This window comes from Amblyraja radiata, chromosome 13, assembly GCF_010909765.2.
Source record: "Amblyraja radiata isolate CabotCenter1 chromosome 13, sAmbRad1.1.pri, whole genome shotgun sequence".
Lineage (NCBI taxonomy): Eukaryota > Metazoa > Chordata > Chondrichthyes > Rajiformes > Rajidae > Amblyraja > Amblyraja radiata.
In genome coordinates this window covers 12,708,767-12,852,945 of record NC_045968.1, presented here as the reverse complement: position 1 = coordinate 12,852,945, position 144,179 = coordinate 12,708,767, and the positions used below count along the sequence as shown (strand labels likewise).

The window sequence follows — 144,179 nt, the reverse complement described above, 5'->3', positions numbered from 1 at the left end:
GATTTACAGAGACATTTAAAAACTAATAAAACTGAAGAAAATTATTATTCAAAAATTAAAATAGTAAAATAATATCTCAATAATAGTAAGAATGGATTAAATCTGTTAAATTAAAAATAACCAATAAATAGTGCTATTTTTCCTTTGTCAAAAAAAATCTGCAGACTTGGAATTCCCACTTAAATCAGTGTTGTCTCCAATCCTGCACCATTTCAGGACAAGACTTGTGTAATGTTATTATGTTTTTGTGCTGGTATGTTGTTCCCTTTCTCTTTTAAGAATATTATCTCTGAGACTGGGTGAGTTTTTAAATGTCTCGGTAAATCTGGGTAAAGTGTGAGTATGCTGCATTTGAGGTGTGGTAATATATCAAGCAGCCATTAGTTCCAATGTGCTCCTTGATGACTGTGTATAATTAAACACAAATATAAGGACTGAAAGAAATAACTAGCTTTCACCATTGGAACAATGAGTGGGGAAGCGGATGCGGTATTATGTCACTCTATATGTTGGGACTCTGCATTTGACAACTCATACATAGAAATAGCCTAATGGCTGAATGCAACTACTATCCCCCATGAAATATATGAAAATTATTCCAATATAGAATGACAGAGATGACTAGATGTGTAAGCAATGTTACAACTTTAGTTAGTTTATGAAAATAAGTGTACGGGAGAATAATTTAACTGAAGCATATTATAAATTAGAATTAAAGGTCACTTGGAAAGAAATGTCTGTTGCCTGGCTGATTCAATCCTGCTCAAAATAAGTTGCAGCCATTATCATAAAAGCTGAAAGTGCTTTAAATGCTCAACAGGTTAGGATGCATCTGTGTAAGAGAAACAGAGATAATATTTCAAATTTAAGATCCTGAACCAGAACTCTGATGTAAGGTTGACAAAGGGCTTAAAATGTTAATTCTGCTTTTCTTCTCAGCCTTCCCTGCTGGATATTTCCAACATTCTCTGCAACGTCTACAATATTTTGATTTGTAGTCACTACCAGACTGATAATAAACAATTGTTCTTTGCAGTAAATCTTCAAGCCAAATAATAAATAAGTTGTTAAATTATGGACACAATATATCAGTGGAATAAATTCTCAGTTCTCCTTGTGTACGATCATCTATTTTTATTTTTACCTAATACTTCCCATAAATGGGAACATTTTGTTCCATTTCTGCTAGTGATATGGGAATAAAATCCATAATGTCAATGTCAAAAAAAGAGGATCGGATGCAAATTCAATATTAAATCCCAAGTTTTGTGCAATTGCCATTTTGGGGACATGGAAATGTTTTGTAAAATCTAATGATTCATTTGTGGTTATTCATCTCCCTCTAGAGGTTAAACAAAGTTGGAAGGAGTCTCCAACAACCTGTACATGATCCTTTCATTAGAAAACTTTCTAATTTCTTACATCTAACTTTATAGTGATTGTTTATGGAACGATGAGTACTAAAGAGAAAACAAAAATTCCTTTCATATTAACTTACGACATTCAGTAGAATTACAAGGCAAAATATTCCAAAGTTTACTGAACCTACAAATATTGCATTGACTACAATAAAGAAATCTTAAAAATAAATATTGTCCCAAATGATTTGAAAGAAACTTATGAAAGGAATTATCATGAGTATATAAATCCCAAAATGAGTTTAAAATAATGTAATTATGATACATTATCTCTACGCACATATTAGGTTTACCTAAAAATCTCATCGACAAAACATATCAACAATGGGATAGACTGGGGATTAGGAAAGTAGGGGATATGTATGAATTGGGCAAACTGTTATCATTTCAACATTTAAAATTAAAATTTAAACTGAAGGATAATCAATATTTTAAATATATACAGATATGTGACTTTATGAAGAAATATACACATAGATTTCAAACTATATTTTTAGACCCTTTAGAAGAAGCAATGAATATTAAGGCTGATTCACAAAAACTAATATCATACTTTTATAATAATATATTAAATAGAGAATTACCCTCAACAGAAGCACTAAGAGAAGATTGGGAACATGAGCTAATGATAAAGATCTCGAAGGATAGATGGGAAAAGTATCTGATGAACACACATAATTGTTCTATTAATGCAAGACATAATTTAATTCAATTCAAATTATTACATAGACTATATTATTCAAAAACGAGGTTGAATAAATTTTATCCAAACGTCTCTCCCAGATGCGATAAATGTTTGTTTCAAAACGTTAATATAACACATTCATTTGTAGGATGTAAAAAGTTGAATAAATTTTGGAGCGATATATTTGATATATTTACAAAGCTTTTCAACTCAAGAATAGAACCTAAAACGGAATGGATTATATTTGGAATAATAGTAGAAGATATCAATTTAAATAAAGACCAAAACTTTTTTTTAAATTATGGGTTAATAATTGGAAAGAAATTGATACTTAAATTTTGGAAAAATACAACCATACCAACTGTTAAAATGTGGATTAGGAATATGATGGACATAGCACGCCTTGAAGAAATGAGACTCCGACTAATAGATAAATATGACCAATTCTTAAGGAGTTGGTCTCCTTTAATCGACTTTTTGGAATCATGTGATGCAGCGGTACCGTAAAGATTGCTGATTTCAGTTCATGCCGCGGATAGATCTACATCTCCAAATAAAGATTTGAAAATTTCTCTTTTAAGGGGCCTTCTCTCCTATTTCTACTTTCCACTTTTTCTTTTTTTTTTTTATATACACACTTCACGTTTTTCTATTCTCTACCATCTATTTTTCCTCTTTTTCCCCTTTCTATTGTTTTCTTTTTCTTGTCTTGCTTACTATCTTCTCAAAACATAAAACTAGAGGTTGTACATAGAATGGATTACGGTATGACATAGTTGGCACCTAAAATTAGGTTCCACTGTACTGTTTTGTACTGTATTAACTTCTAATAAAATAAACAAAAACAAAAAAACATTAAAAAAAAAGTTTACCTAAAAATAAAAATGAAAGAAGAGACTGCAGATACTGGAATCTGGAACAACAAACAATCTGCTGAAAGATCTCAGCGAGTCGAGCAGAACAGCATACAATTTGCTGCTCCAATTGTGTACCGCCAGCAGATTGTTTGTTATCTTAAAATAAGCTTCCTCTTCATTCAGAAGAAGAATTTAAGATGATTTAATTAAAAATAAAACGTGCGAATATTTCCAATAATGTGCAACATATTTCCAATAATGTGCAACAGATGGATAAGGTTTTTGAGCTTAAGACAACATAGTGAGTTAAGCGTTCAAAAGGGAACTGCAGATGCTGTAATATCGAAGGTACACAAAATTGCTGGGAAAACTCAGCGGGTGCAGCAGCATCTATGGAGCGAAGGAAATAGGCGACGTTTCGGGCCGAAACCCTTCTTTTGTACGGCACCGAAAGAGTTAACACACCCCCACCCCCACACACTGCCCGCTCCCGGCGTTTAGCATTGAATTCAATGCTAAACGCCGGGAGCGGGCAGTGTGTGGGGGTGGGGGTGTGTTAACTCGTTCGGTGCCGTACAAAATAAGGGTTTCGGCCCGAAACGTCGCCTATTTCCTTCGCTCCATAGATGCTGCTGCACCCGCTGAGTTTCCCCAGCAATTTTGTATAGTGAGTTAAGCTGTTGATTATGCCACCTATCACCACAGAATAATTGCATATTTGCTTCTTATAAAGTATAAAGGTGATATGATGTTCAATTTAGTTGTGGCCAGTAGGTTTTTCTTTTGCATAATCTTGTTTTTCAAAGTTTCTATGTCATTAAAAGGGAAAACATATTATTTTTATCATTAATTGCCATTTCTTGGAGACTAAACCAAGAATGAGGATGCACTATAAAACAAGCTTTAAGAGTATTGGCATAATTGAAGAATAACATTCATCTTTAATGTCAAGCTGTTACCAACCTGCAAGAGAGAATTTAATTGTTCCACTTTGGTATATATAACAATAAAATGCTCTTGACTAGGGTGGATTTGACAACCATAAAAGAAAAACAAGTAGTTATGTATATTTGCCTTCAGTTCTCATGGAGGTACCTAATTTTGGTCAAGTGACAATACAAATTATCAACCGATCTCTATCACAGAACAATATTATGAGGACAATGGCAGTAATCTTGAAGAGAGAAAAGTACATTTTAAGATAGATGTACAAAAAAATATTGATATATTTGTGCTCTTTTAGAACTCTAGGCAACCTAGCATTGAAAGAGAGCAGGTTCGGGGCTACGTGACATACCTAAGGCCACTGCTGAAAGAAACAAGTACCTGTATCTGACTCTCTGCAAAAATATTCATATCCACGGCACTTCAAGTGACACACCTCTTATTCATGGAATAGCTGTCTTTCAGTATTGGGTTAATTTTAAATAGAAAATCAGATGCAAAGTTTTGATGATCTTATAAATCAATGTGGTAATATTTTCTACTTTTCAAAGATGCAACACATACTCCATGACTCCCAGGAAAGTGAGCAGAAGTATCGAAGAATCTTCCTCAAATGTGAGGCAATTACCTAGGAGATAACAGCTCTACTACGATTTGTCTTCTGAATCCAAAGCCTTCAAATAAACCTCACATCCAAATATGGGTGGTGGGAATATGGGAACATGTGCTCCCATGCAAGCTAGCAGAATAGCTGGCAATATTACTTGTGATTCATTATTTTTGCTTGGATTTCCTATATAAATGAATGAAAATAGTTTGTGTTGATCAGAATACCAAAGATTGTTGACATTAATTTCCAACCAATGTTTTGGCCTGCTTGGATTTTTGATTTTGTCATTTTGAGAGCAAATTGGTTTCTAAATGTTGTTGACAGAGAGATGCCTTCCACACACTAACAGGGTTCACTTTATTACCAATTTTATTTATGCTGTCATTCATTAAATGACAAAACAACAGTCAAGAGTGTTCCATGTCATATGTACTGGGCATGGAACAATGCAATTCTTACTTGCAGTAGCCTTACAGCCTTAACACAGTAACACAACAAATAAATATTCAATAATCAATCATACAATAAATTAATAATCAGTTATGCTCATAACCGATACATAACAAGGCAATAATAAGATGAAGATTTGCTAGATTATATTAATAAAATTCAACTGCTTTCTTTCATTGATTTGTATTCTCCTTTTATACTACATATTCAATACTGCTGACAATCCGTTGCAAATCCAGCACATGCACGAGTCTCATTTCCAACTTCACAGGGGGTGTGGCAAACATGAAATTTGATTCTGGATTATTTTGTCTATCAACACGGGTAAAGGAAATGGAATTCAAATTACGTAATGTGCAGAATCTGATGAAACATTCATTTCAATTCTGCAAAATTACTGCTTGAATTATTGTGTATTTCTTGAATTTTGTGTTGTCATGTTAGAATGCCAGAAATTGCATTATTTTGCTTTTCAGTCCTTGGATCGAGTGACTCCTTGTCTTGCCCAAGGCTGCGATCAGTTCAGCAAGGACCAGCAGGGGCACAATATTCCTTGCTGACAGGATGACCACACCTGCTAATGAGACCAAGTGAAAATAATTGGAGTATTTCCCTCACTCCTGGATTCTGTACTACAAGTGTTTTAATTATCTCAGCAGACCAGGGAAGGTGACACAGTGGAACATTCACCAGCAACTGATGCATGTTTGTTTCCATTTTTTCAGATTAATGTTGGCACATCATTCGACACCCAATTGGCCTTACTATATACCATCCCATTCAGTCTAAGCATTCACTCACATCCTCATCATATCTTTGTTTAACTTCATGTTATGGCATTGCTATAACAATCTTCTCAACATCACTGTATACAAATGTTTGCCATCCATCAATGCAACATCTGCCATTACTTAACTTCATTGATATCTTCCTTCCATGCTTGCACATGGGAATACATAAAACCAGTAAAATATTGAGCAAAGAAGATAGACTATAGAAAGAAAGATGCTGAGTAACTCAGTGGGTCGGGCAGCATGTCTGGAGAAAATGGATAGGGGATATTTCAGGTTGTGATCCTTCCTCGATTATAGAATGAACACCTCTCATATGGAGAGGTCACAAAATAACCAGCCTGCTAGAATGAACGTTTTAAAATCTTAACAACAGAGGGGAGTTAGTTGTGGTTTATTGGGAAATATAATTAAAGACTTAATGGTGGACTGTGAACAGCGAGCATTAAAATAAATAATGCATCATTTTTTAAAATAACCTTTAATGTACAAAAACGAAAAACCATTTATCTGTGGTTGACAAGAGAAATTAAGTATAGTATTAAATCAAAAGAAAATGATTATGAAATTACTATAAATAGCAGTAGGCCTGAGAATTGGGAACAGTTTAGAACTCAATAAAGGTGGATAGAGATATTGTTTTAAAAAAAGACAAATGAAAATATGAGAAAGATTGGCAAGAAACATTGAAAACAGACTATGAGCTTCTTTGGCTATGTAAAAAGGAAAGTAATAGCAAAGGCAAATATTAGTTCCCTAAGGAGAGATTGGAGAATTTATTATGGAGAATAAGGAAACGACAGAAGGTTGGCACAAGTACTTTGTGCCAACCTTCATGGAAGACATAAAATAAATGTCACATGTCAAGACCTAAGGGTTAAATGAGAATAGAACAGAAGGAAGGAAGTATTAATGTAGTAGTCAACTATACCTGAAGGGTTCCAACCCAAAACATCACTTATTCCTTTTCTCCAGAGATGCTGCCTGACCACTGAGTTACTCCAGCATTTTGTCTATCTTTAGTGTACCTGAACTAACTTATTTTCACTGTCTTTCTGTTCTGATGATGCATCTAAGACCTAAAACATTAGCCATATCTCTTTCCATAGATTCTGCCTAACCTGCTGAGTTCTTTCCAGCACTTTCTATTTTCATTTCAGACTTCCTTTTATTAATTTTCAAGGTCAATACCACTCAGAACAAAGTAGCCCACTTGATTGGTACATTATCTGCCAACATTTATTGGTGCACCATGGCTGCAATATGCATCATCCACAAAATGCATCACTGTCATTCATCTTGGCAAGACTAATAGACCTCTACTAAAAAGAAAGACAATGGTTGTAGGTGCATGGGTACATTAGCATCTGCAAGTTTCCCTCCAACCTGCACATTATTCTGACTTAGAAATGAATTTTCATGGTTCCTTCATGGTTCTAAATATTGGAACTCCCATCCTTGTGGTGTACCTTAACCTGAAGTATTGCAGCAGTTTAAGGAAGCGACACACCGTCAGATCCAAGGGTGATAAAGTTAGTCAGTAAATATAACATTTTAAGTACATCTTGTTACATGTTAGCAGACCGTGGCGGGACAGCACCTTATTGGCTGGGGGTTGGCCAGCTTGAGGCGGGCGGTAGCTGTCCAGTGAGATCCGAAAATGCCTCCCACCGTTGGGAGCAATCCCTGGCGCCTCACTTTACGCCAATCTAGCGATGACTTATAACCGGTAACTGTTGCTCCCCGTGTTGTGTCGATGCCGCAGGCGAAGCTGGAGTGTCCTCTCCAGGTTGTAGGTGTAGGTTTGCAGGTGATGTATGGTCGGATGCAAGTCTGGGCAATGTCATATGGAGGACAGGCTGTTATCCAAGCAGCACATCCCCCCTCTCCACGTCGCTGATCGATCCAAAGGAACAGCAAGGCCGTTACAGTTTGGCACCAGCGCCGTCGCAGGAGCTGCCAGAGCGAGGAAGTAGACAACGACGAACTGCCTTAGGGGCTCCGAGTCCGGATTTTCTTGAGGTTTACTCCTGGAGCCTTTTCCATGACTGGATATGGCCACAAGGCAGTGGAGGTTTTAAATCAGAGTTTTCCCTCGCCTAGATGGACTGCTTTCCCAGGCTGATGAGCCCCATCTGCCCGAGACTCATGGGGGCGGAAGCGTCTACCTTCCCGTGCAGGTCGATAGCACCTGCCCACATTTTCCAGTAAATATTACATTTTCCAGGAAACCCCGGTGTCCTGTATATGAAAATAAGATAAACAAAAGTGTCCTTTCCCAGCTGTACAGCTGGAGGTATGCAAAGCACTGCCAGAAACTAACTATTCCTAAGATTCTGATATCATGGCCCTCCATGAACCCTGATTCAATCAGCACCAATAGGCACTTCCTTTCCTCTCCATGTTTCTTTGCATTGTAAACACTGAAGATACTGTCTACTTCCCACACAGTTTTAACGATGCCCAATATTAATTTATACACGTGGGAGGGGAGGAAACTCAGCTGATCACATGCAGGCCAAAGATGGGTTAGTTCACTTAATATGACTTTCCAGGTCTTGCAGCATTTCAAAGTGCCATATGTCTTCCACTATTTCAGGTAGGGCCTTCCACACCCCATCTCTCTCAGTAATAATGTTCTTCCTCATCGACCACCTAACTCTTCCATCATTGATTGAAGTCTGTGCGTCATGATCATTGTCATTCACTATAACTGGACACACGAAGAATCATTTTGTGGAGAGTCCAATGGAATGCATCCTCTCAATCTCCTGCACTAAAAATTATACTCACAACCATCCAGTATATCACTCATTTGAAGTGCATCATAAACAGCCTTTGGACATCTACCTTATGCAATCACATCTACTGTGTAATGTTATGGTGAGAATTTCATAGAGTGCTTTAGTTTTAGTCTAACGAGTGTTGTAAAGAGTTCTGGAAAAATGCATCTACACTTACATTATATGCATCAGCCACTTCTAATCCTTATATCCTGATGAAGTGGCTTTGCCCTGAAAATATTACTCCGTTTATCTTTCTGGAGAGCCCCTTGACCTTTTGAGTGTTTCCATCATTTCCTGTACTTAAATCCTTATCACATTGTTTTCAAGGTTTGTGGACATTTAGTCCATCAGTTTCTCCATAGATTTTCAGCAATTGACAAGTTTTTGAGTTCCATTGTTTTGTTTGGCACTCATAACTCTTCCTCCTGCCCACTAACAGAAATGCTTACATTCCTCCAGACCCAGCTCAATTTATGACCAGTCCAATGAGATCTACAAAAAACAAAAATTGAGTTAATATTTCACATCTGAAACCTCTCTTAGTATGGGCCTCACCAGTTGAATGGTTCCAGTATTTTCTATTTATTTCAGATTTATACCTAGAGTTTTATTTATTTTCAATATCTTCCTTTAGTGTGTAACGCACTTCCTTACCAATCATTACCTGTAAACTTCTTAATCATGCTCTAACTATTTAAGTTTAAAATATCAATTCATTATGTAATCTCAAAAAAACAAGGAACCTGGGTAGGAGCTCTGCAGACATCTCTCTGCAAACTGCCCATTTGAAAAAACTCAACAATGATTTCTTTATTCCCTTTGCTATCTCTATCCTTATGTTATATCCTCAAAGTTCAACCAATAAATTGTTCACCGACTAAAATCATAGCGATTATTTTTGATTAATATAGTCATTCAGAATGTTTTCTAATAATTTGCCCACCACCAAAGTTAGGGTATTTTAGCATGGAAAGGCCCTTTGGCCCATGCCAACAATCGATCTCCTATTCAGTTGTTCTATGTTATCCCACTTTCTCATCCACTCCCTATCAACTAGGAGCAATTTACAGAAGGCAGTTAAAATGTCTTTGGGATGTGGGATGAAACTGGAGCACATGGAGGAAACCCATGCAGTCACAGGGAAAACGTGCAAACTTCACGTAGACAGCATCTGAGGTCAGGATTGAACCTGTCTCTGGTGTTGCGAGGCAGCAGCTCCATCAGCTGTGCCACTCACCGAGAAGAAAGGAATGTCTTTAGACAATGATGCAATTTTGGCAGTCCTCTGACATCATGTGTGTAGTTAGAAGTGTAAAAAATGATATTTGTAACCTTCATTTTTTCCTCCCTTATTTCTCTTAATATCTGGGGTTAATTATCTCAGCTGTATTAAATGTACTTATGTTCAAAAATGCTAAACTGTTTAATATTACATCTCTACATTTACCGTCCAATATTTCATAGAAACATAGAAAAGTAGATGCAGGTCATTTGGCCCTTCGAGCCAGCACAGCCATTCATTATGATCATAGCTGATAATTTAAATTCCTGCTAATCTAAAGTTCCTGCTTTTACCCCATATCCCTTAATTCCTTTAGCATTAAGAGCTAAATCTAACTCTCTCTTGAAAACATCCAGTGAATTGGCCTCCACTGCCTTCTGTGACACGAAAATTCCGAAGATTCACAACTTTCTGGGTGAAAAAGATTTTCTTCATCCCAGTCCTAAATGACCTATCCCTTATTCTTAAACTGTGACCCCTGGCTCTGGACTCCCCTAACATCGGGAACATTTTTCCTGCATCTAGCCTGTCCAATCCTTTAAGAATTTTATATGTTTCTACAAGATCTCCTCTCATCCTTCGAAATACAAGCCCAGTCGACCCATTCTTTCATCATATGTCAGTCCCGCCATCCCAGGAATTAACCTGGTGAATCTACGCTGCATTCCCTCAATAGCAAGAATGTCCCTCCTCAAATTAGGAGACCAAAATTGCACACAATACTCCTGGTGCAGTCTCAACAGGGCCCTGTATAACTGCAGTAAGACCTCCTTGCTCCTAAACGCAAATCCTCTCGCAATGAAGGCCAACATGCCATTAGCTTTCTTCACTGCCTGCTGTACCTGCATGCATATTTTCAGTGACCGATGTACAAGCACACCCAGGTCACGTTGCACCTCCCATTTTCCTAATCTGACACCATTCAGATAATAATCTGCCTTCTTGTTCTTGCCACCAAAGTGGATTACCACACATTTTTCCACATTATACAGCATCTGTCATGCATCTGCCCACTTACCCAACCTATCCAAGTCACCCTGCAGCCTCTTACCATCCTCCTCTCAGCTCACACTGCCACCCAGCTTTGTGTCATCTGCAAACTTGGAGATGTCACATTTAATTCTCTGTCTAAATCATTAATATATATTGTAAATAACTGGGGTCCCAGCACAGAGCCTTGCGGCACCCCACTAGTCATTGCCTGCCATTCTGAAAAGGACCCGTTAATTCCTACTCTTTGCTTCCTGTCTGCCAACCAGTTCTCTATCCTTGTCAATACCCTACCCTCAATACCACGTGCTGTAATTTTGCACACTAATCTCTTGTGTGGGACCTTGTCAAAGGCTTTTTGAAAGTCCAGATACACCACATTCATTGGCTCTCCCTTGTCCATTCTACTTGTTACCTTGAACTTTCACATTGTTCCTAATTGCAATGTCCAAAATTTGCCCTATTTCTTGCAAATAGCTATTAAGAACATACTAAGAACCATACTTACTGTCAGTTTCTAATAGTCCATGTTGTTTTCTTATAAATCCTCAGACTATTTTCATAAAATATCAAGGATTTAACTTGGCAATTTTGTATGCAATTGATGGAAACCTCAAATTCCCTTCTGATATTACCTTTGCGAGTTCTATACTTCGCTGAAGTTTATATCGAGTCTGACAGCAAATTACCTTATTTAAAAAAAAACACATAATCCCATCCTTGATGTTTCTTGAAATCCTGGTCCACCACCCATTTTCTATGTGGTAATATATTGGTTCTACACCATCGTAATTGAATCCCTCCCAAAGCTCAAACAAATTTATCTTCAAGCAGCTGTTTCAAGTCCACTTTTGCTACATCATAACTCTGCTTAATAAAATTGACATTTTCCAATTGGGAATTTTTACCTCTGGTCTCCCTTACTTCATTTCCAGAACTAAATGAGTAATGATCTTTACCTTAAAATACATTTTCACTGATACCTCTTTCCCCCAAACTACCTCATATCTTAAAGCTAAGTCGTCCTCAAATACAGGAGAGATGCCGGAAGACTGGAGTGTGGAAAATCTCTCTGCAAATTGCCCATTTGAAAAAACTCAACAATGAGTTGGGCTGAAGGGCTTGTTTCCACACTGTACCCCTCTATGACTCTAGAACTGCTCCTTTAGAGGGCTTGCTAGAAAAGGCAAACAGGAATTTATTTGTCCTCTATATTTTTCACACAGACTCTATTGTTGATAATGCTGATTTAATTGAAATCCTCTGCTACTTGTGAAGTATTGTTTTGCATATCTCAGAAACGTCCTTAAATATTTTAAATGTAGACAGGCACTATAACATTTAAAAGACATTTGGACAGGTACATGGATAGAAAAGGTTTAGAGAGAAATTGGCAAAATGCAGGCAGGTAGAACTTATACAAATTGGGCATCTACTCAACTATTCATATTGGTTGGCATAGACAAGTTGGGTCGATGGGTCTGTTTCTGTGCTGTATGACTGTATCTGCTCCTAGCCTGCTCATGAATAAAGTAACTCCAGCACCTTTTTTTGCATCTTTTTTTGTGATTGCACCTTTTTTTGTACTTCTGCCAACTCGAGACTTTGCTTAATTACCTTTCAAGCACATCTTCTCTCATACCTTTCAACATATTTTGCATGCGCTAACCATCTCCTGATCTTTAACCTTCCTCCATATCTATTGAAATTCCTGAAACCAGGAATATTCGTATGTTATCCCTGAACTTTTTAAGCTGTATTTCAATAACAAAACGTCCACCAAAACATTCACTTTCTCTATCACCAGCAGAATGTGTCTGCAGTCCATACAATCTACAACATGCACTCCTGTATTTTGTCAAAGCTGCTGTGACAGCACCTCCCTTGCAGCATAACTCCTTTTGACATTTTATCTCTCCTGCCTTCTAACTCATCACAGAGCTTGCCTTTTGTTATTTGTTCCTCCTTTCACTCTGCCACTGGTTAAATCTGTTACATCTCCAATGTTTTCCAATTCCACTCAAAGGTATTCAATTTGAAATGTTCTTTAATTGCTTTCTGATTTGCTAGGTATTTCCAGCACTTTAGGTTTTATTTAGCGCCATGTCTGTTTTCCTCTTCCCTCAATAAAAAGCAAAGATTTGCTGCTTTTGTGAGATTTGAATAAATACAATTTTCTGTTCTTTTGTTAAACATTCTTTGCACTGAATTATACTTAGCACCAGGATTATAATAAATCACATCAGCTTTCCTAACCTGATGATCAACATTTAAAAACTGATGACCAGACCAAGCTTTCACTCCACAGTATCAATAGAAAGGCACAACTTAGAAAGGACCTTGCTCAGCATAACATGCCGAGGAAACATCACCCATTCCTTCTCTCCAGACATGCTGTCTATCCCGCTGAGTTACTCCAGCATTTTGTGTCTATCTTCGGTTTAAACCAGCATCTGCAGTTCCTTCCTACCCAAGACATACTGGAAGATGGGAATACACCCTTTGCATGTGAGAAATCCAGATTCAGAATACAGCAGGAAAGAAGGTGTTCCTGAATCTGGTGGTACGTGCTTTCAAGCTTTTCTATCTTCTGCCCAATGAGAGCAGAAAGAGAGAATGACTGGGGTGTCAGTGGTCCTTGTTTGCTGCTTTCCCGGGGTTGCATGAGGTTATAGATGGAATCATTGGTAGGGTGGGAATTGTGATACAGACCAGTTTGTGTGATGGACTCAGCTGTGAATTGCTTGTGTTCTTGGGCAAAGCAGTTGCATACTAAGCTGTGATACATGCAATAGGATGCTTTCTACCGTGGGGCATCTGTAGAATTGGTGACAGTCTTTAGAGACATGCAGAATTCCACAGTAGAATTTCCCGAGGCTGTCATCACATCATTCCACTGCCTTCTGTTCAAAACCGTGCATAGAATGCATTAAGCTTGTCGGGGGGGGGGGGGGATGCGTTGTTGCCAACTATTCTGTCGACTTCACTTAGTACCCCATTAAAGCATGCAAGCACTGCCACGATCAACGGGGGACCTAGTGGTTAGTCTGGGATTCTAGTTTGGTCTGGAATTTTCTTTAGGCGCCCCTACATCAAAGTCCCTCACCCTGAGCACAGGATCGCCCCAGGGTTGCGTCCTCAGCCCCCTATTGTACTCCCTGTACACACATGACTGTGTGGCTAGGTTCAGCTCCAACTCAATAATTAAGTTTGCTGATGACACTGTGGTGGTGGGCCTGATCTCAGACAACGACAACGAGAAGGCCTACCGGGAGGAGGTTGCTGATCTAGCACTCTGGTGCCAGGATAACAGCCTCCTCTTGAACATCAAAAAAACGAAGGAGCTGATCATGGACTTTAGGAGGGCACATCATCCGAGGACGTACACTCCATTGAGGATAAATGGGGATCCTGTGGATAGGGTGAACTGTTTTAAATATCTGGGAGTCCGCATCTCTGAGGATATGACATGGGCATCACACGCCTCAGCACTCGTGAGTAAGGCAAGGCAGTGCCTTTACCACCTCAGGCAATTGAGGAAATTCAGAGTGTCTCCGAGGATCCTCCAGTGCTTCTACGCAGCGGCGGTGGAAACCATCTTGTCCGGGAATATTACCGTCTGGTTTGGGAATTGCTCTGCCAAGGACAAGAAGGCTCTGCAGAGAGTAGTGCGTTCGGCCGAACGCACTATGGGAACTTCACTTGCCCCCCTGCAGGAACTATACATCAGGAGGTGCAACTCCAGAGCCAACAATATCATGAGAGACCCCTTCCGTTGCCATGCGGTGAGAACGGAGAGGTTGAGAAGGAGTTTCTTCCCAGAGGCCATTCGGTCTGTAAACGCCTATCTCACCAGGGACTAACTCTACTGAACGTTTTTCCTTCCATTATTTATTATGTAAAAGAATATGTGTGGTTATGATTGTGTTTATAGTTTGGTTGTTTGTCTTTTTGCACAAAAGTCCGCGAGCATTGCCACTTTCATTTCACTGCACATCTCGTATGTGTATGTGACAAATAAACTTGACTTGACTTGATGGCTTTATGAAGATCGTTGCTAAATATCTGTACAGGTTGGGATCACTCAACTTGAACACCTCAGACTTTATTTACAGTCAAGAATGGATCTCATGGTTCATCCGTGGTTTCAAGTTGCAGAACACTCGGATTGACTTATTTACCATACAGTACTTGACGCACTTACTGATAGTGAAAAGTCTGTAATGGCATTGAGTCCTTTAAAATGGACCAATCCACTGACTCAAAGCAGTTACATGGGAACATGTGTTTCTTCAGCCCAACACTTTACGACTTTCTTTACCAGATTCTCATGCTTCAGTTTCTGCTTATAAGCAGGGAGTGGAACACAGCCTGATGGTCAAATTTGCAAGCAAGGGATGGTGCGGTAGACATCTTTGATAGTTGCGCAATAGTGGACCCTGACTATGATGTACAAGATGTTAGGGCACTTTGTTTCAAAGCTATAGATAGAATTGTATAATACATCCAGTGCAAGCCACAAACTTGCATGGAGGTTAGATCTAAACTGTAGTCAGGATAGCCAAAGTAAATTCTCGCATCAGGTAGTCTAGACAACACTTTGGGAAGGAGACGGATTTGTCTCTCATCAATGCAGATAGTGACATTTTTTTACCGTTAACATTTAAAACTGTTAAAGTTAAAGTGAATGATTATTTAAATAACAATAATTAAGATTATCACGTCGCAGCGGCCTCTGCAGTCCGTCTGTCTTTTTATTATTTTTTTGTCTCGTTTGAATGTAGTTTTTATTTTTTTTTTTTGTGTATGTGTGTGGGTATGTGTGTGGGGGGCGGGGGGTGGGGGAAACTTTAAAAATCTATCCCCTGCATGGAGAACCCGACCTTTTCTCTGTCGGGTCTCCGTTGTCGTTGGGGCCTAGCACCGTGGAGCGGCCTCCAGCAGGAACGACCTGGGGCACCAGTCGCGGAGCCTGCGGACCTACTCACCATCGCGGAGCTGGCCGAGTTCGGAGCGGGAGGAGCGGTGGTGGCGCGCTGCTGCGACCCGACCCCGGGGATTCGGAGGCTCCAACCGCAGGTCTGGTGGACAGTAACACCGGGAGCCCGCGGGTCCCTGCTGGGAGACCGCTTTTCGGGGCTTCCGCAACGGCGACTTCTCCCGCCCGAGTTGCGGGGTTGAAGAGTACCTGGAGCGGGGCCTTACATCACCGCCCCGCGCGGCTTGGAATGGCTGCGGGACTTTGCTAGCGTCCGCCGGGGGCTCCAACAACAATACCCGGAGCGTGGCCTTGCATCTCCCGGCGCGGCGTTAATGGCCGCGGGACAATTACCATCGCCCGCCCCATCAATGAGGTTCAAATAACAAATAAATTGTATTGTATTGTAAGATTACTAGGAATAATTTGACAAAACTCAAATATAATATATTCAAAAAATGTACCCACCTTCATGTACCCTGCCTCCTCATCACAGTCAAAATGTTTCACTTATATCAATCGGGTCAACAACCCTATGCCAGACATTATTAGAAATGCGATTCCCAAGAGTCATGTATGTAGAGTCCAACAGTGGTCTATAGTAACAGATGCAGTACCATCTGCTACTCAGATTTCCACATTCAGTAGCATATGAATAATCAGAAATGCTGACTCCAGCCAGCAAGAATCACCATTAACATCTTGTGCTCATATCCCAGTATTTCACAACCAATTAAGTATACAAGGAGTAGTCATTGACATAGTGTAGAGAGACATGACAGCTATTTACATACAGGTAGAGCAACATATTACAAAACACCAATAAATGATAAAGAGTCTTACTTGAAGATTCGGGTTAAAGAAATATTAGGTAAAATTCCACTGAAGCTCGCTAATCTTATTCAAATAACATGATGGGAGCTCTAAATCTGTCAGCTTACTGCACCAATGGAGTCCAGCGGCAGGATGAAAACCATCATTTATACTGTGCCAGACACCATTGATTTCACTGGGAATTGTAGAACAATGGAAACAAAGCAAGAGAAACAAAGTAAAAAATAAGTCCTTTGATTAATTACTTGGTTCAATATAATGTTACAATTAGCTGATAATTTTTTTGCTTATAAATTTTTTTTAAAATGTGCTTGATTTTGAGTGGAATTTTAATATCTGTAAATGTCAGAGAAGTCAAAATTATTTTTAAAATCCCTTTTAATTTTGATCATCTTCAAAGCTAAGTGTGTGATTTTGCAGGCTGTCAAAACTTTTGGGGACATCTCAGTACATCTTTACAAACTCTTGCCACTGGACCATATTGCTTTGTGTTAATAAGATATTCTCTTGCATTTTGACCAATCGAGTACGGACTTGTGGAGGTCACAAGGGAGTGATTTTGTGCAACAACCTCAAATGATTCAAAAGATGGCACTTTTGATAATGCAGTACTCCCACTGTACATCTCGCATCACCACCAGAGACTGTAATTAAGACCATCTCACGGGTTAAAATACTGAATTAAAGCTGGTATTTAAATATCAATTTGTGAAACAATAAAACAGACCAACATTGTATGACTTTCTGCATTTGATGGGGAGTGGAGGGAGGGAAACGTGATGTTACTGATGTATAATCCAAGACCCCAGATTTCAAAGGGAATTGTAGGCTGCATCACTGGAGGCCCTATTGACATACATATCTTACTGCATCTGGCCTGTATCAGGGCAGCAAGTTAGGTTCTCTACACTCAGACTTGACAATTAAAGGTGTGGCAATATGATATGTGTGTTTTTACAATACAGGAGAGATTTTGGGGAACAAGATTATTATTCAGGTTTTTACACCAATACACTGTTCTTAACAAAAATCTAACCATCATGTGAAGCCTTATAAATAACAGATATAAATCAGATAACTTCAAGACCGAAAGTCAGAAACTTTTTTCATGACAGATACATTTTCATCGTTTTACCACCATTTAGGACACCAAAAATGTGACATAAAAAATCTGCCACATTTAGTCATGAATATTTAATTCATGAATAAACTTCATATGGCACCTCGTACATATACGTTTTGATAATGATCTAGGGAAATATCTTCATCAATACCAGGAGAAAAATACAGTAACATGTCTGGTATTCTGCCTAGCAAAGATCCAGTAACGGTTGCTGTGCTTGGTGTCCATTGTCACAACGACCGTTATCGGGGTCTGTACCTCCGTAAGTTAAACCACGGAGGCTGCAAACCTCTAATGCTTTTCAAAATTCCAACAAGGTATCGTATGGTAGTAGCGATTTTTAGGCGAGTTAATTATTTTTTCTTATATTCAAATTTAATATATCAAATACATTGTGGTGTCAAAAACGCAACCGTTTATGATATATTTTCAGACTTTTTAAAATCAATTAAAAAAAATTTGGGGCATAAATTGGTCATCAAAACTAAGAAACCGAGCCAATCTTCAATTTGGCAACACACTGTCTCTTGTTTACCTTTCGTACGGACCAAGTCGCTAACTTCATTCCTTTGTGTCAACTTCTGGCAGCTCCCCAACGATCGTGACAGACATTTTACTTACTAAAAAATCATCCCAAATCAAACCTTCTGACGAATCATCAGCTCAAATCCATAAGGTAATGTACCGTTTAGATCACATTGGTGAAAATGTTTGGTTTTCGCTAATAATGTAACGTTCGTTTTCTGGGACACCAAATCTTTGAGTGTCCACCGCAACATACGTTTGTTTGTGATCGTGTAAGGCCCGTCGTGGTGTCCACTCAGATGGATGCAGTATTTTACTACATGATCAGGTGAATGAAATGGAAACGGTGTTTGCAATTTTATTGTTCCATGTGGTATTCATAAACATAGAAAGGAATAAGAAATACGTGCACTTACTGTACCAACCAGGTCACTGGTGGACACCACGCGACAACCGTTACACAAAATGTATTAGTGTATTCTGATTCTATTTTTGGAAACTTGCCATTAATATGCTATCTTTTCTTACATTATTTGTTGATACTATGTTAGTCATGAACACAATAAAATGCTTATCAACTTTTATTGAAGGAATTTGAAATTTGACTCCCTTTGTCACGTTATTGTGTGCCAGTATTATAAAAAGACACATTATGTTGTGATTCTAGGATGGTGCACTGGACCAGGAAGATCTAGTTCACAACATTGCTTTCTCCTCTGCAGATTAGTGTTTTAAAACCAAAACACACAAGCACAATTGAGAAATCTTGTTAGTGGTTTCATTTTCAAGACTAATTGTCCAAAAACCTGCACAGCGTAGTTGTTAAATTGTACAATCACAGGTTATAATACAACTTAAAACTTGGACGTCCACCTGATTCCAAATTAAGTTTTGCTTCTCAATGCAAATCCAGTCCAGTGTTAAAACAGGACCAAACTGCCCTAGATAATGCGATATCAAGATGGTGCCAGAGCATTGGGACACTGCTTGCTGTCCCATGCAGATCTACTTGCATCCATTCTTCTTCTTGCATATGGCGTGCACAGCGTAAAGTTAGTTTACAATGTGAACAATGTAAATCTAACTGCCAGAAAATATATTTTCTGAAACGTAAACAATTAGTCAAAGTCCTCTGAGACACATGAGATGATCAGATAATAGAATCTTAAGTAAAAGACAAACTGCTGTGGAACTCAGCAATTCAGGCAGCATCTGTAGAGGGAAATGAACAGATTACATTTTGGGTGGGACACTGAGGGACTTTAGTGCCCAAGAATCGTTTAAGGCAGCAACATAAGCTATGTAGGACTCTCGCACTCATTAGATGGAGCAAATAAAAGAAGAACAAAGAACATATGGTATAACTTTAAGAACATTAGTTAGGCTACTGGTAGAGTACTATATGAAGTTGTGGTAGCCACACAATAGGAAGGATGTGAATGTAATTGGAGAGGGTGCAGAAGAGATTCATGAGGATGTTACGCGGGAAGAAGCATTTCACCTATGCGGAGAGAATGAATGTTGAATCCTCTCTCCACTGTTTTCCTCACAGGGGAGAGAGGATGAGAGGCTTCTATTTGACACAACCAAATTATGAGGGGCATTAATAGGATATATATTGAGAAATATTTCCACTTAGCATAGATGTCTATAACCTTTGAGCATATGTTTAAGGGGTGGGAGATTTAGAAAGGATTTAAGGAAGATTGTGTTCATCCACAGAGTGGCTGGAAACTGCTTTGGGGTGGTGGAGGCAAATATTCTCACGCCATTTAAGAAGTATTTTGATGGGCACATGAAATATAAAGGCATAGAAGGCTATGGTCCACATGTCGTACCACTGAGTGATACTTTGTGACTGACAAAGGTAGACCAAAATGCCTTTTTCCGCCCTACATGTCTAGGACTGTGAATGTGATGTGACCACACAGTAATTTCTGCTAAAACCTTCAAAAGGATCACATCAGCATTTGTAAAATAGATCTCAATGACAAGACATTGTCCAATGGCCAATATTTTATGTCCTGACCTGTCATAGGGTTTTGGTGTGTCTAAACCACAACAAATTATGTCCAAAGCGAGTCTTTGCAACCTATACTGCCATCTACTGACTGTCTAATGGTTTGTAAGATTAGATTGATTTTTGTATTTACATTTCACTTTCAAAAGCTCGGTTCAAACAGTTTGTGATGTTAATTCAGATTATCATGCACGATATTCATGCAATCAAATAATGAATTAAAAATATTAGGTCCGTTCTTATACTTTCTCCATTACACCCGTCACCACGCCTTATGGTTTCTTCTGCAATGTTGCAACGATTCGCAACTTTTGCCTGAATTTAAACAAAGTTTATCAAAATGGGGAATGTCCATTACGTTTTAACAGACCTCTCCTCAATTATGGAAATGTTTTTTAAAAAAAGGATTACATTTGTATTTACAAATGTCTTTACAATAAATTTTAAAAGAAAATTATTAACATATTTTAGGAACAGACTGTTATCCCAGGCGAAAGACGTGTTCGTAATTGTTGTCAACATGCTATAAATTTAATATTTTAAATGACAGTAAGTTCAGGACACATGTTATCGGAAACCAATTACCCGCACGATGGCTATATAATGATGATCTATGCTCTCACTTTCAGGACAAGGAGATGCAATCAACGCGTTATTGAAATCTGCACCACGAAGAATTGCTTCTTTTTTTTTTTGCAAAGCCCGCAATTTTTGAACTATAAATGTCCAAATTGTACGTTTTATTCCGCCGTACGCGATCTTTCCGTGGTGTTAAAATATGAATAGTATTATCCTCAAGAGATCTAGCGCTAAGTCACGATCAGCAAAAAAGGTAGACAAAAAAAAATGCAAAAGATGTAAACACAAAATAAACTAAGAAATTTTAAATATTATTACCACGCCACATATTATTACACATACAAGACAGTAGCTGTCGTGAAATTCGTGAATCTCCCATTGTGACTTTACGGAATTTATTTTTGATGTGAAACCTTGAGAATATTGAAAATATTCGCATTGCACACTGACAATTACCACTGCAATACTATGCCATTTGTCAATGGCAAGTTCTCGAGTGACTATCGGCGATTAAGAATAATCACTCGGACTTTGGGTTGCCAGTCTCCGGCTTTGGAAATGAACATTGCAATTTCCCTCTCACACGCCTGGTCCCGTTAAATCTGAAAATCAGTCAACTATCGTGCCAATCGAAAGGGAAAGTTAAAACCAGCATTCATATATTTTAATCACTGGCAGGTAGCACAAATAAATTCTCACGATTTCCTCAAGGACTGTTTGAACATTGTTTCACGTTCACGAACCCAAACACTCACCTTTCATTTTTTCCCTACGGCGCTTCGCACTTGTGTGGCCAAGCGTTAATCATCTTCCCCCCACTCTCAAAATATTCAAATATATTTCGGTAAAATCGCCACTGCTACCATATAATCCAGAAACAATATTCTATCGTTAAAACAAGGGGTTTTAATGTTCCAGTTTCCCTTGACTTTTTACATGCATTCCACATCAATCGATATCGGAAAGCCTAATGAAATCCAATGGCGGTCTGGAGCTCTTCGATTCTGAATCAAGTCTTGCATTTTCAATGATGCCCAGACACTATTTCCTTCTCGGATATTGCCTCCATTTTCAAATCCAATCATTACAGATGTTAAATCGTATGCAGCTGCAGAAAATGAAATCTTAATAGGCCATGCGCGGTATTTCATAAAGAATACCGTCTGGGATCATCTTCCTCAGAAGTATCCTTTCCGTCTGAGTTGCGTTCATTCAAGTCAAGCGTGACAAATAATTCACCTAACCGAGTGACTGTAAGTCAAATCCGCCTTGAATGGCAGAATGAACATTGAGAACATTAAGATACTTCCTAAACGTCAGTGGTGACGTCTGCATCAGCGACGTCACAAAAAAAGTTTATGGATATTTGCAGCATATTTCACGGATTTAAACAAATAACACTTTTGGTTAATCAGGAGGAACAAGGAATTGCAGATGCGGGAATGTTGAAGTACACAAAGTGCTGGAGTACTCAAGCAGCAGCTTTGGAGGGTGGACAGACGACGTTTTTTGAAATGTGTCTCTTAACATGTGTTAATTATCCATTATTGACCACATTAACAACTGGCCAGTAGTCTCACATAGCTTGTAAATGGCAAAAATGTTTCAGGACAAGATAGCATAGTTCAGGTGTCTAAGCCAGTCTAATGCCATGGTTAGCATTGAAAATAATTTAATACATTTGGGAGTGGATTAAGATGGGAGTCGAGGACGGTAACAGAATTCCGTAATAATCGAAAAGGAAACAGAGAGTTAGACAACAGTATTAAAAAAAAGATAAGTTTTTGGACAGAATTCTGTTTTTAATTTGTGTTTCTGTGATGTCTTTATTGTTTATTTTATTCTGATTATATGTTTATGTTTCCTGTTAACCTATGTAAGGTGTCCTTGAGATGTCTGAAAGGCGCCCAATAAATAAAATGTATTATTATTATTATTAAGTGCATCTAGAAACATAGAAAATAGGTGCAGGAGTAGGCCATTCGGCCCTTCGAGCCTGCACCGCCATTCAATATGATCATGGCTGATCATCCAACTCAGTGTCCTGTACCTGCCTTCTCTCCATACCCCCTGATCCCTTTAGCCACAAGGGCCACATCTAACTCCCTCTTAAATATAGCCAATGAACTGGCCTCAACTACCTTCTGCGGGAGAGAATTCCACAGATTCACCACTCTCTGTGTGAAAAAAGTTTTCCTCATCTCGGTCCTAAAAGATTTCCCCTTTATCCTTAAACTGTGACCCCTTGTTCTGGACTTCCCCAACATCGGGAACAATCTTCCTGCATCTAGCCTGTCCAACCCCTTAAGAATTTTGTACGTTTCTATAAGATCCCCCCTCAATCTTCTAAATTCTAGCAAGTACAAACCGAGTCTATCCAGTCTTTCTTCATATGAAAGTCCTGACATCCCAGGAATCAGTCTGGTGAACCTTCTCTGTACTCCCTCTATGGCAAGAATGTCTTTCCTCAGATTAGGAGACCAAAACTGTACGCAATACTCCAGGTGTGGTCTCACCAAGACCCTGTACAACTGCAGTAGAACCTCCCTGCCCCTATACTCAAATCCTTTTGCTATGGTATAGTATAGTATAGGAATAAAGGATTGTATCCTAAACTTACCTCTTGAAGAGAGTTTATCTAAAGCATCAGGACCAGGTGCACTTCCATCATTTCCTTGCCATTTCCTTACTCCTTGTCTCCCTGTGACAGTTCTGTAGTTAACATCTGGCAAGGTGGCCTTTGCTTGTTGCTCAAGCTCATCAAAATCTTCTCTAATTTTGCTTACAAAATCCTGAAGTGAACTGTACAAACTTGCACAAGTACTCAATAAGTTTGGATTTCTGAATGACCTTGTGGAAATGACCTACCAGATGGGTCCAAAAAATGCAACATAAACACAAATTCCAGTTCTTCAATTTTTTGCAAAAGATTGTTAGCTTGAAGCCTGGTATCACCCTTCACATTAACATCAGAGTACAAATCAAAGTCAAAGTATCCTTTATTGTCATTCAGACCTTTTGGTCTGAACAAAATGTTGTTGCCTTGCAGTCATACATATAATAAAAAGTAACAAAAACACACAATAAACACAAATTTAACATCCACCACAGAGAGTTCACCAGGCACCTCCACACTGTGATGGAAGGCAAAAAATGACTGAGGGCATCAGTGATAGCGCTGTAACTTTCCAAAATATCTTCTGTGGCTTTTGCATGTGCCTCCCACCTATAGTGTCTGACAAATATTTAGGCACTTTTGACTGAGGTTGCAAAAATGATTTTAGAACAGCCCATCTCTTTGAGGAGGAAGGTATAAATTTCATTGATGATTCCAAAACAGTTCACTGCATCAAGGCAGCCATCAACAGCCGAACGGCCCACCAAATTTAATGAGTGAGCAGCGCATGGAATAAATCTTGCAAATTTGTTTTTTTCAAGGATTTTTTGCTGCATACCCTTGTACCTACCAGCCATGTTGGCAGCATTGTCATAAGACTGCCCTCGGCATTTTCTAAAGTTAATTTCAAGCTCAGTAGTGAGATAGTTAAACACAAAATTAGCCATGCTTTCTCCTGAGTGGTCTTTTAGCTCAAGGAAAGTTAAAAATCCCTCACTTGGTAAACAGTCTTCAGGTGATACATATCTGATAATTAAAGTCAACTGATCAGTATGTGAAATGTCAGGGGTGGAATCCACTGACAAGTTGAAATATCCAGCCTTTTTCAAGTCAGCCAGAATTGCATCCTTAACTTTTTTGGCCATGAGTTGAATTATTTCCTCACATACAGTTTTTGACAAATAAGAGGGATTTCCTGATCCAGAGTTTCCATACCGATTGATATGAGCCAGTAAAAATGGATCAAATTTTGCAATTAGCTCTAAAAGACCAAGATAATTGCCGTTGTTTGGAGATCCAAATTGTTCATTGTCTCCTCTGAATGGTAAGCCTCGTTCTGCAAGAGTGCATATTACGGCGACAATTCTCTCCATGACATGCCTCCAGTACTGCTGCTCTGCTTTTATTTGTTCCTGTAGCTTTGCCCTCGCTTTCTTGTTAAGTAGGTCAACATGGCATTCCTGTGCTTCTCTGAGTTTTCATGAGTTTGGATAAGATAGGGGTTTAGCCAATCATCAAACCCTTCAGAAGCTAAAGATGTAGCAGAAGAATAAGGATAAGGGCCGAGATGAGAAAAACATTTTTAGGACCGAGATGAGAAAAACATTTTTCACACAGAGAGTGGTGAATCTCTGGAATTCTCTGCCACAGAAGGTAGTTGAGGCCAGTTCATTGGCTATATTTAAGAGGGAGTTAGATGTGGCCCTTGTGGCTAAGGGGATCAGGGGGTATGGAGAGAAGGCAGGTACGGGATACTGAGTTGGATGATCAGCCATGATCATATTGAATGGCGGTGCAGGCTCGAAGGGCCGAATGGCCTACTCCTGCACCTATTTTCTACGTTTCTATGCAATGTTTGGAAAGAGTTTACAAACAAAGCAATATATCCGGCCTTTTGATGGAGAATACACAAGCCACTCTTGGCTATATGTTTCTCCATTCACTTTTGTTGAATAAAAAAGAGCCTTAGTGTAAGACCTAGACTGATTTTTATACACTCGCTTGGAATTTGAAAATGGTCCACAACAAGGCTGAACTTGAGGGGCCGCTTTCTACCCAATAGGATACGTCCTCATGTGATAGTTCTGTCCACAAACCAATGTCTGTTGCAGTACATCTATATTTGGCATCATCAATCAGTTCTATATTTTCATTTTGAGCCGGCATCATGGCTGCTTCCTCATATTCAGCTTATCCTGCTTCGCTGTTTCTGTTTCGCTGTTTCTGTTTCAGGGAGGTTTTCTTCTGGTTGAATGCTAATAGATGGCTGGATAGCTCCACCAGACTGATTTCCTGGTGTTAGTAGCAATGTATCTTCTTCACCACTGGCACTTGTTGCCTCTTTCTGTGGCTGACCCAAGAAAGCAGTGATTGGTCTTAACTTCTTTACCGTATCATTTTCAAGTCTCTTTCTCTTGCTCGCACCACTTTCAAATTTTTTACTCATGCTCAGATTAGAATCTGAAACTAAAAAGAAAAATTAATCTTCAAGTTATTAGAAAGGAAAACATGAAGGGGCGTTCTCACAAAATGCAGTCCACTTGAGTGAAGAAAAAAATCTGTATAATAGTTGGGAAATATTTCTTAAAGAATAGTTCCTTATTGACAATCATTGCAAAACCTGATTCAAATCGGAATCAAATCTGCTTGAAAAAGGCTAACATAACTAAACAAACAGGTTCACTTCTTAATAAACAGACAACTCACAAAGCAGTTTGGTAGACCAATTCAAAACTTTACTAATTATCGGCTGATGGAAGTGGCAAGGAAAACAAGGAAAACCCAGCCAAATGAACAACACAGACACTTGGCTTTCCTCTTGGCTGTGCGGAGCGGAGATGGGTAGGTCCCCGGTGCGGCGCAAAGGTGGGTAGGCCCGGTGGGGCGCGGAGGTTCGGCGGGGGAAAAGGGTTAAATAAACTACATACCTTTTGCTTTGTCCTGCACTTCCAAGGATCCAAGGATCTTTGGAGCAAATTCCTCTCCACAACGAATATAAACCTCACCTGCATTTTAATCCCGCCCTAGATCTCGAGGCCCTAAACTTAAACTTGTCTAGCTTATACATAAATCCGGCCCTGTATATTAGATACATAAATAAAACTGTACATTTGTCATTTGATGTCACTATCAGTAGTCATCAACAGATATTTGCATGGAGGAGAGGTTAAATCTTCAGCTTTCAAAAATATGTTATTTTTGGGGGGTGTTTGCACAAGGTAAAATAAATCCATCTCATTTTGCCATATAGCCATCATGTGGCAATGATCCAATGCAAACCAAAACCTCATTGGTGTAAAACACAAGGAATATTCTCCATTTTACAACTCTCAGAGAATTGGATATTTCCCTACCAAGTTAATCCGATTAGTAAATTATTATTAATTTGTTTTGATATGTTATCTCCTTTGTTTTGAAATTTTCAGTGTATTATCATATCAATTGCATGAAGTAACTTGGTCGTCAATATCTTCAAAAGTAACCAGTTCATTGTCAGAATTGGGGCAGAATTCCTTGTTCCATTTGAATCAACAACATTTAATTAAAAATGAAGGGCGATTTTAAGACAGTAGAGGTCCATCTTCGGCGTGAAGACAACTGTATGTTGTCTATTGGCTGACAACTGAAAACGTCAATCTTAACTATAAACAAAACTTTCATTTAATATATTTATCAAATTTTACTTACTTGCTTTGCACTAATGTTGTCTCAAACTTTTACTCTTGTCTTAATTTTCTTCCTTCTGCTTCTAGAGTACTGTTTTGTGCTTTGGTGCAGCAGTCTTCTCGATAGGGGGATTGCACGTAAGGTCATTGGGTCAAGGGGCATGACGCACGGGGCAGCTCAATCCGTCTGGAGGACATGGCAGCCTCCGGCATATACTGTTAACACATGAAACGCGTAATTTCTTACCTGTTAAAAACCGCCAAAATGGTCTATTTTTGCGCTGTAAATAATTGTGGAGGGTGACTGAGCGCTCTGAACCAAATGTTCTAGTATCTTTACTCTGAACCCGAGCACCAAGGTGCAAGCGGCCGAAGGAGCGCATCCCTCGAGACAGCCCCCACTCTCTCCCCGGGGTCAGCGCTGTCCGGCCACGGCCGCCCTCCGCCCACCCTCCCCCTGTGCGGCCGCACTGTCACGGGCTGTGGGTCGGCAGCACCCACACACAGGGCTGGGTGGAGCGGGGTCGCTGCTCCAGGCAGCGGACACACGGGACGAAAACCCGGCAACGTCCACGTCAGCTGCAGCAGAGTTGGGCACAGTCTGGTCCCTCCGCCCACCCAGTCACTGACTGCACCCCGACCTCCTCCTCGACCTCCTCCTCCTCCTCGACCTCCTCCTCCCCCTCGACCAACCACCCCCCTCCTCCTCCCGAATACCCGACAGCAGAGTTGGGGACAGTCTGGTCCCTCCGCCCACCCTGAGTCACTGACCGCGCTGCACCGGCACCCCGACCTCCGTCACCCACAAATAGGTTTGTGGAGGAAGATTGCAGGAAAGATAACAAAATGCTCCATACACTTCAAATAAGACCTGTGGACTTTTTTCAGAGGTACTTGGTTGAGTGTATTCAGCACTAGCTTGCCAGAGAAATCCTTTCAGTTCGGATCTGAATTGCAGAGACACTTGTTTTTGTTGTGCAGGCAAGAAGTTTGTTTAGATATCTGTGGAAGATGCAAGTTTGACAGTTGCAATCATTCATTCCATCTTGAATGTGTATCCTGCTGAGGTTGTGTTATGCATGAAATCCAATGTGAAAAGCTCCACAGTGAGAAGTAACAATTACACCTTGTAGTTCGCACAACAAGTAACAGTTGACATCAGGTATCAGTCCAATGGGATCATAGTGCTGGCATTCTTCTGTTGTGCTTCAGTCATACATCATGGAAAAAGGCTTTGTCATGTATCTATGCGTTGTGGATGGCTCGATAGTGATCATGTATTGTCTTTCTGTTGACTGCTTAGTACGCAGCAAAAGCTTTTCACTGTACTTCAGTACACATGACAATAAACTAAACTCAAAGGCTCTTCAGCCCAACTTGCCCATGCCGACTAAGATGTCCTATCTAAATAGATACATAGACAATAGGTGCAGGAGCCAGCACCAACATTCAATGTGATCATGGCTGATCATCCACAATGTACCCCATTCCTGCCTTCTCCCCATATCCCTTGATTTTGCTAGCCCTAAGAGTACTATCTAACTCCCTTTTGAATGCATCCAGTGAATTGACCTCCACTGCCTTCTGAGGCAGAGAATTACACAAATTCACAACTCTGGGTGAAAAAGTTTTTCCTTATCTCAGTTCTAAATGGCCTATCCCTTATTCTTAAACTGTGGCCCCTGGCTCTGGACCCCCCTCCCCCCCTTTCCCTGCATCTAGCGTGTCCAATCCCTTAATAATTTTATGTTTACTATAAGATCCACCCTCATCGTTCTAAATTTAAATGAATACAAGCCCAGTCGCTCCATTCTTTAATCATATTATAATCCCTCCATCCCGGGAATTAACCTCGTGAATCTACAGGATGTCCCATCTACACCTGCTTGCGTTTGACCCATAATAATATCCCTCTTAACTTTTCCTGTTCCGTGTACCTCTGTCCAAATGCCTTTTGAATGTTAAATTAATTGGGGCGGAGAATCAGAGGGATCTGGTACGGTACTATATTTTGCGGAAATAGACCCAGTCAATCCATCATCGCTGGGTGAGTTCATTTAAAAAAAAAGGCCTGATCAATAAACTCCTGCCAGCGGTGAACGGGCTAAACATGGCGGCGAAGGCGACGATGAAGTCGAAGGTGTTGGCGGGCAGGCGGGCGGGCGACAGTTGGAAGGCGCGTGGTCTCGCCTCGCGCCGTCAACTGTTTGCATTCAAACGCGGCCGGCAGCGGGGCACGCGCCGCCTCCAGTACTTGTGGCTGCAGTAACTCCTCGGCTTCAGGGAGACTCGTGGTTCTTCGTGTTACAAGTGAGTACGCCCAACAAATTACAAAAGGCAACGATAAGAAACCATTCACTGTTCAAGAAGGAACTGCAGATGCTGGAAAATCGAAGGTACACAAAACTGCTGGAGAAACTCAGCGGGTGCAGCAGCATCTAAAGCATCTAAAGCATTTTTGTGTACCTTAGAAAACATTCACTATCCCGTTGACCGCATAAGCTCACCGGGCAAAGATTATCGTGTTTAACACAGACCCAAAAAGAGTGCCTCCATTTTATTGATATAAATAAATATGCTTAAAATGTTATATAATCCATGTTAGATTTACCGGAAGATTTGTTCAACAAGATTAGTTGACGACTGAAGGTAGACAAAAATGCTGGAGAAACTCAGCGGGTGAGGCAGCATCTATGGAGCGAAGGAAATAAGCAACGTTTCGGGTCGAAACCCTTCTTCATACAAGTTCCATGAGATGTTAGTTGAAGACTAGTTGGGACATCGGTCTGACGAAGCGTCCCGACCCGACACGTCACCTATCCATGTTCTCCGGAGATGTTGCCTTAGTTACTCGAATACTTTCCGTCCTTATTTGTAAACCAGCATCTGTAGTACCTTGTTACTACTGGAAGGTTTGTTTATTGTTAGTTCTTTTATAGTCTCCATTATTTGTTTGATCAGTGAAATAAATGTACAGGACTTAAATATGTTTAGTGTTCATTTGAGTTCTCACCGTTTAATTTGATATTTGTAAAGATTCAGGGCAACATAATCTCAGAACAGTCCATGATGCAACCAGTCTGTAAGCTCTCTACTTGCAGTTTTGACATTATAACCAACAAAAAAACGAGGAAATGTCACATACCTATATCCACTATTATCTCAGGGGGTTTTGTTGTACTTGTTCTATATTGGATACATTTTCATAATTACAGAATTTCAAATTACAACCAACAAGAAAGAATTGTTCAGCAAATGAAGCGCAAAATTTCAGGAAAGCCATTTTTGAAAAAGAAGACACAAAGTGCTGAAGAAGCGTTTAAGAAGGAACTGCAGACTCTGGAAACATCGAAAGCTGGAGAAACTCAGCGGGTCAGGCAGCATCTCTGGAGGACATGTATATGTGATTTTGGGGTTGTGCTTATGGCACTAGGAGGAGGTCAAACGAGGATAACATAAGGAATTAGATTGCAAGCCAAAACTGAAGAAATTTTAATGAACACGCATGTAGTCGAAGTTGGTGTTAACCTCAAAGTTCCAGATTCCACTAAACGCACCATTGATTTTGTACCTCAAACACACATGCTTTACCAATGATCTCAATCTATTAGGATACCTTGCGGACATTCATATGGTCTACCTCTAATCAAAGTCTCCACTTGCATATTATAACATCTAATTCAAGTATGCCAATCAAATAACCTAGGCAGATTGCAAAACATTAAGGTAGAAAGAAGGAACTGCAGATGCTGACAAATAAAGGCACAAAGTGCTGGAGTAACTCAGCAGGTCAGGCAGCATTGGTGACGTTTCGGGCGTCGGGACCCTTCTTCAGATTTTCCAAAGAAGGTAGAAGGCTGACAGGAGGATTCCAAAAAGGGTAAAAAAAGCCAGTGTGCCAGGACCCTTCTTCAGTCTGAAGAAAAGTCCTGACCTGAAATGTCACCTTATCGTGTTCCCCAGCGATGCTGCTTGACCCGCTGACTTGTTGCATAACATTAATATGTATTCTCCTATCTTGCAACTGTGGGAGAACATAATTATTCTCAATGGCAGGAGGTTGGTCAGGAGCATTCCACGGTCAAAAAATGTTTGCCACTGTGACCACAATAGTTGTGATTATTGGATAGCTTCAGCAGGAACTGGTAAAATTGAAAAGAACAGTTTTCCACCTTTTCGCATCTTACAAGTCCTTGCCATTTCAGAGTTGCATTTGATGTAACCATGCAAGTTTCCCTAACCTTTCAGCAGGGTACTTTTCTTTCAGGTAGCTGAATATTCCTCCTGGCTAAGTAGCGGTTTAACAAAAAATATAATGGAGATGAAAAGATCCCTTTTGAGACATCAATCACTGCAGGTGCTGGAATCTTAAGCAAAACATAAAGTGCTGAAGGAGCTCAGCAGAACAGGCAGCGTCTGTGGAGGGAATAGACAAGCAATGTTGCAGGTGGGGATCCTTGTTAAGGTCATAAGGAAAAGAAGTAGAATTAGGCCATTTAGCCCATCAAGTCTACTCCGTCATTCAATCGTGGCTGATCTATCTCCCTCTTAACCCCATTCTCCTGCCTTCTCCCTATAACCTCTGACACCTGTACTAATCAAGATATGATTAGTTCTGATATTTGCAGTCACCAGCTCAGATAGTGCCACGTTGCACATTGTAGGAGGTGTCTTCGAGGTGGGATCCTCCATTGGGATAGGGGTATAGATAGCCCAGCTGCCAGCTAGGCAGCGGATAAGGTCATACATTAATTCAGATTCAGATGATTGAGATAAGGGCTTTGAAGGGGCAATCTAAATGCAATAAAGCTTATGCAATGTAATTCTTTGTGCTTGCATTGGTTTGACTGCATTATGTAGGGTTTCGGCCCGAAACGTCGCCTATTTCCTTCGCTCCATAGATGCTGCTGCACCCGCTGAGTTTCCCCAGCAATTTTGTGTACCTTCTTATGTAATAGTAAGTTCTTTTCTTATCCTTTCCCTCTGCTATGTATTTTAATTTCTTTTTACAGGGGGATAAAATTTATTTCTTGGGTTTCTTTGATCTTGTTAGCACCTTCTCAAGGGTTTGCTTACTCCTTGAAGACTTTTATCATGTTGTTATTGGCTTAAAGGCCTGAAGCTATCATCTCTATATATTATAAACAAACTTGCACAGTTTTCTATCCATCATTCCTTCATATTTCATTTTACCACTATGTTATGGCATAAATTCATGGTCCTGCATAAAAACTGAATATTTTGTGTTTTATCCACTATTTCCTGAGAAATTAATTGCTATTTTTAAATACTTCATCATTTTGCAACAACATGGTTTCACATATCGATCGTATCTTAATTTCCAATAAAATAATTCTAATCTAGCTGTTATAATCCCTATTATTATCAAAACAACGGAGGTACTTTCTATTAAATGTTTCAGCCTGCAGCAATCCAAACATATTAAATAGTCATAGAAGCAAGCATATTCCGCCTAGGAGGTACAGGATTTTGAAGACCCATTTGTTATTAATCCCATCTTCCAGCACTTGGTCCAGAATTGTCTAGAGTATGTGATATAAGTGCTCATCTAGACACTTATTAAATGATGTCAGTGAATATGCTTTCACCACTCTCCTAAGCATTGTGTTCCAGTAATTTGCTACTATTTGATTGGATAAATAGGTACTCCTTTCGATCCACTCAAAATCTCTTCTACCTTACCACAAATCGTTGTCATCTAGTTTTATCTACTTCTGATATGGGGAATACAGGTGCACAACCTTTTATCCGAAAGCCTTGGGACCAGACACTTTTCGTAATTCGGAATTTTTCGTCTTTCGGAATGGAAGATTTTTAGCGTAGATTTTAACGGTTGGCTCAGTGATAGAGTGCTCGGCTCACAACCGCAAGGTCGCGAGTTTGCGCCTCGATCCCGGCAGTTACTCGATCGCGAGTTTGAGTCTTCAATGTAGTTTTTTCTTGCAGAATAGGAGAGAATAGGGAGGGTTAGGCTGGGATCATTCTCTGCGAGATGATCTTAGTGCGGGAGACAAGTGTAGGAGAGGTGTACTGACTGTGGGCAGAACTTTGGAAGTGATTGCCCACCATTCTCAAAAGCCGCTGTGTCTCCCTGTCCCTGGGATAGCAGGGGGCGATCAAACAGCACAATACCCCCCTCCCCCTCCAACTCCAGAGGAATCCGCTCCCCGATGGGCCGCTATGGCGACAAGTGGCAGTTCGCCCACAGCCCGAGCTGCGCCACCCCAAGAACAAGACGTACCTTGCCCACCATCAGCTTTTGCCCCTACGGGGAGCGTGTTCCTCTGGAGTTGGAGCGGGGCTGGGCTGGAGTTGCTGATCTGGGATCTCCGTGCTTGCAGTGGGCCTGGGGGTCGGTGTCCCGATGAGGGGGCGCAGCTCGGGCTGTGGGCAAACTGCCACTTGTCGCCGTAGCGGCCCATCGGGGAGCGGCTTCTGGTGGTCCTGACGTCTCCAGCCACCCCTCTGTACAGGAGCTGAGACTGGGAACTGTACCGCCCTTGCAGGTGAGCAGGAGAGTGGGGTTGTTTGCAGTTGCAGAGGGAGGGGGCAAGGGCGGTACAGTTCCCAGTCTCAGCTCCTGTCCAGGGGGGTGACCGGAGACGTCAGGACCAACAGGAACCCACTCCCCGATGGGCTGCTACAGCGACATGTGGCAGTTCGCCCACAGCCCGAGCTGCGCCCCCTCATCCGCAACCCGGGTTCCTCTGGAGTTGGAATGGGGCTGGGCTAGAGTTGCTGCTGGCTGTGAGTCTCTGGGATCTCCGTGCTTGCAGTCGGTGTCCCGTTGGTCCTGACGTCTCCGGCCACCCCCCTGGACAGGAGCTGAGACTGGGAACTTTTTCCGCCCTTGCCCCCTCCCTCTGCAACTGCAAACAACCCCACTCTCCTGCTCACCTGCAAGGGCGGTACAGTTCCCAGTCTCAGCTCCTGTACAGGGGGTTGGCCGGAGACATCACAGCCCGAGCTGCGCCCCCTCATCCGCAACCCCAAGAACAAGACGTACCTTGCACACCATCAGCTTCTGTCCCTACGGGGAGCGTGTTCCTCTGGAGTTGGAACGGGGCTGGGCTGCTGCTGGCTGTGGGTCTCGGGGATCTCTACTTGCAGTGGGCCTGGGGGTCGGTGTCCCGTTGGTCCTGACGTCTCCGGTGACTGGCATTGACCTGCTGGCATCGCCGACGTGAAGACAGTGCAAAGCCGGTGCAATGGGCGGGGAGCTGGGGAGGGAAAGGGTCACACACATGGCCGGGAAGCAGAGGGGTGTAGGTGGGGTGAAACTGAAGGGAGCGACAATCTGCTGCTGCCTGCCCGCTGAGTTAAAAAGTTCCCACGCAAGACTCACGATACACTGTGTATCGTGAGTCTACCGTGGGAACTTTTTAACTCAGCGGGCAGGCAGCAGCAGATTGTCAATTATTAACCCTCCCGCGCAATATACCCTCACCTTCTCTTTTATGAATGGGGATTTAGTTCCCCTTTCTTCGAGGACCGACCGGAGGTTCCGCTGTCACCTCTGCGGGCCGCCCTCGGTGAACGTCTTCAAGGACCTTTCTTCAAGGACCGAAAAAATGTCCGCTATTCGGAGCTTTTCGTTATTTGGAATTTCGGATAAAAGGTTGTGCACCTGTACTTTCCTGCAGTCTATTCTATGTACACCAATCTACCTTATTGTCATCTTACTGCAGATTAAGAGTTCTTTCATATGCACGGATATGTACAAGAACAATGACATTCCAACTTTATGTAGTTTTAAAGGCACATTAAGCACAACAACAACAATAATTATATGATAAATTATCAGTTAATGTAAGTAAACGACCACTAATGTGCAAAAACTAAAGTAAATAGAGCAACCATAGTATTGCAAAATCCATAGTGGTTCAGTCCTGAGGTAAGGTTGTAGCTCGGGTTGTGGATGGTAGTTCAAGATTTTGATGGTTGATGAGAAGAAGCTGTTCTAAAACCTGAGGTAATTCTTCCTGTTGACAGTGGGATGGTCATTCCCCATGATGGACTGGAGAATGTCCACGCCTTCATGAAGCCGCTTTAGTTCTTGAGTGATTTCATTTCAGAACCAGGCCATGATGCAGCCAGTCTGCATGCTCTCTACATGAAAAAATTCCATGGTCTTTTCGGTGATATGCCGAATCTCCCCAAACCTCTGAAGATGTAAAGGCGCTGTTAAGCTTCCTTTGTGACTGCATCATTGTGCAGGACTCAAAATAGATCATCAAATATGTGTGCACCCCGGAACTTGACTCTACTGACTCTCTCCACCATTGTCCTACCAAAGAAAGTGCATGGTCTCTTGGTTTTCCTTTCCTTCAGTTCCTTTGTCTTGCTGACGTTAAGAACAAGATTGTTGTTCTGACACCACTCAACCAGATTATCGATCTCCTCCTGTACCCGTCCTCATTGTCACCCTCAGGTTCACTATGCTGGGTCTATCCATGTCAATATAGATTGGCCAATAAGGAAGTCAAGGATCCAGTTGCACGGGGGGGCGTGGGGGGGTCCGTCCTGCACATACATGCCATTGTAACAATCAACACCAACACATGCCTCGTGCATGACAAATTACAGCATCTACAGATCAGGCTAAGAGGTCTACAGGTGGATAGGCAGTCATATGCAATATAAAATAGCATGAATTAGCATACTGAAAAAACTTTTCCACTAAATAGCTCACACTAGAGGAGCTCTGTAAGTGACTGGGCAACTGATTTGCTGCATATCCCACACATCACTGTCATGAAGGGACAGCTATATGGAAAGCTGCCTATTCAGGTAAGCAACTGAGAATTACAAATATGTGGCAGAATAGGAAGAAAGGAGTCAACTTAGGCACTCCCTCTCTACTGTGATTTATTGGCAAAGTTATTACAGCATGATTCCTGAAACGGCATTCCAGATTCCCCGTTCATCAAACCATAATTTTCCCTCTGTCACTTTTCATGGCAGCATCTGTCTTGCCATATTGTGAAAATAAATGTCACCCAAGTTAACATATCAAACAAAATTTGTCAATAGAATCAAGCTATGTTACATATAAAATCTAACAAATCATGCTTGCAGGTTCCGTTAGTTCCTGTCCTGATTGATTGTGTGTAATGCCACTCCCGTGGCTGCAACGTGGCCTGTGGAAAGATTTGGGCTTTTTTAGGAAGACACTACAGATGGCCTTGATTGTTGGACTCAAGTAGCTTTATCACTGAGTGACATGAGTGTCCTCTACTTGCACAGTAATCAAATGTAGGCTTTCAGCAGTCTATACTGCAGCTGCGTGACACAGGTGCTTATGTTGTAATGGAATTTACAGCATGGTTAATACTCACTGCGTCTTGATTGTGCACCATCATGTGCTAACTTTGTGCTGCATTCTTTCATGCTTGGACTCCATGCCAAAATACCTGCAAAGAGGCAGGACCCATGTCTTTGTTTTAAGACTCTGCTTGAGAGAACATCTTTGGGCCATCATTTGTCATTTGTTTGATTAAATACCCATTCTTCTTTTGTCAAACTAAATTTGTGGTTTTTATTCATCATTGGTATATTTTAGTTTGTCCGTGTAACATCAAAAGATTCATAATTAGACTAAGAGTCAATGTGATGTGATTGAAAATTATATGCACTTCCGAATAAATACTATTCATAATTTACAATCTGTTTAGGTATCAATGTTTGGATATGGCTTCTACAAATCTGAAAAGTTCAGATGGAAAACAGAACTTGGTTCTCAACACTAAAATCTCAAAAGAATCAGACGCTATTACCGTATCTCAAAATAGTGCATTGGAAAATGCAGAGGATCCAAGACTGTCTAATGGGAATGACAAAGTTTGTAACAGAAAACCTGAATCCTATTTGAATCAGAGAATAACACATACAAGGAAAGTTAAGCTAAAGAGAAAGAATACATTAGACAGTTTAGGAATCAAAAGAAAATTAGAAAACGAGGAAAAATTCACCAGCAAAAAAGAACTGAAAATAGTTGAACATCAGGATCCACCAGTTATTCAGTCCCTCAGTCGTGTGCCCTTAAAAAGTGTAATGGATGTCGAAATGAAATTGGTTTATGTTGATGAACAACAGATAATGTATGAATTTGTGGAATCCCAAGAATACCGAAGTGCTGAATCAACATGTGAAGTTACCAAATCAGGAGAATCTACAAATTCCTGTGCTTTAAATTTGGCACCTCAGATGGATAAATGGCTTGCTAAAGCTTTGAAGGATGCAAGCTTTTACTACCACCAGAAGAAGTACTCAGTAGCAGCAGGACGATTCAGAACAGCTTTGGAGGTAGTTGCCACTATTTACTACTTATTATTTTTAGCCTTTTTTAATTTGTTAATCATTCGTTTTCAGCGCTCATGGCAGGTTGTAGAATAACATGCCAGGTTGTTTGGGGGAAACGCTAATACTTCTTTACAATACCACTGACATTTCCCTGCATTTCACACAGCTGGTTCAGCTTTGTTCATTTACGCACGGACAAGCAAGCTCCATAGTTTCTCTAAACCAATAAGGTAGCACAAAATTACAGAGATACTCCTTAATATGGGAATCCCCTTAAACCTCCTACCTTTGGAGTTAATTTCCATAATGAAGAGAATGGCTGTGAGAGAATAATCTTTCAGTACTTTTAGATTATTTTAATAATTTTAGTTTATATTAATATTAAAGTATTTTAAATTTCTTGATTTAAAAGATGATAGTTTTGCAATGTTTCTGGAAGTTGGATACATTCAAAGTTTTAGACAACTTATCTTAGTTTAATTGCGCTGTCTTTTTGCCACGGGTGGTTCTGGACTCTCATGCATGTGTTTCCATTAACATCCTGCTCTGGACCTCAAATCAGGTTTTTTGAGATTTTTCCTTATTTTTCCTTGTCTTCTCTGTCTTTCCAGTCTTTTTAAAATGTTTAAATCTTGGAAAGTTCTTGTTTTTTTTTCCCAATTATCATTATCATAATTGAGAAGTGGTGAAGTAGAGAAAAATCTAATTCAAGAAGAAATCAAATTGTAGAAAAAAGGAACTGCAGATGCTGGTTCACAAAAAAAAAAGACAGTTTTGGAGGTCAGGCACCATCCCTGGAGAACATAGATGATGTTTTGGGTTGGGACCTTAATATTGACTGAATATTGGGGGGGGGGGGGGGGGTAGTAAAGAAAATGGTGAGCGGAGGGGCAGTATGAAGCTTTGCTGCTAATACGTGAACACTGGAAATGGGGATTTTTGATAGGCAGTTGGTTGGACAAAACAAAAGATTCACAAAAGGATTGAATAGTTGCAAATTATGAAAGCAGAAGAAGGAATATAGCTGGAGGGAGAGGGGCGAAATAGGTACGAGTCCAGGTGGGGCACGGGGAGGGAGGGTTTTTGAATTGAATTGAATCCTTTATTTGTCATTCAGACCTTTCGGTCTGAACGAAATGCTGTTGCCTGCAGCCATACATGTAATAATAACAAAACACAATAAACACAAATTAACATCCACCACAGTGAGTTCACCAAACACCTCCTCACTGTGATGGAGGCAAAAGTCTTAGAGTTACTGTCTCTTCCCTCCTCTTCTCCCTCTGCGCCGAGGCGATACCCCACCGGGCGATGGTATCAGTCCCGCGGTTCAAGCTCCGCGGCCCGGGGGTGGTCGAAGCTGCCGCCCTCCAGTCCAGCGGACGCAGTTGTTGCAACGGGTGCTCCGGAAAACAGGCACCAGCCTGCGAGCTCCCGACATTGTCCTCCACTGGCCCGCGGCCGAGCCCCGGATCCAGGTCGCCGCCGCCTCAGCCGCCGGAGCACCGTCTCCGCCCCGCACCGGGCCGCCCACAAGGCAGCGTCTCAGCCCCGCACCGGGCTGCCCCCACGGGAGCACCTTCCAGCCGGGAGCCGGTCCGCCCACACGGCAGCGTCTCAGCCCCGCACCGGGCTGCCCCCACGGGAGCGCCTTCCAGCCGATAGCCAGGCCACCCACACGGCAGCGTCTCAGCCCCGCACCGGGCTGCTCACACGGGAGCGCCTTCCAGCCGGTAGCCGTGCCGCTCACACAGGAGTGTCTCAGCCCCGCGCCGTCCGCCCTCACCGAAGCGCCGAGTCGTGCCGCTGCCCGGACGTCGCCACAGCTCGAAGACGGCCAGCCTCGCGTTGGTGAGTCCTGGCTGGCTCTACCTCCGGACCCTCGAGGTCGGTCGCAGGTTGGAGGCCGCCAGCTCCGCCATTAGGCCTCAGCGCAGACTGGGGAAGAGAAGGGGGATACGACAAGAAAGTCACATTCCCCCGAAGGGAGAGACAGAAAGCTCTGTTTCACCCTCCCCCCACACACATAACACCACCTAATAACCAAAAAAATTACTAAACTAGACAAAAAAAACAACACAAAAAGTAAAAACAGACAGACTGCAGGCGAGCAGCAGCTGTATCACAGCGCCGCCACTTCCGGAATTGGCAAAAGGTTTGCCATTGGTTTGGCAAAAGGGTCGCTGAATCTATGCTTGGTAGGAAGCACCGGATGCAGTAGATGAGGTTAGAGATGCACATGAACCTCTATCTCACCTGGGAGGACTACTGCAGTCTGTGGATGGAGGTGAAGGAGGAGGTATAGGGACTGGTATAATAAAATTGGAAGTTTAGTGTACGGTTTTGAGGGAAAATCAAAGAACTTCACGTTATTATTTCTGTATTAGATAGTCAATAAACAGTGGGCCTTTTGGGAGATTAATTTTATATATATTTGTAGAGAGAGTGAAGACTATACAGATCCTCCCCAGGTTACGATTGCCAAACTTGTGTGCAGTCTGTAAACACAAATGACCTTCTGGAAGACCAACAAAATTGGTTTGCTGGCTGCTATGGCGCTGCAGGCATCTTTTGCCATGTGGGAACCTGGTTTGTGGCAATATCTAAACGGGATGAATTAAACACCCTGTTTACGCACAGTTCTCATGAACTGTTGTAGCGACGGGAGGCCCAGATATGGAAAAAAATGACATGACTATCTAACATGTTATATTGCCTATCATGATTATGTCATTGAACACTTCCTAGATGGTCGTCTTTGATATATTTTGATTATATTCAATCTTGAAACCATCCACCCAGTCAAGTCCTTCAGAGCAGCACAATTCTGAATTTCTTTTAAACGTTTATTGAATCTTAATAGTACTACAGATGCATTGTCGTAAAATTAGTTCTAACTGATTCTAGACACAACTTCAATCAACTTTCCCTCCGTTTTCATGGAAATGGGTCCTTTGGCAAATTGCATGCCGACTATCAAGTAGCTTTCTGCACTATTCACATTTTTTTCCTCGTGCATTCCCATCAACTACTTCTCCCGCAATTCCCCTGCCAGCCATCTACACAAGGGGTGATTTACAGTAGCCAGCTAACCTTACAACCGGCATCTTCCGTATGTTAGAGAAAACGAAAGACCCAGAAGAATATAATGTGCAATATCCATCCAAGGTGAGGATGGAGCTGCGAGGCAGCGCCACCTACAACCGCACTACTCTTCTGCTCAATCTGTTTTATAGGTTTAATCCCCACTTGAAGCTTGATAAATAAGATTTGGGTGAATCAGGAATTATATACAAATCTACTTGAAGATACGATCCACTGTCTTTCAAAACCAGTGTGGTATTCTGGTGAATGACAGGAGTGACAAAATTAATTATCTCCCTGGATGGCACGAGTTATATTTCTTGTGGTTGGCTTGCATGTATTCCTATAAGAGTCACTTGGCAGAGTTTAGAGGTTTCATACAACGTTCTGTGTTATTCTCGTGTTTCAAAGAGGCACTGGCATAGTGGCAGTTTCTTCTGCTGTGAGAATGTATAGTTCTAACCTTGGTGTCATGGCCTATTGTTTTATCTGTTGGTACGTGCTTCTTTATATCAGTCTTGAAAAGTATGTTGAAAGACTAATCAGATCTAGCATAGTTATCTCAGAAGCAAGTGAATAAGACGAGTATTTACTGCATGATCCCCAAATTGCATTTTGGTATGCGGGCCAAAATTGCACTTGTTTTTCTAAATTGCATTCCAGTTTCAATGCACCGCGGCAAATTACATCCTTTGAAAATGTGATTTCTACTAGTATTTATTTAAATCGGTGTGCATGTGAGCTTATTTAGGATTCTCTTGTGCTGTGCTATTGAGGGGCATTATTGCTATTGAGGGAGATAAGCGTAGGTTCACCAGGTTAATTCCTGGGATGGCGGGACTGACATATGATGAAAGAATGGGTTGACTAGGCTTGTATTCACTAGAAATTAGAAGGATGAGAGGATATCTTATGGAAGCATATAAAATTCTTAAAGGATTGGACAGGCTAGATGCAGGAAAATGTTCCCGATGTTGGAGTCCAGAACAAGGGGTCACAGTTTAAGAATAATAGACAATAGGTGCAAGAGTAGGCCATTCGGCCCTTCGAGCCATTCAAAGTGATCAGAGCTGATCATCCTCAATCAGTATCCCGTTCCTGCCTTCTCCCCATATCCCCTGACTCCACTATTTTTAAGAGCCCTACCTAGCTCTATCTTGAAAGCATCCAGAGAACCTGCCTCCACCACCCTCAATAGCAAGAATGTCCTGAGGCAGATAATTCCACAGACTCACAACTCTCTGTGAGGAAAAAGTGTTTCCTCGTCTCCGTTCTAAATGGCTTACCCCTTATTCTTAAACTGTGGCCCCTGGTTCTGGACTCTCCCAACATCGGGAACATGTTTCCCGCCTCTAGCGTGTCCAAATCCTTAACAATCTTATATGTTTCAATGAGATACCCTCTCATCCTTCTAAACTCCAGAGTGTACAAGCCCAGCTGTTCCATTCTCTCAGCATATGACAGTCCTGTCATCCCGGAAATTAACCTTTTAAACCTACGCTGCACTCCCTCAATAGCAAGAATGTCCTTCCTCAAATTAGGGGACCAAAACTGCACACAATACTCCAGGTGTGGTATCAGGGCTCTGTACAACTGCAAAAGGACCTATTTGCTCCTATATTCGATTCCTCTTGTTATAAAGGCCAACATGCCATTCGCTTTCTTCACTGCCTGCTGTACCTGCATGCTTACTTTCATAGACTGATGTACAAGGACCCCCAGATCCCGTTGTACTTCCCCTTTTCCCAACTTGACGCCATTTAGGTAGTAATCTGCCTTCCTGTTTTTGCTACCAAAGTGGATAACCTCACATTTATCCGCATTAAACTTCATCTGCCATGCATCTGCCCACTCGCCCAACCTGTCCAAGTCACCCTGCATTCTCATAGCATCCTCCTCACAGTTCACACTGCCACCCAGCTTTGTGTCATCTGCAAATGTGCTAATGTTACTTTGAATCCCTTCATCCAAATCATTGATGTATATTGTAAATAGCTGCGGTCCCAGCACCAAGCCTTGCGGTACCCCACTAGTCACTGCCTGCCATTCAGAAAGGGATCCGTTAATCGCTACTCTTTGAAAGCCATTTTCATACTAAATATCTGACTAAAAACTATGTACTGTGGAAGTTTTTAGTCAGATATTTAGTATGAAAATAATGATCATGGATAGACAATACACAAAATGTAGATAATTTAGATGTTCTCATGACATGATTGTGCAAAAAATAATGAATTTGATTATCTTGAGAGTGGATGTATGTGGATTATGATACAGAGATTAGATTGTGGCCATGATTTTGCTCACTCACATCCGGCAGGCAAGACGCGGCCGATATCGGGGCCTAAATAACATATTTTGCATCATCAGATTAAAATGAAATTACTCCTAAAACTAGATAAGATGTTCAATAAACGTCCTACAGTACATACCTTTTGTTTAGTCCGATTCGTGATTTTGAAGGCGTTGAAGTTGTCCCAATTATCATCCAGCGATTCAGTAGTTAAACAACGTTTTTTTTTTAAATCGCGAACGGGATGACACAGCCTCTCGAGTCGCAAGCACAGGCAGTGAGCAGATTAAGAACGCCACTGATGGCAGGAATTTGTAACAACGCTACTATGCTCTATAAACACTTATATGAACTAAAAAAAAATAACATTCCATCAATATTCATGGAATTATTATTATTTTCTTTCTTTGGTGAACAATACGTTGTTCAGGATATCCACGATTTAGAATAATTACTCTGAAGTAAAATCTCTGAGCATTATTCAAAAGTGTCTAATTGACATATGTGTCGTTAACGGAACAATGAAATTCCTATTTGCAGCAGCATAACAGGTTTGTAAACATAGATAACATAATAAATTTTAAAAATCAATAAACAGAAAGCCACAATATTAGTACAAAGAACCTGAAGTCCTTAGTACAGCCAAGATAGTTCATAGTTTAGTTAGTTTTGTACGGTTCAAGAGTCTGGTTGTTGGGAAGAGCCAATTCTTGATCCTGGAGGTCACGGTTTTTGGATTTAATAATAATAATAATAATAAATGTTATTTAATGGGCGCCTTTCAGACATCTCAAGGACACCTTACATAGTAATCGGAATAAAAACATATAATCGGAATATAACAAGTAATAAAGACATCACAGAGACACAAATTAAAAACAGAATTCAATCCAAAAACAGAAAATCAAAAACACAGTGTGAAGAGAGAGCAGCGGCAGCCAAAGCGCGCCAGCGTCCACTCTCTCTTCACGGCAGCCATCTTGGACATAGACCTACAGGACTACAATTAGACAAAAAAATCATCCCCCCACAGTGGGTAGCACTGTGGAGGAAGGCACAATGTCCAGTCCCCACCCCATGTTCACCCCAAAGTCAGGCCTATTGAGGCCACCGCAATTGCCTCTACGGAGGCCCGATGTCCCTGGCCGTTCTCACCGGGTGGTCTTGCCCCGGCGTCGGGAGAGTCCTTTCGGCGGATGGGCCACCTGGAACGGCCGCTTCCTGGTTGGAGCCCGCGGCTGCCGAAGCCGACAAGGCCGCGCCGGTTTGGAGCTCCCAAGCTCCCGATGAAAAAGTCGGCGCCGCCTCTCCGTACCGCCGCCTCTCCGCACGCCGCCTCTCCGCTCTGCAGACCCGCAGCCCGGAGATGTTGCTCTCGGCGGTCCAGCTCGCCAGAGCTCCAGCGCGTCGCTCCAGCGCGGCGACCCAGGCAAGGCATCGCCCGCTCCGCTCCAGCGCTCCAACGCTGTGCCGCCGCCGAGGCCGAGGTGCTGGGCTGTCCCCGCCAGGAAACGGCGCTCCAAGCCCGCTGGTAGGCCACGAGGACGGGTCGACGGGCAGCCCGGAGAAAAGGCTGCCACACCGACCAGGTAGGGACCTAGAAATAAAGTTTACACCTACCCCCCACATTAAAAAGACCATATCCCCTACAAACAAAAAGCAAGGACTCACTAAAAACGATAAAAAAAAACGAATTTAAAACGGACGGCTGCTGGCCAGCAGCCGTTCACCAAGATGGCTCCTCCTCCGCTGTATTTGTATACATTCTTACCAATGGTAGGAGTGCAATAAGAGAATGGCCAGGGTGATGAGGGTCTTTGAAGCTGGCTGCCTTTTTGAGACAGCGCCTCCTATAGATTAATTTGATGGTGGAGAAATTATTACCCGAGATGGGCCGGGTGGGATCCATCACTAATTGTAATATCTTTCGTTCCTGGGTATTTGAGTTGCCGAACCAGGCCATGACACACCCAGTCAATATGCTCTCTACTGTTCTCCAGTAGAAATTCATGAGAGTTTAACCGGCTTAATTTAGGAGGATAGGCCATTTAGGGCTGAGGAGGGAAAACTTTTTCACCTAGAGAGTTGTGAATCTGGAATTCTCTGCCACAGAAGGCAGTGGAGGTCAATTCACTGTATGTTTTCAAGAGAAAGATAGATATAGGTCTTGGAACTAATGGAATCAAGGGATATGGGGAGAAAGCAGCAACAGGGTACTGAGTTTGGATGATCAGCCACAATCATATTAAATGGTGGTGCTGGCTCGAAGGGCCGAATGGCCTACTGCATCTATTTTCTATGTTTCTATAATTGATGCCCTTTTAATAATGCCCATTGTTTTGTATAGCTGTGTAGCAAAGGAGCCGTTCTAGGAAACCCATTTTATGCATCTTATGAAAAGATTTCGAGCATTGCTAGTTTTATCGAAACTAAGCTTGTAACTTGTTATCTGCGTATGAGGAGACCAGACCTAGCTCTTAATCATGCTCACAGGTAATTGTTATTGATTGATATAATTATTGCCATTTTGCCTAAAGTCAAAGAGCTCAGTGGTATTGACTAATAAATTTGTTAGTAACTCGAGCATTATCTAATTGATTTTAATATTAAGTGGTGTTATAGCAAACCTATGATGTAATACCCTAAATGAGTCAATTTAGCAACCGCACAAAGTGGAGCAAAATTGTATGTAACGATAAAACATACCAGAAATGCACAACAGGATTATATTTCAAATGTCAAGTTGCAACTGCTGCTGTTGGCAGAAAACGTTGCTCATTTTTTTATTGTATTTGTATTGTATGTATGACTGCTTCAATTTCGTTCAGACTTCGGTCTGGATGACAATAAAAGGCTATCTAATCTAATCATTGGAAGTGCAATTCAGTGTTTGGTGTACAACGTTCATAAACCTTGATCATAAAAACTGAATGGTTGGACACCCTGGGAGGGTATTATTCAAATACCTGATAGCTGGAGAAAAGGTTTTAAATAGATTTTTAAAATATTTTATTACATCTGATAAAATTTGTTTTTTAATAATTTTTGCAGATTAGTTCAAATATTAACAATGTATCAGTAATTTTATTTTTGTTTATATCTACACTGTAGAATGATTGACCATAACTAAGAAGTGGTGATAAATTTTCTGTTGATTAATTTTTGAATCAGTTGAAAAATGCTTCTATAGCTTTTTAAATAAACATTTGAATTTGTTTAATCCATGGTGAGTTTGAATCCTGATTGTAATTGTTCAATGAGGATTTTTCTCAGTGAAAAGGATGCTTCATGTGATGGTAGAACAGGATTTAATTGAGCTTTTGATTCCCCGTGTTTAATGTTTCATTAATATGCTCCATCTTGTTCTTTCAATACTGTATGGAAAATGCAGCCTCTTTCTCTTCAAATAATTAATAATGATAATTAATTAAAAAACCCATGTTAAAATTTTGAGAAAAATTAGTAATGCTTAACCAGTTGGGCACCTCCATCAGATTGCGGAGAGAGAAACCTGACAGATGCATTTCAGGTTGGTTACTTTTCATCTGATCCTATGGTTATAAAACTGTTGAGTGATCAACCTGTAATGTAGAATCTTTCACCCTTCACAGGATGCTACTTAACCTGCTAAGTATTTCCTGTTTTATAATAGTGGACATGGTTTTTCCTGATTAATTGAATGTGAACTGATTTGAACAAATTCCTGGTATTAACCAAATTTAGTTTAAAAGAGGAACATTCCTGCTGGTACTTCGTAATTCGTCCTTGTGAGAAAGGAATTGCCTGCCAATGTTGGAATGAGCTCTCACAAGCAGTTTAAAATGTACTTTCCCATTTCAGAGTAGCTAAAACTACATATCTACCAAATTCCAGTAATAATGGTATGTTACATGTAAATTAGCACTCCATTGTTATGAATCTGTACCATTTGAAGTTTCTTTGAAATTTCCCAGTAATCAGATTGTGTTTGTAAGCAGCAACTAGAGTAGGCTAAATCTAATTTGAACAAATAAAAGATATCCAGAAAGATTGATTTTAGTAGTGTGATGCTGGTCATCTCTGACCAGACAGACAGGAATAGTTCTTAAGACTTAAATTTCTTGGGGAAAGTAATCCTATTCAAATGCTATTACAATTTTCATGCTAACAAACTAAAAGGCATAATATTATTGTGTCAAGTAACTGTCTGAACCCATCTTGGGGCAGATGACCCTTACAATACAATACAATACCATTTATTTGTCATTTGAACCTCACATGAAGTTCAAACGAAATTTGGTTTCTGCAGTCATAAAACAAGAAAAGAACCAAGACACACACCAACACAATTTACACAAACTTCCATCACAGTGAATCTCCTCCTCACTGTGATGGAAGGCAAAGTCTTGTCTCTCCTCTGCTCTCCATTCTTCTCCGGATGTCAAAGTCAAAATCAAAGCCCCCGGCGGGCGCTAGCAAGTCCCGCAGCCATTTAAAGCCGCACCAGGCGATGTAAGGCCCTGCCCCGGGTCCCGATACCGGGGCCCCCGGCAGGCGCTTGCAAGTCCCGCGGCCGTTTAAGCTGCACGGGGTGATGTAAGGCCCCGCTCCAGGTCACCTTCAACCCCGCAATTCGGGCGGGAGAAGTTACCGTTGCTGGTGCTCCGCAAAGCAGTCTCCCACCGGGGACCCGCGAGCTCCCGGAGTCACCATCCACCGGAGTCGGGTCACAGCAGCGCGCCACCACAGCTCTTCACGCTCCGAAGCCGGCCAGCTCCACGATGGTAGGTCTGCAGCTCCGCCGGCTCCGTGACTTGAGCCCCCAGGTCGTTCCGGTTGGAGGCCGCTCCACGGTGCTAGGCCCCAACGACAACAGAGACCCGACAGGGAAAAGGTTGGGTCCCCGTACAGGGAAGAGATTTAAACATTTCCCTCACCCACCCCCTCGCCCCCCACACCTACACAGTTAAAAACCCACTACAAACTATACCCTCAACGGGACAACAACAAAAAAAGACAGACAGACTACAGAGGCCGTTGCCCAGGCATGTTCATAGAGGCCTTGGGCACATTGATGAATTTTTAAAAACTCACTTTACTTTTTCTGTAAATTTAATTAACTTCCTAAAATTCACAAATAGTTTATTGGTCAAGCTAATTTACAATTCTCTGGCATTTCTAAGGAGCATTTTACTGAATCCAATTAACTTTCGAAATCATCTTCGTCAAGCCACAGTCTTCCGTTGTTTGGAGCGATATGCTGAAGCTGCAAGGTAAATGAGATTTATGAAATGTAAAATAATGGTGGGTTTAGGTGGTGGGTTCTTGAAAGTGGAATTTATGATAAGCATTTTTTTTTCTGCTGGTCAGAAATAACAATAACAAGGTTAATTTGTCAGCGTTGCATTTAGTATTGGATTCTTTTAATGCTATTTACATTTTCAGCTGGCTTGCATTTGAGGTGAGTACATGTTCAACATTTTAAGAATTGGTATGATGTCACCAAGGAATTTAAGAGCACATTTCTATAAATGAAGGTGTCTTTAATTACATGTTACATTCAATCAATTGTAATTCACATATGCATTAAAAATGTGCATAACGTTTTGTGATTCTGGGGGTGGGGGGGGGGGGTGGGGGGGGTTGAATGAACTATTTTAGAAACTTTAATTGTATTTTTTGTGAGTTGTGAAAGTGTATCCTGTAGATGGTACAAACAGCTGCCACTGCATGATAGTGATGATGTGAGTCAATGGGTGTGAACGGGCTGCCATCAAGTGGCTGCTGTGTATTGCAAGTTTGAGTACTATGTAAAATATTTTATGTATTCTGTTTGGCCATTAGAAGTGCTATGATTGCTGATTACATTTATTGGCTGCACGGAGCAAAGGAACAGAACATCAGCAAACATGTCAAGCTATATTGGCAGGTGAGGAGAAGTAAGTGAAAGAGGAATGGCCCAAATCATTGTTGGAATACAGGCTTGATGTTGCAAAACTCAGACACAATGTCAAAAATGTTACCTCATACAGTTGAGATTTTTGCAAGCTCCCCAAAACAACTCTTTGATATTCGAAGAATAAGGTATTGACCATCACTTCAAAATATATATGTTATAATAAATTGGAGTACTGGTGGGTGTGGAAGGAAATGAAACTGACTGGGCTTGAACAAAGCATTTGGCAGGAAGTGAAGCAAAGGCACAGGGCTGTCAACTTGAAAATTAACAATCTAAAGAGCAAAGAAGTGATTGAGAGCACAAAACAGTGTGTTGCTCAAAGTGCAGATAGAAAGATGTGGATACATTTAAAGACTGAATGTATAGATATAATAATAAACTGTGCCCAATCTTATGCTAAAGAAAATGTCTCATTTGACTATGCATAAATGTCCACAAAATATAGGATAAAAGCACATTTTCCTTGTATTACACAAGTTCCAGGATTGTTTCTTGGTATCATAAACTGAACTGGAGTAACCATGTCCACAATGAGGCTACAAGAGCAGGTCAGATGCTAGGAATTCCATGGAGACTAACTAGACTCCCAAAGCCTGCAAACCATCTAGTCAGGAGTGTGATGAAATACTATATATACACACACACACACACACACACACACACACACACACACACACACACACACACACACACCCCCATGCTAATAACATGATCCTATCTCGTTTTGGCATAAAACAAAAGCATGGTGTCATTATAAGATTTTTATTCGAACGGATTATATTTATGTTAGGACTAAGTTGTTTAGAATGTCTTCAGAGCATTGGAGCTTAGATTGAGAATTGAGCAAGAAATGGACTATCACTGAAAAAGCTCTTTCTTCATCTGCCATGAAATAAAAGCTACCAATGAAGCAACACTTTAGCAAATGGACAGTTGTAACAATTTTTAACTCTATTCCTTCAGAACAAAAATCGTCTGAATATAATTTTCATTTTGTATAATATACCACCGGGTGATGCTGTCAGCGATGGCAACCTCGCCAACGGACTTTTTGTCTTTTTTGTTATTTTCAGTGTGTTTTAAAAAGTATGTGTTAATGTTCTCTCGTTTGTTTTATGTGGGGGAGGGGATTGAAGGAAACTTTGTTTTCAATCTCTTACCATGCCGGAGATGCGATTGTTTTCCAGATCGTATCTCCGGTCGCTCTGCGGCCTAACATCATGGAGCTGGAGGCCTTGCTCGAGACTGACTTTGAGCCCCCCATGCGGGGCCGTGGACTTACCATTGGAGCCTGCGATCCCTTGCCTGGGATCAACGCTCCAACAGCGGACTGCGGACTCCTCCAAGCTTGCAGTCTTGGGTAGAGACTGATGTCGGGAAGCTTCAAAGTCGCAGGAGGTTTGACTAGCTCCGACCTGGGGTCCGATCGCCCGGCACAGGGAGCTGAGATCACCCCGATGCGGGAGCTTGATCGCCCCGATGCGAGGGGCCGACCGCCGGCTACGGGAGCCAAGATTGTCCCGTCAATAGAAGGCTCGAGGCACCCGACTGCAGGAGAACAAAGAAGGGAAGAGATTGAACTTTTTGCCTTCCATCACAGTGAGGAATGTGGGGAGTCAGTGTGGTGGATGTTTATGTTTAAATGTATTCTGTGTGTTATGTTGCTTTTTATTGGTGTGACTGTATGGCAAATCAAATTCCTCGTATGTTGCAAAGCATACTTGACTAATAAAATATGATTATGATATTTAGGCATAAAGAAATAGAGAATCTTTCCATAAGCAAATTTTTTTTGTGAACAATATTTTACGGGACTTTGTTCATGTTAAATTCTTATAACTTTCATTCTTACCAATTTTTTGCAATGAACTAATAAATAAAGAAAAAAAAACATTTCAGAGTTGTTAGAAAGTCTGATATTTTCACTTGGGCCAGAAGGGAATAAATATGAGACATATGAGACAAAATGATTTGGACAATGCAGGAGTCAATTAGACAGGTCAGGATTAAGAGCTTGCACCTAAATGATAATGCATGTCTATTGTAGAAATTAGATTAAAAATCTGTCTCAATATATTTATACAATGTCCGTAATGAAGAAAGTATCACAATATACTTTAGAGATAAGGAGAATTACTGTAAAAAGAAAAATAAGGCGTAGATATGATGTGCGTCAGAGACAGTTTAAATGTCATATGGCTAGAAATTGGAATTCAGTTGTTGCATTTGCCCCAATTGGGTGAACCATAAATAACACAGTGTTGAAAATTGATAAGATTATCACAGTGACTTTCACCCAGAAAAAGTAATTTTGGTAATTTGGTGGTAATTTTGTACCTGTGGTAATTTTTTACCTGCCTGATTCCCAATAGCTGTTAGTTGCAGAGATTGTAGCTGCTTGTTTTTGCCATGTTGACCATTGGAAATAGAGATCCTTGTGTTCCTGGGCATCCCTGTATGAGATTTTATGGCACAATCCATACCTGTGAAATCTTCATGTGAAATCCAAGGTGCAGGCTGTCAAGCACCATGACCTCACAGCACCTTGCATTAAAGTGCATAATATTGAAAAGGTGTGATTTTTGATAGTAACCTTTTAGTATAAAAGTATAAATTAATGTTAGGGCAATAAAATCAATCTGGACGAGGTTATATGTATGACATTGACAATAGACAATGTGCAGGAGTAGGCCATTCGGCCCTTCAAGCCAGCACCGCCATTCGATGTGATCATGGCTGATCATCTCCAATCAGTACCCCGTTCCTGCCTTCTCCCCATATCCTCTGGCTCCACTATCTTTAAAAACCCTATCTAGCATCCCAATGTCTGCTTAATTTTTCATCTTGCAGCTCATTTGCAGTGAGGAAATGCTATTGTTTAACTCTAATATAAACTGCAGATAAAAGCTGGCACCATTAACGACAGGTTTCTGTCTCCAAACACAAAAAGGCATATTGCCCACTGGGCAATGTCTCATGGTGGTGATAGTGTACCGATGCAATATTGTACAGATGCAAGTTGTTGATGTGCATAATGACTTTTCTTTTACATGTTCATACTTCTTTATGAAACTAGGCCATGTTGGAAGAGGGTATCACACAAGCTGAAACATTTTCAGTTATGTACACACCATTTGCAGTGAATCCAACTACGGCACAAATAGAAAAAATAAAAGAAGTTTTCAGGAATAAACATCCTTCTTATGCCAACTACCTTTATGCAGGTAATGAAATGATACTGCTTAATGTTTAATTCTATGGCCTTTAGATGACATGTTGTGGAAATTTGACCTAGGTTTGGCAAAGTGGGCAGGTATTATATCAGTTATTTATATACAGGCGCTGTGCATAACAAGAAAATGATCAAATGTCATCTGTGCCAACTTCTGACATATTTCTATTTCTTGCATTTATTTATGAACATTTGTTGATATTTCCCATTATATCATCGTCATAAAATGGGATTGGACAAATAAAGAATATTGTACAAAATTCTAATGTGCTAGGGTGGCACAGTGGCATGGCGATATAGTTTCTGCCTTACAGCGTCAGAGACCCGGGTTCGATCCTGATTACGGGTGCTGTCTGTACAGAGTTTGTACGTTCTCTCTGTGACTGGGTACTCCGGTTCCTCCTACACTCCGAAGACATACAGGTTTGAAGGTTAATAGGCTTTGATAAAATTGTAAATTGTCCCCAGTGTGTAGGATAGTGTTAGTGTATGAGGTGATTGCTGGTCTGCACGGACTCGGTGGGCCGGAGGGTCTGTTTGTTTCCGCATTATATGTGTAAAGTCTGAAGTGTTGTTTTTAACTATTGGGTAATTATTATTGTTTCATACAGCTGTTAGATTCTATTAGATTGAAAATTAAGCATAATCGAAAGAGAGTGAATTTATATTTTGTAGGTGTAAAAGTCCTATATATTTAAAAATGCAATGAATGCTTTGATAGGCAAATAGTGAGTACTTTATGAAATCTGTCATGCCTGTGTGTTGATAGAAGCCAGTAGTTTGTTAGCACTATAGTCGCTCTGCTTCTTTGTTCATGCAAAATTATTCATAACAATTTGAGTTTTCAACCACTTTTTAAATGTTAGGATGAAAAAGTTTAGCAGTTAACAATTGCTCTGTTCTCTGCTGATGCAAGGAAAGAGAGAACAATTTAACAGTAACAACATAGAAATAATATGGGATTTTGGTAATTATGATAATTTCAGTAACCATTTCACTTACATATTTGATGAACAATATTTATTTTCTAATGACTATTATGTTACCATTGTGGTCAAGAATATGCATGATACCCAAGCAGAATGAGGTGCTGCCCCTCCAGTTTGAGTGATGCCTTAATCTTTGGCAATGGAGGAGACCCAGGACAGAAAGATCGATATGAGAGTGGGAAAGGGAGTTGAATGGTTAGCAATTGAGGGATCAAGCAGGCAATTGAGGGATCCAGCAGGCCCGAATGCAAGTATGCATTTACTGACTTGAAAATATACTGAAGGGAAATACAGAATGTGCAAAAAATGCAGGCCTCGTCTGTAAATTGGTTTAGACCTTCGGCAACTAAGCCTAAAACTTGTCTGAGTTACTAAAAATACATTCGTTTGCAGTTATTTCAAGTTGATGTTCATTCAACTGATTTCTGTTAATTCCATTGGAGAAGGGTTCAATTAACACAACCTGTGGAGGACCAGCAAGACACTGGCAGCAAGTTTCTCATCAAACAACAGATGGTGGAGAGTCTTGTGACCACCATAGTTATGAAATATTACAACTGCAAAATTCAAGGGAATTATTTTCCAAGAAATGTGCCAAGGAGAATTTGTGTATTCAGTGATTTTGTAATTGTACAGGATTTTATTTGCCTTCTGTTTAATGCGAAAAAAAACCCGATTAGACTTCAGGCCAAGTCGTGTACATATATCGCCTTTCATCTAAGGAAAGATCTAAAAAGTGCAGAGCTGTGAGATGCAGTGAGATCTAAGTGCCCCCGGTACATAATTTGCAAAATGTTGGTACACTGGTACAGTCAGTAAGCGGGAAAGTTAACAAATTTGGCATTTATCATCATGGAAAATAAATTTAAAAGGGAGGTCGTGAACATGGGGATAATGGTGAACCACATCTGAAGTACTGCATACATTATTAGTCTCCTTACTTAAGGAATGATGTTGATGTGTTAGAAGCAGTTCAGTATGGTAAAGCTTATCTAATACCTGGAACAATATTATGAGGAAATATTAGACCAGGCTGGAATTTAGAAGTGAGAAACATGCAAGACATTCAAGAGTCTTGACAGGGTGGATGTGTAAAGAATGTTTTCTCCTGTGGATGAATTTAGAACACTGGGTAACTATTTAAAAATAAGAGATTGTCCATTTAGGATGTGAATGAGGCAATATTTTTTTTCTCTCAGTGGGTTATGAATCATTGGCTTGAGCGGCTAAGTGGCCTGCTTGTGACACCAATTCATATGTAATAATAATAATAATAATATCTTTTAGTGTCATTGCACATCAGTGCAACGAGATTTAGTATGCAGCTTCCAACCGATGTAAAAGAAAAGTAAAATAAATAAATAAGCTGTGTGACGTGACCATCTGAGGGAGACAGTCCAGGGGGGATAGGGGGCACTCAGCAGGGCCGGTTCAGAGCCGCTATAGCTCTGGGAATAAAGCTGTTTCTGAGTCTGGAGGTTCTGGCGTAGAAGGCCTTGTAACGTCTGCCGGAGGGAAGTAGTTCGAACAGTCCGTTACAAGGGTGTGAGGAGTCTTTATGGATGCTGACGGCCTTCCTGAGGTACCGTGTGTGGTAGATGCCCTCCAAGGCTGGTAGCGGTGTCCCAATAATCCTCTGCGTTCTGTGGACGACGCGCTGAAGAGCTCTCCTCTCCGCCTCCGTGCAGCTGAGATACCACACAGAGATGCCATACGTTAATATGCTCTCTGTGGTGCAGCGGTAGAACGTCAGCAGCTGTTGGGGCAGACCAGTCTTTTTTAATGTCCTCAGGAAGAACAGTTGTTGCTGTGCCTTCTTGACCGGTGCAGCAGTGTTGATGGACCATGTGAGGTCTTCTGAAATGTGAGTGCCCAGAAACTTAAAGCTGGACACTCTCTCCACACTTTCCCCGTAAATGGAGATTGGGGCGTATTCTCCATTATGGGACCTCCTGAAGTCAATAATCAACTCCTTGGTCTTGGTCTTAGTGACAAGTTGTTACGTGCGCACCAGTCCGCCAGGTTCTGCACCTCCGCTCTGTATTTTGTTTCATCACCGTTGGTGATCAGCCCAATCACTGTTGTGTCGTCTGCAAACTTCACGATGGTGTTGGTGTCGAATGCAGGAACACAGTTGTGAGTGAAGAGGGAGTAGAGCATGGAGCTTAGTACACAGCCCTGTGGTGTGCCGGTGCTCAGGGTGATAGTGGAGGACAGGTGCGGGCCCAGTCTGCGGTCGCTCCGTCAGAAAATTCAGGATCCAATCGCATATCGGCGAGCTGAGGCCTAGCTGGTGGAGTTTGGTGGTGAGCTTGGTGGGGATGGCCGTATTGAATGCAGAGCTATAGTCAAGAGTCAATAGTGAAGAGCATCCTTACGTTCCGTGCCCTGTCTGTCCAGGTGAGTCAGGACAGTGTGAAGAGCCAGAGAGATGGCATCCTCTGTTGATCTATTTGCCCTGTATGCAAATTGATGAGAGTCCAGTGAGGCAGGGATGCTGGATTTGATGTGGGAGAGGACCAGCCTTTCGAAGCACTTCATTGGGATTGGAGTTAGGGCAACTGGGCGGTAGTCGTTCAGGTTGGTGACTTTAGACTTTTGTTGGTACTTCCCTATCAAGATTAGTGTGCATAGCTTAGACACATCTGCATTATTTGTAAATTATCGTCATTTAATTCCAAGAAAATAATATTTTCATAACACAGATACCAAAGAGAAAATTGTGATATAGAACATAGAATAGTAAAACACAGGAACAGACCCATCAGCCCACAATGTCTGTGCAGAACACAATCTCATATGATATACTAATCGTATCTGCCTGCACAAGATCCATATCCCACAATTCCCTGCATATCCATGTGAATATCTAAAAGCCTCATAATTTCCACCGTCATATTTGCCTCTGCCACCGCCACCACCCCTGGCAGCGGGTTCCAAGCATCAATCATTCTATGTATACTAAGACTCACCCTACACATCATATCATATATCTATTAAAACTCTGTGTGTGGGTGTGTCATTTTGCATGTGAAACGTATCTCCTCGAAAACCAGACGCCGAAACGGGAAAATGTTTACATATTTCAGTAGAGATTTTCCTTGCGAGTTTCCTGACTTTTTAATTAAAATTGTTGACCAATCTGACCTTTTTTTTTAAAATCTGACCGCTGCCCAGCTGCTGACGTTACAATAACAGTGAACTTTTTACATCTTCTGGTGGAAAATTTCCTTATGATTTCCAAAATCCAATCCTCTATAAATTTGGTCGATTATTTCCCGAGATATTTACTAAAATTTATCACCAAATCGACATTAAAAAAAAAAAATTAAGGTTGCCCCAGCTGCTGACCTCACAATGCCTTTGCGCCTGGCCCAACTGCCTCGTGGCCCCGCCCGCTGACCTCACAATGCCTTTGCACCTGGCCCAACTGCCTCCTGGCCCTGCCCCCCCCCCCCCCCCAGCCTGCCAGGTTGTTGATTCCATTGTTTTTCATTGAATTTAATTGAATTATTTCTCACTTAACATCACTAATTCTTAACATTAACTTTTAATTTCAAAGACAGTTAAAAAAAAATGTTTTTGCTGTGTTCATTGACAGCTTAGATCAGACCCGCTGTGTGTGTGTGTGTTGGGGGGGCGGGGGGTCTACGCGAGTACGCACCTAAATTATGTATTTAACTCTGCTTTATGAATGTCAAAGGCTTCAAAGCGCACCAGAATTCTTGCAGTCCACAAGCATTTAGAACTCAATGTTGATAGGATGTATTTCTTTAAAAAACTCCCTTTCTATCTAATGGTGGGGATGGTTAAAGGACGAACAACTTGAAATAACCAGGTTCTGAACCTGCCTATTCAAATAGCTATTTTTCATTTTAAAGAGGGGACACTGTTTTGGTCAAGCTATACTGGTAACAAAATTAAAAGAATAAATGATGGAAACTGCTTTTCATATCTTGAAAAGTAGTCCTGGTTCAAATCTGTATTGCACAATATTATTTTATTTTTTAAATTGTATTATTATTTATTATTAAAAAAATAATATAAATATATTTGATAGACATTGTGCAATGGAATTGCATCTTATAATTATGGTACAAAAATGTTAATGTTATCGTCCATGTTAACTGACAAACATGTAGAAAGGTTTTTGAACTATGGTTGTTACCAAAAACGATATTTCAAAATAGACTCAAGGCCTAATGTACAAAGGAAAATGATGTGTTTGTAATGGGTACAGTTGCTTTTGAAAGTATTGTTTAGATTGCTGATAATGGTATTATTTATCCCAAGTTATTGCCTCCTTCACAAATGCAGGGCATCATTAATTTCAGTGAAGACCTATTTACAGATCTTGCACCGAGTAATACAATATTGAGATGTATGATAATATTATGTATGCAGATCCTGGCACAAATCATATCCTGCCACAGACAGTCGATTGGTCTGAAGCCTTTACACAACGCTACATGCTGTTACTTGGTTTCAAGAATCCAGAGGATGGAAACTTTTTGGAAAAGATCATAAATAGAAGGTCACCAACATTCACAGGTACAATAAGTTATCTTTGTAAATACTACATAAAAGTTGAGCAAGGATTTTTCTGATAATTGCAACTTTAACTGGTGATTGGATAAAGCACCAAAAAAACATGATTAGAGTGGATGTTTTTATTCATCTTTCATGGAGTTATGGCTTTTGACTGGAGAAGCCTAACCAAAGGTTAGTAGTTCCGGGCTTAATATTAGTTATATTCAAACTAAAGCCAAAGTACGATATATATAGAGGTGTGAATAATAACACATTTCATTGGGTTCGACAATAACATTGTTTAATTATTTTTTTAATTAAGTTATAGCCCCCACCATGAAAAAGTTTATTTGAAAAAACGTCTTAAAACGATCTTATCAAATTTTCCAAAGTGACCTTTGTATTCCTTATGTACTCGGAAACTCCAAGCTTTTAGCTACTGCAAATACTCAATATATTTTATCACATACTAAATCACTCATTAACAGCTATTGCACTTTTCTTTTCTAACCTACTTGGTAAGAATAATGCACATCTCATCTGTGCTTGGGTTCAGAATTAATCTGATAAATTTACTTGCAGAAATGAAACAATAGCCATTCAATTGGAACTACGGAAAGTTATATACAATGTCAGCAGTTAATTGTTGACAATCCTTCTAACAACAATCTACAACATATTCAAACCATAATTTCTGGTAGAATGGGGGTAGTAGATCGGTTGTAGAGTACTTGGGGAATACAACATCACTGGCATGACACAGAAACCATATTAATTATCAGGAATCAAACCAATTTCAGAACAAACTCTCACCCAATCCCGCTGAGAATGACAAGGTAGGCAGAAAAAATAACGGTTTTCAATACTATGTGGTGAAAAGTGAAAAGTTATTGCGGTTGAACTGATGGTGTAGGTTGTAGGAATAATTTCTGCACGCCGTTGTGGATATAACTTCCTGCATAGTGCCTATTTGGCATATCATGTATTTGCACTTTTAGCATGAAACATACACTGTAACAATGGTGTTGCAGTGGTTGAGTTGATGCCTTACTGCGCCAGGGACCCGTGTTCAATTGTGACTAAGGGTGCTATCTGTACAGAATTTGTCCATTCTCCCCGTGATCACGTGGGTTTCCCCCGAGTGCTCCAGTTTCCACGCTCCAAATAAGTACAGATCTGTACGTTAATTAGCTTCGATAAATTTGTAAATTGTCCCTAGTGTATAGGATAATGCTAATGTACGGGGATCGCTGGTTGGTGCAGATTCGGTGAGCCGAAGGTTGTATCTCTAAACTGAACTAAATTGATGGGCCTAGTAGCATGTGTGATTGATGCAGAATGGGCAGATCATGGTGGCAACTAGTAGGTCATGAGAAACTGACACCTGCACTGCCAAATGGTGTGCTATGATCTGGCTTACAATTGTAGATTGTTACAAATTTGTGTTAGACCTCTTAGCACTTATGCAAATAGTAAGGTCTTCAGGAAGAGTTATGAACTGAGGTTTGGCTTCTATTCTCAGCAATTATTTTCAACCGTATCCTTTGAGGGTCTGATGTGGGTGCATTGGTGGCCCTCCCTCTTGCCATTAAGATTGGGGAAGAGTGTCCACAGACGAGGGAAATCTGCCAAATGAAGGAGGAGGAGAAGGGGATAAAGGAAGTCAGCAAGAGGTCTTAGCCATAACATGCACTCAGAGAGCAGATCCATTACGAGTTGTTCATTTAAATATAATCTAGAGTGATAATCTCTTTACAACTTCTCATAAATTTCTTCAATTCTGGGTCTTTCCAGAATTGTGCTGGGCTTGTGAGAACAATAGGAAAGTTATGGACACTATCTGCTTGAGAAGAGAATCCACATGTTTCTCCTTCACCAGAGAACAGCAGTAGGCAGTGCAAATTCAGGTGTGCCTAAGATTATATACTTCCTATAGGTGCACATGGTGTTGATTTATTTACATTGTTTTAAATGCTCCATATAAAGATCTACAAATGTACAGCCATCCCATCGTGTTTTACTCCCTCATTTTACAGCTTTTCCTGGACCTTGTCCTCCGTGGTCTCTGCTCTGCAGCTTAATGAATCTGTGGCAACTGTTTCAATGGTGATCAGTACTTTGTCCTGCTAACCATTGTGCTGTTGCAGACCTTGACTAGCATTCATGTTAGAGTCACACAACATGGAAACGGGGTCTGAAGGGTCTCGACCCGAAATGTCACCCATTCCTTCTCTCCAGAGATGCTGCCTGTCCCGCTGAGTTACACCAGTATTTTGTGCCTATCTTCGGTTTAAACCAGCATCTGCAGTTCCTTCCTACACATGGAAACCGACCCTTTGGACCAACATGTCCATGCCGATCAAGATGCCCCATCTACGCTGGTTCAACCTGCCTGTGTTTGGCCAATATCCCTCAAAACCTTTCTAATCAATATACCTGTACAAATGTATTTTAAATATTGTTACAATGCCTACCACCTCTGGCAGTTCCACCACCCTCTTTGAGGGAAAAGGTTGGCCTATTAAATTGTTATATTCCCCGTCACCTTGTTTAGCCATTTCTCCTCAAGTTAATCCCTTTGCGAAATCCTCCCTCAACACCTTGAGAATACCTTTGTGGGAAGAAGATTTCTTTCCCATACACTTCATCATAAAAAGGCCTCCAGTACAGTATTTGAAAACAGGGGTTGCACATTTTGCTGTGATCAACCATGGCATTCAATAAGTTTCCAAAACCTGTAGAATTACATTCACCATTAGTTGTGGCCATAAAGAAGCTCACAGGCATGACTTTTATAATATAACCAGTTCTGGTCTTTGAAGAAATTGGACCTTGTGGATGTGCATTAAGGGAATAAAGCATCAGGGGGAAACAGTTATTTGCAGATCATAATCCGAGCTCATATTTTCAATCACTGCAGTTTACTTCACTTTTGCTTTGAACCTCATATGATGATTGAATTCAAAAGAGCTAAAGAAAAAATCAGAACATGGACATAGATAATGTAATAGCTATTGTCTACGGATTGTTGCCTGACTTTACAGATGGTATTTGACAATGACATGATTACTTGAGGACGAAATATTGAAACAGAAAAAAAAGTTGGAAGACAGAGTAAATGGGTAAAGATGTCCACCTTACTTTGGTTCTGTGGTATGCCATGAACTTAAGTGCCATTGGGGAGAGAGGGATATATACGATAAAACAGATTACAAAGCGAGCCATCTCCCTCGAGTGAATACTAGTGAAGCATGCATTGATTAAGTACAGTTAATATAAAAGTTATTATCTCTGGAGTTTCCCAATTTTTTCCAATATTCTTAGACCCGCTAATTTTTCCTGTCATTATGTTACCCATCAACTTGAACACTCTGCCTCAAAATATTTTTCCGGAACATAGTGCAGAGTGGCATTGTGTTTTCTCATTGGTATGATCTGTAAGTTGATGACTCGTAATGCTGCTTCACCAATACCTTTCTTGATCTTCATTTTCCTCCATGTTGTCAGCACCTGATGAACCACAGTTACCACTATTTAAGCATATATTCAGTCCATCATTAATGATATTTTGCTTTTGACCACATAGGTTATACAATCTAGAATTCCCCCTCTCTCTCTCTCTCTCTCTCTCTCTCTCTCTCTCTCTCTCTCTCTCTCTCTCTCTCTCTCTCTCTCTCTCTCTCTGCCTTCTAAGCATGCAGGTACAGCAGGCGAATGGCATGTTGGCCTTCATAACAAGAGGAGTTGTGTATAGGAGCAAAGAGGTCCTACTGCAGTTGCATAGGGCCCTGGTGAGACCACACCAGGGCCTGTATTGTGTGCAGTTTTGGTCCCCTAATTTGAGGAAGGACATTCTCGCTATTGAGGAAGTGCAGCGTAGGTTTGCAAGGTTAATTCCCGGGATGGCGGGACTGTCATATGCTGAGAGAATGGAGCGGCTGGACTTGTGTACTCTGGAGTTTAGAAGGATGAGCGGGGATCTTATTGAAACTTATATAAGATTATTTAGGGTTTGGACACGCTAGAGGCAGGAAACATGTTCCTGATGTTGGGGTAGTCCAGAAACAGGGGCCACAGTTTAAGAATAAGGGGTAAGCCATTTAGAACGGAGACGAGGAAACACTTTTTCACACGAGTTGTGATTCTGTGGAATTCTCTGCCTCAGAGGGCGGTGGAGGCCAGTTCTCTGGATACTTTCAAGAGAGAGCTAGATAGGGATCTTAAAGATAATGGAGTCAGGGGATAGGAGGAGAAGGCAGGAATGGGGTACTGATTGTGGATGATCAGCCATGATCACATTGATTGGTGGTGCTGGCTCGAAGGGCCGAATGGCCTACTCCTGCACCTATTGTCTTCCTATTTATCTCCATTCAAAATCTTATTCAAAATCAACCGTTCTATTTCAGACTTCTTTCATCATCAGTTTGGCTGGGTCTCTATTTTTAGCAAAATGTGCTGCTGTGAGGCATGTTGGTACATTTTGCGACATTAAAGATACCATGTAAAGACCATATTGTCTATTGTTTATCTTGTCACTGTACAGATATTGCCTGGTGATTACATGTCCTTTTGTTATAAAAAAACTTAAGTATTTATCCAATAATCAACAATGTGAGGGTATAAAATATCATGCATCTTTTCACACTATGGTTCAACTTACTTTAATGAAATTGGGCTGTTATATTGCTGTTAATGTCCATGAATAACTTCCCACTGAATCATCGAACTGGTTACAAATGATTAAAATTAATGGTTTGTGGATCTGATTTTGTCCATCTGCAAAAACCAATGGTGAAGAGAGAATGAAAATGTTTGGAGCTAAATCTATCACAGCCATGCACGTTAACTGCTGCTGAGTACATAGGTCATTGGTGAATAACGATTTGTATTTAACTGTATTGCTGATTAAGAACCATGGTGAATGTGATGCTCTGTCAACACGATCTTTGAATTGTTCCAAAGGTCTGTACGGTGCAGAAGAATCTTATTTAAGGCAGCTGTAATTGGTCCCACTGTCTGATGAATTGGAGGTTGGGATTTTTAATATTTGGTCTCGACTAAGAATAGATATTTGAGCCAACGGTACAATTTTCCTACCACAAATTGTGGAAAAGTACAACACACAGATACATAAGTTGCCCATAGCAATCCATTTAATACCACATCCACTCTTCCTGTGCTATTTTCTGTATTTTAATTTGCCTTCATGCATTTATCCTCTTTGAAAACTACATTTGAATCTGTTCCACTATCCTACCTATTGAACCATCAGTTACTATTGCATTCATAAATTGTGCTTTACTTCACCACCCTTTGTCCAGATACGAAACCTGATTTTTAGCTCATAATTCTTCACTGTAGTGTAAGGACTTAATAATTTCCTATACGAACTGAGTTCTTTCCCCACTGCATCACTAACTTCTCAGCTTCCACTCTGCAATCTACTCTGAAAATAAACAACTCATTCAAACCTTTACTCAAATTAATTGTTTAAAATACAAATCATTACTATAGCAAAAGGTTGGAGAAAATTGTAACAATAACATGGACAGGTCAACTTCAGAATTGTTTCAGTAGTAATTAGAAGCATATTGAAATGTGCTAGTATTTTCTTGACTTAGTAATTTATGCTTCAGTTAAACAGTTTAATGTGTATTTAAATTCTGATTACATTACAGATTTTAATTATGGTAAATCCGGTATTGTGTTTTGATGAGTGATTGGAAGAATAGTTGTTTCCAGTTATACAGATAGGTGGTCTGAATAATTACAATTCAGAACATGTGTTTTCTTGTTTGCATTTTTCTCATTTTCTTATGTAATTTGGCCCATTTGAATCTTTCCCTGCTGTCGGATCAATCCCACTTCCCCACTTACTTTCCGATAGCCTATTCTCGCTATTATGCATCCTGTCCATCCTGATTTTCCCACCAGCCACCTATATTTAGAGTAATTGACGATAGCCGATTAACTAACAACCAGCAAATATTTAGAATGTAGGAGAAAACCAGGTCACCCAGGAAAACCAATATGGTCCTAGAGAGAGCATGCAAACTTCACATAGGCAGCATCAGAGCTTGGGTTTGAACCCAGATCATCCTGTAAAACCATTGTATCTTCAGGTGTGTATCTGTGCTGTCTGGTATCTACTTATACCATTTTTAACCGAGTTGGATAATTTCTGGGTCCCATTGTGATACAAGGTTGTTATTATATCTTTCCCACAGGCATTTCTCCAATCTTTTAGTAGGTTTGCAAAACTGTAATTTAAGAAACAAGAAACAAGACCAAATAAGAATCATATCTATTTTATTTTTCAAATAACATGGGTAACAACTATATATAAACCTTGCATCTCAATTTTCAGTTCTCTCCTTAAAATAAACTCCTTGGGATAACTTCCTTACATTTGGAAGAAAATGTTACCTAACCAAATTAAGGAAGCAACTGAAAGGATCCTGCCTTGCAATCCATCTGATTTTACTTCCTATTAACCATGAACATTTAGTCTGTTAAAAATCAAAATAGATGGTTAGTCTATTCCCACAACATTTTGTCATACAGTATGGAAACAGACACTTCGGCCCACCGGATCCATTTCAGCCATCGAGTACTCCTTTATACTAATTCAATTTCTCAGCATTCTATGCAATTTAAGTGCTTGCCCATTTACTTTAAAAATATTTTTTGAGTACTTACCACCACACTCAGGAAATGCATTCCAGAATGAAACTACCAATGCCTCCCTTCTTCTCCCTTTTTCCCCATTTCTCGTGCTTTCTTTAAATACCTGGTTAATTGGAAAATAATTATACTACTATGTAACATCTTAAACACAAATGTAAATTTAAAGTGTGTTAGGTTATTCATTGGAACAACATCTAGCAATCTGGAAAATCTATCAGTGTGGCACAACCACAATTGTAATTAATTTATTAACCAAGTATGTAAACATACATGGAATTTAGTTTGACAAGTCATACAAAAAAGCAACAAGATACATAACCACATAAATATTAAACATGGACTTAAACAGCCACCACACCGTTGTGTAAGAATCCCCAGGGCACACAGCATATGCGGAGACCCACAGCCATCAATTCAATGTCCGGGCCACACGCACGCTCCTTCACCGTGATGCGACCAGAGTTGTACCGACCGCTGTCACTCTCTCCTCAGTCCCTGTCCGCCCAAAAAATCAGAAAGCTGTCCACACTCGCACTAGACTCCGGGATGTCCTCATGGAGCCATGTCTCCGCAAAACACCGAGATCACTGCACTCACGGCACTCCCTGTGAGTCCTCACCAGTGCAGGCAGCACGTCCATCTAGTTTTTACAGCGACCTCACATTCCCCACAGTGATGGAAGGCAAATAATATAGAAACATGGAAACATAGAAAATAGGTGCAGGAAGAGGCCATTCGGCCCTTTGAGCCAGCACCGCCATTCATTGCGATCATAGCTGATCGTCCCCAATCAATAACCCATGCCTGCCTTCTCCCCATATCCCTCGTCTCCACTAGCCCCTAGAGCTCTATCTAACTCTCTCTTTAATCCATCCAGTGATTTGGCCTCCACTGCCCTCTGTGGCAGGGAATTCCACAAATTCACAACTCTCTCGGTGAAAAAGTTTTTTCTCACCTCAGTCTTAAATGGGCCTCCCCTTTATTCTAAGACTGTGGCCCCTGGTTCTGGACTCGCCCAACATTGGGAACATTTTTCCTGCATCTAGCTTGTCCAGTCCTTTTATAATTTTATATGTTTCTATAAGATCCACCCTCATCCTTCGAAACTCCAGTGAATACAAGCCTAGTCTTTTCAATCTTTCCTCATATGACAGTCCCGCCATCCCAGGGATCAATCTCGTGAACCTACGCTGCACGGCCTCAATTACAAGGATGTCCTTTCTCAAATTAGGAGACCAAAACTGTACGCAATACTCCAGATGTGGTCTTACCAGAGCCCTATACAACTGCAGAAGAACCTCTCTACTCCTATACTGAAATCCTCTTATTATGAAGGCCAACATTCCATTAGCTTTCATCACTGCCTGCTGTACCTGCATGCCAACTTTCAGTGACCGGTGTAACAGGACACCCAGGTCTCGCTGTACCTCCCCCTTACCAGCCTAACCCCCATTGAGATAATAATCTGTCCCCTTGTTTTTGCCACCAAAGTGAATAACCTCACATTTATCTATATTATACTGCATCTACCACGCATTTTCCCACTCACTCAACCTGTCCAGGTCACCCTGCAACCTCCTAACATCCTCTTCACAATTCACACTGCCACCCAGCTTTGTGTCATCCGCAAACTTGCTAGTGTTGCTCCTAATTCCCTCTTGCAAATCATTAATATATATATGGTAAACAGTTGCGGCTCCAGCACCGAGCCTTGCGGCACTCCACTCGCCACTGCCTGTCATTCTGAAAAGGACCCATTCACTCCTACTCTTTGCTTCCTGTCTGCCAACCAATTTTCTATCCACGTCAACACCCTACCCCCAATACCATGCGCTATAATTTTAGTCACCAGTCTCCCGTGCGGGACCTTATCAAAGGCCTTCTGAAAGTCTAGATGCACTACATCCACTGGCACCCCTTCATCCATTTTACTTGGCAATTCCTCAAAAAATTCCAGAAGATTAGTCAAGCATGATTTTCCTTTCATAAATCCATGCTGACTTGGACTAATCTTTTTACTGCTATCCAAATGCCCCATTATTACCTCTTTAATAATTGACTCCAGCATCTTTCCCACCACCAAAGTCAGGTTAACTGGTCTGTAATTCCCCATTTTCTCTCTCGCTCCTTTCTTGAAAAGTGGGATAACATTAGCTATCCTCCAATCCACAGGAACTGATCCTGAGTCTATAGAACATTGGAAAATGATCACCAATGCATCCACTATTTCTAGAGCCACCTCCCTGAGGACCCTGGGATGCAGTCCATCAGGCCCCGGGGATTTATCATCCTTCAGTCCCATTAGCTTACCCAATACTATTTCTCACCTAATGAAAATTTATTTCAGTTCCTCGCCCGCCTTAGATCCTCTGTCCTCCATTACATCTGGGAGATTGTTTGTGTCTTCCTTAGTGAAGACAGATCCGAAGTACCTGTTCAACTCTTCTGCCATTTCCTTGTTCCCCATAATAATTTCACCCGTGTCTGCCTTCAAGGGACCCACATTTGACTTTGCTACTCTTTTTCCCTTAACATTTTTCTAAAGAAGCTTTTACTGTCCTTCTTTATATTCCTGGCCAGCTTCCCTTCGTACTTCATCTTTTTATCTCGTATTGCCCATTTTATTTCCTTCTGGTGTCCTAGGAAAGTTTCCCGATCCTCTGGCTTCTGGCTACTCTTTGCTGTGTTATACAACTTTTCTTTTAGTTTTATTCTATCCCTAACTTCTCTTGTCAGCCACGGTTGCCTCCTACTCCCCTTAGAATCTTTCCTCATTTTTGGAATGAAATGATCCTGCGTCTTCTGGATTATGCCCAGAAATTCCTGCCATTGCTGTTCCACCATCATTCCTGCTAGTATCCCTTTCCAATCTACCTGGGCCAGCTCCTCTCTAAATGCCTTCATAATCCCCTTTGTTCAGCTGCATCACTGCCATTTCCGATTTAACCTTCTCCTTCTTAAATTGCAGATTAAAACTAATCATATTATGATCACTACCTCCAAGCAGTTCCTTTACCTCGAGTTCTCTTATCAAATTTGGTTCATTGGACAACACTAAATCCAGAATTGCCTTTTCTCAGGTTGGCTCCATTACAAGCTGCTCTAAGAATCCATCTCGGAGGCACTCTACAAACTCTCTTTCTTGGGGTCCTGAACCAACCTGATTTTCCCAGTCTACCTGCATATTGAAATCGCCCATCACCACAGTGGCATTACCTTTGTCACATGCCAGTGTTAACTCCTGCTGCAAATTACACCCTACATCCAGGCTACTATTTGGGGATCTGTAGACAACACCAATTAGTATCTTCTTGCCTTTGTAATTCCTCAATCCACAGTGACTCTACCTTGTCAGTCCCTATGTCTTCCCTCGCAAGGGACTGAATTCCATTCCTCACCAGAAGAGCTACCCCCCTCCTCTGCCCACCTGCCTGTCCTTTCTATAGGATGTATAAGCCTGAATATTAAATTCCTGACCCGATCCCCCTGCAGCCACGTCTCGGTAATCCCCACAATGTCATATCTACCAACCTCTATCTGAGCCTCAAGCTCATCTCCTTTACTTCTTATACTTTGCGCATTCAAATACACTACTTTTAATTCCTTACGCATCTCACCAATCACAGTGATCCCTAATCCACTTGGCCATACTCTCCTATCCCTTTGTGAGCTTTCTTTCCCGTTAATTCTGGGGTCATTAACTATCCCTTTACTTCCTTTCCCTTTAACTCTGTCCTTGACTATCCCATTTGACATCCCCCCCTCCCCCTTATTTAGTTTAAAGCCACCTGTGTCACAGTGACAAACCTGTCTGCCAGAATGCCGGTCCCCCACCTGTTAACTTAAATAACTTATACCTTCTTTCCTCTTCTTCCGTGGTCGGGGCAATCGAAACTTCCAAGCTCCCGCATCGGGACAATTGAAGAACCAGTGTGGGGGGTTCGAAGCTCCTGCGGTTGGAGCCGCCGCAGTCGATCCCTAACTAAGGGACCGCCAGGTCCACGATGTTAAATCCGCAGTGCAGACGGAGATATGATGAAAAAGTAGCATCTCCGTCGAGGAAAGAGATAAAAAAGCCCCCCCCCCCCCCCCCCCAACTCCCACATAATACAAAACTAAAGGTACACTAAAACATACAAGTAAACACAGACCAAAACAGCAAAAGAAGAAAAAGACGAGACGGGCTGTTAGCACGGCTGCCATGTACAGCGTCACCTGGAGTGGATCCTGCGGGTGGTGCACATTGTAGTTTTACTGTAATTGAAAAAGCATGTTCTCTGCATCTTTGATTTTTCCAATGATTTCATCGATAAATTGGTTGCCTCGCTCCACTCTCCTCTTTTGGGAATTACTCTGAAAAGGCCATCTTTGCCTGTGACAAAATGGAAGCAGGTTATCCTGGTTTACTAAACCAGGAATGAGGTTGTTAATATTTTTAAGATGTAATTGGAAAAGGAACCCAATGTTTCAGAAATTGGCTTATCCAACTTTAATTTATATATTGAGTTCTTGACACATTAACAAATCAATCCTCTTGGTGGCTGTGGCTTTTTTAAACGGTGTCTTCAACACGTTTTAAAAATCTATCAGATTTGCCATAAAGAGAATGATGAAACATTCCAAAATTAGAGTAATTTTCTTTTTAAAAAATCTGCTTTATTTATGGTTGTGTCTAAAGTATATTGAACCGCTTACCAAAGGCAGATGAAAAAACTATAAATGTTTCTTAATATTTTCTAGAATCTAGAACTCCATTTTGGTCACTTACTGTAAAAGAAGTTGAGAAGAACATGGATATCCTTGGGAGGAGGATCCTGCCAGTTTTAGATTTTACACTGTGCACTAAACTAGCTGTGGGTATATTAATTTATTAAATTGACACATGGACCCGTGGAACAACCGAAATCTTTTGTTAGTATTGAAGACTTGCAACAAAAGGATGGATTTGCAATAACTATTGATTATGACAGTTTTCCCTTTTATTATTCTGCCTATATTTCTTGATTATTTTACAATTATCAAATGGAGGGTATTCCAATATGTATTATTTCAACAAACTCACCAAAAATTAAATGTAGTTTTCAATGTGAAGCCTTCCTAATTATTTAGAGAAAAATAGGTTAATACTATTAAACATCAGAATTTGTCTTATCCCTGGATTGTAGTAGTTATAACACTGAGCAAACAACTAAATACATTAAACACAGAGTGTTGGAGCAACTCAGCAGGTTAGGCAGCGTCTCTGGAGGCCATAACCTTTCTTCAGGACCTGACCTAAATCGTCTCCTATCCATGCCCTTCAAAGATTCCGTCTGACCTGCTGAATTACTCCAGTACTTTTGAGTGTTTTCTTTTGGTAAACCAGCATCTGTAGTGCATTGTGGCTCCAATTAAATAAATTGAATGTCAGATAAAGCAGCCCTGAGGAAGAACAAAGGTAGTAGGAAGATTAATTTCATACTGTCAGGAATTTTCTCGCATTCACTAGAACACCTATCTGTAAAATAATTTAAAACATCTAACACATATAGGATCATAATCTTGCAAACATTTCTGTAATGAAACAAGCACTCACTAAATATTTCTTATTTAATATAAAAACATATATTTGAATTGATATGAATCCTTTCTACGGTGCATTGGTTCTGGGAAAGCTTGATGTACAGCAACATAAATGTTTATCAAAGTGCAAATTTATTTGTCGGTCTGCAGTGCCTAGTGTCTGTAGTGGTGTTAGTACAATTTGTTAGTACAACAGGTGTATTGTAAGGACAGTACAACCAAAGCATAAATAATCAATCCGCTGTTTTTTTAAACTATCAATCTCGCCATCAGCTACATTTACTAACTATTATCAATTGCCCCCAGAATCTTTTTACTAAGGCAATTGGATTTTAAAAAGCTGCAAATAGCTGATTAAAACTGCTTGAATATCTGATTTTGCCTGAAATCAACATAGCCTTTTAGATGAGTAAATCTAAAACAGGAGATTACTGAGATGTGAACAGCTGATTGAATCTGCTTGACATTCAGTGAAATCAGAGTCTTTTAAACTGGTAAGTATAGGATATTTACACACTGAAATGCTGAAGTAATGAGTGAGCTTTAATATATTCTAAGCGGCACCATTTATTTGATTTGCATTAATCTTATTTGTCCAATTTAGGCAGGATCCCTTGTTAAATGTAGATAGTGTAATTCATGAGAACTGTACCATGAATTAGACCTAGTGAAATTTGGTTCTTTCGATTCTCAACAGTGCACAATCTTTATATTGCCATTGATCATGGTCTTCTTACACTATTGTGATTTTAATATCATGGGAATCAGACTGTTCATTTGAATCTCGTACATCCTTTATCCTTTTTGCTGTACCAAATTTGTGTCTATGTCTCAGCGTTGATGAAATTCCAGTATGTTCCCTTTGGAAGACACTTAACCATTTCACTGAGATTGGTGTCAATGATCCAAGGTAGCATCAACAAAATTGTGTTACATCTTACAAGAAGATATGCAGCCAAATGCTGCTGCTCTGCCAAGATGACTATCGTCATACAGTATATTTCTCAGGTTCCAAATTATCCAGACTATTACAAGGAGAATATCAATCAGTCTGTACTCTTTACCACTACTAAACAACTGACTAATTTCATTTTTGTTATAATGTGAAAATTCATTATTTTCTCATGGCCACCCAGAGGAAGCAGGAATGGGACACTTATCATGTTTTACCCAACAGGCTTTTTTCACTCACACAATTGACATCTTGAATCATTAACTGGCATGGAATTAGCTTGTGTGATGTAACACATGTGGTGCAGTCATTCCAGGTAACCAAGATGCTTTGAAATGCATTAGCAATCTATTCTCCAATCACTTGTACAAATGAGTACTAATAATAGTCAAGTCATGTTTCATCACATGTACAAGTATGGTGAGATAAGGACCAATGAAAATCGTGCTTGCAGCAGATTCAGTGACACGTGGACTCAGACAACACACAAACATACATTATACATAAATTTCAGACTACAATACAGTGAGAAGAAAAACAAGACATTAGTCCTTGGTAGTGCAAGATGTGGTCCATAGTGTTCTGTTGATGAGGTAGAAATAGGGTTTTGTGAGGTTGGTTCATGAACCTCATGATTGCAGATGTTCCTGAACCTGGTTGTTTGGGACTTTAGACTTCTGCACCTCCTGCCCAATGTAGCAATAGGATCAGGGCATGGTCCAGATGGAAGCAATCCTTGATGTAATTAATATCCTATAGCACAGCCTTGAGAAGGCTGCAAGGTTCATTTATAAGGAGTCTATGAACCTATGGAACTCCCCTTGTTTCTCAGGACTTTTCCAACGTGTACAATGTTACTTAAGAATCTGCAGTTGAGCTTAACTCTGGCGTATTTGTCCGAAGGCTGTCTGTGATACAGCATTTTGAGCTGGCACATGTTCTGTGGCATAAATTTTTTATTATTTAGAAACTGAGATGGGTCTGCTGTTCAGGTATTTAGATATACATGGGACTAAGGGAAGAAGAATAAACCATGTATTCTTTCAATTAAATTAGGACTGGATTAACCTTCAGCTCTTTTTCTTCATATGTGTACATACTGTCAGTCTTAGTTCTGAAAAAAATAATTGGTTTCATATCATAGCTATTTAACAGAAAAAATGCAGGCATTATATACACATTGCTGGTGAAAAGATGCTTTCCGATTTCATACCATTGTGCCTAGCTTTAAATGGAAGACTTGAAGATTTTCATTTTTAATTTCAGCAAGTAGTTCAAGTAGTTTTTCTGAACCTATTCTGCAGAGATCTTTCATCTTGATAATCCATTGTTCTCCACAACCAACATAACCCCCCTTTAATTCCTGGTATAATTCAAGTCATAGAGTGAAAGTTTGGAAACAGGCCCTTCACACCAGTCAACATGTCCCAGCTACACGAGTCCCACCTGACAGCATTTGGTCCATATCCCTGGAAACCTGTCAGGTGGGACTCATGTGGCTGGGACGTGTTGACTGGTGTGAAGGGCCCGTTTCCAAACTTTCACTCTATGACTTGAATTATACCACTTGAATTATACCATGAAATATCCCCCTCCCCCCTCTCTCCCTTAACTATTAAAACTCTGATTTTGGATGTGTGTGTGTGTATAACCACACTGCTCAACAAAACGATGCTCTAACGGTAAAATTTTTACATATTCCTGTAGAGATCCAGTGAAGTCAAAATTCGCCGTATCTGAAAAATTCATGCATTATTTCTCCAGTTATTAATCAATGTTCTGCCTGTAGTTTCAGCTTCTCCGTGGAAAATGTCATTTGGTTTGGTCCTAACTGAACAAAACATGGAAGGGCAGCAACCAGTCTTTGCCAGGGTTCCTCTGGTGCTGTTTATTTCAAATAGCATTCTTCCAGGTGAATGGTGTATTGAAACAATTTAAATATCAGCTTTCTTCGTTCTGTGTGCCAGAACCCATTCTTTGAACCCAACACACTGAAACATTTTCCATTATATTCATTAGGCTTTGGCTTTACTTCGGATCTCCATTATGATCTAGTTCATCCGTGTAAATTATTTTTAATTTCCAAAAACACTAGAAAGATACCTGAGGTTTGGAACACCTGCAAGAATTACTACCTTTCCTATTGTCAGTCTCTTCAATTAGGCTTTTCCTTGAAAGTCATGTATAAGATGCCTTAGAGGGTGCTTCATCTCATCTTGCCTTCTGGAGACACAAGGGCACAGCACACAAATAGGCCCATCAGTCCCACCTTTTTGCCCATCTAATCAAATCCCATTTACCTGCATTATGTCTATATCATTCTATGCCTTTCTTATTTAAGTATCTGTCTCAATATCACTTGAATGTATTTGAATATTGAACTCCTTTACATCGCGTTTCAGATCCATTCCATATTTAGAAATAAATCCCTTGAACTCCTTCCTCTCCTTGTTTTTGATGCATGTAGCTTCTTTCTTCCATGAAAAGCATCTGCTCCTTTGTCCGAGTTGTGCAACAGCAGTGATTGCTCGTTTGAAAGTAATCTTCATGATCCTGTCATCTTTCCCAACTATTGTACCATTAAACTTTCTGATCAATAGTGATGGAAATCCACAATATCTCTCTTGATTCTTCGGGTTCACTTTCTTCAGAAAGTACTTCCTAACAAGCTTCAGTGTAGTCTTGTACAGCACATGGCTTATTAGATTCACCTGCACCATCTCAAGATTGATGGTTTATTTCAGAGGGCCTGACATTTTGATTTAGAGTCAATATCAAATATTACCAGTTATTGTTGCACTAACATTTTGGTAGAGATACTTTACCATACGTTCTTTCTACAGCATTGACTCTGCTTAGCATAAGTGCATTATTTTTTCAGTGTACAGTAAAATCCTGATAATTCGGCATCCTCGGGATTTGGGGTTGCCAGGCTGGCCGATTTTATGGATTATTGAATGTTACCCATATTAATACCCAGACCCACTTTTAATCCAACTCTTTTTGATGTTACACAGCGGTATCATATTTTTAAAAATTGAACCAAGCATGGGAATTAAAATGTGATGAGTTTCTGAACACAGGACAGGGCTCCAGTAAGTTTATCGGAAGCATGGGAATGAGGCCCAATGAGTTTATAAAGACATGCGAGAACTGAGTCCTGCGAGTTTAGGAATGTGCGACAGAATTTCCATGAGTGTATAAGGATCCATGAGTGTATAAGGAGTGTTTATGGGAGCGTAGAATACATCACCCAGTAAACATCTGGATTTCCAGAGCACAGGATGCCAGATTATCAGAGTTTTACTGCCCTCAAGAGGTTATACAATTCATCTCAACCAATCAATGGATTTTGTTATTGCCTTCATCATGCACTATTTGTAGAAATGATGATTGGAATCAAATTTATTCATATATTACGATTTTTTAAATGTATACATAATTAAGTTTGAATATAATAGAAGCACAGATAAATTAGCATGAGTTTTCATTAGTTTCAAATGTGAAATATAATTTTTACTTAATTTTGACATTGTAGAAACTTCATCCTTAAGGTTGCTTTTCTTTTTGAGCATGTTTTCATTTCAAATGGATTTTAATCTGTAACTGACAACATATATTTCACAACATGATTTGCAAAACAGCAACACTTAAAGCATCCAACCTTTATTCTTTGTATTAATTCCTCATGATACAATTGTTCAGCGATATTGGACTACAATATGTAGCACTTTTCCTTTTAAAACAATCATGTTCACAGCCAAAATATGTCAGACATAAAAGGATGCCTGTTTGGGAAAAAAATGTGTATATGCGATCACTTTCACCTCCAATGATAAGTGCAGTGAACTCATTAGATTTGTTGTCTGACAGTTTGAGAATATTGATCTTTTACCTTTCTTTTTCAGACCATTCTCCCCGTCACACTAGGTTCCCAGAACCTTGTCTCATTACTTTCTACAGTTCAATTCCTTTTTGGTCAAATTGCCATGTCCACCTAATTTTCCTTCTCGACAACTTTGTAAGACTGTTAATTTTTGCTCCCTTCTGGCAATGTTCTATACTCTTTGAAACATGCTGTTATCACTCTTGTCATTAAAAAAAAAAAAAATCAACTGTCTTGGCACCCTACAGGAGGATATGACACTAATTGAGAGTGCAGAAGAAATTCAGCAGTATGCTGCTTAGAATGGAGGGCTGCAGTCTCAAAAAAGATTGGATAGGCTGAGCTTATTCTTACTGGAACATGGGAGGCTAAGGGCTAACTTTGCTACTTTGTTTGTTTGCTGTCATCTCGCACAAGCATCATCATTTCAAAATCTACCTTAGTGGGGATAAGCACCTTCAGGGAAATTGTAAATTAGATCTTACAGAAGTCTTTGTGACATGTCAATTACACAATTGCCAGCCACTCTGAAAAGTAGAACACGGCTATATGTATTCAAATTATCACTGTCTCTCAAGGTCTGTTCTTCCACAGAACAATGACACCAATAAAACTTATCCGTGTTGATCAGTAGAGCAGTGAGGTGATGCATGGTCCTGTCTGGCCAGTCACAGCTAAAGTACTGTTTTACAGTCAAATGTGCAGTACCTGGAAGTTTCCAATGTAAAGAATAGAAACCTATCGGGTTTTTTTGTGGCTTCTCAGGGCAGTGCTTAGTAAGAGATTCAATAATGTATTGAATCTTGATTGAGAAAATCATGAGAGGTAATTACTATATTGGCTGTTGGATTCACATGTTTATTACACTTGACACTTTGGACTGTACCATCTTTAGTTCACCTGAAACTACATTATTAGTGCCATTAATGTAAAAATTTGATGAATTGTTAAGCGATTCTCTAGACATTGATAAACTATTTAAGCCAAGTGAATTTGGTTAACTGAGTTGCTATGTACATCCCTGACAAGACATTGAGATGACCTTTCCCTTTCCAGTTCATTATCCTGACCTTTTTACCCTTCCTTTCCAAGTTCATTCCAACTTTCCTGCTGCTGATAATGTGCAAAAGCATACAGAATATAACACGCATGGCATATTGTTTAGAATTTTGATATTTGGCAAGAAGTTACAAGGTAAAAATGCTTCCTTAAGAACAAGCAGGATTGGACCATTTGACCCCTTGCACCACCTCCATCATTCAAGAAGTTCATGACCAATCCTTTGTCCAAGCATCGTGTTTCTGGAGTAACCACGTATACCTGGATGTGCAAACTATTGTCAGTCTCTGCATGGAATATACTCAGTAATCGACCTCTACCGCTCTCTTCGATAAGAAAATTCTAAAGAAATTCCAAAGACTCGCAGATTTCTGGCTATAGAAATGTCTTCCTGTGCTTTTTGAAAATGATCAGTCCCTTATATTATGGACAACTCCAGCCATGAAAATCATGTTTACATATACCGTAAACATCTGTAAGAATTTTGTGCATAAGTGCCCCTCCAGGGAGCACAAGCTCAGTCAGCTAAATTTCTCTGAAGTTAATGTGGTTAGCACACACAACAAAATTAAGTAGTGAATCTTCATTATACCTCCGGTAGTGAGATTAGACCAGGTGCACAGTCAACCAGATGTAGTCTTTGTAATTTCAATTTAGTGTCTTTATTCTTGTACTCAAACCTTGGAATAAAGCACAACCTATTGTCATATCGATTACTGTCTTTGCATATTAAATTTCAGATTTGCATCCAAGGACCTCGGGTCCCTCTGAACGCCAAAACCTTTTAATTACTCAAATCACTCTACTTTGTTTTCTACAAAAGTGGATGACCTCAATTTTCTCATTGTATCCCATGTACCATGCCTATACCATCATGCCAATTTACTTTTCTCTTGTCCATTGTCCCCTGCAGTCTCTCTCCTAACAACCCACATTGCCACTGAACTTTATATCAGCAAACCTTAATGAGTCCCTCATCCCAATCATTTTATATAGATAGTGAAGAACCAGGGTATCATGATCGATCTCTCCAGTGGTCTACTGTTCACAATACAAAAGATGGCTTGCTGATTCCTGCTTTCTGTTTACCAATTCTCAGTCCATGGCAGTATATTTACACACAATCCTATGTGCTCCAATGTTGCAATAATCTTTTGTGTGCATTTTTTAAGTCCGAACACTACATTTGCATACTGATCTTTTTGTCCTGTCCAGTTTTTTCCATTGCCAGAGCACCTTCTACTCTGCTTGGATAGCTTAGAAGCCAATGGTATGAATATTGAATAGAATTTCCCTCGCCTGTTTTCACCCATTTACTTGTCAGGTTTTGTTCTGTCACTTCTTTCTTCCAGCTTTCTTTCTTTCCGACCCCTTTCCTTCACCACAATCAGTATGAAGAAGGGTCCCGAGCCAAAACTATTTGTTCTCCAGCGGTGCTGTCTGACCGGCTGAGTTACTCCAACTCTCTTCTTTTCTAAATACTATATATTATTCGACTCATCTATTAACTTTTCTGTTAATTACAATTTCAAACTGATATCCTCTTAAATCTACATTGATTGTGCACAATCCTATTATTATTTTCTACGTGCCCTGTTGTCATTTCCTTTATTACCAATTTGCTGTCTATATTATAAACAACTTGTTCCAGTGTGACAATCATCTCAATCACAAATAATTTTTCCTCTAATATAATGTGCCATTGTCACTCTTCAGCCATTGTCTCTCGTGAAATGTTCTCAATATGTCTTAGAGCCAGTTAAGACGGTATTTTCTCCTCCCAAATTGCTTGCTTCCTTGCTCGAGGAAAATATTGATGATCTAAAATCCAGGTAAAAATTACATGTTTTTTTGGTAATATTTTTAAAATTAGATAAAAGCACAAAATTAATATATCAGGACAAGTGAAAATCTGTTGCAGTGTTCAGATGAATCTGATTGGGGTGGAGGAAAACTAGCTATGGTGAGGCAAATGCAGATGTAAGTCACCACAGGTTTTTAGCTTGGCATTACGTATGTTTCTGAGTGTTCTGTCAAAATAAACACGCCACCCCTAATTGGAATAATTACACAAAATGCTTTGTTTGTATTTTAAGATATATTTAATCAGAATAATAAAAAATCACTATAACATGATTTAAATTTGATACCTTGTCTTCTGATGCCATAATTTGTTTTTTCCAGGAGGCCTTTATCTGGAGCCCTGAACCTCTTTTAGAGCACTTCCTTCAGCTTTTATGCAAACCTTTGATGTCATGAGCTAAATTTGAATTGTTCAGCCTTGACATGATCACTATAAAATGTTAAGAGTTTCAAATATTGCTCAGTGACTTCTAAGGTTGTAATCTTTTTATTGCTGCTTGCAATTTCTATTCAATTACTTTACCAAATAATCCGAAATTGCAGGACATATTTAAATTTCACAGTAAAAAAATTGCATTGAATCCTTTTCTTGAAAGAAAATGGGTATTGGGCTGCACTGATGCTGTTGTACTTTCTCATGCATAACGCGAGGTGTTCAGGACTGTGGCCGATTCCAGGTCGAATGTGGATAGAGGAATGCGGCCAAGCAGAGATTGGAACCTGATGAGGGCTAGAGTAGAATAGTTCTGGTTGCAAATGTGTCATATTCTGTTGGCGTTAGGGTATTGATCAAATAGCCAGGATCTGGACAAACAATGAGAAGTGAATTCAGTGGATAGTGTGAAATATCAACTTTAGTTTGGAATAACGAGCAGATAAAACTACTGATTTTGGAGAAATGAAAATAGATTAAATAATGCCAAAGAGAGAGGATAAATATGAAGCAGGGGTAGTGATGGGAATGTTAATTATATGTAGGGGAGGGATAGAGGAAGATGAAATGGTACTATAATGGAAAGTAGACAAGCCAAAGCCTCTCAACCTGCAGTATTATAGTTTGAAGGGGAGAAATTGCTTCAGGCAGCAACATTACAAAGCAGCTCATGTGATTATCAATGTTCATTTGTCTTTCTCCTGGCTCCATAAATATAATTATAAACAGAGCTTAATATAATGGCCCTCTCCTGCTGTACCTTGTATAACTGTCTCAAAAATGAGATTTAAATTTGCATTGCTTATGCACATCATATCACTGATTGCACAATTAAATGATTATTTTCCAGTTACCAAAGTTCTCGCCTACCTCCAGTGCAGATAAACCTCTGTGCTGTCAGCTAATAATTTGATTAGAGCACCCTTTTGTTAGGATGGCCACACACCCATCCACTGGATGTGGAAAGAACCTTGACTCCCTTGCGAGTTTGGTACATTGTTACTGCATGAACCAAGAAATACTAGGCAAGGATAGGATAGTAAGGTTGAAAATCCCCTGGTCGGCCCAAATTCTTGTGAATTTAGATGCCCCACATCACAGTAACCAAGTTTACTTATCTGGAGAGAAGTTGTGGCAGCATACCACAGGTAGGTGTCTTGGGTTCCTTGATTATTATTATTGTTGTAGCCTTATCAATCTTGAGGTCTTTTCTTCATTGCAAACGTCTACCTTTAATTCCCTTTGCTCATGTTCCTTTTGCCAAATTGGCTTGCATATGGGGAGATGGCAGGAAAATGGGGTTAGGAGGGAAAGATTGATCAGCCATGATTGAATGGCGGAGTAGACTTGATGGGCCGAATGGCCTAATTCTACTCTTATTCCTTATGACCTTACTCTACCTGTTTCTCAGACTGAACGAAGAGGAGAAAACTAAGTATAGGTTGGAGCCTGGGTTGCTTGGGGAGACACTGTAGATTAGAAAGACTAAGGAAACACCAACTGTGCTTGCTCCTCAAGGCAAGAATTAGCTTCAGACATCAAGCAAACCAGATTCATTGTTTGTGTTGCTTAAATCACTGATGGGGTGGGCATTATCTTCCAATGCAAAGCACTAGAGATGCTATTGGCCTTGAGCACTGTGCGCAGCCGAATGGAGCAATAAGAAACCAAAAGAATGACACAAGCAGGCACTAATGGCCAGCTAAACAACCACTGGTTAAAAAGGATCATATTAACCATAGTTATAAAGGTAATTGCTGTAATCTGGCCTATAGGACCAGAGCCACACTTGGTTTAACTTATTACCTACAACTCCCCTACACAATAAGCTACAGCACAATTTCACCCCAAGCATTTACCAAAATATTAAATTTATCCATATGGTTACCAATTTAATACCTCTATTAATAAATGTAGTTATTTTTGCAACAATAAAATATCACTTTGCCAGAGGTCCATTCAAGCCGAGAATCCAAACATAACTCTTTTTTAAGCTTTGTTGACATTCTAATCTTAAATATAACATGCTTATATTTAATAGTAATTGGCCACTTGAGTATTCCACATTAATCAGAATTATTTTGATATAGTCTCTAACTTTTTTTTTGCTGAGATTTAGGGGGGAATTTGCCCAGGCACAGGTGTGTTTGAGAAACTACAATATGCCAGTTATCTGAGTCAGCTAAAACGAATGAAGGAGCAAGCACAAGTGATTAACCAAACAATTGCAGAATTAGCCACCATGCCCTACCTGCATGAAATGAGTCAACATGAAATTGAACTGGTAAAATGTTTACACCTTTCTCTGCAATTATTTACTTGTGAAAGTACCATAACATGCTTAATGTTAATATTGTATAATGAAATAATGATAAACCATTCAATTCTGCTGGGAATGAGAAATGGGTGGAAGTTATTGAATTACTTTTATATTCATTTAAGGGATTTTGGCTTCATAGACTGAGGCTGACCCCAATGAAGTCTAATCCCTACCCCCATTCAAGATATTAAGAAGGTGCCAATTATAGTAGCGATTGTTATATCAAGTCCAATAAGCTCAACATTATTCATTCAAGGGATTTTGGCTTCATAGACTGAGGCACAATTTAATTGTCCATGAGAAGATGATGGTGTGCCACTTGAACCACTGTAGTCTTTGAGGCATGGGGTTGTCCACTATGTTGGTAGGGAAGGAGTTCCACGATTTTGACCCTGTGAAGGAAAGGTGATGTATTTCTAATTCAGAAATGGTGTGTGGCTGAGAGAGCAGTAGTGTCCCTATGCTTTTGCTTCCTTTGTTTTCTAGCTAGTAGAGATTATGGATTTTGGAGCCTTGCAGTGCATCCTGCCTATGGTACAGAGCGTTGGTGGTGGAGTGAGAGAATGGTTGTGAATGGGACACTTTGTTCTATATGGTGTTAAACTGTTTGAGTGTTTAAGTTACACTCATCTAGGCAAGTTGAGCATATTCCATCACACTCCTGACATGAGCCTTATGGATGGTAGACAGGCTTTGGAGATTTAGGCGAGTTGCGTGCCTCTAATTTGTTCTTGTCACTGCATTATTTAACTGACTATTTCAGTTTCTAGCCAAGGGATATTGATAGTGGAGCTTTCAGTGATCCCCATTTATTGTCATGGTGTGAGAACAGTATTTTCTCCTGTTAGATATCGCCATTGCCTGGCCCTTATGTGAAGCTTGCCACATATCAGCCAGGCCTTTCAGCTGTTGTGGACTGCTTAATTATCTGAGTTAAAAATGTTACAGAACATCCCTACCTCCGAGCTTACGATGCAAGGTCATTGATGAAGCAGATGAAGATGGACACTTCCCTGAGGAACCAGTGTCAGCCTACCTCATGACAGAAAGGGGAGGAGTTGTAGTTTGATAGCCACAGGGAAGAAGGATCTCCTGTGGCATTCTGTCCTACATCTTGGTGGAACCAGTCTGTGCTGAAGGTGCTCCTCAGGTTGACCAGTGTGTCATGGAGGTGGTGAGCTGTATTGTCCAGGATGCTCTGCAGTTTGAGGAGCATCCTCACCTCCAAGACCACCTCCCATAATCCAACTCCGCCCCCAGGACGGAGCCAGCTTTCCTGACGAGTTTGTTAATCCTATTGGCGTCTGCAGTCTTCGCCCTGCTGCCCCAGCACACGGCAGCGAAGAAGATGGTACTGGCTAACACCAATAGGTAGAACATCTGCAGCATCTCACTGCAGACGTTGAAGGAGCAACAAAAAGTGCAGCCGGGTTTGTCCCTTGTTGGAGAATTTAAGTCTCACAATAGCTGAATTTATTCTTTGAAAATGTCTGTTTCCTGTAGATCGCTAGCATGGATTTGATTAATGCTTAAACCAGGTGCCAGTATATTAGGATTTTTAAACGATACGATAGAACTTTATTTATCCCAGGAGGGAAATTGATTAAACTGTACTGTAGAGACTGAATGAAAATAATTAACTTCTAGTTTAATGACAACAGTATCTGAAAACCCACAAAATATTCCTTAAGTTACAGCCAGTTAATCATTCCAATATATTTAACAATATTAATGAGTTTTCTCTATTAAGATACTATATGGTATTAATATCTATTATAAATATCAACTTGAAACTTGGTTGCATTGAAGTCAGAGAAGCTGCAATATAATTTCATTTTCAGCATACATAAGTGGTTATTCTATAATGGTTTACATATAAAAAACATTTGATATTTAATCGTCGTTTCCCTGTAAATAATTTACCAAAAATGTATGTTTGCAACTCAGCTACATTCATTAATGACTGATGCTGTTGACACTCTTGAAGGAAACAAGACCAGTGGAGAATGTGTTTGGAGCAAAACCGAAAAGGTAGACATTTCACAATACATTAAGTTGTATTTAGGTTTGATGCATAATATTTCAGACTTGTATTTTGGGATTCATTAAGTAACAAAGTTTAGCCCCATACTCTCAAAGTGGAGTGTTTAGATTCCCAACCTGAACATATAAAATCATGAAAGGAATAGATAGGATGATTGCAGTATTTGTTTCCCATTCATATAGGGGCATCAAGAACTAGAGGGAAAAAGATAAGAGGAGAACATTTTAATTCCTTGTCAGCATGGACAAGTTGGGCCAAAGGGTCTGTTCTGTGCTGTGAGATTTTTATAATCAGGTGGGAAAAAATGCCATTACTTCCTGTTGTACAGTCAGCTAGAGAAGGAACAGGTAAGGCAGATTAATATGACTGAAGCTGTGATCCAGGGGAGGTGGCTTTAGATTCTCTGGGCAAGTTAAGATTAATATCTTGCACTTCAATTTCCACTATTTATTCTTCACGAGGAGGTTCATTGGAGCAGTTGATAACACGAGGCAGTAGAAACGATGCAACCAGCATTAGCATGTTGGCACCTTAGTTAGGAAATGGAACAATTTGATGGGGACACACCATGACTGTAGGAAGGACAATCGTTTACAGTGCCTGTGTGAACAAAGAGCAAGAAAGAATGAAAGGTTGCAGCCACAAATTGCCATTTGGAATCGTGATACAGTGGCAAAATCTGAAATGTGTCTCAAAGTATAGGAAAAAGATATTCAGAATATTTTTTAAATGTGAGGCATTACTGTTTGCTTTTTTATTGCTTGAGAGAGATGACCAAGGATATAATCCATTTGGAGCTAATTAGCAAGAATGATGCTAATGTTACTGAAATAACAAGGGTGTGTCAGAGCAAAAGTGCAGATAAATTAAACGTGTAAGAATGTAGGAGTGAAATAAGATTGAATGAGGACAAATTGAGTACTTAGGGTAAAGTAACACTGTCATAACATTTTAACTAGACAGACCATTAATAAGCATAGAAAATAGGCATAGGAGTATTCATTGCTGATCATCCAAAATTAGTAGCCCGTTCCTGCTTTCTCCTCATATCCCTTGATTTTGTTAACCCTAAGAACTATATCTAACTCTCTCTTGAAAATATCCAGTGAATTGGCCTCCACTGCCTTCGGTGACAGAATTTCAACTCTGGGTGAAAAGGTTGTTCCTCATCTCAGTCCTAAATAGTCTACCCCTTATTCTTAAACTGTGACCCCTGGTTCTGGATTCTCCCAACATCGGGAACATTTTTCCTGCATCTAACCTGTCCAATCCCTTAAGAATTTTTATATGTATCTGGAACACACCCTTTCATCCTTCTAAATTCCAGTGAATATAAGCCCAGTCGATCCATTCTCACAATAATGTTATACTCTAACTCACTGCTATTTTGCGAAAGTTACAGCTTTAGACCAGAAAGTTCATTTGATCACAGCATGTGCACTCTCCACTCAAGCATGTTTCCACCAGTGACATTTATCCAGACATTACTAGCATTTCGCACATGAAAACAGCCTGAGGGTTCTCTCACATCTCTGGACACTTTTCTCTCTGCTTCAATTGCTCTTGCTAGAGTAAAAGCAAAGCCTATTCATTATTTAGATCATGTAACAACTTTAGCTGTATTTCCTCTAACAGATTTTTACTGCCATTTGCAATATTGTTATCTTTATAGGTAAAGATCCCCTAAAAGTGAATCAATAAGTTAACAAATGTTAGAATAATATTAAAGTAAATTATAAAATCTAAATATTTGAAATTATTTAGGATGAACTTTACACCAGATTATAGAGGAAACCTTTAAGGAATAGTTGATTGATTGCAGGTTGGACTGATTGAAGACCTTATCTATCAACTAGAAGATAATTTTCTGAAATCAAAAGCTCTGAAAACAGCACGGAAACAAAGAAGAGAAGTGAAGAAGTTGAAAAGCCAAAAGCTAGTTCCATTGCCTAGTGATTTGAAGCAAACCAGAGAGACAAAGTCTGTGGGAAAGACAGCAATACACTCACAGACCGAAAAATGAGATGACATTGTCACACTTTTCCTTCCTTTGTCTGTCATCGTTGTGCCAAAGGAGCTTAAACAGTAATATTGGAATGCTACATAAATTGAACATAAAAATGAAACAGTAACTGGCATCCATGATTGCTTTTAATTATTATCTTAAATCATAATCCTCAAATACTTAGGCCACCATGTTACATAGCACATGCAGGTAACACTGTCAGATTGAAATGCCTCCTTTAAAAACAATCTGCTACCCATTAATGCTATTGACAAACTGCATTTGGACATTAGAAACGTTTTTCAATGACATAACATCCATCATTAACTTAATTTGTTGAAATAACCAAGTTATACCAACCAATGCCATCACATCTGAATTGGTATTTAATGTTTACATGAATTAAATTCTAATTACATTTACCCACTATATTCCTGCATCCTTTCATCCCCTTTTTTTTAAAGTGTTGAATTTGTCCCTTACCAATAATTGTAGAATTCACATTTTCAAAATTCTAGGTTTTCCTGATACTATTATGATTAACATTGTCAGTACACAATTGCTCCAATAAAATGCCACTATTCATTTTCATGGCTCTATAATTCAACAAATTCTGCCATCTATATATTAGTTAAACATGGAAAACCAGATGGTGCTGGAAAATCCATGTTCTTTCAAGGAGAGTATTGTTTCACTAGTTATTGAGGTAACCAATAATTATCTAATTGATAATTACTTGAAATTCATCTTACTGCAAAAAAGTAAAAGTTTTAGTGCTTCAAAAACAAAGGATTTGCATTTTCAAACAAATGTTTCATATCGATTCATGAATGTTTCATTTAGAAACATAGAAATTAGGTGCAGGAGTAGGCCATTCGGCCCTTCGAGCCTGCACCGCCATTCAATATGATCATGGCTGATCATCCAACTCAGTATCCCATACCTGCCTTCTCACCATACCCTCTGATCCCCTTAGCCACAAGGGCCACATCTAACTCCCTCTTAAATATAGCCAATGAACTGGCCTCGACTACCCTCTGTGGCAGGGAGTTGCAGAGATTCACCACTCTCTGTGTGAAAAAAGTTCTTCTCATCTCGGTTTTAAAGGATTTTCCCCCTTATCCTTAAGCTGTGACCCCTTGTCCTGGACTTCCCCAACATCGGGAGCAATCTTCCTGCATCTAGCCTGTCCAACCCCTTAAGAATTTTGTAAGTTTCTATAAGATCCCCTCTCAATCTCCTAAATTCTAGAGAGTATAAACCAAGTCTATCCAGTCTTTCTTCATAAGACAGTCCTGACATCCCAGGAATCAGTCTGGTGAACCTTCTCTGCACTCCCTCTATGGCAATAATGTCCTTCCTCCGATTTGGAGACCAAAACTGTACGCAATACTCCAGGTGTGGTCTCACCAAGACCCTGTACAACTGCAGTAGAACCTCCCTGCTCCTGTACTCAAATCCTTTTGCTATGAAAGCTAACATACCATTCGCTTTCTTCACTGCCTGCTGCACCTGCATGCCCACCTTCAAAGACTGGTGTACCATGACACCCAGGTCTCGCTGCATCTCCCCTTTTCCTAGTCGGCCACCATTTAGATAAGTCTGCTTTCCTGTTTTTGCCACCAAAATGGATAACCTCACATGTATCCACATTATACTGCATCTGCCAAACATTTGCCCACTCACCCAGCCTATCCAAGTCACCTTGCAGTCTCCTAGCATCCTCCTCACAGCTAACACTGCCCCCCAGCTTAGTGTCATCCGCAAACTTGGAGATATTGCCTTCAATTCCCTCATCCAGATCATTAATATATATTGTAAATAGCTGGGGTCCCAGCACTGAGCCTTGCGGTACCCCACTAGTCACTGCCTGCCATTGTGAAAAGGACCCGTTTACTCCTACTCTTTGCTTCCTGTTTGCCAGCCAGTTCTCTATCCACATCAATACTGAACCCCCAATGCCGTGTGCTTTAAGTTTGTAAACTAATCTCTTATGTGGGACCTTGTCGAAAGCCTTCTGGAAGTCCAGATACACCACATCCACTGGTTCTCCCCTATCCATGCTACTAGTTACATCCTCGAAAAAGTCTATAAGATTCGTCAGACATGATTTACCTTTTGTAAATCCATGCTGACTTTGTCCAATGATTTCACCACTTTCCAAATGTGCTGCTATCCCATCTTTAATAACTGACTCTAGCAGTTTCCCCACTACCGATGTTAGACTAACTGGTCTGTAATTCCCCGTTTTTTCTCTCCCTCCCTTCTTAAAAAGTGGGGTTACGTTTGCTACCCGCCAATCCTCAGGAACTACTCCAGAATCTAAAGAGTTTTGAAAGATTATTACTAATGCATCCACTATTTCTGGAGCTACTTCCTTAAGTACTCTGGGATGCAGCCTATCTGGCCCTGGGGATTTATCGGCCTTTAATCCATTCAATTTACCCAACACCACTTCCCGGCTAACCTGGATTTCACTCAATTCCTCCAACTCCTTTGACCCGCGGTCCCCTGCTATTTCCGGCAGATTATTTATGTCTTCCTTAGTGAAGACGGAACCAAAGTAGTTATTCAATTGGTCCGCCATATCCTTGTTCCCCATGATCAACTCACCTGTTTCTGACTGCAAGGGACCTACATTTGTTTTAACTAATCTCTTTCTTTTCACATATCACACATTTGCAGGCAACCGATTACACAAGGTTACAGTAGAGATGTGTAGGAAGGAACTGCAGATGCTGGTTTAAGCATAGAGGAGGAGCCATCTTGGGGAACGGCTGCTAACCAGCAGCCGTCCGTTTAATTCACTTTTTTTTTGTAGTTCTAGTGAGTCCTGTGCTTTGGAGAAATAGACTTTTTAATGTGGGGGGAAGGGGGTAACTATATTTCTAGGTCCCTACCTGGTCGGTGGGCAGCTTTTTCTCCGGGCTGTCCCGTCGACCCGTCCTCGTGGCCTACCAGCGGGCGTGGAGCGCCGTTTCCTGGCGGGGACCGCCCAGCACCTCGGCTTCCGTGGCGGCACAGTGCTGGAGCGCTATTGCGGAGCGGAGCGGGCGATGCCTTGCCTGGGTCGCCGCGCTGGAGCTCCGGTGAGCTGTGACCGCCGAGTTCAACACCTCCGGGCTGCGAGTCTGCGGAGCGGCGCCGACTTCAACATCGGGAGCCTGGGAGCTCCAAACCGGCGCGGCCTTGTCGGCTTCGGAAGCCGCGGTCTCCGATAAGGAAGTGGCCGTTCCAGGTGGCCCAGCCGCTGAGAGGACTCTCCCGACGCCGGGGCAACAGCACCCGGCGAGAACGGCCAGGAACATCGGGCCTCTGTAGAGACAATGGCGGAGGCCTCAATAGGCCTGACTTTGGGAGAACTGGGGATGGGGACTGGACATTGTGCCTTCCCCCACAGTGGTAACCATTGTGGGGGGATGTTTTTGTGTGTAAGTGATTATTTTAGTTTGTGTCCAAGATGGCTGTCGGTAGGGAGAGTGTACGCTGGCGCAGTTTAGCTGCCGCTGCTCTTTCACATTGTGTTTTTGATTTTTCTTTTGTCTTTGGATCGAATTCTGTCTTTAATTTGTGTATTGGTGATGTCTTTATTATTTATTTTACTCCGATTATATGTTTTTTACTCTTGTTAAATTCTGTAAGGTGTCCTTGAGACTTGAAAGGCGCCCATAAATAAAATGTATTATTATTATTAAACCACAAATAGACACAAAATGCAGGAGTAACACAGGCAGCATCTCTGGAGAGAAGGAATGGATCTGAAGAGGGGTCTCGACCCTAAACGACACCCGTTCCTTCCTGCCTGAGTTACTCCAGCACTTTGTGCCTATGTAGTTATGGTAGAGATGTTTGAGGAATATATTCTGCTATTCCATCCCTCACTATTACCTAAAAGATACATTTTAATACAAAAGTAGGCCATAAGTGATAGTAGAATTAGACTGGAGGTACACAAAATTGCTGGGGAAACTCAGCGGGTGCAGCAGCATCTATGGAGCGAAGGAAATAGGCGACGTTTCGGGCCGAACCCCTTCTTCAGACTGATGGGGGGTGGGGAAAGAAAGAAGGAAAAAGGGAGGAGGAGGAGGAGCCCGAGGGCGGGCGGATGGGAGGGTGGGAGGAGACAGCTAGAGGGTTAAGGAAGGGGAGGAGACAGCACGGGCTAGCCAAATTGGGAGAATTCAATGTTAATGCCATAAGGACGCAAGGACCCCAGACGGAATATGAGGTGCTGTTCCTCCAATTTCCGCTGTTGCTCACTCTGGCGATGGAGGAGACCCAGGACAGATAGGTCGGATTGGGAATGGGAGGGGGAGTTGAGGTGCTGAGCCACCGGGAGTCTGGGTAAGGGTATGGTCGTACAGTTGGAGGGCAGGGGGGATCACAGAAGGTGTGCAGTAAGTAGAATTAGACTGTTTGGCCCATTAAGTCTACTCTGCCATTCAATCATGGCTGATCTATCTCTCCCATCTAATCCCATCATCCTGCCTTCTCCCCATAACCTGACACCTGTACTAATCAAGAATCTATCTATCTCAGTCTTAAAAATATCCACTAACTTGTCTCCACAGCCTGAATTCCAGATTCACCACCCTCTGACTAAATAAATTTCTCCTCATTTCCTTCCTAAAAGAACGTCCTTTAATTCTGAGACTATTGGAAACATTCATTCCATCCAAGCTTTTCACTATTCTGTATGCTTCAATGAGGTCCCCCCTCATTCTTCTAAACTCCAGCCAGTACAGGCCCAGTGCCGACAAACGCTCATCTTAGGTTAACCTGCTTATTCCTGGGATCAATCTTGTAAACCTCCTCTGGACCCTCTCCAGAACCAGCACATCTATCCTCAGATACGGTGCTCAAGATTGCTCCCAATATTCCAAATGCAGCCTTACCAGCACCTTATAAAGCCTCAGCATTACATCCGTTTTGTATACAAGCTCTCTTGAAATAAATGCGAGCATTGAGTTTGTTTTCTTTACTACTGATTCAACTTGCCCCAGATTATCTTTTTGGGAATCCTGCATCAGCACTCACATCTCTCTTTACACCTCTGATTTCTGGATTCGCTGCCCAATTAGAAAATAGTCAACGCCTTTATTCTTACCAAAACGCATGACTCCACACTTTGCCACACTATATTCCATCTGCCACTTCACTGCCCAATCTCCCAACTGTCCAAGTCCTTCTGCAGAGTCCCTGCTTTCTCCACACCACCTGCCTTGCACCCATTTCCGTATCATCCGCAAAATTAGCCACAAAGCCTTCAATCCCCTGGTCCAAATCATTAATATACAACGTGAAGAGTAGCGAACCCCTGCGGAGCTCCGCTAATCACTGGCAGCCAACCAGAAAAAGCTCCCTTTATTGCCACTCTTCGTCTTCTGCCATCCAGCTTCCATGCTTGTATCTGCCCTTTGATACCGTGGACTCTCACCTTCCTAAGCAGACTAAGGTGTGGCACCTTATCAAAGGCTTTCTGAAAATCTAAGTAAACAACATCTGACTCTCCTTTGTCTGTCCTGCTATTTACTTCTTCATAGAATTCCAGAAAATTTATCAAGCAAGATCTCCCCTTCACAAAGCAATGCTGACTTTGGCCCACTTTATCGCGAACAAAGTACTCCGTAACCGCATCCTTTATAATGGACTTAATCTTACCAACCACCGTACTCAGACTAACCAGCCTATTGTGCTTTGCTCCTTTCTTGTGCAACGGGGCAATATTGGCAATTTTCCAATCAATTGGGACCTCCCCTATCTCTAATGATTCTTGAAATTTCACTGTCAAACTCTTTGAGAACCCTAGGATGCAGTCCACCTGGTCCAGGTGACATCCACCATCAGCCCTTTCAGCTTCCCAAGCACCTTCTCCCTAGTAAATCACTTCCACCTCCTGTCTCTCTTAAATTTCAGGCACGTCACTGCTGTCTTCCACTGTAAAAAAGTTATTGAACTCCCCTGCCATTTCTTTATTCCCCATTATCACTTCTCCTGCATCATTCTCCAGCGGTCCAATTCCACGCTTGCCTCTTTCTTACTCTTTATATAACTGAAGAAACTCTTACGATCCTCTTTTATATTATTGGCTAGGTTACCTTCATATTTCATCTTGTCTCCCCGTATTGCCTCTTTAGTTACCTTCTGTTGTTCTTTAAAATCTTCCCAAACCTCTGACTTCCCATTAATCTTTGCTGTTATACGCCTTCTCTTTTAGTTTTATACTGTCCTTGACTTCCCTTGTCAGCCAGTCGCCTCTTTCTCCCTCTAGAATCTAAATAATATTCTTACCATAAATTAAATCCAATAAATCAGTCATGAACGTGGGTTGGTCCCTGGACTTGAAAAGCTAAACAGACTCAAGATCAACTCTTGAATAATTCACATTGAACAGACTTATTTCTGAAAACATGTTTATTTGTATCTAGATGTGTAAATGAAACTATACAGTCTAATAGTTATCTACAAAAAATTAATATATCCTTCATTTAGCAGCTTCGATTATTTTGCCGAGAATACTTAAACGGTTGATAGACATGTAGAACAAACAAGACAGATTTTTCCTCCCCTACCCCCGCAAAAATATAGTACAAAGGAAAGTGCCCATAATGAGCAATCCCTAATATGAACATCTAATAATAGTCAAGGCATAGAAATATTCATATAAACACCATAGCACTTAACTCTGCACTGAAGGTCATTGTTTAACAGATGCAAGATAAATATTTATAGGAAATGTAGCTTAGTTTTTAATAAATGGAGCACACCAGAAAAGTCAAGATTATAACCTTGGAATCATCCCTTAAAATTGAGTAAATAATGTTTTATACAATTACAATTAAAATCATAATCTCAGTGAACTCAATTTTTAAACTTTGGGAAAATCCAGATGATTGTCATCAACTTCAGCAATTCAAAAGACAATCTTAATATTGGCCAAATACCAAGTGTTACATTTTTCCCCCATGAATAATTCCAGTTTAATGGAGAAATGCAATTTGAAGGTATTGTTTAAAGTAAACCGTCCTTGCGAGTAGCTAACATTTAGGTTTTGTGTAAAAAAAAAATGCTGTGTCCTAGAGATGATGGATTTCAATTAAATGCCCAGCAATGATAGAGAATGCAAGTTAACAAACCGATTGGATCACGTTTCTTACTTTACATTTTGTCCAATGGGAATTATATTGGTCAGTTTTCCACCGGATCCGTCCATTTCCCACCTAATCCTGCCATTATTTACCCTATGTTAGGTTAAAATGGCCTCTCTTCACCTAACAGGAGCATGTCAGTTTAATTCAGTGCATAAAAGGACTTGAGTGTTCTGTTAAAAAGGCAACGAAAGCCAAGAAATAAATAAACTTGTACAAAAATGTACAGACAAATAGGAAATATAGCGAACAAAATAAATCGTTCAATTATAGTGTACATACAGCCAGTCAAACAATTTCCAGATTCAGGGTAAACAAAGTTTGTGGAGTTATTAGTGCTACCTTTTCTTTAAAACAATGCAACCTTCCTATTATTTGACATTCCATTTACTTTATCAGTTCAAATATCAATGATTACAATTGATCAAAATACAGATTCTAGATCAGATGAGTTGTTGATCGACTGAATGTATGGTACCTTTTTTCAAACATTGCTGGTAGACTCACTAATGAAGGTGACTGCATAGCCTGGATACAAGAAAAAAAAAGTCAGTTGACATTTCTCTAATATAATGACTCAGAAAATTCATGGGGCTCACACCATCCCAACACTAAGAGTCAGTCATACAGCACAGAAGCAGGCCCTTCAAGACAATTCCTCCAATAAATTTAATATGCAGTTTTCTTACATATTTTACATGATAAAATTATCTGCTAAACACAAGGATTATGCAGGATTACAGAGTGACATTCCTTTTTACCCAACTTCAAACTTGGCAGAGCAGAACTCACAACACCAATGAAAGTTCCTCTAACAGCCTGCACAGCTACTCAGAAATCTTCTTCTTGATCCACACAGAATAGTTTTTGTCAGCCCAAATTAGCAACACCCATAACTGACAAGTGAAAAAGTTAGTGTTTGTGATAATAATTCTTACCCACATTAACAGAAAATCTAGAACCGTTGTGTCATTTTGAACCCATCAACTCCCAGGCAATAAACACAAAATGAAAGGAATGAATGGTATTGGTACCACTTTAAACACCAGTTTATCTATATTAAATAATTATGAGCACCAAATAGTTTATCAGTGACTTTAATATTAGAGATGACTTAATTAGGTGAGTTGTGGAGATTAAAAAAATGTTGAAACTACAGCAAGACTCACTGTCCACATGATAGAAACGGGGCTGTCTTGACGAGGATGGATGCAGTATATTTCGAGGTCTACGACCAATAGGTGCACCATCTAGTGAGCTGGAGCGTTGTACAGTTATATTGTTTGCCGACATCACTGAGTCACTGAGACCAAGTGTGGATGAAGAACAAGAAATCTAAATATAGGAAGACCACTACATTACAGTAAGACAAGGCAAGAAAATGTATAATGTACAAAAATGGAGGTGCTTCAAGTTAAAAGCCAATGTGGGAAATAAGCACGGCCTATATAATAAAGGTAGCATTTTCTACCTTAAAACATCTAATATTTTAAATGACATGACAAACGTCAATTCAATGGATCATATTAGCAACAACTATTATAAGTGAAGAGAGTAAGCATGGGAGAAGGGAAATGGGTTTAAAACAATAAATTCATTTTGGGTAGGCAACTAGTTAAACAGTTTATAAATTAAATTGCCAGTTTAAAATCAAAAGTGAATACCGAGCGTTGATAATGCATAGTTGTTTAGCCGAACCACTGATTTGCAGCAATTCAATTTTAATTCTAATTTGATTTATGCCTCAAAAAACTATAAATATGTACATTTTGTACTTACCGCTAATGAGGTGGTGCTGGTACATCGGCTACCCAAATGAGCTCCATTCCTTTTTGGGCTCTTTGTATCTGGAGTACTGTGAGCTATTAGAGCTTGCTGTAGAACTCTCTTTGGCGTTTTAGTAAATGAGAATGCTCGTGTAACCTAGGGAAATAAATGACACCATTGGATATGCATTTCAATGAAATTAATTGTTATAAAAATAATCACTAAACAGTAGTAGAGTTAAGAAATAACTGTTTAGCTATAAAGGAAACATTTAAAGGAGACATCAGCTGAACGAACAGATTTTGAGAACAGGAAAAGGTTAATGGTTCAGCAAGAAGAGGAGAGAGGCAGTTTGGGAAGTTGGGAATAGGGTATACATCTGGTGACTATAAAGGTTTCAGCAACAGGGTTGGGTACAGATAAAGATTTGCAATGAAACTTAACACATGACACAAACCCATGAAAAAACGTTTTTGACCAGTTACATACTCATATTAAACCAATAAAGATGATACAGGATATTCATGTGATCCCCCTGTAACTTAAGTTCATTTTTGCAATCAAGTTGTGAAATACTTAGAACCACTTGCTTTGTTTTAGAGCAGGGTGGGAAAGTAGGATAGCGCACAAAATAATTGAAAAGACAAATTTACAAAAAATCTTACTTAAAAGGGTTTGAATACTGCACAAGAAATTGGGGAATCCGTCATTAATTTTATGGATATAGTACTCCTGAAGTCTTATTCTCAATATGTTAATGTACCGTTTCAGAAATGGATCAATCCAGTATTATAATATTTAGAGTCATAGAATAATAGAAAACAGAAACAGAACCTTAGGACCAACCTGCCTATGCCACCCAAGATGTTCTACCTACACTAATACCACCTGCCCACATTTGACCCATATCACTCGAAACCTCTCTTATTTACGTACCTATCCAAATATCTTTAATTGTTGTACCTGCCTCAACTACCTCCTCTGGCAGCTGGCTCTATATACTATCACCTGCTATGTGGAAAAAACACCTTAGGTTCCTATTTGTTCTCTCACCTTAAAAACTATGTCCTCTGGTTCTTGATTCCCTACTCTGGGTAAAATATGCATTCACCCTCTATTCTCCTCATGATCTTATACACCTCTATAAGATCACCCTCAGGTCCCTCAAATCCTGGCTAAATCTTTGTAAATCTTATTTGCACTCTTTCCTATGTTATTCATATTAACAACTCAATTGGGTTAAATTAACACAAATTGAAAGGGGCCCATTTGAAATCAGTAACTCAGCAGTACACTTTTAGGTTTGAGATTGAAAACTACCAGTCTGGCATAATTCTGCCCAGGTTGAAACACATCAAATTGACATGCCTTCTTTGATGTCTTCTTAAATGCTCTTGATGCTTTGCTTAATGTGCTGTCCATATCTTTTGTGTTGACTTCCAAAATTTCCGGGTCAGTATTAAAAATAATATTTTCCTAGGATAAACAAATCAATTAAATCAGGTATGTAAGTAAATAATGATGCAATACAAGCAAATGTTGAGAAGGAAATTAGAGGTACAGGTTAATGAATCAATGTGGTTTGGGAATGAAGAGTAGAAATGAGCAAATTGTGTCTACACAAGTAAAAAGGTCCTAGGAAATAGCAAGATTTAGAACAGGAGTTTAAAATGAGTATAAGAGATTATAAATTAAGGGTACAAACACTTAAATTATATGAAACGGAATAAAGAATCTGACAGGATTACAATCAGCTTTACAAATAGATGTTTACACAGAAAAAAGTAAAGTACTTTGGAGTAATAGACGGTGGGGTAGGAGAGAATGAATTTAACTAAAAGAATAACAACGTGATTGAAGCTGGTAATCATCTTCCATGTATACAAGTTAGTGTGCCCAACACAAAAGATACATCATTTTCCCCCTTTCACTCAAAATATATTATTCAAAGTCTTGCACAACTTACTGCATCTGCTTTGCAAATGGTGTTAGCCACATGTCGACTAAGCAACTTCAACCAGTCATCCTTCTTGTGCTCTTCCACAATTAATTGGAAACTGAATAGTAGATTTGATTGTTCCGTTGGAGGCCGTACCAGCAAGGCAAAGGCACTGCGGCAATCTGTCATATAATCATGAATTAATGTATCACAAATCTCAGCATCATTAATCGAAAATATGTTCTTCAATTAATAGTTGTAAACCACTTGAGGCTAGTATTTTATAAACTTAGTTCACTAGTATTTGCTCTGATGTCCTGCCAATGAAAAAATGAATGTTGTGTTTCTTAAGTTCATGTAAAAAGCTTTAATTATTGGCCTGTAACATAAAGTATTAATGCAATCACATCATTCAAAACAAAAGTATCACTCTTGCTGTAAAGTCAAAGACACACCCAAAACTGAAAAATTGCTAACAAATCCATAGAGTCAGAGCTAAAAGAAACACAAATATTCTCTTCGGCCCCATATCCCCATGCCGACCATGTAGGCATACTGAGCCAGTCCCATATATCGCCAAACCCTTATTATCCATGTCAAAATATCTTTTGAAAGAAGCTATATCTGCTTCTATGGCTTCCTCTGGCAGCTTGTTGCAGAAATGTACAATTCACTCAGTAAAAAGGTTGTCAGAGGCAGCATCACTGGCACAGACTCAATAGACAATAGGTGCAGGAGCAGGCCATTTGGCTCTTAGAGCCAGCATTCACATTCAATGGCTGATCATCCCCAATCAGTACCCCGTTCCTGCCTTCTCCCCATATCCCCTGACTCCGCTATTTAGCCCTATCTAGCTCTCTCTTGAAAGCATCCAGAGAACATGCCTCCACCGCCCTCTGAGGCAGAGAATTCAGAGTCCATAAACTCAGTGAACACAAATAAATTACACAAAGGAAAATAAATGCAAAGGTAAAACATCAGTGGAAAAATACACCATTTGAAAACAAGTCCACGGTAACATCAGAGAAGATCCACGGTATTCTATAATCTAGGAAGGATTGGCAGGTTGGTTCAAGACCCGATGGTTGAGTGGAAAGTAACTGTGCCCGAACCTGGTGGTGTGGGACATCAGGCTTCAGTACCTCCTGCCCAATGGTAGCAGCAAGGGGGCACAGCCCATAGAGTGGCATCCTAGACGACAGATGCCACCTTCTTGAGGTTATGCTTCATTTAGATGCAGTCAATAGTGGGGTTCGGGGTGACGTGCTGTGATTTACTGGGCTGAGTTCTCTGCAGCCTCTTGCATTCCTTTATGTTGGAATTGCCATAATAGGCCATGATGCAACCACACTGTCCATCAGTGGAAGTACGTCAAGAGTGTTCATTGACATCTCTATAATACTAAGTCTTCGTTTTGTGTGTGTGTGTGTGTGAGAGAGAGAGAGAATATCTGATTCATTCCTATTTTCTTCCAAACGCTAGGCAACATCCATCCCATTTTCACACATCCTACTCACATTTTTCCCGTCAAGGTGATAAACATCTTCCCGACGCATTCCCACTTATATTTTCGAAGTTAATAACCGTTTAAAGTTTTGAAAACAGCCTGAAAAATTACCAATTTCGGGGAAAGAAACGAGTGTCGCAAGGCAGGACAGGACACTCCGGGAGGGAGGGGCACTCCAGCGTTTGCAGTTAACGAGGAGTGGCGGCGGCTGCCGGCACCCAAGCTGATGGCTGGAGTCTACAGACAGGGCCGGGCACGAGAATCAGGTCGAGTTCCAGGCCCTAGCGCTGCTCTACGACCTGGGTAGGTCCTGGGGCAGGGAATAGGAGTGAGAGGAGGAGGATGAGGGAGATGGGGTGGTAGAGGGAGATTGGGGGGGGGGGGGGGGGGGGGAAGGGAGATGTCCCCCTCCCTATCTATCCTTACACCCACCCTAACTACCCCCCCTCCCTCCCTCTCTACCATCCCTCCCTCTCTAGGGATTGAAGAGGGAGGGTGAAGAGGAGGAGGAGGAGGGAGTGCTGTGAGACGAGGAGAAATGAGCCGCGCCTGCGCAGTTGGGGGCTGCGCGTGAGTGGTGCAATATTGCGTTGGTGGAACGGCTTGCGTTGGGGAAATGGGTGAGTGGTGGAATCTCGCGTTGAGTGAGCAGATCCAACGGGTCTGCACTTGGTCTAGTTCCTCTTTAAACTTAAGAGATTAGGCATGTCACTCATTCTAATGGCACCACTGAACTGGGTGTTCTGTCTCTCTCCTGTACACCAACTCATCACCACCAAGAGATGTAATTAGTGAATTTATAAATGGCATTGGAGTTGTGCTTAGGCAAACTGCTGTAGTAAAGAGTAGAGCAGGGAGTTATGAACATGAATCAGACATTACTGCCTCTTCCTTTCCCTGACGCTATCATATAGTGGATGGAAAAACCTTTGGGCGGGAGGGAGCGCCATGTCCAGACAGCAGGAAGTCAGAAACAGAAAACCCAAAGATTTGATTAGCGAGGAAGCAGGGAAAGCCAACTTCAAGGTTGTCGGCCTGATAAAGAATACACAGAACATTGCACACACCATAACTCTGCCAATAACATGCAGGTGCATGATCCATTCACTGGCATCTGCTAGAAACAACACCACAGATTTCTACATCACCCAAACATGAGGATGCCAATGACTGTTGGATAGACCATCACAGAATCTATTTCTAACAGCCTGGCCTCAAAACAATGGGAAAATCAAAAGTGATTAAAGCAACTACAAAGGGCCCGTCACAGTGAAAGTCATCATAAAGCTTATTGTCAACTCCCTCTCTTTCATCTGTTACAATGGACAAAATCATCGGCATGCGACAAACCAAAGAATCCAGCATCAAAATGTGTGCTTGCCTTGTCCTCTGCAACCATGTGCCAACCGTACAGACTGCAAATGTACCAAAACAAGATGTGGCTGTACATGCATTATTTTTCTCTTTCCACACTCGAGTATAAAAACTCAATGTGATCTACTTCTGCCAAGATGCTTCCCGTTGTCATTTATTGTGTGGTTTAGCATTGCGTCAAATAGGAAACAAAAGATTTTAATTGTAGTTTAAGAACCATTATTGAAAAGAACAATTCTAAAGGAAATACATACATGATAAATAACAAATTAACCCAGACATAACATTTGTATGCAACATCATTAAAATACTTGCATGTGCAATTCACCAGCTTACATAAACTGAAGAGCCAAATAGAGGAATAATTTATTTTAAAATGTCTTCAAACAGCAATCCTGACTTTTATTGCACTGACCTTCAGTCTCCTTGATATCCAATACTTTTTTTATCTGCGAAAGAGGCATCAGCACAATGTGTTTGAGGGAGGCAGGAGGGCGTGTTTGTCCATGAGGACTCTTGAAGGAACTAATTTTATGGCGCTTTCTTGCTATCTGTAAAAAAATGCCAGTATTGTGTCAAAAACGAGGTGGGGGGAAATGTGTGTAGAGTTGCATGGGTAAAAACCAAACATGGACTGCAAATGAACCAAAACAAGGGATGCATGTGACTGAATCTACTGCAATACTAGCTTTATTTTTCCAAGTCCATACACAAAAACATCAAAGCTTATAATGGTCTACTTCTGCCATTACGCTTCCACTCATTTCCAGAGTGGTTTAGCATTCCATCAAAAAACCATCAATTATCTAGAAATAAAACATTGCAATGTTATGAAGCTATGTATCCAGTTGTGTGAAATCTGCCACAAACAATATTACCAAATGGTTAGTTGTTTAAGAACTGCAGATGCTGGTAAAATCAAAGGTAGACACAAAATGTTGGAGTAACTCAGCGGGTGGGGCAGCATCTATGGAGAGAAGGAATTGACGATGTTTCGGGTTGAGATCCTTCTTCAGACTAACCAAATGGTTAGGTTTTATTCAATCCATTTTTTATCTTTCTATGGGGAATGTTGAATTTATTTTGCAAGTTAATCTTGTCAAACAACCATTAAACAGGTAGTCTACTTGCAACCATCAACTGATCTGTCTTTTATCATCTTAAATGTGCTTTATTACCTCCAGGCAGTCATTAAATAGGAATAAAGTGACTTGTTCCCCTCGATCACATAACTCATCATCCAGAACAACTGTTTCCACTCGCTGGACAAGGTTGCGGTGAGAGGATAGTAAATTGGCCTACACAAAGGACAAGAGAATATTTAGTAGGGCAAACATGACTATTCTTCAAAAATCATAATGAATCTTGAATTGGGCAGGTTCAAAGCATAATCATATCATTCCAGCACACGGAACAGAATTGGAAGACAAACTTTACTTATAATGAATTCATACATCAAAAGGTTGTGTCTTTGAAGTGGCTGACAAAAATGCACGAAATTTGAGAATGACACATTCCTAATCATTCCCATTATCACTATTCATAGAACTTGTAGGCAGATCGAACCGATTTGTTTTCTCCAATTTTCAAACTTTTTTTGTGATTTGAACATATGCATTTGATGTACTGCAAGTTAGTCAAAAGTTAGAAGGATCATTATGAAATCTCAAATACTTCCAAAAGATTATAAATCAAGATAGAGCCCCATTTATTCATACCAACATCCTATGTACTTACGGGACAACCATCGACTTCATAGACAACATCGAATATTTGTCGTTGACCTTCAGTTTTTCTTTTATCTTCGTTGATATGCCTAAAAGGCAATGACAGTAATGCCTTATTCAGAAATAAATCAAGTAATAATTTACAAATGGCTTACAATTATTGAACTAGTATTAATATCTGTCTGTGGAAAAGTACCAATGAGAAAAACCAAGTAAATGACATAGAAAAACAATCTGCTGTAGAAATTCAATGAGTCGTGCAGCATTTATAGAACAACCCAAAACATCGTTCTGTACTGCATCTTGGTGGAAGCAATCTGTTGTTGAAGGTACTCCTCAGGTTGACCTGCGTGTCATGGATGGGGTGAGCTGTATTGCCCAAGATGCTCCACAGTTTGAGGAGCATCCTCCCATCTAAGACCACCTCCCATGAATCCAACTCCATCCCCAGGATGGAGCCAGCCTTCCTGACGAGCTTGATAATCTTGTTGGCGTCCGCAGCTTTCGCCTTGCTGCCTCATTACACATCAAAGAAGATGGCACTGGTAGAACATCTGCAGCATCTTACTGCAGACATTGAAGGACAAAAAGTACAGCCGGCTCTGTCCCAGCATCAGCGTTCCTGTCCAATAGTATCCTACCAGCATAGTGTTTTACAACACACTATGTGCATTCTCAAAATTGCAGTAAGTTTCAATGTTTTATCTCGCCCTCCACTATATTGGTTAAATCCACTAATTTCAAAGTGCAATATTCACTTATGTTTACAACATATAGCAATGACATTTAGTACATTATCCTTATGATCAAGCTCTAGCTATATTTCAATGTGTGGATTGAAGTAAATCTATTAAGGTTATTCAAGGCATAGAATTGCAGTGTCAATAGTACTTCAACAAAAGCAACCAGCTATTCATCTCACTGATATTATTAACATGTCCTATGTACAAATTGCCCAAGCATGTTTAAAAGAGTAATTTACTTCACTGAATAAGAGTTTTGGATATTTCAAGGCTATAAAAATGCATTGCAAATACAACTTCACAGATCTTCTACTTGAATGTCAATTTTCAGATATTATTTGCTTTGACAGTGACGATGTTTTTAATAAATAAATGCAAAAGCCTCATGACAAAGACTAGGCAACTTTGCTATTTTCTGGTTTGATTCGGTGGGCAAGCAGTAGTAAATGTGCACGGAAAAATAAAATGCGTATGCAAAGCAAATATTTTTAACATGTATTTGGAATAAACACAGGAAAGAAAAAAATGCCAAATCACTTAAGAATTGCAAAGTTACCCAACAAAGCAAACCTACACTGAAAATTGGGGAGACTTTCTCACATAAAGTTCTCAAATCGAAAATAAAATCAGAACTTACGTCATGACTTCTTTGAGTATCTCAACGGCATTTTCCAAACTGACTTTGTCAGGATTGTCATTTGCAGTATGCTTCCAAAGGTCTGAAGAGATAAATTTGAACTGAACAATATTGTAATGTACAGCTAAATTTGTCAAGACGATATGTTGCCAAGTAATATTGTGCCTCACAAAAGTGCATCTTTGGATTATATTTCATAAAAGTGACTTCATTAAAATGCAAGTGATTAAAATGTTTCTCCAGAAAATCTCAGCCTTCAATATACCCAGCAGACAATCCCATAATCTAAAATCATATTCCATTTTTCATGACTAATCCCATATGACCCGAGACATTACCCTCTATAAGCTTTACAGCTGTAAAAAATGAGAACAGGGCCATCTAACAACTCGATCACATCCTCAAAAATCAAGTGAATTTACACTACACTGACCACATGTTAAGAGTATACCCAAGGCAAAATTATTTTGGACCTTCCACATTTGCTGCTGCACCCGTATATTTATTTTCTGTTTCCCAAACCAGAACTTCAAGACTTTGCTGTATACCAACACGTACTCATTTCCAACCACTTAACAAAAAGGCATAACCGTACAATTTGTTGGCATTATTCTCAATCTAATACATCGTCCTTTCATTTAGCCCATCTAAAAACTCCCTGCAATTGTCATCTTTGCAAATAATTCAGCCAGTTCAAAGATGTTGACCATCTTACTAAAATTTGCAAAGGAAATAAAGAAATACATATCAGATAATGAAGATCTTGCTTGTCAATCATACAAATACTTTCTTAAAGCCACAACTGACTTTAATACGCACCCCTAAATATTTCACAAACAACTTCAAAGATTCACAGTACCATTTAGTAGCAAAACAACACTTGGCAACCTCTGCACAGGACGTATAAGCAGCTCTGCTAGGCTCTGGCGACCACATTCCGGTTTAGCTTGATTAATCTGACCAAAATAAATAGAATGAAATATTGTCAATATTAAATGTTATCATTAAATCAACATAAATAACCAAAATTAACATGCAAGAAGCCTAAAAAATCTCACAAAAAAAATTCAATCATTTCAAAAAGTGACACAGACCAGGTGCTCAGAGTCCTTCCTCTCAGATGCGCTGCAAACTTGCCAAAAGTTATGTTACTATAGAGATGGAGGGATTAGGTTTTGATCAGGACACGTTTCACCAGTAAAAGAGAAAAATGTATTTGATTGATATTTGTTAGTTAACAGCAAAGCAACAGTGCATGAAAGCAACCCTTCTTGCTGCTGTGAAGAATTTTACACCTATAAAGTCATGAAAGGCTGATCTTCCATTCAAGCTCATTTTTTTTCAAATAAAGCAAATTTGAAAAATTACTATTTTAAAACATTTATCAGAGAAAATGAAATATAGAATAATATTCGAGTTCAAGACAGAAGTTGAAATATAATACATTTAAATGTTGTAATATTTCAGAGGAATGAATTTCTGCAAAAGCACCAAAAGGGTCATTAAGAATGACTTAACAGTTGGCATACTATTAACTGCTTTGTTATCCAAAAGTCTACAATGGATAGATTGTAATCATGTACAGCTGCTCCTCAACTTACGATGGGGTTACGTTCCGATAAACCCATCGTAAATCAAAATATCGTACGTCGAAAATGCATTTAATACACTACCCTACCAAACATTCTCTCGCTTCTGATAAGGCTCGAGAATAGTGGGAGAAGGCACTGGGGCATACCGAGGTTTTCTGGTGCACATCACAGGGTCTGAAGCCCACGGCCGGCTTCGAGTACCGTTCAATACTTGGTTTGATTGCCTGTGATTTTAACTTCTGCTTGCTATTGACTTTGTTTTGTACTGCCGTGGGGTCTGGGCTGCTGTTGGTCTTGGGCTGCTTGACCTTCCCTTCCCGTTGAGCTGGGGCTTGGGCCACTCTGAGGTCCATCTCATTGGTAGGCACCAGTTGAGGTGCTCTAGGTTCCGCTCCGCGGTCTTCCTTGCCGTTTGCCTGCCCGGGCGGAAAGTTGCTGGGTTTGATTGCAGGGTCCTGCTGCTGGGATTTGCCGCCATCGTTTACCAGATCCACAGCGGCTTCCTTTAGCCGTGCGTTTTGCAGAAGATACTCGCCTTTCAGGGACCCTGTAGTTTTTTCTATTTTCTTTTTCTTGGCCGACCAGTTTTGATGCAGCTCTTGAAGCCTGGTTTAGAACTATTAAATGTTTTGCATTTTTGATAAAAGACAAATAGCCAGGCCAGGATGCAATATATCCCAGGTGTTATAAGAAACAAGAAAAAAGACAAACTACAAGCTGTTATCAGAGAGGTTATTCGACTGTCCATCACTTGTAAAATTGTGGTTAAATTGCGGTTTGTAATTGAAATAAAACGTGGCTGTGACAGTGAGGAGGGAAATTCGGAAGTCTGGACAGTGGTAAATGCATTTAGAATGGAGCCTGAAGACAGAATAAACAGCAAATTGCAGGACATTGAGTGGTACTGATTGACAAACAGAACCCTGAAGTATGTGTACATAAATGCAGATAGGAAGATGAGAATTATGTAGTTAAATAAGTCATGCCAAATGTAAAGTTAGAAAGTCATGCCAGTGATCAACAACTCACTGTGGTAGAGGCAGAAACAGTCGGTACGTTTTTGTACATGAACATATACTTGAAGAGCTCTGAACTGCAGATATACTGCAGAATTGCAGAAACTGGCACATTGGGCAGAATATATTATAACTTTTGATTCTATGATATACCCCTTGCAAATAAAGTGAAATAGTATGCAACTGACTGAATCAGTTCATTGATTCCTGAAAAATAATGTACAAAGCTGCAAAAAAAGTGCCACATGGAGTAAATGCAGGGAGTCACTCACTGCAACTCGGGGTTCCTTCTGTACATGGGGTCCAGATATTGCTGCAAGGACATGCCCCTCCCCCCCCCACACACACACACGATCTTCAGACAGCAAGGGTTTAACATTGCTTCAATAAAACCTACCTTCAAGAAAGCATGAAATCTTGGTTTTTGTTTTACACATTTCCCAATCGTGTCTTTGCTCATTTCAAAAAAGTTTACAAACGGTGGGTAGGTCTTCATCAAGTCCTTAGACTGAAAAAAAAACACAGTTAGACATAGAAACATAGAAAATAGGTGCAGGTGTAGGCCATTCGGCCCTTCGAGCCTGCACCGCCATTCAATATGATCATGGCTGATCATCCAACTCAGTATCCTGTACCTGCCTTCTCTCCATACCCCCTGATCCCTTTAGCCACAAGGGCCACATCTAACTCCCTCTTAAATATAGCCAATGAACTGGCCTCAACTACCTTCTGTGGCAGAGAATTCCAGAGATTCACCACTCTCTGTGTGAAAAATGTTTTTCTCATCTCGGTCCTAAAAGATTTCCCCCTTATCCTTAAACTGTGATCCCTTGTTCTGGACTTCCCCAACATCGGGAACAATCTTCCTGCATCTAGCCTGTCCAACCCCTTAAGAATTTTGTAAGTTTCTATAAGATCCCCCCTCAATCTTCTAAATTCTAGTGAGTACAAGCCGAGTCTATCCAGTCTTTCTTCATATGAAAGTCCTGACATTCCAGGAATCAGTCTGGTGAACCTTCTCTGTACTCCCTCTATGGCAAGAATGTCTTTTCTCAGATTAGGAGACCAAAACTGTACGCTATACTCCAGGTGTGGTCTCCCCAAGACCCTGTACAGCTGCAGTTGCTTTACATTTAATTAATTCAATTCACTGACTCTTCAATGTTTCCTCAGATGGCTGTTTTGGTCGCTAAAGATCATTTGGAAATCTTGTAATCAACACTTCATACTTCTCAAGTGATTACATTCCCTGTAGATTTTTGGGCAATTGAAGAGTTTTTGGACCTCGAGAGTTAACATTATGTGTATACGCAGATTGCATTACCACATCCCCAAGAGGAAACATTCGGGTCGCCAAGAATGTTACGAAAAAATATCTAATTAAACAGTCAAGTGTTTTAAGAGACGAATCTAACAATCTTATATTATCCTACAATTTTTTGTAATTTATATCCCAGCCTAGTTTACAGGATGTGAAACCTTTACAAAATTCCAGAAATTATCCCCTCCAGGTCAAATACATAGCCCTCTTAAAAAATGAATTTGGTAGGATTGAAGGCAACAACAAATAATGACACTTATTTTTTTAGTGAAATTAAATGGAGATCTGTCCTATTCCAAATTATGATCTGCACCCAGTGTTACAAAGGTGGAAGGTAGTTGCTTTAAAAACATTTTTCAATACTTACATAATTTTGGATTATGCCACCTATACTGTGGTTTTCTGACCAGTTCAGAATAATTTCTTCAAGGTCAGACTATGGGGAAAACAATAGGTGACCATAAGCAAAATATATTAAGTACCAACATATGCGCACAGATGATGAACAAAATACTGGATTTTGATTTAAATTTGCCTATAAATTCACTTCTGTACAATATATCCATGTTCTGTGAGAACGTTTCTTAGATTAATTTGATTCCTCCTAATCATATATCAATAAATACAAAATGAATAATTTCCACATCTTAAATTAGCACTCTACCATCTTGCTGTGCTATTATGAACAGAAATCAAAATACGATGAAGATATTTTTTTAAAAGAGCCAATAATTTGTTCCATTACACACAAAATTCCAATCAATTAAAGTAAGTTTAATGCATAGCTATTCATAACTGCAATCGCTATTCTAATAGAACAATAAGCTTACCTTAATTTTTGTATGCACCTCCAAAATATCCGGAATACTGCCAAAAATTGTTTTTATTTCTTCTTGTGCAAGAATAGGCCCTCCAAGTTGACCCTCTTTCTCCAACGGAACCTTAAATATCTGAAGATAGACACAAAAAGCATTAATAACTCAGCAGGACAGGCAGCAACTCTGGAGAATGGGTGACGTTTCGGGTCGAGACCCTTCTTCATACTGAAAGCTTTTCAAAATGATTAACACCAAAAGACATGAAGAATACATTTACACATTGATCTTTGGAGATGGGGGCGGGGGGGGAGAAAGCATCTCAGAGTTGATACAATGCTGCATCCTCTATGCTAGGGGCAATTAATTCAGATTACAAGATTTTTTTCTAGAATACCAATCACAAAATTCTGAGCACGTGATGGTGTTTCATTTCAATTCTCCACGTCACGCCCTTTCTGACATCTGTCCTACTCTGCCTCATAGTGATCCGATAAAGACATCTTCCCACTGGATACATTTCCAGTCCTCAAGACAGAGTTCATTAATATCAGATTTTTAATTCGGATAACCAACAATATGTGGTCTATTTTTTATTTTGGAGAATATTTTGGAACTGCAGATGCTGGTTTAATACATAAAAGATAGAAAGTGCTGGAGTAATTCAGGTCAGGCTGCATTTTTTTTTGAAAACATGTATAGGTAACCTTTCAAGTCGGGATCCTTCTTCAGACTGATTGTGGTGCAGAAGAGAAAGGTGGGGGCAGGACAAAGCCTGGTGAGCGGCAGGTGGATACAGGTGAAGGGGGTGTGTTAATAGATAGATCAGCAAAGGAAAAAGTAAAGTTTTTTTAAACCATGTTTCTTGTTCTTATACAACCAGTAAAGAACTCCCACACAATGCTAGGTTGCAAGGAAACTGATGGGAATTTGAACAGGATACAATAGCCCAACTGGCTTTTAATGCTGCTAGCTGGAGAGTTGCCTTCTATGTAAAGGGCCTGTCCCACTTTCACGAGGTAATTCACAAATTCTCCCGAGTTCGTAGAATGTTTGTAACGAGTCCGTAGGAGGTCATAGGAGTTCGTAGCTATATCGTAGCGGCTCGTTATGCTAGCCGTAGGTACTCGTGGCATCAGGTAAGTCGGGACATTTTTTCCAGCCCGTTAAAAAATGTCCACGAGTAAAAAAATGGTTGGGATGAAAGAATTAAGTTGTGATGGTGGGACAGGCCCTTGAGGACACCAAAAGCACTAGCGCAGTTCTGCCATGGAGCCTTCTCTGCCTACATTGCTCCAGAAGCAGATTTCATAGGGCTCACTCAAATCCAGACTGAGGCACCAATCTAGAATAAGTGCTTGGCTACTGCACTAGAGACCCTCTAATTCATAGTAAGAGTGCTACCACCAACCAAAAATGATGCCATGACAGATTATTTTTATCTGTCAAGAAATTGTGTTGCTTCTTGTGTTTATCAAAATACATTGATGTGTAGATTAAAATTTAAGAAAAAACCATCAAGTTCTATGACTGACTATTCTGTTCAGATGAGATATAGTGCCAAAACTCAATGTGGCTGATATTCGTTATGCTTACTTAAAAATAAATCCGTTATTCATTGAAGCCACAATCTAATTTATTTATGTTGCATAATGTATGGTTCTATGGGCTAGTACAATTTATATAACCTGCAGCAAAACAAATTATAACTCCACCCCCCCAAACGTACAGCCCTCCGCTCACTCTGCAACAACCCCGATTGGGTGATCAAACCTGGCGACAAGGGAGGTGCCGTGGTAGTCTGCCTGGCGCGCTGACATCTACTGGTCTGAGGCCAGGTGCCAACTCTCAGACACCTCCTCCTACTTATCCTTAGACCATGACCCCACAGACGAGCACCAGACCATCACCTCAAGCACCATCACTGACTTAATCGCTTCCAGCTCCCTGCCATCCCAAGCCTCCAACCTCATCGTTCCCCAGCCCTGCACAGCCCAATTTATCTTCTCCCTAAAATGCACAAACCTGACTGTCCTGGCAGACCCATTCTTTCTGCCTGTTCGTGCCCCACCAAACCTATTTCCACATACCTCGACTCCATCCTATCCCCCCTGGTCAAATCCCTCCCTACCTATGTCCAAGACATCTCACACGCTCTTCGTCTCCTTCATGACTTCCAGTCACTCTATACCTCCATCCCCCACCAGGAGGGTCTTAAAGCCCTCTGTTTCTTCCTCGACAGCAAAACCAACCAATACTCTCCTCCGCCTAGCGCCTTACCCTCAACAACTTTTCCTGTGATTCCTCCAAATCCAAGGCTTAGCTATGGGCACGCCATGCCTGCCTCTTTGTAGGGTACGTCGAACAATTCTTGTTCGGGGCTTACTGTGGCCTAATGCCCGAACTCCACCTCCGCTACATTGACGACTACATTGGTGCTACCTCCTGCACCCATGCAGAACTCACTGACTTCATCCATTTCACCACTTACTTCCATCCGGTACACAAATTCACCTGGACCATTTCCGACATCTCCCTACTGTTTCTAGACCTCACCATCTCAGGTAACAGACTACTGACCGACATAGACAATAGGTGCAGGTGTAGACCATTTGGCCCTTTGAGCCAGCACCGCCATTCAATGTGATCATGGCTGATCATCCCCAATCAGTACCCCGTTCCTGCCTTCTCCCCATATCCCCTGACTACGCTATCTTTAAGAGCCCTATCAAGCTCTCTCTTGAAAGCATCCAGAGAACTGGCCTCTACTGCCCTCTGAGGCAGATAATTCCAGACTCACAACTCTCTGTGAGAAAAAGTGTTTCCTCGTCTCCGTTCTAAATGGCTTACCCCTTATTCTTAAACTTTGGCCCCTGGTTCTGGACTCCCCCAACATGTTTCCTGCCTCTAGCGTGTCCAAACCCGTAATAATCTACTGGAGAGACAGTTGACAGCACGGAAAGACGGCACCCGGGAAAGGCTGGGTTAGCACCCCAGTCTGTATCTTTCGTGAGAAAGCCACCAAATAAAGCTACTTAAAGGCCTAATGAACCACCGTGGCCTAAAAATCCATCAGGGGAGAATGAAATGCTCGGAGAAGGAGAAAGAGGTGCAGCGCACAGGCCTTGAACCTGGTGAGACGCCAGGACTCACCCCACAGAGCCCAGTCCCTCCACGCACTAGAGTCTCCCCAGTCCCTCCACGCACTAGAGTCTCCCAGCCCCTGCAGAGTAGTTATTAAGATGGCTGTTCCGAGGGCGGTTGCTGCTGGGACGCAAGTCGGCGCCTGATCAACCCCGGCTGGGTCGCCTGGGCGAGGGTGTCTGGTGTCGTGAGACCCGAAACACCCGATCACATCACTGAGGATGCGTTGCCCAGCACATCTAGAAGGAGTATATTTTTCACACTCAAACTCCAGAGTATACAAGCCCAGCCGCTCCATTCTCTCAGCATATGAGTCTCGCCATCCCGTGAATTAACCTTGTAAACCTACTCTGCACTGTAGACATCTACTACAAACCTACTGACTCCCATGGCTATCTGGACTACACTTGTTCAAACCCTGCTTCCGTAAGGACTCCAACCCCTACTCCCAATTCCTCCGTCCACGCCGCATCTGCACCCAGAATGAGGTGTTCCAGACCAGGACATCAGAGATGTCCTCATTCTTTAGGGAACGGAGGTTGCCTCTTCTATTATAGATGAGGCTCTCACCAGGGTCTCCTCTATATCCAGCAGCTCTGCTCTCACTCCCCATCCGCCTACTCGTAACAAGGGTAGAGTCCCCCTTGTCCCCCTCCCATTCCGAATCCAACCTTTGTCCTGGGCCTTCGCCATTGCCAGAGCGAGGCCCAGCGTAAATTGGAGGAACAGCACCTCATATTTCGCTTGGGTAGTATGAACATTGACCTCCAATTTCAGGTAGTCGTTTTCGCCCTCCTGCCCCTCCCCAGCTCTCCCACAAGCCTACTGTCTCTGCCTCCACCTTTCTTTTTCCCGCCCCTCCCCCCCTTCCGACATCAGTCTGAAGAAGGGTCTCGACCCGAAACGTCGCCTATTCCTTCTCTCCATAGATGCTGTCTCATCCGCTGAGTTCCTCCAGCATTTTTGTCTACCTATAACTGTTTCAAAGATCACTGCAAATCCAAACAGAAGTTAAGGGAAGGAAACCTTTTTGTTTTGGATCATGTACAAAGCATTTTATTCATGCACTGTAAATTTACCTGAATTATTGTAGTTAAAATATCTACATAGTTGCTTTCCGTCTGGTACAACTCCATTGCAACCTGCCACCGAGCAGACGGCTTTGCAGGAACAGCTGCATAACGTTTTGATGCTTTTAGGCTGGACTTGGGTGTTTCTATAAAAATGGAAGGAGGAATTTATATGTGCTTAAATACCTATAAATTAATATCCAGGGAAAACTGAAATTTTGCATGACTAATTATGAAATTAAACTTAAAATCATTCTGCCCTCAGTTCAAAACAGAAATGGACAGAACTGTACAAATACAAATTATATACCCAATTAAGCTGGAAAGGGTGCAGAGAAGCTTTACGAAGATGTGGCCGGGACTCGAGGACCCGAGACATGGGGACAGGTTGAGCAGACTAGGACTTTATTCCTTGGAGCACAGGAAGCAGAGAAGTGATCTTATGGCGTTGAATAAAATCATGAAGGAAATAGATGGGATGAATGCCGAGTCTTTTACCCAGAAAAGGAGTCAAGAAACAGAGAACATAGGTTTAATGTGTGATGGGAAAGACTCAACAGGAACCCGAGGGGTGATTTTGTCCACACAGAGTGATGGGGACGTGGAATGGGCTACCAGAGGATGTTGAGGCAGGTACGATAACAACATTTAAAAGACATTTGGACGGGTACATGGATATGAGAAATTTAGAGGGATATGTGCAAAATGTGGGCAGGTGGTTCTCGCATAGATGGGGCATTTGGGCAGCATGGACAAGTTAGGTGAAAAGGCTGTTTCTGTACTGTTTTAACTCTAATCATGAGAGATCCCTACAAAAACACTATTTATTTGGTGACATTATACATTGTAGAATATTGTATATTCTGGTGGATGGCTGTTTGTCGGGTTGGAGGCAGATGACTAGTGGGGTGCCTCAGGGATCTGTGTTGGGTCCTTTGTTGTTTGTCATGTACATCAATGATCTGGATGAAGGTGTGGTAAAGTGGATTAGTAAGTATGCAGATGATACCAAGATAGGGGGTGTTGTGGATAATGAAGAGGATTTCCAAAGTCTACAGAGTGATTTAGGCCATTTGGAAGAATGGGCTGAAAGATGGCAGATGGAGTTTAATGCTGATAAATGTGAGGTGCTACACCTTGGCAGGACAAATCAAAATAGGACGTACATGGTAAATGGTAGGGAATTGAAGAATACAGTTGAACAGAGGGATCTGGGAATAACCGTGCATAGTTCCTTGAAGGTGGAATCTCATATAGATAGGATGGTAAAGAAAGCTTTTGGTATGCTAGCCTTTATAAATCAGAGCATTGAGTATAGAAGCTGGGATGTAATGTTAAAATTGTACAAGGCATTGGTGAGACCAAATCTGGAGTATGGTGTACAATTTTGGTCGCCCAATTATAGGAAGGATGTCAACAAAATAGAGAGAGTACAGAGGAGATTTACTAGAATGTTGCCTGGGTTTCAACAACTAAGTTACAGAGAAAGGTTGAATAAGTTAGGTCTTTATTCTCTGGAGCGCAGAAGGTTAAGGGGGGACTTGATAGAGGTCTTTAAAATGATGAGAGGGATAGACAGAGTTGATGTGGACAAGCTTTTCCCTTTGAGAATAGGGAAGATTCAAACAAGAGGACATGACTTCAGAATTAAGGGACAGAAGTTTAGAGGTAACATGAGGGGGAACTTCTTTACTCAGAGAGTGGTAGCGGTGTGGAATGAGCTTCCAGTGGAAGTGGTGGAGGCAAGTTCGATGGTATCATTTAAAAATAAATTGGATAGGCATATGGATGAGAAGGGAATGGAGGGTTATGGTATGAGTGCAGGAAGGTGGGACTAAGGAAAATAATTCTTCGGCACGGACTTTTAGGGCCGAGATGGCCTGTTTCCGTGCTGTAATTGTTATATGGTTATTGTACCTTCAGTAAAAAGTGTACTAACATCCCAGAAAGTAAAGCTTTGAGTAAAAGCACATTCAGAGACCGAGGACATTTCTACATCCTCCACTGAAAACAAGGTTTCAGAGAAGGCGCTTTGTTGGGATTCATCTCCGCTGCTTTTCTGAGGGTATTGCTGCATTTGTTCATCACGTAATATCCTTGGTTCTTGATGTTCTGATTCAACCATATTGGAAAATCCACCATTATTGAGTTTCTGTAATGTGCCAAGATCTCCATCTTTATCTGGACTGTCACATATGGGAAGCCTCATGTCCGCATCATAAACTCCAACATCCACATTGGCGGCAGAGCCACTCTGTTGAGCTTCTGTAAGTTTACTATCAACCACTTGCAATAAGCATATAGCTTTTCTAGCATTTGCTATAGCTTCATCTGCATTATTCGTCTGAGATAAAGTTTTCTTAACATTTTCTGTAATGGAAAAGGAAGCATCTCTCTCAATAATTGTGCTGTTGCAAAAGACATTTGGTTCGGTTACTTCTGGATATTCTCCAAAACACTGTTTTTGAGGAAAGGTCCCTCCTGTTCCTGTTTCATTTCTAACCTCAGATGCATCTTCAAACTCAAAAACTAATTTTACCTCTGGAGTGCTAATCGCTGAACCAACAGAATATCTTTCAGATCTTTCTTCCCTTTGCTGAAGAAATTCTAGAGCGTTTGCATGCTGCTTTATTTCTGAGTTTCTATTACCAATAAGGTTGCCAGATTTTTTTCCACTTCTCTGCCGTCTCTGGGCTCTCCATTTAGGGATTGGCTTGCCAATTTGCATAAACGTGCCCTGCTGTCTATCATTTTTTCTATGCCTCTTTACTATCCTGTGCACTGAATATTCTGAAAGAAAAATAAGTAATTAACTGACAAATAATAGCACACTGACTATTTCTTCCTTAATATTACATACTTTTAGTTTTAAATGTTATTAACAATTAGTTCTTTCAAGGTTTCATTCAATACATTTTGCTGCTTTCTCAATAGAATAATGAATGATAAATTAACAGAAAGTGGTGACATGGGCAAGGCAAGTCCAATATCTGATCTTTCCAAGGGTATTTAATCAGGTAATACACAAGAAGAAAGCAACTTTACAACAGCCAGGATGAAAAGAAAAAGTTGATACCCATTTTGCAAACAAAAAACAAAGCACATCACTGTATGGTTATTTATCAGGCTGGGGGGTGGATGAAAATATTCAGTAATTCATATTAATAAACCTATTGGATATAAAGGACTTAGGTTCAATGTAAGACGATAACATGAATCACACTATGAGCAGTAAAAAATGATAAATATCAGGACAAAATCTGGTGAAATTGGAAATCACATGGCAGACAAAATATAAAAGTGAGAGGTGATATATTTACCAGCACATTTTTTTTTAAGCCAGGTGCAAAGAGGCTGATAATTGGAAGTGTAAACTAATTTTGTGAGGTGGCAGGATTAGATCATAATTTGTGATCATGCGTTTATAATTTACTTTTCTCTCTTTTATGAAAGCACAAATTATGTTCAATGTTTTGCATGCAAGTCCTCAATTGCAACAATGCATTTGCTTCTTGGCACCAATTACAAACCCCTTGGGGACAACTGCTGCAAATAATGCTGCTGCTCATAGCACCAGAAACTAAGGTTTAATCAAAACCTTTGATTGAGCATTGCATTATTCCGGCAGCCACGTGGATTTCCCCAATGCTCCACCTGTCTCTTCAAGATGCTTTCAAGAGAGAGCTAGATAGGGCTCTTAAAAATAGCGGAGTCAGGGGATATGGGGAGAAGGCAGAAACAGGGTACTGATTGGGGATGGTACACAAAATTGCTGGGGAAACTCAGCGGGTGCATTGGGGATGATCAGCCATGATCACATTGAATGGTGGTGCTGGCTCGAAGCTCCTGCACCTATAGTCTCATGCATTGCAAAGATTTGCTGGCTGGTAGTTCATTGATTCTTGTAAATTAAACCTATTGAGCATGGAAGTGGGGAAATGAGAATGATACGAGAACAGCAAAGGTGATTTCCTAATGATATGGAAGAGATTTATTGGAATGGTACTGGAGATCAGAAAAACAGTTGCTAAAATGCATGATTTCTGAAGCACAGCATTCACTCCTGTAGATTATCTTCACAAGTTAATCTGTCAACCTACCTCCACAAGAGTCTGGTGTATTAGATACGTCCAATAAAGATCCCAGTGAAACAGAAGTTTCTGCCGATGGCCTTTTGCATGGAGGAAAAGGCGAAAAGTTGTCGGTCTCTCTTGTAAACTGTGCAAGTGTATCCCGCAAGCGACGTCTCTTGCGTGTGCTATTTGGGGTGTTTAATGAAAGCATAGACACAGGCGTCTTCAACGTTGGACTTCCTGACTGCAATCAGACAATAAGTTTTTTCAGCGATTTATCTCCAGAAATACACATGCATGAACATGGATTTAAAAATTGACATACCTCTTCATACAAGTACATGGACTCTCCAGCTCTGGCATCCATCTGTATGCTTCCCCAGAACCACTAAAAAGAAAATATCTATTAAATCAATTGGCTCTTGAAAATATTTCAGAATGCATTAACAGTTATCAATAGAACAAGGTCAATGAAAATTAACATCTCCAGAGAAACGTTTGTTTTGAAGACTAAACCACAAACCGTTGGATCATCGTTATTGGTTTAAACTCCTTTATTTTTAAAGTACTTTAAAACATGTGAAAAAGCTAGCAGGGACCATTGATATGGTAAAAGGCCACTATAACCATATTTGCCCACAAATGTAGAACCAAGGCACACAGATACCACTTCCAAGGTCAAAATTGGAAAGAGATTAAAAAGACTCAAACAAGGAGAAAATGAAGGAAGAATGTTGTAATTTTAGATTAAGGTATCAAATCCTTCAATGTTTATAATTAAATATCACCATTCAATTAACTGAATTTATAGCTAAAACGACATCTCTCACCTCCTGTTTCACAACAAAGATTTTTTTTGATGGTTCAAATGGCAACTGTTTTATTGAATCCTCGATCACGAGATGTGTGCAAGTTTCATCAACGTCAGGCAAGTGCCTCCCACCTGCAACGGGGGATAAGTTGCAATATCATTTATATATTAAATCTTCCATTGCATTGATCAAGTCAACACATTTAATAATTTTCAATCTGCAACTTCACCGCAAGCTTGTAATTCAAACATTACCCTCCAATGTTCAATGGCTTTAAAAAAACACTTCAACCAACATTCAAATTTTCGTACTTTAATGACAAGAATGTATCAGCGGCAAGGATTGATAACTTTTACCTGGTGCTGAAAGAGTTCTGAATTAGATTAAATATATCACCAAACAGGTTTGCACTTAAAGTTCTAACAGTAAATATTAGTCTGAAAACAACAACTAATTTACATTTATCCATTAACTACAAACCTTGCATTTCTGTCATTTCTTCCATACTTCCAAGTTCTTCCTTTGAAAATCCCAGAAATGTTAGAACACAGTCTTGAAACGGAGGGACTTTAAATTCATTTCGAAAAGCTTCATCGGCAACATGGAAATCACTATGGGACAAAACTAATTGTTAATCCTGTACAATGATAGTTGAAAAAGCCAGTCCTGAATTTCAAGTGCTTTTCTGGTTGAACCCCGGACTTTAGTGAACTGGCAAGCTGGACCGTGCACCGCTCCAGGAAGCCGAGCTCGTGGACCAGACGCGGACTACAGTGGTGAAGCAGCAGCGGAGGACACCACAGCTTCACTTGGCAAGGCTTCAGCGCCACCAGGACAACGGGCCTTCATGGCCAGGCCAAGAACCCTGCAACTGAGACTTGAAAATGGTGCCTCCTCATACTGTCTCAGTGTACTATTGCTATACACTTGTACTGTATCCAAGATGCTTATCTAAGATTATACAAGTACTAATGTATGGTGATACTTGCACTGCACTGTATCGAAAAATGAATTTTACTGTACCTCAGTACATGTGATAAAGTACCATACCATTCCAAGCTGCTCTGAGTCACCAGAGAGCCTCTCCAGACCAACTACAAAATAGCGTGGCTACATGAGACTAGATCAAGATCGGTCATCTGCAGCGAGCACCCTAATGCTCATTCCTCAAAATCTTCCAATAATTTACAAGCTATGTCAGGAATGCAATGTGTTTTCCACATGTCCAGGAAAATGCATTCCAAAACCAAGTAAATGCTTGAGAACAAAACCTGCACATTCTCCACCACATCCTACCTGATTCTCACTTAGAAATAAATCATTGCTCTTTCATCAATGGGACCACATCCTGCAACTACCTCCCCTATGGAAGTAGCTTCACCAGAACTGTAACTCTTCAACTGAGCTCATCCCATCCTCAAGAGCAATTAAAGATTTGTTTTGCCAATAAAGGCGATAAAATAATGGCCTTCTCCAATCATCCATATGCTGCAAATAAAACTATTATTTTCCCTTTCACATCTAATATTCACTGCCGAGGGTCCTTTGGATCTGATGATGGCTCATTTTGACTTGAACAAGTGCAAGTTTAGTACTCCTGCACACAGCTTACAGCCGAGTACTCTGATCTTAGTTAATTAGCGTTATTCTTTTTTTTTTTTTTAAAAGAACATTCATCAAGATCTGACATCAAGATTGCAGGAGCTTAGTGATCAGGGGATGGTCACACCGACCAGTTTAACTAATTCAGTAGTTAGTGAGCAAGGAAAGGAAGGTGTGGCCATAAGCGAGGCAGGTAGGGGGAACCAGGAGGAGATGCGGCAGGAGCCACAGCCCTTGTCCCTGACGAGCATGACCGAGGCTCTTACTCAATGTGAGGAAGGGATCAGGGGCTGTGGGAGGGATGAGCAACCTGGCTGCAGCACCGTGGATCAGGGGGCCATTCAAGAGGGGGGAGTTAGAAGAAATGCCGTTGTGATAGGGGATAGTATTATTCGGGGGGTAGATAAGGTTCTCTGCGGCCAGCAGAACATGTCCCGAAGGCTGTGTTGCCTACCCGGTGCTAGGGTTAAGGATATCTCTGCGGTGCTGGAGAGAAATTTGCAGAGGGAGGGGGAGGATCCAGTGGTCGTGGTCCATGTGGGGACCAATGACATAGGAAGGACGAGGAAGGAGGATCTGCTGAAGGAGTTTGAGCAGTTAGGGAATAAATTAAAAAGCAGAACCTCGAGGGTACTGATCTCCGGATTGCTACCTGAGCCACGGGCCAAATCGGCGAGGGTACGTAAAATTAAAATGCTGAATGCGTGGCTCAAAGACTGGTGTGGGAAAAATGGGTTTGGTTTCTTGGGCCACTGGCACCAGTACTGGGACAGGGGGGATCTGTTCTGTAAGGACGGACTTCACCTGAACGGTGCTGGGACTGGGGTCCTGGCAAATCATATAACTAGGGCAGTAGAGAGGTCTTTAAACTAAGTAGAGGGGGGGAGGTATCAAGGGGGGTAATAACGGCAGGGGTAGAGGAAATAGAGCAGGGTGGGGAAGCGGAAAATCAAAATGTGACAGGAGGATCCAGAATGTGTGAAGATAAAGCTCTAGATGTAAAAGGGGCAAAAACGGAAAGGAAGGGTAGTAAAAATCATCTGAAAGTGCTTTATCTAAATGCACGGAATATTCGAAATAAGATAAATGAATTAACGGTGCAATTAAGTATATATAGTTATGATATCGTGGCCATTACGGAGACATGGCTGCAAGGGGATCAGGACTGGGAGTTAAATATAGAGGGGTACTCGACAATTAGAAAAGATAGACAGGAAAGAAAGGGAGGAGGGGTGGCCCTTTTAATAAGGGAGGGAATAACGGCAATAGAGAGGAAGGATATTGCGTTGAAGGATCAGGATAGTGAAACAGCTTGGGTACAGATAGAGAATAACAAGGGGAAAAAAACACTATCTCTCCCTGCACGGGAGACCCGACCTTTTCTTTGTCGGGTCTCCGTTGTCGTTGGGGCTGCAATGAGGAGCGGCCTCCAACAGGAAAACCGGGGGCTCCAGTGCCGACACTCACCTCACCGTCGCGGAGCTGGCCGAGTCCAGAGCGGGTGGAGCTGTGGTGGACGCTGCTGCGGCCCGACCCCCGGAGATTCGGTGGCTGCAACTGCGGGTTTGGCGGACGGCACCGGGAGCCCGCGGGTCCCTGGAGGGAGACCGCTTTTCGGGGCTTCCGCAACGGCGACTTCTCCCGCCCGAGTTGCGGGGTTGAAGAGCTCCTGGAGCGGGGCCTTACAGCACCGCCCCGCGCGGCTTGGAATGGCGGCGGGCTGCGAGCGCGCACCGGGGGCTCTAACACCTAGAACCCGGTATGCGAACTTGCATTACCCGGCGTGGTTTAATGGCCACGGGACAATTCGCCATCGCCCGCCAGGGGCTTTGACTTTGACTCTGACATGGGGGGGGAGAGTGCAGTGGAGAGAGAAGTTTTTTTGGCCTTCCATCACAGCAATGTGATGGATGTTTATGTAAAATATGTTGTGTCTTGGGTCTATTTGTTGTAATGTATGGCTGCAGAAACGGCATTTCGTTTGGACCTCACGGGGTCCAAATGACAATAAATTGAATTGTATTGTATTGTATTGTATTGTATTGTATTGTAAAAAAACACTAGTGGGTGTAATTTATAGACCTCCAAATAGCTGTGACGCTGTTAGTCAGAACATAAATCTGCAAATAGTTGACGCATGTAAAAAGGGAACTGCTGTAATCATGGGGGACTTCAATTTTCATATTAATTGGGCAAACCAAACTGGGCAGGGTAGACTAGAGGAAGAGTTTATAGAATGTATTAGAGACGGGTTCCTAGAACAGTATGTCGCAGAACCGACAAGGGGGGAGGCAATCTTGGATCTGGTCCTGTGTAATGAAGCAGGATTAATTAAAAATGTCATAGTTAGGGACTCGTTGGGAACAAGTGACCACAATATGGTCGAATTCCATATTCAAATAGAAGGGGAGCAGGTTGAAACTCAGGCTAGGGTGCTTAGTCTAAATAAGGGGGATTATGAAGGTATGAGGACTGAGCTGATCAAAGTTGACTGGGATAGCAGACTCAAGAATAAGACGGTACATGAGCAGTGGTGTACGTTTAAGGATCTACTGTATAACCTTCAAGAAAAATTTATTCCTATGAAGAAAAAAAGGGGTAAGGGTAAGAACAGTCAGCCATGGCTCAGTAAAACTATAAAGGATAGTATTCGGCTGAAGGCAAGGGCATATAAGGTAGCCAGAGATAGTGGGAGGGCAGAGGATTGGGAAGCATTTAAAGGTCAGCAAAAAATAACTAAGAGATTAATTAAGACGGGGAAAATAGACTATGAAAGGAATTTAGCGAACAACATAAAAACTAATAGTAAGAGTTTTTATAGCTATATAAAAAGAAAAAGGGTGGCTAAGGTGAACGTTGGTCCATTGGAGGGTGAGACTGGAGAGTTGTTGGTGGGGAACATGGAAATGGCAAAGGCATTAAACGAGTATTTTGTATCAGTCTTCACCATAGAAGACACAAAAAATATTCCAACGCTGGATAAACAGGGGGCGGTAGGAATGGAGGAGCTAAATACTATTAAGATCACCAAGGAGGTGGTATTAGGGAAATTAATGAGACTGAAGGAGGATAAATCCCCTGGGCCTGATGGATTACATCCAAGGGTCTTGAGGGAGATAGCGATGGGGATTGTGGATGCATTGGTGATAATTTTCCAAAACTCCCTGGAGGCAGGAACGGTCCCAGTGGATTGGAAAATGGCCAATGTAACACCTATATTTAAAAAAGGAAGTAAACAGAAGGCGGGTAACTATAGACCGGTTAGTCTAACATCGGTGGTGGGTAAAATGTTAGAGACAATTATTAAAGAAACACTAACGGGGCACTTGGATAAACATGACTTCATCGGACAGAACCAGCATGGTTTTGTGAAGGGGAAGTCCTGTTTAACGAATCTGCTCGAATTCTTTGAGGAAGTAACAACCCGGGTGGATAAAGGGGAACCGGTGGATGTGGTATACTTGGACTTCCAAAAGGCTTTTGACAAGGTGCCACATAAGAGACTATTGCTAAAAATAAAAAATTATGGGATTGGGGGCAATATATTAGCATGGGTAGAGGATTGGCTAACAAATAGGAAGCAGAGAGTGGGGATAAATGGTTCATACTCGGGATGGCAACCGGTAACTAGCGGGGTTCCGCAAGGGTCGGTGCTGGGACCCCAGTTGTTCACAATTTATATAAATGATTTGGAGGAGGGAACCAAGTGTAATATATCAAAATTTGCGGACGATACAAAAATGGGAGGAAAAGTAGGGGATGAGGAGGATAGGAAGAGTCTGCAAAAGGATATAGATAAGCTAGGTGAGTGGGCAACTTGGCAGATGAAATTTAATACTAATAAATGTGAAGTCATTCACTTTGGGAAAAAAAATGATAGGGCAAGTTATTTTCTAAATGAGGAGGAGCTGCGTTGTAATGCAACGCAAAGGGATCTAGGGGTATTAGTACATGAATCACTAAAAGTTAGTATGCAGGTGCAGCAAGCAATCAGGAAGGCCAATGGAGTTTTGGCCTTTATTGCTAGGGGGATTGAGTATAAAAACACGGAGGTCTTGCTGCAGCTGTACACAGTATTAGTGAGACCACATTTGGAATACTGTGTACAGTTCTGGGGTCCATACTTAAGAAAGGATGTACTAGCCCTGGAGGCAGTGCAGCGAAGGTTTACAAGATTAATCCCTGCAATGAGGGGATTGACATATGAGGAAAGGTTAAGTAGGCTGGAACTCTACTCTTTGGAGTTTAGAAGAATGAGAGGCGATCTCATTGAAACATATAAGATCGTGAGGGGCCTTGATCGGGTGGATGCACCGAGGATGTTCCCAATGATCGGGGAAACTAGAACTAGGGGACATAGTCGCAGAATAAGGGGGGGGCTCTTTTAAAACTGAGATGAGGAAGAACTTCTTCACCCAGAGGGTGGTTAATTTATGGAATTCACTGCCCCAGGGAGCAGTGGAAGCAGAAACGTTAAATATATTTAAGTCTAAAATAGATGTTTTTTTAGCTGCCAAGGGGATAAGGGGCTACGGGGAGAGGGCAGGGATATGGACCTAGGTATGGTTAGTATAGTAAGACCTGAGTGATCTCCTGGACAAGTGTCGATCGCCTGGATTGGGGTCGGAGAGGAATTTCCCGGATTTTTTTCCCGAATTGGACCTGGGTTTTTATCCGGTTTTTTGCCTCCCCCAGGAGATCACGCGGTTCTTGGGGTGGAGAGGGGTGATAGCGGTATAAAGGGGAGGGTAGTGTCTTGTGTTCTGTGTCTTGTGTCTACTGTTTGTGGGTAAGTGTGTCTGTTTAGTGTTCAGCCATGAGCGAATGGCGGTGCGGGCTCGACGGACCTGGTGGTCTACTCTCGCACCTACTTTCTATGTTTCTATGTTTCTATCAGTAAATTAATACATCCTGACCAAACAGGGTTTATCCCCAAACGGTATTCATTTTTTAATCTGAGATTATTTAATATTATATACTCCAATAGCAATTATCTCGTTAGATGCTGAAAAAGCATTTGACCAGGTAGAATGGCCATATTTATTTTCGGTGATGGAAAAATTTCAACTAGGAGAGAAGTACTGTACATGGGTTAAATTGTTATATTCTAACCCAACAGCTAGAATATTAACAAACAAAATGTTATCAACTAAATTTAATCTCTCTAGAGGCTGTAGACAAGGATGCTCACTATCCCCACTATTATTTGCTCTTGCAATCGAACCCCTAGCAGAAAGCGTTAGAAACCATCCAGGAATATTTGGATACAATACTAGAGACACAAGGAATAAAATCTCCTTATATGCAGATGATATACTAATATATATTACAAAATTAGAAACTAGTATTCCAAACCTATTAAATCTAACAACTCAATTTGGTCAGTTTTCGGGATATAGAATCAATTGGAATAAAAGCGAAATCATGCCAATAACAAAATTCAATTTACATACAATACAACAATCCCCTTTTAAAATAGTTAAAGATAAATTTAAATACTTAGGAATCTGGGTAACTAAGACATATACCTCTTTATTTAAACTAAATTTCCCACCCTTACTGAATAAACTACATAAGAATATTCAATACTGGAAAACACTCCCCATTTCAATGCTTGGGAGAATTAATGCTATAAAAATGATTTTTTTACCGCAACTACTGTACCTACTTCAATTAATTCCGATATATATCCCAAAAACTTTTTTCAAAAAAGTCGACTCCATTGTTACAAGTTTTGTTTGGGATTATAAGAATCATAGAATAAGTAAAAAACATTTATGTAAATCAAAGATAAATGGAGGTCTGGCTTTGCCAAATTTCTTATTTTATTTTTGGGCAGTCCATATTAAAAACATGAATTTTTGGCTGGAAGAAATGGACCAACAACCAGATTGGCTAATGATGGAAAAGGAAGACTGTCTACCTTTTGAAATTGGACCGATCATATTTGCCCCCACAAAGCAGCACAAAAAAACCTATAAAGAAAACCCCATAATACATAGTGGAATACGAATTTGGAAACAAATAAAAAAAGATTTAAAATTGAATAATATACCACTCTGCCTTCCCATTGTAAATAATCCTTTGTTCAAATCATCCTTTATGGACAAAGGTTTCACACAATGGAAAAATCATGGAATCAAAAATATAGGACATCTTTATGGGAAAGGTACTTTTCTTTCATTTCAAGAGTTACAACTGAATTATGGACTGCACTCAAATAATTTTTTCAGATATCTACAAATTAGAGATTATGTTAAATCTAATACACAAGTTTACAGGAATAGGGAATCAGAAATTCTTGATGAATGTCTGAACAAGCATCCTAATACTGAAAAACTAATAGCTTATATTTATAACACCCTACTAAATAACGAGGTACCACCGACCGAACCATATAGATACAAATGGGAAAATGAAATAGGTCATCCTATCACGAAAGATATGTGGGACGAAAGTTTACAACAAATACATCAATGTTCATTAAATGCCAGACATACTTTAATACAATTCAAGGTCTTACATAGACTACACTTCTCTAAAATAAAACTAAATAGAATCTTCCCACAAATCTCTCCTATTTGTGATAAATGTCTACATTTAGAGGCTAATTTAACACATACGTTTGCAAACTGTATAAAACTTAAACATTTCTGGACAGATATTTTTGAAATAACTTCAGAAGTTATTAATACAAAACTGGACCCAGACACAAAATTAATAATACTTGGAATATCAGAACAAAGCTTAACACTCACAACAAACCAAAGAAACTTCCTCAATTACAGTATAATAACCGGAAAAAAAATTAATATTAAAATTTTGGAAAGGCCCTACAACCCCCACAATCAAAATGTGGATTACGGAAATGTCGGAGACCCTATACTTAGAAAGAATTAGACTTGTCTTAATGGACAAACAAGATCTTTTCCATAAAATTTGGGCTCCATTCATTAACTATCTGAAGGGATAGATTGGCACAGCACGAGGACCCAGCTGAATCTTGAACTCAGGAACAGATGAAAAACTATACTCTATACTTTATAACCTACAAACCTATCTCCATTGATGTATTACAGGTAACCCATTCCACCTCCCTTGTTTTGCTGTTGTGTTTTTTTTTGCTTGTTTTTTTTTAGTAACTTTCTACCCTCTTTTTCTCGCTTTCTATAAAAAATAAAAATACTAGAAGCAGAAGTAATTGATAATGGAAAATTTTAATAATGTATGACTGATGTATATGAAAAGTTTTTTTTTTACTATAATATGTAACTACATTTTATAATATGTCTACTTCTAATAAATAAATAAATAAAATAAAATAAAAAAGATTGCAGGAGGTAGTCTAAACTCAGTAAAACGCAACAGAATTTTTTAAAAATGAGCAATGATTTCATTTTCTCCCGGAGTTTCTTCGATAACAATTTCAGCTGTATTGTACCTCTGCTCCTGCTTAATTCCTTTCATTTGTAAGTATCTTTGAATGAGCATTACAACCATCACTAACGATCAAATCTACTTAACCTTATCCACTGCCTCGAGGATATAAAGTGTTGGATGGCCCTGAACCTCCTCCAACTAAACAAGAGTAAGTCTGAGGTCATCCTTCTCGGCCCCTCGGACTCAATCAAAATGATAGCAGGCAGCCTTGGAAGCCTTACCCCATTACTCAAACCTCACGTCAAAAACCTTGTCGTGATATTTGACAAACAAGTCAATGCCGTGGTAAAAGCTAGCTTCTTCCAGCTATAGCTAATAACAATAGCTAAAATTAAACAATTCCTCCAGTTTGATGACCTCGAAAAGATCATCCACACATTTATCTCCTCCCGCCTCGATTACTGCAACTCCCTCTACACTGGCATCAGCCAATCTTCCCTGTCCCGCCTGCAACTTCTCCAAAACACCGCAGCGAGAATCCTGACGGGCACCCGAAAAAGGGACCACATCACCCCGATTCAGGCCTCTCTCCACTGGTTCCCTGTGCGGTTCCGAATAAGTTTCAAGATCCTTCTTTATGTTTACAAAGCCCTTAACGGGCTTGCCCCCACCTACATCAAAAGTCTGCTTACCCACCACACCACCTCCAGGTCCCTCAGATCGGCCAACTTGGGGTTACTGAACATCCCGCGGTCGAGGCATAAGCTCAGGGACGACTGCGCCTTTGCGGTTGCAGCTCCTAAACTGTGGAAGAACATCCCTCTTCCCATGAGAACTGCCCCCTCCATCGACTCTTTTAAACTCTTAAACTCATCTTTACTCTCAAGCCTTTCTTGACGTCCTGAGGGAGGGCTGTATGTATATATTTATGTATGTACTTAATCTATGAACCAATGTTGTATAACGTTAGTACCTCCACCAATGTAAAGCACTTTGGTCAACGAGAGTCATTTTTTAAATGTGCTATAGAAATAAAAGTGATTTGACTTGACTAATGCACTTGACAATGGCAACTACTGAAGTTTCAGATACTTTATATACCAGCCAGTTTCCACATCGTTGCTTTGACAGGAATTAACTGATTGTTTCTTATCCCACACTGTTATTTATATTTTCTACATACAAATATACAAAGTACTGCATTGTAAAGTATTAATCAAAGCAAAATAAAATTTGCTTGAATGACAACGCAGTTACCCATTCCCTGATTCATTCCAGGACTCGATCTACCATTGACAACATTGTTACTTACCCTACTGTATACAATTTAAAAATATATAAATATCAGCACTGACTGCACCCTGCAATGCTGGAACAAGGCACAAAACCACTGTCCTCCTTCACACTTCTGAGCTGGGATGTTGGAGACAGGGAACCTGCCATGAATACATGCCCTCTGCTGGTCTGCTTGAGCAGTGAAAAGCACCCAAAGACTTGTTGCTGTGGGAGCTGTCTGTAGTTCTTGATTTTGGGCAGGCGGGAGATAGCGGTGCAGTCCCCCAGCGCCGGGTTGTGCGGCTCAGGCGTACAAGCTGACTGCAGGGTGAGTGCAAGCCATTATTGGGACTGGCAGTGATTGCTCCATATGTTGATAGACTGCCCAGATCCCGTGGTTTCTCATATTGGATGGAAACTGCTATTTCCTTTTTTGTTTCCTTGCACATCTCTTTCAGAGTCCAAATTTCCCTACCGTTACAAGCTCAACAGTAGTTACTGGCCATTCAGTTTATTGTCACTCTGGAATCTCTGGCCTGAGGAGAGCTGCAAAGCAAAGCAAGCAAAAGGGGGCAGCAGAAGTAGTATGAAGACCCAAAGATGCAGGCAGTCTATATGCACATGTACCAGGAACTGCCAGTCTCCACCAATGGCCTGCATTCATTGTGCCAGCCACAATGCAGTTCCAGACTCCATTCCTCAGCACTAAATAGCTGCTCCAACACCCTAATCCTCACAGGTAGCCTCTCTAGGTTGAGCTTAGTATATTGCTGGATTGGTATCAGATTCCCAGTAAGTGCCATGGTTTGCAAAGCTTAACGCCATGTTCACAGCACACCTGTCGCCTCCATACTGCACCTCTCCACAAGCAATGCTTCTTTCAGCAATGATCTCACCGACAATCTCGTTTCGGGCAACACACCCGTATGCCATGAGAGGGTCTCCAGTGTTTTGACAATAAAGTGTCAAAAAGCATATCACATTGTTCCAAATTTCTGAAAGTCCTAGTGATTCTCCAGTGGACAGCTTATTTACTGTTTCTAAATCTTGCTTTTAATTACAAGAATTCAAAAGATCAGGATAAGAGAAAAAAAAAAAAAAACACCTATATTTCTTTATACCAAGATAGAAACAATAATTCTGACAACAAATTTAAAAACTCACATTTCATTTCTCTTTTCCCAAGCCTTGAAAATCCATTCTGCTTTCATAATTGGTGTTCCCATGCTTACAGCAGCCTGTAATTAAAATTAAATATTTTTAATTTTTTTGTTAATCTTTGCCCCATCACTGTTGCTACGACAGCACAAATCCAAAGATGCCAATTTGTCACACCCATTGTATCAAAGTGATCCAACTCAACTCTACACTGTATGCAGCGTCATTGAGACGTAAAACTGCATAGATCAAGAGGTTCATTGCAATTTCAAATACCTTGCCTCTATCGATCACTTTTACTTGCACACCACACACAGGCTTAAAAGCAATCATAGGCTGGAATTTGAGCAAGTTTCTCTCCCCCAACCCAGAGAGCACGAGCAGGAGTGCAATGCCATAATGAAATCACATGCACTCAGATTCCATTTCCCAGTTTCAGCTAGGAGTCACACATCTAAAGCAAGGAAATTAACTCATACATTTGCTTCCTTTGACAACAATATACCTGTTGTCTATTCTTGATTCAAGTCAATGGATATTTAAGGTGGAGAATTGACAGATTCATGATTAATAAAGGTGTCAGGGGTTATGGGGTGAAGGCAGGAGAATGGACTTGAGAGAGAAAGATAGATCATAAGGTAATCGTCAGCTGACCAACAGCCGGACAATCGTCAGCTGACCAACTACCTGAATGAGGTAAACTGCAGGTTTGACAAGCAGAAACGTAACCCTGGTACCCCCTTCCCCAACAAACACAGCCAGACCCCAATGCCTTCTCCCCATAACCTGACACCCGTACTAATTAATAATCTATCTATCTCTGCCCTAAAAATATCCACTGACTTGGCCTCCACAGCCTTCTGTGGCAAAGAATTCCACAGATTCACCACCCTCTGACTAAATAAATTTCTCGTCTCCTTCCTAAAAGAACATCCTTTAATTCTGAGGCTATGACCGCTAGTCCTAGACTCTCCCACGAGTGGAAACATCCTCTCCACATTCACTCTATCCAAGCCTTTCACTATTCTGCATGTTTCAATAAGGTCCCCCTTCATTCTTCTAAACTCCAGCAATTACAGGCCCAGTGCCGACAAACGCTCATCGTAGGTTAACCTACTCATTCCTGGGATCATTCTTGTAAACCTCCTCTGGACCCTCTCCAGAGCCAGCACATCCTTCCTCAGATATGGTGCCCAAAATTGCTCACAATATTCCAAATGCTACCTTCAACATTACATCCCTGTTTTTGTATACAAGCCCTATTGAAATAAATGCTAGCATTGTGTTTGCTTTCTTTACTACCGATTCGATTTGCAGATTAACTTTATCTCCCCATTTAGAAAATAGTCTAATAGATCAGCCATGATTGAATGGTGCAGTAGACGATGGGCTAAATGGCCTAATTCTGCTCCTAGAACTTATGAATTTGATCTATTTGTGCGATCACAACCTGTCGCAAGGAGGTCCATTCAGCACATTCACTCTTCCTGCACCTTACATTAAAAAAACTCCCATCATTTTCTAACCTATATACATTTTCTAGTACAAGTTACATGCAGAGTTTATCCAAACTAATAGCCCGTTTCTTCTAATTATCATTATAACTTACAATATATTTCAAACCAAAAATATATCCATACCCTGAACTTGTCACTTTGGGTGGAATGTGCTACAAGATGTGTTATTTTGCCAGTATATTCTTTTCGAATGGTTGCGCCCATATGATGTGCCATAGTAACAAGTGTAAGCTGTAATAAAAGGACAACAGTGAAGTACATGCGGCATGCGGCATCACACACACTAACTACCCCCCCACCCACACACACGCTAATATTATATTATTAATTTGCTCCTTTTACTCCATAACTGCCCTATCCACTGACGCATAGCCCCCAACTCGCAGGCTCGTCGAGAGGGGGGGGGGGGGGGTAGAGAGTGAGGGCAGAGAGAGAATCGGGAGAAACAGAGAGTATGGGGCAGAGACAGAGGGAGGTGAAGGGGAAGAGGAGTGGGAGGGTGGGGAGAGAGAGGGGCAGAGGGGGGTGAGAGGGAGATAGAAGGGGGGAGAGAGAGTGGGGGAAGAGAGAGGGGGGGAAGAGAGAGGGGTGGAAGAGAGAGGGGAGGAAGAGAGAGGGGAGGAAGAGAGAGGGGAGGAAGAGAGAGGGGGGGAAGAAGAGAGAGGGGGAGGAAGAGAGAGGGGGGAAGAGAGAGGGGGGAAGAGAGAGAGGATGGGAAGAGAGAGAGGGGGGGAGAGAGGGGGAAAGACAGAGAGAGAAAGGTAGAGGGAAAGAGGAAGAGAGAGGAAGAGGGGAGAGAGGGAGAGAGAGACAGGGAGAGAGAGAGACAGGAGAGAGAGAGAGAGAGAGAGAGAGAGAGAGAGAGAGGGGGAAAGAGGAGAGGGGGAAGAGAGAGAGAGGGGAAGAGAGAAGAGAAGAGAGGGGGGGAGAAGAGAGAGAGAGAGGGGGGAAGAGGAGAGGGGGGGAGAGAGAGGGGGGGGGGGAAAGAGAGAGAGAGAGAGAGAGAGGGGGGAAGAGAGAGCGAGAGGGGGAAAGAGAGAGGGGGAAGAGGAGAGAGAGGGGGGGAAAGGAAAGAGAGAGAGAGAGGGGGGGAAGGAGAGAGAGGGGAAGAGGGAGAGAGAGAGAGGGGGAGAGAGAGAGGGGGAGAGGAGAGAGAGGGAGAGGGAGATGAGATAGGGGGGGGGAGAAGGAGAGAGAGAGAGAAGAGAGAGAGGGGGAGAGAGAGAGAGAGGGGAGGAAGAGAGAGAGAGGGGAGGAAGAGAGAGAGAGGGGAGGAAGAGAGAGGGGAGGAAGAGAGAGAGAGGGGAGGAAGAGAGAGAGAGAGAGAGAGAGGGGGGGGGGAAGAGGGAGAGGGGGGGGGAGAGGAGAGAGAGGGGGGGGGGGGGGAGGGGGGGAGAGAGGGAGGGGGGGGGGGAAGAGAGAGAGAGAGAGGGAAGAGAGAGAGGAGAGAAGGGGAAGGGGAGGAGAGAGAGGGGGAAAGGAGAGAGAGAGGGGGGGAAGAGAGAGAGGGGGGAAGAGAGAGAGGGGGGAAGAGAGAGAGAGAAGGGGGAAGAGAGAGAGAGAGGGGAAGAGAGAGCGAGAGGGGGGGAAGAGAGAGAGGAGGGGAAGAGAGAGAGAAGGAGGGAGAGCAGGACGGAGAGAGCGAGGGGAAGAGAGGATGAGAGGGGGGAAGAGAGCAGAGAGGGGGAAGAAAAGACGAGGGGAAGAAAGACGAGGGGGGGGTAGAGCGAGAGGGGGGGGATCGAGAGAGGATGCAGAGGGGGGGGGTAGGAGAGGGAGGGGGGGGCGAGGACGACGAGGGGGGGGAGGAGAGAGGGGGGGTAGGACGAGAGGGGGGAGGAGTAGGCTGAGAGGGTGTGGCGAGGAGAGAGCGGGGGGGGAGGACTGACGAGGGGGGGAGGAGAGAGAGGGGGGGGAGGATGAGCAGGGGTGGGAGGAGAGAGGGGGGAGGAGAGACGAGGGTAGGGCGGAGAGAGAGGGGGGGGAGAGGACGAGAGAGGGGGGGGATACTAGATCCTCTTTTAGAGGGGGGGGGAGAGGCGAGGGGGTGAGTGGGAGAGAGAGGGGGGAGTAGAGAGGGGGGGGAGAGAGAGGGGGGGGAGAAGAGAGAGGGAGGGGAGAGAGAGAGGGGAGGAGAGAGGGGGGGGGAGAGAGAGGGGGGGGGAGGGAGGGGGGAGAGAGGGGGGGAGAGGGGGAGAGAGAGGGGGGGAGAGAGGGGGAGAGAGGGGGAGAGAGAGAGGGAGAGAGAGGGGGGGGGAGAGAGAGCGCAGCTATAGGATCTTTGCTGCAGAATATTCTCGTTCTTTCTGCGCCTTTTGAAGAACCGGGGGTGCGTGGAGTAACATGCCTCGTGGAAAACTGCGCATGCGCGTTGACAGCAGATGCATTAATCCACAGGGGGGGGGCAGGAGGCAGGTGGGCCTTGATTGGTGGGCATGTGGGCATTGTGACGTCAGCAGCTGGCAAGCGGTGATTTTTTTAAATTAATTTTAATTTTTTTAAAAAATTTTTTTTTTTAAGAGTTTTGTGAACAATTTAATTCAACATCTGGGGAAATAATTGAGCAAGTGTAAAGAGGAGTGGTTCCTGAAATCATAAGTTAAACCCCAACCGAAATATGTAAAAATCTCCGCGTTTTTGCGTCAGGTTTTCAAGGAAATACGTTTCAAAGGCAAAATGACACACACCCACACACACAGAGTTTTACAAGTATATAGATAAACACACCTGTATCTTAAAACAAAAAAATGCTTATTTATATAAATCCATTCATATGCAAGTTTAAAAATTCTATATCTCCCATCACATTACATTTATTCATTTATATGGCTCACCTGAAATACTTATTTACTCTTTTCAAAGTTGCATTGCAGTAGAGTTGCTGCCTTTTGATCCTGATTATGGGTGCTTTCTTTGTGGAGTTTGTACATTCTCCCTGTAACCACGTGGGTTTTCTCTGGGTGATTAGTTTCCTCCCCCATTACAAACTAAGTACAGGTTTATATGGTATTCAGCTTCAGGAAGTGATAAAAACTGTTCCTAGTGTGTAGGATAGTGTTAATGTACACTATGTACATGACGGCTGGTCGGAGCGGACTCTAAACAAAAATAGCCAAAGGCTGCCACAATAAACTACATGCTTTTGTCACAAAGCTACCCTCAAAAATAATTGCATTTGAAATTCAAATTAACATTATTCAACATCACAAAATTCTTCTGCACCGCAATAAATGCTTGGGACAAATAGTAATTACTGTCATATTCTTAAATGGAGTACAAATCATAAGCACCAAATGCAAAATGAAAACAAAAACTAATCAAACTTGCTGGTACCACTACCCTACCTTTAAAGGAATTTGTAGTCAGACAATTACAAATGCAAAACATATCGCCACCTGCTATTGACAGCTTTAAAGACCCAATAAAAACAGAAGGTCTAACAAAACTTCAAAACAATCGAGCTGTAGTGACATTTCACATTTTGAGCGGACAATTCACACCAAAATCTTTTAAAACAGTTGATTTTACATTTTATGCCATCATTATAAAATGACAAAAGAATGCCCCCTTACCAACTTCTCTTTCTTGAATCCAGTGAAACACAAAACGAGATTCAACATGCACGTACAGTACAATGGCCGTAATGTGAAAGGCAGAGGCTTTAAAGGAACAAAAGATGAAAACTTAATTAAAATAATTTTTGAAATACTTTGGAACTGAAGTATTTATCAAATTAGAATCTCAAAAGATTCAATAAACATGATTAACTTGCAACACTGTGCAAAACAGGCAATTGCCTTAATGAGTATTTCATTTTACTGTAAAATTTCAAACCCATTTTTTACGATTATGTATCTGAAATCCTCAGAATTTTAATTATATACAATTATAACCTTTATTAATATTGCATTTATATTGCAAGCATACTTATACAAATAATAATGTAACAACATCAAAAGTTTCTGAAAATGTGTGCATGTCACACTTGAACAACTGACTCAATTTGAGATCCTGCATGAAGAGGGCAAACATCCATTCAAGCAAATAAGCACGTCTCGATTATTCAAGATTCTCATGGATAAGTCAGGTGCTCTTTATGGATATACGTGAGAAAAATCCCATCCAAATCATTCTTTCCCTGAACTTTTTCCAGTATGTATTATCTTCTGTGACTGGAAAGATGCTGCATCTTTGGTACCAAGGGCATTTTGCGGAGTCAGAGTCATACAACATGGAAACAGCCCAACTCATCATGCCAACCAAGATGTTGCATCTAAGCTAGTCTATTTGCATTGCCATAAGTAGTGCTGTCTTGTAGTTGTATGCATCAAGTTCAGCACTTTCCAGTCCACACCATCTACAACATGTGACACTGCTTAGATTTTTAAGTTAGCCAAGGGCTAACATCAGAGAAAAACAGCATTATAGGTAACTACTTCAGTTAAAGACACAGCTCTGCGCTAATAACAAGCATCAACTTAGAAGCTTACAGACTTGCATACAAGGCAGTTTTATAAGAGAAATAAACTTTCAAAATTAAGTCAAAAATAATTTGGAATACAACTTTTTGAACATGTTCAAAAATCTCAGAAGCATATATTTGTTTTCATGGATATGGGCATTTTGTGCTCACCCCAATTGCCCTCGAGAGGGAATGATGGCATTTCATCAGAGCACTCTGCCGCTTGGAAGAAAAAATGAAATTAGCACACCACCTGCCCTTCCGGCCTCCACCTTTCAGAGTAGCAAAAGATTCAGGCTTGCAAAGTGGTGTCAGTGTGGCCTGGGAGATAACATTTAATTTAATAAACGATTAAGACAAGTCAGGGATGAAGAGAATGAATGTACAGAGTGGTGGATAGGGTGGCAATTAAGAATGTTTTATCCTGGAAGGTATTGTTGATGCAGCACATCCAGCTATGTGGAGAGAGATCCATCATTCGCCTGGATTTATTTTCTAAATGAGTGAAAGGCTTTGGGATGTCAGCAGGCAAATGATTTACTGCAGGGTATCCAGTCTTTCACTTGCTGTTGTGGCACCAATATTCCTGTGTTTAGTCCAGCAGAGTTTCTGCTCAATGGAGGAGAGCTCTGGATGTTGATGGAAGGTAGTGGGAAGTTTATTTCATGGTATTGCTCCTGAATATCATGGGCTGGTACTAGTAGTCTCCATCTGGTTAAATATGTTAATTGCCTGGCACTTTTATGGCACCAACTTTATTTACCACCTATCAATCTATGCCCGAATGTCAGCCAGACTTTGCTGAGTTGTGAATGGAGACGAAATGGTAGATAAATATTGTTCAAAGGAAAGCAAGGAAATTAAATACCAAGAGAATAGGGTTAAAGAACTACCCTTAGAAGATGGGATGCAGTCAATATGCAAAAAAGGAATTGAAGAGTATGGTGAGGTACCACAGTTAAAGAATTTCACAAGTATAGTTTTAACGTTCAATTATTGGAAGATGGGAAACAACCAACTAAAGTCCAGAGATAGTGAGAATGCCAAAATTCTAGTCACTGTAGCTCAAAATGGCTGTGTGTTTTTCACCCCTGTTGCAATCAAAGGCATACTGGTCAACAAGCACCTAATAGTTTCTAATCTTATCCAATATTAGAACTGCCTTAGACAATGAAGAGAACGAGTTGTTCAAATGAGACAGCACAAACAATTTAGATTTCCCAGATTAATATTAAATTTTACAAACGATGATGGCTTCTTGCATTTTGTTAACTACCAAAATTACTGAGGGTTCTCTTTTTAAATCATCATCCCACCAAAAATGTTGAGAACATTATTTATCTTACACACCTATGTTGATCCATACCTCTCCTTTCCTTGCACAGCGAAGTATAACAGGTGGTCCCAAGATTCTGGTGCTTATCTTACGCAAGGTGTCATAAGGCTGGCTGTCAAATTCTTCCAATACAAAAACAGTGCCAAATTCAGAATTTTCATTTTCAAAATCTTCCACTGTTTCTGACTTAACGAAAGGCAGTTCAATTTCCTAAATTGAACATTTGAAAGTTTAAAAAAAACAAAGAATGAAAAAGAAAAACGTATATTTTATATGCAAATATAAAATACATTTAACAAATGCATTTTGAACCTGCATGTTAACTTTCACAAATTCAGATACAATACAATACAATTCAATTTATTGTCATTTGGACCCCTTGAGGTCCAAACGAAATGTCGTTTCCGCAGCCATACATTACAAAACAAAAAGACCCGAGACACAACACAGTTTACACAGGAAGGCAATAAAAACTTATCTCTCCACTGCACCCCCCCCCCCCCCACCCCCCCCCCCCCCCGCCCGATGTCAGTCAGAATCAAAGTCAAAGCCCCCGGCTGGCGATGGCGATTGTCCCGCGGCCATTAAAGCCACGCCGGGTGATGCAAGGTCGCGCACCGGGTCTTGGTGTTAGAGCCCCCGGCGTGCGCTCGCAGGGTCCCGCGGCCATTCCAAGCCGCGCGGGGCGATGGTGTAAGGCCGCGCTCCAGGTGCTCATCAACCCCGCAACTCGGGCGGGAGAAGTCGCCGTTGCGGAAGCCCCGAAAAGCGGTCTCCCAGCAGGGACCCGCGGGCTCCCGGTGCCGCCGTCCGCCAAACCCGCAGTTGCAGCCTCCGAATCTCCGGGGGTCGGGTCGCAGCAGCGTCCACCACCGCTCCACCCGCTCCGGACTCGGCCAGCCCCGTGATGGTGAGGTGAGTAGTCGGCAGCTCCGCAGCTGGAACCCCATGTCGTTCCTGTTGGAGGCCGCTCCACGTTGCAGCCCCAACGACAACAGAGACCCGACAAAGAAACGGTCGGGTCTCCCGTGCAGGGAGAGATTTTAAAGTTACCCCCTCCCCCCCACACACATACCCCAACAAAAAAAATAACAAAAACTACGTAAAAATGAGACAAAAAATAATAAAACAGACGGACTGCAGAGGCCGCTGCTGAATACTAACCAATTTTACTAAAGATCTTACAAACTGGTGTCCCAGTTTGCTATTCGGCGTGCTTTCCTTTGCCTTCATCAAAGGAACTTCCATTTCTTGAATGGTCTGTTAAATAATGAGAATTAGCAATGTAAAACATTAGATTTGGATGAGAGAGCATTATTATGTATTGCACTACACAATGTTGCTGACCCAAAAAGATTATCCCCTCACCTCTATGGTTACATAGCCCAATAATGTTCACAACCTAAATGTTTATTAGAAACAGGCGCTAGGTCATGACTCATTCAATCAATCTTAATGAAAGCTTTCTCCTTGAGAAGACATGGAACAGAGGCATAATTGAGATTCTGGGGGGAGGGCGGAAAATTTGAACTTTTCTGAGTCATTCCGAATACTCCAAAAATGGGGTTACATTACTGTTGCGTTTTGAAATGGCATATTATAGAGCACATCAATATTTCTATGGCTTTCACACAAAATTGTTATACACAGCTATTTTAGCAATGGCAGTTTGGCTAATGGGGCAAACGAGAACAATAATGTTGAAATTTCACACTTTGAGTTATTACCTCCAAAGCATTCAGAACCTCTTCACTCTCCTGAACCTTTCCTAATAGCACAACTTTTGTTCGAATCTGAGACGCATCTATAAAACAGAAACAAAATGTCAATTGATCTAACATGGTATTGATAAATCTAGTGCTCAAATGACAGAGGTACAGAGAATTGAACCAAGGTGGAACAAAATTTTGCGGCAACTGAAGTGTATACACATTGTCCTAAAATAATTGATATTCTAACTACCTGGGAAATCAGAAGGAAAAACTAATACGTCTCAGTGTGAGGTTACTCTTCAAAGGTGTCAAGGACAACTTCCTTCCACTGCTACATGCTCCTAAGTGGCAGATGGAGCCAATGAGTGATCTGCACATTGTCACAGATAGAGCAAGAAGTGTTTAATTGGACAAACAAGTGAGTAGCATGGAAGTCAATACCCTCTGTCTGCAATTTTCGCTGAACTTCTGCTTGAGGACACAATGTATCACCTATTAGAATTTGATTGAAATCTTAAATATTCTAGGCTTTATGATCTACAGAAAGGACAATTAAAAAAAGGGAAATATACTCAGCAAATTATGAATATAAGTATGAATATTTGGTTAGGTGAGGAGAATTTGTGGATTACATGAGCATGGAAAAGAACAGAAATGTTGCATGTTGAAAAAAAGTGACCTGCATTTATAAATCTTTCAAAATATCTCAAGGTACTCTTCAATGAATTACTTTATGTAATTTCTCTAAGTTACCTAAACGTATTCATTTTTTGGGGATCTATCTTCATTGGCATGGCCAGCATTTATTGTCCATCCTAAATTATGCTTGAGATGTTGGTGAACCACTACATTGAATTACTCCAATGAACAAATTATATGTTTTGCCATATTGGTTGCCATTTATTCATCCAAGAGATCAGATTGGGTGCATGAAGTTATTTTTCAGTCACTGGGGGAAACACACTTGAGAATCAGTCTAGAGTTCACTGTTCAAGCATCTGATGTGCGGGGAACCTTCCAACTCAAAACCCAACACAAAAAAAAATCACAAAATTGCAGATCCTGAAATTCTGAAAATACTCAACAGGTTAAGCAGCATCAGTACCCCACCTACTCAGTTGAAACTACAATATTTTAATACAAAATCAGTTGCTAAAACTTAAAACAATGCCTGGAGACAATGCTTATATCTACAATGCTGCTTTCCGACTATTTAGTTACATAGTTCTTTATTTTCATCATTTTACTTTGGATTCATGGCATTCTTGATTTTTTTTTTTTAAATTCTGTTTTATTATCACCTCCAACAAACCAAAATCATTTTTGATGAGGGAATCGGATGTAGGTGGGTGAACAATAGGCCTCACCATGATGTTGATAAGCTATAAATTCAATAATTTGCAGGGAGCTGGTAATGACTACTTCATCATGCCTTAACAGCTTAAGAGACAGTCAACTCAATGACAACAAGTGAACCTGACCGAAAGGAATCGCCCACACGCAATTTATCCGTACAAAATAAACAGTACCTTGTACTGAGTGAGCACTTAATTGGAGAACCCAGGAACATAGCCAACTGTCCTAACATTACACATTCCTTAGTCCTTACAAAAGCATTCTAGCTATTTCTGCAGGTGACTGCCTCCACAACACCACAAAGTTATCAAGACAGTTATTCCTAACTAAATCCATATTTCACAATACTTATGCTGTATTTCTTTAAGAAATGTACTTGAAACTGTAAAACCAGTAACAACATTGGGGTCAGTCTGATTCTGGAGGCACTGGCTCAAAGGGCTGCACCTATTTTCTTTGTCTGAAGATGTGTCCCGACCAGAAGTGTTGTTTGTCCATTTTCTTCCACAGATGCTACCTGACTCACTGAGTTGCTCCAGCATGTAATTCTTTGGTCATCACCAACACAGCTTAATTTCACATTGGTTGCTGTGGTCAAATCAATTAGAATACACCAATTGTACAAAAAACATAAAATGTTGGAGGCAAGTCTCCATCATCTAGTAACTGGGATATAGAAATTAAATTTACAGCAGAAGTAACATGCTTTCATTTCTGTAATGTTACACAAAACGCTGGAAAAATTTGGCGGGTCAGGCAGCATCTGTGGAGGGAAGATAGACAATATTGTGGCTGAGATCCTTCTTCAGACTGATGGAATAGGGGAGAAAGCTTAAAAAGATGAAGGGATGGCTTGGGACAAAACCTAGCATGTGCTGGACAAATATGTATGGAAAAATGATTAGCCTAACCCCCGCATCTTTTTTTCCAGTTTTCTCCCTCCTACTCACATCAATTTGAAGAATTGTGCAGAGCTAAAATGACACCTGCTCATTCCCTCCATTTATGCTGCCCGATCCAGAGTTAGTTGGAAACCCTGGAACAGAACCAACTGTGCCCTTGCAAAAGCATTCAAGGTATTTCTACAGGCGATTACCTCCAGAACTGAGATTCTCAGTGAGAAATACAATGATATAAAAACCACAATTAGTTATTAAGGCAGTCTATCCTTACTATGATCAGGCTTTCTCCTCTCTACTCCAAAGGAGTCCAAATTATCATCTGTCCATTTCCCTCCGCAGATGCTCCAACACTTTGTATTTTGTGTAACATCACAGAAGAGAAAGCTCTTTCCTTTGTTGCAGAACGGAGATCTGCTCAACGTCTCTAGCATTTGATAGTTGCACTAATTGATGTGACCACAACAAAGCAATGCAAAAAGTAGAAATAGAGAACTGCAGATACTGGTTTACAAAAAAGACAAATTGCATTGTCCTATGCATCCTCCCAAGTGCATTGATGCTACCTGACCCGCTGAGCTGTTCCAGCACTTTGTGTCTTTTTTTTGTAAGCAATGTGAAATTGAGCTGTGTTGATGCGGAGCAAAACACAAATTGTTGAAGGAAATCAGGTCACCATCATTACTTTATGTTTTATTCCAACATCTGCAGTCTGCCCCCGGGGTGAAATTCCATAACATTACATGGTGGATAGACCCAAAACAGTGACTAGAGTAACTCAGCGGGCCAGGGGGTATCTCAGGAGAGAAAGTGTGGGTGAGGTTTCGGGTCGAGACCCATCTTCAGACTCTACACGGCGTTGTGTGAGGTGCGGGCCGGTGCCGAGACTGTTGCTGTTGCAGCCGCTCGCTTCTCCTGCAGCTCCCGTTACCTTCAGCGGCGACTGACGCGGCCTCGGCGAACAGGCACTCTCTGGAAACGTCGTCGAGGCGCGAATCGCCGGCGGTCGAGTCGCCCAGCAGACTCCTGGCGGCGGCCGCCCGCTCCGCCATGGTCAGTGGGGCTGAGCTCCGGCGACCCTCGGACCCGTCGATAACAACACCGCTGGCCGTCTAATGTGCACCCCTAGTGCCGGCTGTACACCAGCTCGGCCCCGCCGGTCTCCGGCCCCGGCACCGATTGTCCGCCGCCGTCAGCTACTCCAGCCCGACTGTTCGCCGCCGCCAATTGTCCGGCGGTGCGACTGTACACTGTGACCCCACTGTGGTCGCCTGTCTGTTGTCCGTCCGTCCACCCGCCTCGAGCCGTTCGTTCAGCCGCTCCGCTCCGCTCCCGCGCTATCCTCAACGGAAAGAAATTCAAATTCCCTACCAACTCCAGACCGGCCCCTCTCATTGGTCCGCGCTCATGCCCTGTCGCCTCTCCTGATTGGTCACAGCTGGGCGTCCGCCTACCTCCATGTGTGATTGGGCGCGGACTCTGATTGACCGGTCGAGCGACCAATCACCCGCCCCCCCTCTCTCAGTTGCCTGCCAGCATGGAACTGCAGGTGCTGGGATCTGGAGCAAAACACGAAGTGCTGGAGGAACTCAGCCTAAATAAGGGTCCTGACCAAAGATCATAGATCCTGACCCAGAACCAAAGATCCTATAGCAGAGGATCTTTGCCCAGAACGTCACCTCTCCATGTTCTCCAGGAATTCTGCCTGGCCCGCTAGTTACTCCAATACTCTGTCTTTTTTTGGGGGGGTCCTTTTTTTACCACAGTGCTAGAGAAACTCACAGCTATGGAAAGGAGACGATTGCCCAAATCTTCAACTTAAGGAGTGTGGATTTGCAAAATGGGTTTGGAGAAAGATGTAAAGGTCCTTTGCACAGTTCATCCCAAACATCTTGACTCTCTGAATTACAGGCTGTGGCAATGAATATATGTTTAACGAATAAAGATTATTTTGGAAATTAATAAAATACATTGTTTATTAACTTACACATTCTTAGGTGAGGGTTTGCCCGTTGGCCTCCCAGCACGGTGGGATATTCATCAGGGAATGTTAACAACTGGTCTCTCTCTTCGAATAAAGGGGAGGTCATTTAACACTGAGGTGAGAAAAAACTTTTTCACCCAGAGAGTTGTGAATTTATGGAATTCCCTGCCACAGAGGGCAGTGGAAGCCAAATCACTGGATGGATTTAAAAGAGAGTTAGATAGAGCTCTCGGGGCTAGTGGAGTCAAGGGATATGGGGAGAAGGCAGGCATGGGTTATTGATAGGGAACGATCAGCCATGATCACAATGAATGGTGGTGCTGGCTCAAAGGGCCGAATGGCCTCCTCCTGCACCTATTGTCTATGTTTCTCTGATTGCAGGAGTGGGTGCTGAGAGATGTATTGAAGCTTGGCTCCGTGGGAGAGGACCACAGTCAAGGGTCCGTCTACTGTTGGATATTGAGCAATTGAGACTGAAGAAGGTTCCTAACTTGAAATGCCGTCCATCCACCACTCCCCCACAGATGCTGCCAGACCTGCTGAGTTTCCTTTTATATCAAAAATCAACTTTATTCAGAAACACCCCTTAAACAAGAATCATGAATGGCAAGGGGGTTTATTTAAAGATAGATGCAAAGACTACTGAGTAAGACATTAAAATGCATGACAAGCTTGTGCATGGTTTTTGTTTTATATATTTTTAAATTCCAAATAAGGTTTATTTTTGAAATAAAAATGAAGGTACATCATAGTGAAAAATATTATGTATGTAAAGGATCGTATGTTTAATGAATTTAGATGATTTAGGAAATTAATAGAATACATTATTTGTGTATTATCTTACACAATTTTAGGTGAGGGTGGTCCATATCTGAAATGAGAGGCTGATTCAATTACAGTTTTCAAAAGACATTTCTACAGATGTGGATAGGAATGGTTTAGATGGATATGGACCAAATGGATTTACCAATATGCCCAGCATGCCAATTTGGTTAACATGGACAAGATGGCCAGTAGGTTATGTTTCCATGCAGTATTGCTCTGTAGCTAACATTCAACTCCGATCCCACCACACGTCAGGAACAATTTACAATGATAATAAACTAACTCACACATTCTTGGAACGTGGGAGGAAAGCAGAACACCTGGAGGCAACCTTGTGTTCACTGGAAAAATATGCCATCTCTGCACAGATTGATAGCACCTCAAGGATTGAACCTGGGCCACTGGAGCAGCAAGGCAGCACCTCAAATAGCCGTACCACTCAGCCCTCTTTTTAAAAATTTTTGGTAGTGTACCATTGTAACTCAGATATGTACCTCTAAGAGTCAACATATTTTTTGCTACAATTAATAGTATGTCACATCTACAGGGAGAGGAATACATTGTGTCAAAATCCCCCATAATATATTTCAACCAGCTCCTCTATAATCTTTGATTTCAACCAACCTTTACAATGTACAAAATTTCCTCCAATAGTGTTTTTTCAGGATGTATCCCTTTTGTTGAACGTGTAGTAGCTGGAATTGTAACATGTCAGACTACAACAGCTGGGGGATTGACAAGAACCTTTCAGCTGCTTTGGAGACAGAAAAAACTGCATATACTGGAATACTGAGCAAAAAAACTGTGCTAGAGGTCAGGCAGCATACCACCCTCCCTCACCTGCATCCACCTATCACTTGCAAGGCGTGGAATCAAAGCACTGCAGAGGCTGGTTAATACACAAAAGGACGCAAAGTGCTAGAGTTGCTCAACAGGTCAGACAGCATCTCTGGAAAACATGGATAGGTGACGTTTCAGGTTGAGACCCTTCTTCAGGGATCTCAACCCGATACGCCAGCTATCAATGTTTTCCAGAGATGCTGCCTGACCTGCTGAGTTACTCCAGCACTTTGTGCCCTTTTATCACTTGCCAGGCTTTCCCACCCTCACCTCATTTCCAGCTTTCTCCCCCTCCCCTACCACAATCAGTCTGAAGTAGGGTCTCATCCTGAAACATCATCTGTCCATTCTCCCCACAGGTGCTGGCTGACCCTGAGTTATGCAAACATATTTTAAAAATCAGCTGTTTTTCTGACCTGCACTGGATAGTACTGACAAATTCTGGTAGTATGCATCATCAAATGTAGTGCAAGAAACCTGACCTTGTGTAAGTTTCTCATTTTTTGTAGGAAAAAGTAGAAGCGTTTTGTAGCACCATTCATAACAATGGTTTTAGGCATCACATATCTGATGTAATACATAAAATATTTCAAAAACCAACACCCATGCTTGTGTTGCTAAGCTGCTTGTTACATTCATCATTCTCCACGTACTGAAAGAATGTTAAGTTCCTACAACAGGAGGCAGCTACATTTCACATTCTTTAAATCATTTTGCACAAACTAAATTGAAGAAAGTACAAGTATTGCGTACTATAAGTGTACAAAAAAGACGCATAAAAAAAGTAAATGAGTTATGATTAGTTAATGAGTTTTCCTCAATCAAATATACCATTATATTAATGATACTCTTCTTGAAACAGGATGCTGGGCCACGTAAGTGTTGCAAAGGCTTTCATAATTCATAAATACTGAATGTCACTGTGTAGACAAGGCATCTGATAGTTTGTGAAGAATTTGCTATTCTTTATCATAAGAATAGAATTAGGCCATTCGGCCCATCTACTCCGCCATTCAATCATGGCTGATCTATCTCTCCCTCCGAACCCCATCCTCCTGCCTTCTCCCCATAGCCTCTGACACCCATGCTAATCAAGAATCTATCTCTGCCTTAAATATATCCACTGACTTTGCCTCCACAGCCTTCTGCGGTAAAGAATTCCACAGATTCGCCACACTCTGACTAAAGAAATTCCTCTTAATCTCCTTCCTAAAATATCATCCTTCAATTCTGAAGCTATGACTTCTAGTCCTAGACTCTCCCACTAGTGGAAACATCCTCTCCACATCCACTCTATTCAATCCTTTTACTATTCTGTACGTTTCAATGAGGTCCCCCCTTTCTTCTAAACTCTAGCGAGTACAGGACCAGTGCCGTCTAATGCTATTTTATATTAGTTAGTTGGTATGAAATTAATCAAATGGGTATGATCATTAAATGTGAACAGCGTGAACCTTACCTGTGAAATAAATGGAAAAAACACGCAAAAGATAAACATTCAGTTCAGTGGGCAGAGCACAATGTAAATCAACTCCCACCAGTCTGAAGAAGGGTCTCGACCCAAAACGTCACCCTTTCCTTCTCTCCAAAGATGGTTCTTGGTTCTTGGTTTCTTGGTCTTCCAAAATATTCCAAATGGAATTTAAACTGGAGATGCTGCCTGACCCGAGTTACTCCAGTATTTTGAGTCTACCTGCCATAAATGCATGATGTGCAAATAACTTCACAATACAGACTGCAGCTATTAAACCTGAAAAAAAGCCAACAAAAATCTTAACAAGAGTGCAACATTTTCTGTTTAAAACTAAAGTATCTGATTTCATAAAATCAGCTTTGAGTTAAATGTATTAACTTTAATCTTGTTCTCCTCAAGTTATTGTGCATTTGCAAAGTTGTGCTTGAAAACATTAAATACAAATTATATTGTCAGGCTTGAAAGGGTTCAGAAAAGATATACGAGGATGTTGCCAGGACTAGAGGGTGTGAGCTGTCGGGAGAGGTTGCGTAGACTGGGTCTCTATTCCATGCAGCACAGGAGGATGAGGGGGAGATCTTATAGACGTGTACAAAATCATGAGAGGAATAGATCGGGTAGATGCACAGTCTCTTGCCCAGAGTAGGGGAATCATTTACCAAAGAACAGGCTCAAGGAGATGGGGATATTAATAGGATTTAATAGGAATCCGAGGGGTAACTTTTTCACACAAAGGGTGGTGGGTGAATGGAACAAGCTGCCTGAGGAGGTAGTTGAGGCTGGGACTATCCTGCCATTTAAGAAACAGTTAGACAGGTACATGGATAGGACTGGTTTGGAGGGATATGGACCAAGTGCAAGCAGGGACATGTTGACCGGGGTGGGCAAGTTGGGCCGAAGGGCCTGTTTGCCCACTCTATCACTCTCTATGACTATGACATATTAGCACAGTTGGCAAATCAACTCAATCGGGACACAAGAACAATAAACAAAATGTTGCTAGAATTTTCAGATCAAACTGCAATGTTTATGTGAAAGTTTGTGTTCACTAACTTGTTCTGCTCACAGGGGAGAGATGCATTGCTTTGGTTCATATTTATGAATCAAGATAAAAAGTAATGACCATGTACAGTTCTTCCATTTCAACTAGTGATAAAGTGATGACTCTTTTGGCAACTTATTTGAATTATCTCCATACTGAAACAAATAATGAATGAAACTCCAGAAGTGAAGAAGTAACACAACTTGAAAGACCATTACCATACAGGTTTGCTTACCCCAACTCCTGACACAGATCTCTTCTTAAAAAACAGAAAGTC

The 144,179-nt window shown here is 41.0% G+C and overlaps 3 protein-coding genes across 6 annotated transcripts in view; 1 reads left to right on the top strand and 2 right to left on the bottom strand.

Moving 5' to 3' along the window:
- The window catches only part of nlgn1 (neuroligin 1), a 397,825-nt gene extending 375,679 nt beyond the window's left edge, over positions 1–22,146 (bottom strand). The window contains exon 1 of the mRNA XM_033031264.1: positions 21,629–22,146. The gene's annotated coding sequence lies outside the window, so the exon portion shown is untranslated. The remainder of the gene's footprint in view (positions 1–21,628) is intronic.
- Positions 22,147–36,866: 14,720 nt separating this feature from the next.
- On the top strand, positions 36,867–84,373 carry spata16 (spermatogenesis associated 16). Its single transcript, XM_033032239.1, has 10 exons — positions 36,867–37,481; positions 45,203–45,348; positions 48,018–48,107; positions 48,679–48,763; positions 51,870–52,017; positions 57,419–57,565; positions 68,972–69,084; positions 80,106–80,270; positions 82,254–82,337; positions 84,173–84,373. Exons 1-10 carry the CDS (start codon positions 36,867–36,869, stop codon positions 84,371–84,373), a joined length of 1,794 nt encoding a protein of 597 aa, XP_032888130.1.
- Positions 84,374–90,751: 6,378 nt separating this feature from the next.
- ect2 (epithelial cell transforming 2) lies at positions 90,752–139,072 on the bottom strand. Of its 4 annotated transcripts, none has more exons than XM_033031256.1 (25): positions 138,669–139,070; positions 135,498–135,574; positions 134,935–135,030; positions 133,801–133,980; positions 131,545–131,631; positions 128,096–128,203; positions 126,462–126,535; positions 115,521–115,651; positions 115,059–115,171; positions 114,554–114,616; positions 114,256–114,472; positions 112,805–112,945; positions 110,165–110,301; positions 105,957–106,076; positions 105,494–105,562; positions 104,203–104,313; positions 102,057–102,153; positions 101,198–101,279; positions 99,828–99,906; positions 99,269–99,388; positions 98,506–98,641; positions 95,237–95,391; positions 94,639–94,746; positions 93,283–93,426; positions 90,752–92,031 (listed from the first exon to the last, which is right to left on the bottom strand). In XM_033031256.1, the coding sequence occupies exons 1-25, from the start codon at positions 138,787–138,789 to the stop codon at positions 91,942–91,944; spliced, it is 2,856 nt and encodes a 951-aa protein (XP_032887147.1). In that variant the 5' UTR covers positions 138,790–139,070; the 3' UTR covers positions 90,752–91,941. The 4 variants fall into 4 exon arrangements, with proteins under 4 accessions (XP_032887147.1, XP_032887149.1, XP_032887145.1 ...); XM_033031254.1 differs by lacking the exon at positions 90,752–92,031 and adding an exon at positions 92,049–92,838 and having other exon boundaries at positions 138,669–139,072; XM_033031258.1 differs by lacking the exon at positions 112,805–112,945 and having other exon boundaries at positions 138,669–139,068.
- Positions 139,073–144,179: the final 5,107 nt, after the last annotated feature.

Excerpts from the sequence above, each read along its gene's own strand:
- spata16 (XM_033032239.1), top strand. The coding sequence starts at position 36,867 with ATGGCTTCTACAAATCTGAAAAGTTCAGATGGAAAACAGAACTTGGTT. Across the intron at positions 37,482-45,202 it reads GATTCAGAACAGCTTTGGAG|CTGTGTAGCAAAGGAGCCGT; the intron begins GTAGTTGCCACT and ends TGTTTTGTATAG. Across the intron at positions 80,271-82,253 it reads GTCAACATGAAATTGAACTG|CTACATTCATTAATGACTGA; the intron begins GTAAAATGTTTA and ends TTTGCAACTCAG.
- ect2 (XM_033031254.1), bottom strand. The coding sequence starts at position 138,789 with ATGGCGGAGCGGGCGGCCGCCGCCAGGAGTCTGCTGGGCGACTCGACC. Across the intron at positions 115,172-115,520 it reads AGAAATGACAGAAATGCAAG|GTGGGAGGCACTTGCCTGAC; the intron begins GTTTGTAGTTAA and ends CCCCCGTTGCAG. Across the intron at positions 102,154-104,202 it reads GATTTCATGCTTTCTTGAAG|ATTAATCAAGCTAAACCGGA; the intron begins GTAGGTTTTATT and ends TATTTTGGTCAG.